At 45.3% G+C, this 142,166-nt stretch overlaps 6 protein-coding genes across 6 annotated transcripts; 4 read left to right on the plus strand and 2 right to left on the minus strand.

The window, feature by feature from the left end:
• Positions 1 to 14,259: 14,259 nt before the first annotated feature.
• LOC130474218 (cytochrome P450 2K4-like) lies at positions 14,260 to 33,651 on the minus strand. Its single transcript, XM_056845756.1, has 9 exons — positions 33,469 to 33,651; positions 31,645 to 31,807; positions 28,370 to 28,519; positions 25,081 to 25,241; positions 23,841 to 24,014; positions 16,463 to 16,604; positions 15,897 to 16,081; positions 15,176 to 15,317; positions 14,260 to 14,447 (listed from the first exon to the last, which is right to left on the minus strand). The coding sequence occupies exons 1-9, from the start codon at positions 33,649 to 33,651 to the stop codon at positions 14,260 to 14,262; spliced, it is 1,488 nt and encodes a 495-aa protein (XP_056701734.1).
• Positions 33,652 to 42,843: 9,192 nt separating this feature from the next.
• Positions 42,844 to 54,878, minus strand: LOC130472884 (zinc finger protein RFP-like). The gene is made up of 7 exons (XM_056844369.1): positions 54,732 to 54,878; positions 53,604 to 53,768; positions 52,035 to 52,130; positions 50,232 to 50,462; positions 48,241 to 48,263; positions 47,567 to 47,685; positions 42,844 to 43,355 (listed from the first exon to the last, which is right to left on the minus strand). The coding sequence occupies exons 1-7, from the start codon at positions 54,876 to 54,878 to the stop codon at positions 42,844 to 42,846; spliced, it is 1,293 nt and encodes a 430-aa protein (XP_056700347.1).
• A 16,865-nt stretch (positions 54,879 to 71,743) lies between these two features.
• LOC130472893 (E3 ubiquitin-protein ligase TRIM7-like) lies at positions 71,744 to 82,986 on the plus strand. The gene is given in 8 exon segments (XM_056844381.1): positions 71,744 to 72,184; positions 74,188 to 74,376; positions 74,761 to 74,856; positions 75,852 to 76,082; positions 76,673 to 76,695; positions 77,407 to 77,519; positions 81,562 to 81,594; positions 82,463 to 82,986. Coding segments are annotated over 8 exon segments (1,650 nt in total).
• Positions 82,987 to 86,758: 3,772 nt separating this feature from the next.
• LOC130474332 (E3 ubiquitin-protein ligase TRIM7-like) lies at positions 86,759 to 102,396 on the plus strand. Its single transcript, XM_056845896.1, has 7 exons — positions 86,759 to 87,181; positions 90,096 to 90,191; positions 93,075 to 93,305; positions 94,806 to 94,828; positions 94,991 to 95,115; positions 101,050 to 101,082; positions 101,900 to 102,396. The coding sequence occupies exons 1-7, from the start codon at positions 86,759 to 86,761 to the stop codon at positions 102,394 to 102,396; spliced, it is 1,428 nt and encodes a 475-aa protein (XP_056701874.1).
• A 4,228-nt stretch (positions 102,397 to 106,624) lies between these two features.
• On the plus strand, positions 106,625 to 121,409 carry LOC130472898 (E3 ubiquitin-protein ligase TRIM7-like). Its single transcript, XM_056844392.1, has 10 exons — positions 106,625 to 107,050; positions 109,511 to 109,675; positions 113,325 to 113,555; positions 114,813 to 114,835; positions 115,842 to 115,957; positions 118,232 to 118,401; positions 118,585 to 118,639; positions 119,062 to 119,190; positions 119,902 to 119,931; positions 120,892 to 121,409. Exons 1-10 carry the CDS (start codon positions 106,625 to 106,627, stop codon positions 121,407 to 121,409), a joined length of 1,863 nt encoding a protein of 620 aa, XP_056700370.1.
• A 6,487-nt stretch (positions 121,410 to 127,896) lies between these two features.
• On the plus strand, positions 127,897 to 139,820 carry LOC130472905 (E3 ubiquitin-protein ligase TRIM7-like). Its single transcript, XM_056844407.1, has 7 exons — positions 127,897 to 128,334; positions 129,948 to 130,043; positions 131,248 to 131,478; positions 132,145 to 132,167; positions 135,010 to 135,128; positions 137,723 to 137,755; positions 139,336 to 139,820. Exons 1-7 carry the CDS (start codon positions 127,897 to 127,899, stop codon positions 139,818 to 139,820), a joined length of 1,425 nt encoding a protein of 474 aa, XP_056700385.1.
• The last annotated feature ends 2,346 nt before the right edge of the window (positions 139,821 to 142,166 follow it).

The following is a 142,166-nucleotide window of genomic DNA, read 5'->3' on the forward strand; positions in this document are numbered from 1 at the left end:
GTGGCCCAATCCATCCTCCTGATCAGGTTGAAGGGGCTGAGGCAGCAGACCAGTAAGAGTTAAAAATTGAAAATTATTATTAAAAATGTAATTCCAGATGGGCCCCTGGAAAGATATATTTGGAATGAAGAAACAGACAGTAAAAGAAGCCAAAATGAGATTACAGTCTAAGCCAGACAGTGTTGTTTGTTGGGCTCAAGGTTGACTAGGGTTAGAATGAACAAGGGGGCGCCAGGGTGGCGGGTATGTTAAAAGGAGTGAAAGATTAATTGTAACTAGATAGAAATCCGAGGTGCACTAACAATAACTCTAAACAAGTATTATCTAGACCAATAAAAATATTGCTGTATTTCTGTAAACCTATGATTTTTCCTTATGTTGTAACCCAATAAGATTATTCTGATTTGTATTATAAACCAATGAAATCATCCCCTAGAACTCTGAGCCAATGACAAGTTATTATGTAATATGCGTAGTTAGAATATTATAACGAGCTAATTAAAAGGTTATAAAAGTCAAAACCCACTTTTGTCCGGGGCTCCAAACTCCATTTTGAAAAGCTTCTGAGGGCAGAATTTGGAGACTCAATCAGCTGTTTGGAATAAAACAATGTTCTTCTAGAAACTGGCTTTGGGGTCTTTGTGTTTGAAATTCCAGCTCCTAAAATCTTGCTATATCAGTGCAGATCCTTAGATCAAATGGTACAGAACTGACTAGCTCTTTGGGGAGTAATCTTAAGCAGGTATCCTTGGAAGTAAGTCCCATTTTATTCAGTAGGGCTTATCCTCTGTTTTCCTTGTATATGAGCTTTTAAAAATTTACCATGTAATATAAATTAATCAAAAGGGATCACACTTCCTAGCATTCATTTCAACGGGAATTACTACTGTTTCCCTTCCTTACTGCCAAACATTTTTTCCATGTGTGTAGCGATATCTGTGGACTGAAAATTCACTTCATGCTTTTGATGAAATAGACTCTAACCATGAAAGCTGTAACTATAATACATGTTATTTTTTTTATGGTGGCACAAGATTCCCTTTTGGTTTTTCCACAACAGACTAACATGGCTACCCCTCTAGAATTGGTCTTTTCTAGTTACTCCGTTTGTGCAAAGATCTCAGTAGGACTTAGCCTAAGAGTTTGTTTTCAGCAGGAGCTGAGTTCTGGAAGTAAACATCTGGGCATGCACAGAATGCCTCCCCTCAACATGAAAAACTGCAGTTTCCTTTCTTGAATAATTCAGCAGTATATTGAAAGATGCAGAGAAACAGCTGGGTCACCGCATAATATTTTTAAACCCTCTGTAAAAATGAGGACAGGATAAGTACACGCCCGTTGCCTTTCATAAGAATAAAGTGAGAGGCTTTTTGGATCACACCAGAAGTTTCTTTAGTCCTATGTCATCATCATCATTTGTTTATTACGGCCAAAGACCAGTTTTTACAAAAAAAGATATCATAATAATTAAAACAGAATGTCTGATATTTGCCCAACAAATCGTAAATTCAGTTACAACAGCTCTTGGTAAAATAGTCTGTTTTGACGTAAAAGTCATTTTAACAGCTTCTTCTGCCTTACTGCACATGCCCTAGCACAAAATCTCGCAACCTGATAGGTCATATCTTTAACAGAATCATCTAATAATAAAGTGGTATAGCAAACTCTGTCTCTATCTGGGAAGCTAGACAAAATTGGATCAATGAGCGTTTTGCGTATGTCTTGATAAAAATGGGCAGTGTAATAGCACATGTTCAACCGTTTCCACCATTCCAGATTGGCATGGACAGAGGCGGAATTCGTAAGGGAGGCTGGCATACCTCCCGTCAAGAAGAGCAGATGGAAGGGCATTAAAACGTGCTAAGGTGAAGGCTCTCAGGTGTTTCGGGTGTTCTAAGGTGTAGAGATAATTTGGAGGGGCCAAAATTTTTTTTACGGTTCTCCACTACTGGGACCGAGTAGTCCTATGTCCTGTTTCCTCCAGTAGCCAGTCCTATGTCCTGTTTCCCCCAGTAGCCAGCCAGATACTTCTGGGAATCCCATTAGCAGGGAACAGAGGCAATAGCTGCTGCAAGAAGTCCACCCCCGCCCAAACTTGCATTCAATGCATTAATAATACAGCATGTATTATTAGAAAATAACTGTATTAATAAAAAAAACTCTAGAGGGTAGCGCAAAGCGCTATACTGTTAAATATTAACTGAATAATTTACTGCTTGTTTTTTTGCTCTTTTCCCCCCTATTCCTTTTTTTCTTTTTGTACCCTTACTTATTGTTAAAAGTTAATAAAAATATTTATATAAAAAATAATAATACAGCATGTGCTACAAGCTGAAATGAAGGCATCAGAGCAGCAAGGGAATCCAGCCATGGAGCTTGAGGAAGGGGCGCCCAGGGCGAGGGGGAGAGATGGGGCGTGTGCACGCTGGCATGCTGGCCCTGGGGTTGGCCGGGCTGGCCCCGCCGGAGGACGAGCAGGGAGCAGCTCAGCTGCAGGCGCTGCAGCGGGGAGTCTGCGGCAGCCCAGCGGCAGCCGGCCCTGCACGCGCCACCCTCTCTCTCCCCGCGCCCTGTGCAAGCGCTCCCGCCAAATCCTGTCTAGTTCCGGCCTGGAGGGAGCCCTGTCCTCAATTTATGCTCGCCCTTGGAGGACAGGCTGCAATTGCATTTCAGTGCAATTGCATTTGCAGATCTCAAAGATACCTGCACTGGCATCAGGGACCACGTCCACACTGCAAGCAACGTGTAGTAACTACAGAGAGCTGGGGAATGGACACGTCCTGTTCTTCTCCATGCTCTCTCTCCTTTACCAGCTTCATGGCTATGAAGAGGCCTTCCACAGCTGCTGGCGAAACGTCAGGAAAGAAAATACCAAGACCACGGTCACACAGCCCGGATAACCTACAAGAACCAAAGCTATCTATCCTGTTTCTAAGGCTGCCACCTTCCAGGCGGAAAAGGGATTCATTTCGAAGAGTGGAAGTCACCGAGAAAAACCCTCCTTCTCGCCCAGCCTCCAAAGCTGGGATCAGAAAGGTGTGTGAAAACAGAAGCCTGAGCCTGTGAGCATAAAGATGTAAAAAACCTAGCTGGGGCAGAGTTCAGAGAAATATAAGAAGCTTTATTTAGGGTAGGCGAAGTTGCAAAATTATGTTTCGAGTGACTGGACAACTGCAGCCATGAGCCTAATTTCCTAGTCTGTGTATACAACAGCACAAACGAAGAAGGGAGGAAACCAGTTGGTTGGTTGAGTGAAAACGTACAAGAAGGATGCAAAGGCACACAGGAAGTTTCAGTTCTAAACAGGTTTGCATTCACTAGCTGAATCATTTTTCCCATTGTAAGAAAGGGAAAGCTTTCCCTACCTTCGTTTTTCTAATCTGGGTGATGCATCTATTGAAGAAGAGAGTTGGCCTAAGACAAACCACAAGAAGCATTCAAAACTTTGTGATGGAGTAGATCCTAATAGAAAAATAATTAAACAAGATTGTTTTATTTTCTGGTTAAGCCTACAATTTGGAAAGGAAAGGACTGTGAGAATGAAGTAAATCTATCTACTTACATGAATTGCAGAATGTAACACAACTTCCTTTATCACAACTACAAATCAGACTAACAAAGAACTGAACACAAGAAAAGAGAACAGTCCAGGGGGTGGAGTTTTCCTCCACCCCATAATCAGGTTCCAATTAACTCTTTACTATCCATTTTACTACAATTGATGTAAGACAGGCCTGGAAACATACTGTTTGTTTGAAATGTAAAGATTTGCTGTCGTTTGAAACACAAACGTACAAACAGAACTAAGAGAAGAAACTGATGCCTAGGGGAATGCAGGTTGTGTCACTATAGGTAATAAGATATACTGATCTCCAGCCTGGCCATAAAGTTCCGGACAATAAAGTATAGATAAACAACAACAAACACCCTTAATTACCATTCAGGCCAGATGGCCACAGTCCAGGGAAAGATTACTCCAAAGGTCCCATTGTAATACTAAAAATCACACCCACAGAGTGGCGTGTAGTATTATAATGTGCACCCCTGATAACTATTATGGGATAGCAACCCCTGCATGCTGCATGTATAAGACTACGTAGTGTGGTGTAAGTTTTGTCGAACCAAATGGGATAGTAGTTGCATAATGTGATCCTTATATGGAAAATTGTTGGCACATAAAAAAGGTAAAGGAAAAGGTAGTCCCCTGTGCAAGCACTGGGTCATTCCTGACCCATGGGGTGACGTCACTTAGTTAATGTATAAGAAGGTTTAGAGAACTCAGAACTTTGCTTCTGCCTTTTGCAAATGCTGTAGTGACCTATTTGTGCTCACAAATAAATTTGATTTCGTTTTACTCTTGGGACTCTGGGGCACCAAGCCTTGAATCTTGCTACCGCAAATTCTCATGGTAACATTTGCGTGAACCCACAAAATGTGCATGGAAGTTCCTTGTTGCTTGGCTTTACTGTAGTCAGAACAGCCCCCACCTTTCACCTGAAAAGATGGATGTTGCTTTGATGGACAGCTGATTGCCTCAGAAATGGGGGCTTTCAATTTGACAGGGATGGTATGGGATAGCTCCAGATGCCTTACACCCTTCCATTGTGTCTCAGCAATTCAGAAGCCCCTGGCAGCCACTTTGTTAGCAAAAAAAAAAAAAAAAGAAAGAAAGAAAAAAAGAGAGGCAGGGTAGCCAGCCTAAAGTTGTATACAAGATAATTATTTTTAGTATGACTAATATTGATACCAGTTGCAGTTTCATAGTGTTTGTTCATCTGAATCCTATTTGCTGTACAAAGGATCACATTAATATATGTATGGTGATGGAGAATGTATTGAAGGTTCCAAGGATAGGGTTGCCCATAGATGCACTCCAAACAAAACAGAGCTGTTAAAATAATCTTTTATTAAAAGCTCGAGCTGAGAAGTTCAGTTAGTCTAACCTCACTTAAAGACAAGGAAGTTCTAATGAGCTCATTATGCATACAACTTTTATAGTTTTAATGACATCACAACGTTACTGAGGAAGGACTGCAAAAGAAGAATTATCCCATCCAATTAGACATAAGCAAGTATTGGCGCATTCATGCAACTTAGAAATTGTATCTAGCTTTTTGTAGCTTCAGAGAGGGTAACTAAAAATTCTACTCTGTACCATCTTATCAGCGCCTAAGGATGGAGGCCTTGTTTTCTTTGACAATAGCCCTTTTAGAATAGCAAAGCCAGCATAAAAACTTGTCAGGGTACAAAGGCCCAGAGAAACCTAGCAGACATAAAGATGGCTCCGCTCATGCCAAGTTCAAATTCACTCACAATGGTAAAGATAGAAAGGGTGCTGGGAGATAGGAGTGTGCTCCCAAATACTCTCTAAGTCAGTGATGGTGAACCTTTTAGAGACCAAGTGCCCAAACTGCAACCCAAAACCCACTTATTTATCGCCGAGTGCCAACACGGCAATTTAACCTCGTCTAATTATGGCCAGCATGGAATTTGCCTTTTTTACAGCAGCCGCACACTGGGTTGGCATCTTCATTGAGCTATCCACTACCACCCCAAGATCCCTTTCTTGGTCTGTCGCTGCCAGCACAGATCCCATCAGTGTATATGTGAAGTTGGGATTTTTTGCCCCAATATGCATCACTTTACACTTGCTCACATTGAATCTCGTTTGCCATTTTAATGCCCATTCCTCCAGTATGTAGAGATCCTTTTGGAGCTCTTCACAGTCCGATTTTGTTTTAACCACCCTAAATAATTTGGTGTCATCTGCAAACTTGGCTACTACACTGTTTAACCCCAACTCCAGGTCATTGATGACTGATGATGAACAGGTTGAAAAGCACCGGTCCCAACACAGATCCCTGAGGGACCCCACTGCTCACATCCCGCCATTGTGAGAACTGACCATTGATTCCTACTCTCTGCTTCCTGTTTTTCAGCCAGCTCTCAATCCATAAGAGGACTTGTCCTCTTATCCCATGACTATGAAGCTTGTTTAGCAGTCTTTGGTGGGGGACTTTGTCAAAAGCTGTTTGGAAACCCAAATACACAATATCCACAGGCTCATTCCTGCTTATTGACGCTTTCAAAAAACTCTAATTTTCCACCACTCCTAATGATGAAAGATCATTTCATTAGGCAGAGGTGTTAACCCTCTTCACATGTTACAGTGAATGTATGTACAACCTTCATGTTCAGGCGTACACCTGTTTGTAAGGAGAAGCCACTGCATGTTCACTTTCCAAATGAACCAGTACCTGAATAAACGTGGCGTTTTACTCACACTCAGCCACTCACACTGAAGTAATTGAAGAGAAGCTCTCTAGATGTCTACACTCCGCGGTGGCGAAGGAAGGACTGAGGGTTGGAAGATGCCCCTCCCCCTTGCCTCGTTACCGTTTCAGCGGGAAAAGCTGTTGCCGGGCAAGAAACGGGCGAGGGGGGGGGGAGAAGTCGTCCTCTTTAGAAGCTTTCTACTAGAAATTTCTCCGTGGCTGGCCTGCGCTTGCGCAGATCCCATGTGGGACTGCACAGAGGCCACGAAGACGCACACACACATTCATTGCAACTTGTGAACAGAGCTATTGTCTCTAGCAGGGCCGGATCTTGGAGGGGTTTGGTGGGGGCACTTGCCCCGGGTGCAAGGAGAGGGAGGGCGCCAGCGCAGGCATGGGGAGCATGGGCATGGGGAGAAGGAGCACCACCCTCAGCGCCCTCACTGTGGCAATACGGCACAGCCCGAGAGACACCGCCGCCGGGAACCGCGCCGTGGCAAGGCGCTCGGCCACAGCCTCACCGGAGGCGGGTTGGGCAGAGCCGGAGAGGCGAGCGGCGCCGACAAACAGCTGAGCTGTGGCCGCAGCTCAGCTTAGAGAGGGGGAGGGGCTTGCCCCGGGTGCAAGGAGAGGGAGGGTGCCAACGCAGGCATGGGGAGCGTGGGCATGGGGAGAAGGAGCACTGCCCTCACCGCGGCAATACGGCACAACCCTAGGCAGAGGTGACGGCTCCCCGCGCATGCCCAATCCGGCATGCGTGCCATGGGTTCGCCAACACGGCTCTAAGTTGTGTGTGTGTGTGGGGGGGGCCTGTTGCTCACTGACAGAGCATCTGCTTGGCATGAAGAAGGTCCCAGGTTCAATCTCTGGCATCTTCAGTTAAAAGGATTAGGTAGTAGGAGATGTGAAAGACTTCTACTGGACACCCTGGGGAGCTGCTGCCCGTCTGACAGAGAGGGACATCCTATTCAAGTAGTGGGTAGAAGATGCTACTGTAGGGTTATTAAATTTCACAGTAGATAACACATATACACACTTAGAGTGATCTAGCACACACACCCCTGCACTGTTTGGGCATGCTGAATCGCTAGCTCCAACAAATATAAACCCTACTATCTTTATAAAAAGGCCCACTTGAACAATTCTATTGCTTCAAGCATGGGAGCCTTCCTCATTTCTAACCTTGAAGCCTCAAAGGCTTCCCTCAAAGGCTCAGTGCAGTGTTGTATAACCACTCCTATCAGCAGGTGATGCTATTGCACCTCTGAATCCTTGGGCTGTTTTTGTGTCTCTTCCAGCTGTTGTGCTCTGGAAGTTGAATGTTTCACTGTCGTAACTGTTTTAAGGTCAGTGCTTGAGATGGCTTGGAAGGAAATCTTTTATTCAAGCTGGTTCTTTAAGCAAGTGTGTTTTCAATATTCAGGTGATCTCATCTTGAAAATTTTGTGAAGTCCACCCCTGAAGTAACACAAAACGAGCACCTCCAGATCTGGTCAGGGATCTGCAGAAAACTGGAAATGGTCTTTTTTGGGTGCAGGGGGAGAGACTCGGGCTCTGAAGACCCGGATTGCCACTTCTGCCTTTATGTCCGAATTGATTTTGATGGTTATTTTAGACACTTAATGTGTTACTTTTTAGGTATAATAGGCCAAGGAGAAGGAAGGAAGCTCAGGGGAAAAGAAGGCAGAGAAACAGACACCATTTTGGTAGTTTTGGTGAGTGGGAGCCTGTAGAAACTTTATTGAACCAGAAAAGGGGCTCTTTGGCAAGAAATGTTAGATGTTCTTTATTAATCTTCCTGGTCTGACCAACACCAGCAGGGCCTGTGAGGGAGATTTCTGTAGAGGGGGAAATGGAGGTTAATCCTTTTCCTTATGTGGGGCAATATCCCGACACTCACTTCTTGTGGGATACACCACCCTTGTAAGTCAGCAGAGTAAAAACCGCTAAAAGGTAAGTGGAGGAATATAAACAGCTCACGTATGTATGATGAAAGAAAACTGTATTTAATGAAAAGATTATAAGGTTCAGTAAATAAACAACATTCTCTCCTTAAGAGGCTTGTACTATTCTTATACTCATCTGAAACGTTGTTACTTATTTCATTGTGTGTGAGGCAGAGAGCTAACACATAGTTATACAGAGAGATTTCTAACTTCTGACAGGATCTGAGTGAGTTCATACAGAGTGAATACTGAATGCATCTCTGACAGTTGGAAATGTCCGTTAGAACCAACTGCCACCTGAAGGGAGGGGCTCACTCATAAGGAGCTCAGAGCCCCCTGCCAATCAAACTAGGCCCAGTGCTAAATCCAACAATTTCACTGCCTTAAGAATAGACCCTCAAGTAGCCTTTACCATACATAGCAAAGAAGGGATGAAGGGTCTCTCCAGTGAAGGAGGCTCCTGAGAAAGTGTAGAGCAGGGCTGCTTTGTCAGCATCAAAAAAGGCCACTCGACCCCCCTCATAGTTCAGACAGACTCGGATCACGATGAGCTCCCCACTCAGGGCCAGGGGAGGTTCAGTGCCCTTTATGAAAGCCTTGAACTGGCCCTGCCACCTCCCCACAGCCCAGATCCCTTCCTCAGGAGTAAAGGTGACCCTTCCCTGCACAGACTTTCTGGCCAACCCCACAGCCCAGCCTTCCTCACTTCCCACAAGGACTTCCCAGTAATGGCAGCCTGCTGTGAATCCCTCACAACCCAGCACAAAGCCGTAGGGTTTCTCTGGGTCTTCAGATCGGTCTTTAGATGGCCATGATTTCCACATTATGCTTCTCTGATCTTTAGACACGTCGAGATGGGGACTAGCCGAGGCTGGATCCAGAGTCACGTTTGCTGCTGAGAAGAAATGAGGTGACAGAAGAGATGCAGAATCAGCTGGGAGATTGATTCACTTCAAGAAGCTCATCTAAACACATCAACATGGAGGCTCCAGCTGTCCTAGGGAAAACCCACCCTGGAACAGCCCTGTTTTTAAAGCAATAGTTTTTAAAGCAATAATTCAGTTTGTTTCTCTCTTTATTTTCACTCTATATGCGAGTTAAAAGCACTGGTTAAATTGTGGAACTCCCTGCTCCAGGATGTGGTGGTGACTGCCTCTGCATCGGGTTAGCCTGACTCTGGGCACCCCAGAAGCTTTGAGCGCGAAGGCACGGTGCGGCCTTTCCTGGGCTTGCGCCCCCACCCCCAATGGTGCTGCATTCATCAGCTCCTCCTGACCTGGTGCCTCACCTGGCCTCAACAGCTTCTCCTGGCCACAGCTATCCACCGGGGCCTGCCTGTCTACTCGCCCTCCTTCTGCTTACCTGCCGCACAGGTAAGCTAGGCACTGATAGAAGGAGGGTGGGATGGACTTGGTCCTGTGGGGTTGCCATCTCGGAGTGCATGCCAGGCTGTCTCCCCCAGAGGAGAATGGGGCTCACTCTTTGTTACTGGAGCCGTGTGTGTGTGTGTGTGTGGGTAACCTGGCCTCAGCCCCTTGGAGGTAGATTGCCTCTGTGCCTGGAGGATCTAATGGGCCAGCGGCATGTCGCTCTCACGCTATGCCAGCTCAGCTTGCAGAAGTTCCTGGTGCATTGCCGGCTTGGGTATGCAGGTCTCAAGAGGGAGTGCAGGAGAGAGGCCGGGTTCCAAGGTAAGGTACCTTGAATTAACCCCCTACTCACCAAGGGCAAAGACAAGCATGCCAGGCGGGGGAGAGGTGTAATAATATAGGGGGTGTCCTTTTGTCCTCTTGCCCTCTTCAAAAATGTAGATCTGCCCCTGATTGTTTGCCATGTATTCCCTGGGGGTTACCGCACTTTGTATTCCCAGCGATGTATTAAGAGTTTGAAAATGTTATAAAAAACATCGCTTTAAAAGGGTTTTTGGATACCATGGCTTATAAATGGTTGGAAGACGTCTTCACAGCTAAAGGGGGCAAGCAAAGTGCGAACAGTATTTTTTATGTTTTCAAACTCTTAATACATTGGTGGGAATACATAGAAAGTGCGAACAGTATTTTTTCTAACATTTTCAAACTCTTAATACATCGCTGGGAATACAAGTGCGGTAACCCCCCCCCCCCATCTCCAACAGCCAACTAAAATGGCAGGTGAAAACCCTTGGTGGTGGCCAGATTGGTGGAAGAAGGATTAGGGAGGCAAGGTAGAGCCAACGGCAGGATGGGAAATCCAGAGGCAGTAGAGATGAGCTGGTGGGGGCAGGATTCCCCCTCCCCACAAGTCCTTATGGGTCCCATCCTGAAGCAACTTCATAACCAAGTTGAACATGGAAGGAAAACATGGAGATGAAATCCAGGGAAAGTATATGCAGATTAAAGAATTCCAACACCTTCCCCTAGATGTTGCCACACCTAATTGCCACACAATTTGGAGGATTCTCATGTTTCCCAAGAAAGGACTGTGAGTTCTCTTTGTTGATGCCCAGAGCCAGCCCAGATCGGGACCAGGGGGAGGAGGATGGCTGCCTTGGCTAGCTTGCTGGCCGGAAAAATGGTCTCAAAGGGGCCAGAGGTGGAAAAAAAAAGAGTGGAATAAGACCCAACCTAAAAACAGAAGCTGGGTTCCCGAGGTTGGGTAAAAGGAAATATATATATATATGTATATACTGTAAATATAATTTATTGGAAGCGCTATGTAAAGGTTAAAAAGATACAAAGCCCTTCATGGCCTTGAACCCTCCTATCTATGCATCTGCCTCTCTCCCTATGCTCCACCATAACAGCTTGGCTCATCTGCAGGGTGTTCTGCAGGTACCAACCTGCAAATAGGCATAATCAACAATTGTCCCTACCTGTGTTTTCTCTGTTGTGGCCCCCAGCTTGTGGAATGGCCTGCCGGAGGAGGAGGAGAAGAGGAGGAGGAGGAAGAGTTGGTTTTAATATGCCGACTTTCTCTACCATTTAAGGGGGAATCAAACCAGTTTACAATCACCTTCCCTTCCCCTCCCCACAACAGACACCCTGTGAGGTAGGTGGGGCTGAGTGTGAGTAGCCCAAGATCATCCAGCTGGCTTCATGCGTAGGAGTGGGGAAACCAACCCAGTTCAGTTCACCAGATTAGAGTCCACCTCTCATGTGGAGGAGTGGGGAATCAACCCCGGTCCTCCAGATTAAAGAAGGCTCCCCCTCTCCTGGCTTTCCGCAAACAATGCAAAACTGAATTATTTAAGAGGACTTTTCTACGCAGGCAATAGAGTTGTACTGTACAAATGGCGTCACAAGTTACTGCTGTGTATAGTTTGCTGTGGGTTGGACCCTGTTGTGTAATTCTGAATCATTTAATTTGTCATGTTAACACTTATGGTTTGCGTCAATTCTGTTTTTAGACATCTGGATGGTTCTGCAATCCACACCTGACTGCATTGCTTATTGGATGTCCCGTCTTGTTTATTGTATGGCCTCTGTGTAATCTGCCTTGAGTCCAAGTGAGAAAGGTGGACAATAAATAATGTAAATAAAGTAAATAAATTGAGTTTTATATTTTTAACTTTATTTTAATTAGTTTGATTTTTTAAAAACGTTTGCTGCCTTGTGGACCTTGACTAAGTGGAAAGGTGGCATAAAAATGTTTAAAATAAATAAAATAAAATCTAAAATAAAATGGGAACTGCGTATATTTTTTAAATGCCTGGTTCTCCACATGTCCCCATGAATGTGGCACAGTGTGCAAGCAACACTGGCTCCTTTGTGTGAACCCACCAAATGTGCACAGAAGTTCCTTATTGCTGGATTTTATCACAGCTGGAGCAGCATCCACCTCCCACCTGAAACCACGGTTGTTGCTTTGATAGGAAGTTGGCATTTTCTGCAAAAACAGGGTTTTTTTATTTGACAGGGATGGCGTGGGGGAACTCCAGCTGCCCTCCCTCCCTTCACTGAGTCTCAACAATAAAGAAGCCCCCAAAATTGTAATCATCCTGGCTGCCATTTTGTTAGCAAAAAAATGAAAGGCGGAGCAGCAAAGCCAAACTTGTATAACAGATAATTATTTTTATTATGGCTAATATTTATACCAGTTTCAATAACACAGTGTTTACCCAAATCATGATTGCTTAATAGGCCTGAAGAAAAGATCACGTTACTATACATATGATAAAGCTAGAAACGATGCTGAAAGACTCATCCTCTGAGTTGGGGGGGGGGAGAGGAGATGTGGCTCAGTTGTAGAGCATCTGCTTGGCATGCAGAAGGTCAAAGGTTCAATCCCAAGTGATCTCCAGTTAAAAAAGACCAGGGAGTAGGTGACATGAAAGACCCTGCCTGAGATCCAGGAGAGCCATTTCCAGAATCCGTAGACAATACTGACCTCGATGGGTCCAGGGTCTGACTCAGTATAAGGTAGCTTCATCTGTGTTCATGGGTAGCTAAGCAGAAATGTGATGTTGTCAGATCCCCTCCCCTAAAGTACAGTGGCTGGAAAAAAGAAAAGAAAAAAACAGCAACACAGAAAACAAGGTGGTGATGGGGGGGGGGGACAGACAAAAGGTAAAGGTCCCCTGTGCAAGCATCGGGTCATTCCTGACCCATGGGGTGACGTCACATCCCGATGTTTACTAGGCAGACTTTGTTTATGGGGTGGTTTGCCAATGCCTTCCCCAGTCAGCTTCCCTTTACCCCCAGCAAGCTGGGTACTCATTTTACCGATCTCGGAAGGATGGAAGGCTGAGTCAACCTTGAGCCGGCTACCTGAAACCAACTTCCGTTGGGATCGAACTCAGGTTGTGAGCAGACAAAAGGGTATACTTAATTTCCAGGGCAAATATGGATCTGCTGACTTGTTCAATGAGCTGCAATCTTTTATTTATATACTTATCAGACTACTTAAAGCAATACTACTACTCAAAGGGGTTAACATCATTAGTTGAAGAGGTGAGAAAATCCAACCATTTTAGTAATTTGTGAAGCAATTTTTCCTCTTGAAAAACACTAGTGATCAAGCTATACTGGCTCTCACTTGTAAGTACATGTAGATTTAACTCAATTTGGTCATACTGTCGATTAAAAGACATCTTTTATGTGTGAATACAAGAAAACCAGCAGACATTATCATTGTTTTTTCTCTCTATATTGAAAGAAGAACCAAGGCCCAAATCTCAAGTCACGATCATGTCCAAATTTCAATTTCAGCAAAGTCTCACAAACTACTTTATGGGATTCGGCAGATTGGCACACAGGATGCTAAAGTGTGTGACTATGGGTTGGATCCAGTCACGTTTTTCAATGGTGAAAAAGGGGTCCACTTTGACCACCCAGAAGACTATGCTGGAGATCACAGAACCTGCATGGACAAAAACCACATGGGGCTGAGACTGTATTAAGAAAGGGAGTTGAGTGGAAGAGTAAATTAGCAGAATATGCGGTGATGGCAAAGGTGGCAAACTTCGTGAACAGAAGGCCAGTCAAAGAAGTTCAAGATAAATGGAAACACTACTACATATATTCCTCTCAAAACATGGTTTGAAGGGGGAAGATGGGACCTGAGAGATATGTCTTTTGAGATACAATTCTTGATTAAGTAAGATTGCAATATCTGAGCATTGTACAAAACAAACAAACAAGATAATTCAAATAAGAGGTAGTTCATGATTATATAATAGATATAAACTAATAATATATTTGTATTATGGTTATAGTTTATTAAGAAACTAAGGGGTAATAATTTGGGTTTATTAATGATGCTAAAGATGGTAGTTATCAAATATTTTGTTTTAAGCATGTGAGATCAACTTTACGAGTAACACTAATGCCAGTGTTATTTATCTTATTCGGCTTTTTTTGTATTATGTACTTTTTTGTATCTATGGTTTTTTGTTGTTGCTTTTTTGTATTAATTATTATCTTATAGAATAAAAAAATTAAAAAGGAAGGGAGTTGAGCAAGACTGAGTGAAAAAGCTGGCGAGGCCATTGCCTTGAAAGGTCTTCAGCAGGCAAAAAAGGTGCAGAAAAAGACTGAAGCTAAGCAAGAGAGAGCGGAAGGTTAAGAACGTGACAAGGCACAGCACTTGTAAGGCACTGGAGGCGTCGTCAACCCAACCAAGGATGTAAAGTCCAGGTCTCCTCTAGACATCCCAGGCGCAGGCTGGAAAGTGAATCTCTGGAGGAGACTTGTAAAGAACAAGAAGAGCTCCATTTTGGCAAGTGTTTCTCCTGCACACATTCTCCGACCTGTAACAACGAAGATTGAAGACAGAAGTCCCATTTATTATATTTCTTTATAACGTTTCTCTACTGCCCATGAAATTGCACTCCAAAGAGTTTGCCACAGAAAGAGGAAAACAGACAGTGCCATTCTACGGAGTTCTACTCAGAATCCTAAAGGTAAAGGTCCCCTGTGCAAGCACCGGGTCATTCCTGACCCATGGGGTGACGTCACATCCCGCCGTTTCCTAGGCAGACTTTGTTTATGGGGTGGTTTGCCAGTGCCTTCCCCAGTCATCTTCCCTTTACCCCCAGCAAGCTGGGTGCTCATTTGACTGACCTCGGAAGGATGAGTCAGCCTTGAGCCGGCTACCTGAAACCAACTTCCATTGGGATCAAACTCAGGTCGTGAGTAGAGCTTGGACTGCAGTACTGCAGCTTACCACTCTGCGCCATGGGGCTCCTACTCAGTGGCAATTACTCCCAAGAAAGAGTTCTTAGAAATGCATTGCTAGGAACAATATAATAATTATTGTTACTGAGAGAGAATGCTATTAATGAAAGAATGATGAATGCCCAGTGAAAGTTTGCATATAATGCCGAAAAGGTCACAGAGTGTTCCATGACAAGTGCAAACATTTTGGTTTTGCATAGCGAGAGTCGGCTACCTGTGATGGCGTTCTTCCAAGTAAATGTGCTTAGGACTTGGGGACTCCATCTATTAACTAAGCCCACGTATATCTAAAAGCCGTTACCTGCAGAGAAAGGCATGAATGCGTCTCTCTTTACAAACTTTCCATCAGAGTCCAGAAAGTGCTCCGGATAGAATTTATGTGGTTTTTCCCACTGAGTTTCATCTTGCAGCACAGAGCACAGCAATGGGAGGACAATAGTTCCCTGCAAAATCAAAGCAATGAGTTACTGAAGGCAGCCATGTTGGTCTGCAGTAGAAAAACTAGATTCAAGTCCAGTAGTGCAGGAGACCACCAAGATTTGGGGGGTATAAACCTTTGACAGTTGAAACTTCATTAGAAGGGTGCTTTGATTCTCAAGAGCTTGTACCCCAAAAACCTTGTTGGTCTCTAAGTTGCTACTGGATTCAAATTAAGAAACTGAATAAGCCAGCCAAGCTAATAGCTAAATGTGTGACCCTTCAAACAAAGAAAATGGCAGCCCTACATGTGAAAAGTGTAAGGAAAGCGAAGTACGGATTTGACTTGGATGGAGAACATTGAAAAGTTTACAATATTTCGGCATGAGCCAACCACAGCTAGCTGTGTTTAAATTCGCAGCATTTCAACCGAAAGGTCAAGGATGTATTTAGCTCTCTTACTCTGAAATTAATGGGATTTAGCATGGCTTGGCTTACTTCCACAAAATATTTGAAAACGGTCTTCTGATGAATAAATGAATAGATATGCCATATTCATCTGAGCTAAGGTCGTAAAGTTAATGCAAGGAAGTAAGACTGATTACCTTGGGAATGGAGTAGCCTTTAAAAGTGACATCCACAGTGGTTGCATGTGGCAAGTTGGCTGGGAGAATATTACCAAACCTCTGAACTTCATGGATTACTGCATCGGTGTATGGCATTTTTGCACGGTGTTCTGTCCGTGGCTGAGCAGACCCAATCACCCGTGCAATTTCTTCTTGGACTTTGTCTGAGAAAATAAAACATTTATTTCCACAAAAATAAACTTCACTGTTTCAGGCTGAGACCCTCAATGAAGGAAGAGTATGGGAAAGATGAAGCCAGAGGAGAGGGTAAAGGGAGGCTGATTGTTGAGTGGAAAGGAGGTTAGGAAATACCTGGAGATTTGGGGGGTAGAGCCTGGAGAGGACGGAGTTTGAGGAGGGGAGGGACCTCAGAAGAGTATAATGCCACAGACTCCACCCTCCAAAGCAGCCATTTTATCCAGAGGAACTAAGGTTGCCAACCTCCAGGTGGTTGCCAACCTCCAGGTGGGGGCTAAAGATCACCCAGAACTACAACTGCTCTCCAGATGACAGAGATCAGTTCCCTACTGATGGAAAACACTCACTCTGAATTTCAGGGTACTTCATCATTAACAATAGGCCCCAGCGTAGCGTCGTTGAAGTGGTCTCTGTGCCAGCACCGAATAAGTTACCCACCACTGCTTTAAGGTTTTCATTATGGAAAAACCCATTAGTCTTGTCCTTCTCCTATGGGGATGAAAATAAAGTAATGATAAATGATAACGGAAAAATATATCTGAGATACTTGAAAGGAGAAAATGGTTGCAGGTGACCACATTATTCCAAAGCAAAATCCAAGAAAAAAAGCCAAATACATTTTATTAGGACCAATCAAAATGAGTTGAGTTTTGGTGTTGGATTTTGCCATATATCAGTCCCTCTAATGAGTATCCACTATGATCCAAACTTTAAATGACCATCTGCTCCTATATAACCCTGTTTGCATCTTACAGCCTTGTTGGGGAGAAAACCAGGGTATGAATATCTAAATTAGGGGTCCCCAACATGGTGCCCATGGGTGTCATGCTGCCCACCAACATTTTTCCTGGAGCCCACCGGGTGTTTTCAGAAAGTGGGCCGGGCCAGGTGGGGTTTGTGGCAAGCAGGGCTTCTGATTGGCTGTGCCAGACTCAAAGGCATCCTACTATACAGAGCTTCTGCCTTAAATATTGAAGAGTTACTATGTGTCAGGCTGCTATCTCGGTTTCAGTATTGTTTCTGTGTCGGTACTGTACTGTCTAGCCTCAAGGCCGACCACACATACCAAGGCCTGGGAATACTGCTCCTGGGAAAGTTGCCTCTGTCTGTGTATGCTGATGTTGTATAATCTCCCGCCATTTACTGCCTTATATTATCGTTCGGCTAGTAAGACTCTCATAGCTGCCATAGTTCCCTGTATGCACTGTATTGCCTTTTTGACCAGTAAAAGCCATCTGCTTGGATTCTATACGACTCTGTGGTGATTTCTGGTTCGAAGGGTCAGGAGCTTACATTATGGCAGCTATCTTTCATCTTCTTTATTATACTACTAGTCAGGCTGGAGCCCAGGGGGGTTCGCCTGCCGCTTGGATGGGAGCTGAGAAGCTCTCCGAGTGACCAGCTATCCTGGATGTTGACGTCGGAGGATACTGATACTCGTTTAGATCTTCAGGTCTTGGATCAATTACTGGACGATGCCCGGTTGGCAACTGAAGATTTACAAGTACTAACTGGACTTTTGGATAATCTTATTTCTCGAGAGACTCTTTCCTCTAGTTCTATCATGGCAGGAGCCCCGCCGGAGGGTTTTTCCCTGATCCCGGATGCGGCCAGCTGTCAGGCTGAAGCCAAGCGAATCGCTATTCACACTGCTCTTCTCCTTGTGGAATGTACAAAGGACACCCCGGTCGCCACCTTGGCGCAGGCTTTGACCTCGACTTTTGGAGCCGATGCACCTGCACTGGCGGTTCGAATACAACCCTTGCTGGGCGGGGAGTCCGACCCCATACTCTCACTCCTGGAAACAGAACTTTTACCGCGCATTACGGCGGAGGCTGCCCTAAGACTTGAGAACGCCAAAGTTCTTGCGGATAAGGATGCCGCCGAAGCGGCTAAGGTCGCCAGAGAGAGAGAGGCTGCTGACGCAGCCAAGGCGGCAGCAGCAAGGGTGAAGGATCGGGCGAGAACGGATACGCGCCCCAAGGGCACTGTACAAGGGCTATCAGGTCTATCTTTTCCCCCGGCGTTTGTCCCGTCGCGCGCGACCCAACGCGCACGCCGTTTGGCTGACCGACGTCTAGACTCAGGAGAGTCTGAAGACGAGGATCTTTATGGAGATAGCTCTCAATGGGCCACGAGCTTCCGGACCAGTAAGCCTCATCTCACTGGTGGCCCAAGTGAGGAGGTTCACCTCTTACGAGCCCAGAATCGGGAGCTCTCCGACCGTGTTGATCAACTCCAAGAACTAATGGAACGTATGCTTCAGGATAACAGGCAATTACAACAAACCCTGATAGCCCAAGCACAGCCTGTTCCGATACCGGGTCAGGGGGTGCCCATCCAGCCACCCCAACCACCCGTTAATGTGCCTGCTCCACCCTTGCCTCCCGGAGCTCCCGTTGTTCCTCCGCCCGGACCACCCGTGCAACCGGCCCAACCTGCGCCCGGCCCTTGGAAGCAACTTAAATTGAGGACTACGTACGACGGATCTCTCGAGACTTTGCCTTGTTTCTTGCATCAAGTGGACAGTTATATGCGAGAACAAGGACAACTTTTCCCCACGGAAGATAGCCGGGTGCGTTATGTAGCTTCCCTTCTGACAGGTAAAGCAGCTGACTGGATGGTCCTCCAGTTTGACACCCGCTCTCGAGCTATTCGTTCCCTCAACAACTTCATGACTGCTCTAAGAAGGAGGTTTGAAGACCCCTTCCTGGGGGAAAGAGCCAAAACGGAACTCTTACAACTCAAACAAGGCTCTGCTACAGTTCGAGAATTTGCCGATGAATTTCAACGACTGGCAAGCAAAATTGTAGGCTGGCCCGAAACCACTCTAATTCATCATTTCAGGGAAGCCTTGCACCCTGACGTTCTGAACTGGTCATACATGCGGGGCGATCCCGATACCCTTGAAGACTGGATTCTATTGGCCGAGGAAGTGGAAAGCCGCCGACGCTTTATTTCCCTAGTCCGTCAAAAGCACAAGGATAAAGGCACCCAAAAGCCGCAATCCAAGGCACCACCGCCCGTCCCACGAAATCCTCCACGTCCGCCCCAGGAACGTGAAGTCCGATTTCAGAGGGGTGCCTGTCTTACTTGCGGAGAAATGGGCCACTTTGCAGCTGTTTGCCCGCACCGCCATGAATTATTTCGTCCCAGCACGACGACCCGCGCCAGAGGTCGTCCACCACGCAGAGGCACCGCGGCCACCCGCAGCGCAGCTCCGGGAAGACCCACACCCTCTGCACTCCATGCCGGAGACCCAGCCTCCCTGCCTACTACCAACGACCCCGCCGGGTCTCGGATTACAAGTGCCCCATTGGGGGACAACTTTCCCTCTTCGGATGAGGAAAATCCTTGGAATTCTCTAGCCTTAAACCTGGAATCTCCCCTCGACTTATCAAAAAACGGCTCCGGTCTGTGGTGAATGGAGCGTCTCCACAGACCTCTCAGGATCCTCCTGTTAAACCGAATGCTCCTACCAAAATCAAAGAAGTGGACTCCACCGTCTACGTAGATGCAGTTTTACAACACACTAACGGTGGCCCACAACTACCCGTCAAAGCACTAATCGACTCCGGTTGCTGTCGCACTCTCATAAGTGAAGCCACTTTTGCTGCACTCAGAGCCGAATCTGAGGCTCTACCCGCCCCCGTCCAATTTGCCCAAATGGACGGGAGCCATTTCCAGGGGGGTCCAGTTGATCACCGCACCGTAGGGGTAGCAATGGGAATTGGCTCCCACTGGGAGCAAATAGACTTCACTATAGCCCCTATCCGTTTTGAAGTGGTCTTGGGTATTAACCGGATTAAAGGACATAGTCCCAGTATTAACTGGGAAACAAACACTATCTCCTTCGCCAGCCCCATGTGCAATCAGCACCGGCAGAACTTTGCATTATTATATCCGCCCGTACCAGCACTGGCCTCCGATGTCCCAGCACTTCCAGTCCTACCTAATGTGTATCGAGACTTTGCGGATGTCTTCGACCTTAAAGAATGTGATACCTTACCCCCCCCCCCCACCGGGCCTCCGACTGTACAATTGAGGTGGTCAAGGACTGCACCTTAACCAAAAGTAAGATTTACCCTATGAGCGCTTCCGAGCGCACTGTTCTCCGGGACTTCCTTGACAAAAACCTCGCCAGAGGGTTCATTCGCCCATCGAATGCCCCAAACTCGGCCCCCGCGTTTTTTGTCCGGAAAAAAGAGGGCGACCTTCGTTTATGCATTGACTTCAGAAAACTCAATGCGGTTACCCAAACCAACGCCTATCCTATCCCATTAATATCTGATATTTTGGGACAATTACAGGAGGGCCGGGTGTTCTCCAAGTTGGACTTGGTGGAAGCCTACTACCGAGTCCGCATCCGCAAAGGAGATGAGCACCTCACTGCCTTCTCTAGCTGTTTCGGTATGTATGAATTCCTCGTGATGCCGTTCGGATTGAAAGGGGCCCCGGGGGTCTTTATGCAACTCATCAACGAAATCCTTCATGACTTGCTGTATCGCGGGGTGGTGGTTTACTTAGACAACATTCTTATTTATTCAAAAACCATGGAAGAGCATGTAACTCTAGTCCGAGAAGTTCTGCAGCGCCTGCGCGACCACCAACTCTTTGCAAAACTGGCTAAATGCGAGTTTCATCAAAGCCAGCTCACATTTTTAGGATACATAATCTCCCACCAAGGTCTTCGCATGGACCCTGTCAAAGTCCAAGCCGTTCTCGATTGGAATCCTCCCACCAACCGCAAGCAAGTGCAACAGTTTTTGGGGATTTGCAAACTTTTATCGAGGATTCATTCCTAACTTCGCACAAGTGGCCCTACCCATTACTGATCTACTAAAAACCAAAGGGAAAGCAAACACAGCTACCTTACCCTCCGCAAAAATCCTGTGGACTGATCAATGCCAAGCCGCGTTTGTGGCTCTCAAACGCCTCTTCACATCCGAACCCGTACTACAGCACCCGGACTCAAACCAAATGTTTATTGTGCAAGTCGATGCCTCCGATGTAGCTATGGGAGGGGCCCTCCTCCAAAAAGGTCCGGATGGCCTCCTTCACCCGTGCGCTTACTTTTCAAGAAAATTTGCGCACGCACAATTGAACTGGCCCATTTGGGAAAAAGAGGCAGCGGCCGTTCACCATGCCCTGACTCTATGGAGACAATTCTTAGAGGGGTCCACTTTCCCCTTCGAGGTTTGGACCGATCACAAGAATCTAGCTGCCCTCACGGGGTCCCACAAACTATCAGCAAAACAACAACGTTGGGCTGAATTCTTCGCTCAGTTTCGTTTCGTCCTAAAACATGTTCCTGGGAAACAAAACGTTCTCGCAGATGCCCTCTCCCGGTTGCCACAATACCCGGTAAAACTCGAGAGACCAACTGACTCTCTGTTCACCCCTACGCAAAGGGGAACCCTTCCTGTACTGGCCGTGCAAACCCGATCTCAGCAACAGCACCCCAGATCCAGTTCTCCAGCACCTCCAACCCGAGCGGCTACCCAACCGCCCTCGCAACAACAACGAACCGACGGTTCCACTCCTCCAACCCCACCGGCTGCCCTACCGCCTACAATCTGCGCACCACCGCACGTAAGCACTACCCCCATAGCGGGTCCTCAGACTACTATAGCCGGGGGGGGGGGGTTCCCGCCAAGGTTCCCATCTCCGAATCCTTTTTAAATACCCTTCGGAACCACTGCCTCTCTGAACGCTCCACTCACACCCTACCCCCTGGGGTAATAGAACAAGGAGGCTCATGGTACAAAGACTCTAAATTGTATGTACCCAAGGCACTTCGAAAAGAAGTCTTACACTTAGCTCATGGAGTAAAAACAGCTGGACACTTTGGATTCCTAAAAACTCTCCACTTATTGTGCAGACAATTTTGGTGGGGGGGAATGCGTTCCGACGTTGACTCTTTTATTCGCAGCTGCCCTGTTTGCGCCACAGTGAAGCGATCACAAGGCAAACCCCCGGGGCTACTGCAACCTCTAGAAACACCCACCAGACCATGGGAAGTGATTGCTATGGACTTTATGGCTGATCTCCCTCTCAGCGGGGGAAAAACTGTGTTATGGGTTGTTACTGATTTGTTTTCCAAGCAAATCCATTTAGTTCCATGCGCAGGGATCCCCTCTGCTCAAAAAATGGCCCGCCTCTTCGTTACACATATCTTCAAATTACATTCGTTTCCGCGCAAAATAATCTGTGACCGCGGCAGTGGCTTTGTTTCCAAGTTTTGGAAAGCATTCCTCAAGTTGGTGGGGGTTGAACAAGGATTGTCTACTGCATACCATCCTCAAACCGATGGTCAAACTGAACGTGTAAATGCTGTCCTTGAATGTTATTTACGCTGTTATGTAAACTACCACCAAGATAACTGGGTAGAACTGTTACCTTTTGCAGAATATGCCTACAATAATGCTGTACATCAATCTACAGGTTTTAGCCCATTCTATGCAGTGTATGGACAGGATTTCGGTCCTGTTACGCCCAAAAATAATGTGGAGGGGGAGGGAGATCCTGACGTTGCTTCCTGGGCACACACCCTCCGTACCACTTGGCCTTGGCTCGTTAGCAATCTCGACCGAGCCAAGCGCAAATACAAAGCACAAGCTGATAAGCATCGTTCCCCCGGGGGCGAACTGCGAGTGGGTAAATTGGTCTATCTTTCCACCAAAAACCTACGTTCCACCCGTCCGTGCCTTAAACTCAATGCTAAATTCATTGGCCCTTTCCCAATCACACGGGTCATAAATCCTGTCACGGTGGAATTAGCTCTCCCGAAAACTCTGAGGCGTGTGCATCCCGTTTTCCACATTAGCCTCCTGAAGCCCCATACGGCCTCTCCACAATGGCATCCCGATCCGCCCCCCGAACAGCCCATTATGGTGGGGGGGGAAGAGCACTTCGAAGTCTCCAAAATCCTTGACTCCCGTGTTCACCATGGCAACCTACAGTACTTGGTCCGTTGGAAGCACTTCCCCCCTGCCTACGACGAGTGGGTTCGTGCACGAGATGTCTCCGCCCCCAAACTAATTGATGCCTTTCACACTGCCTACCCGGACAGACCATCCCCCTTGCCGACTGGGAGGGGGCCTTAAGGGGAGCAGGATGTCAGGCTGCTATCTCGGTTTCAGTATTGTTTCTGTGTCGGTACTGTACTGTCTAGCCTCAAGGCCGACCACACATACCAAGGCCTGGGAATACTGCTCCTGGGAAAGTTGCCTCTGTCTGTGTATGCTGATGTTGTATAATCTCCCGCCATTTACTGCCTTATATTATCGTTCGGCTAGTAAGACTCTCATAGCTGCCATAGTTCCCTGTATGCACTGTATTGCCTTTTTGACCAGTAAAAGCCATCTGCTTGGATTCTATACGACTCTGTGGTGATTTCTGGTTCGAAGGGTCAGGAGCTTACACTATGACAGTTATTCATAACCTCGCTCCCTGAAATGTTGTGGCTGGCTCCGCCTCCTCTGGCAGCCATTTTGTTGTTGTACCCACCACCCTGTGTCTAAATTCCAAAGCCATCCACAGGCTCAAAAAGATTGAGGACCCCTGACCTAAATAAACGAAGCTGAGAGTTTCGTTCAGGGAACTCCCGAAGTCACATCAGGATTAGCTCAAATCTCTGCCCAAATGACAAGAGGACAAATCCTAAAACTTGCTAAGGCTCAAAGTTCACCTGCAGCTACTGATATATTTAAAAGACTGTGTTACCTCTTGCTGCCGAATAAGGAATGAATCAATAAAGCTTCTCTGGTCGTTTTCATCCAGTTCTTTGAGGTGTTCTATGAAGGTGGTCTGTATGAAGGCGAACAGTTCATTTCTGTTATTCAGGACAGTCTTGCGAGCGCCAAAAAGGAAGCCCAGAGCAGGAAACATGTTATACAGCTGAAATAATAACATTTGAATAAGAAAAAAAAAGATTAATAATGCTTCTCAGACAGAAATCTCAAAATGTTTTCTTTCCAATTATCTTTGCTCATTTTCTACAAAGGAGTAACCAATAACACAGAAAGATGTCGTATTAGGCTTGGAGCTGTAGTTGGAAAATGGTCTGGGACCCAACAGGCTTAGTTTGCACACTTGCGGGGCTTTCTCATTGCCTGCTCTTCAAATGAGAATCAGAATCAGATAACCCTTATTGGCATAATATTGATGGTCACAGGGTCAGAGATAAACAGATAATACATATCTAGACTAAGCTCTACAAATGAATGAGACACCTGAAGTAGAGCTAGATTTGAGTCCAGTAGCACTTTAGAGATCAACAAGATTTTTGAGGTACAAGCTTTTGAGATTCAACACCCCCCTTTGTCAGAGACGTAATGAAAAGCCCAAAGTCAAGGCAGAATTCAAATTGCTGGAGGATCAGAGATAGACAACAGATTATTAGGACCAGCAGAATAAAAGTCAGGGCCGAAACCAGGATCTGCAGGGAGAGTCCAAGGCCAGCCAGAAATATAGTCAAGAGCAGGCATCGAGTCAGAATCTGCCAGGCAGAAAAGGTAAAGTATGAGGTCAAACAGGCAGAGGTTAACACAGGGTTAACACAATCTTCACATCTCTCTCTCCCCCACTCCAACCTTCATAGCACCTAACAATTAATACTTAGAGAATCTGCAATGGGAAAACTCTTATCAATTTGAGGGTGGTGTGATGGCCAGGCGCTTTCTCAGCTCCCCACCCATCTCGTTGCACCTTTCAATAGCAGTGGCCAAGTTGATTTTTTTTTTTTAAATGGCATGAGTTGCAAGTGGTCAGTAAGGCAATTTTAACAATGTATTAGTTATATACAAGGGATAGCAGAACTCTGCTTTAAACCGGTTTCACACACCTACAGTTTTATTGAACTGACAGGCTGTTTCTGTGTGTGTGTGTGTGTGTGTGTGTAAGTGAGTGAGTGAGTGAGTAATAGAGAGAAAGAGAAAGAATGATTTTAAAATGGAAGAGTTACCTGGACTGAAGGGCTTCCCAAAAGCTGAACGTTTTCATTGATCAAGCTCAGCAGTCTTATAAATGTGGGATCTTCATATTCAAATCGTTTGCCAAGTAATATTGATACTATAATATTGGCAACGGCACCATTCATACTTGCAGTATTCTCAAACGGTTTTCCTACACAAATTAAAAATAAGGAATATTTAATTAGGAAAGAATGTTACTATTACCGTTGCCTTTCAATGGTTTAGGACCCCAGCAAGAACAGAATCAATGTCCTCCAAAATGTCCTATCGTTAACAGCCTTGCTCAAGTCTTGCAAAAGGAGGGCCATGGCTTCCTATATAGAGTCACTCCTTCTCATGTTGGATCTTCCTCTTTTCCTGCTGCCTTCCACTTTTCCTGGCATTATTGTATTTTCCAGTTACTCTTGTCTTCCCATAATGTGACCAAAGTACGATAGCCTCAGTTTAGTCATTTTAGCTTCTAGGGACAGTTCAGGCTTGATTCGATCTAGAACCCACTGATTTGTCTTGTCGGTGGTCCACGGTGTCCATAAAACTCTCCTCCAACACCATATTTCACAGGATTCCACTTTCTTCCTGCCAGCTTTCTTCACTGTCCAGCTTTCACATACATACATACATACATACATAATAGGGGAAACTATGGCATGATTAACTTGATCTCGATCGCCAGTGACAAGTCGTTACATTTAAAAATCTTTTCTAGCTCCTTCATAGCTGCCCTTCCCAGTCTCCTTCTGATTTCTTGGTTGCAGTCTCTCTTCTAGTTGATGATGAAGCCAAGGAATAGAAAATCTGGAACAATTCAGTTTCCTCATTGTCACCCTTAAAGTTGAGTAAATCCCCAATTGTCATTACTTTTGTCTTCTTGATGTGCAGCTGTAGTCCTGCTTTGGCACTTTCTGCTTTAACCTTCAGCAGCAGTTGGTTCAAGTCTTGCTATTTTCTGCCAGTAATGTGGCATCATCTATGTATTTCCTGTTGTTAATGTTCCACCAATTTTCACTCCACCTTCATCTAAATCTAATCCAGCTTTCCTTATGATCTGCATATAGGTTGAGGAGACAGGGAGATAACATGCATCCTTGTCTGACAAGTTTGCCAATTGGAAACCATTGTGTTTCTCTATATGCTGTCCTAACAGTAGCCTCTTGTTCAGAGTACAGGTTGCACATCAAAACTCTCAGACGTTGTGGCACACCCATTTCCTTTAAAACCAGCCATATCTTTTCATGATCCGAAGTCAAAAGCTTCGCTGTAATCTACGAAAAGCAAGCTGATTTTCTTCTGAAATTCTCATATGCTCCAGTAATTAATATAAATTTGCAATCTGGTCTCTAGTGCCTCTTTCTTTTCTGAATCCAGCTTGAACATCAGGCATTTCTTGTTCCATGTATGGTAACAGCCTTTGTTCTTAGATTTTGAGCATCACTTTACCTGCATGAGAAATGAATGCAATGGTCCGACAGAACAGACACTACTTACTTTGACTATAAGGGTAGAACACAAATAAAACTGAATCCAAGATCACCATTGGCATTTTTTTCTGCAGTTGAGCTAGTTCTGATTTTCCCTGTCCTACTTACAGAGCTCTGACTCCAGCTTTGATTCCTGTATTCCCTATGCTTTGTGCAGTTTTGAAATATTTTTAAGTAGCACATTTAGTCCATTAAATGACTGTTCTGAGCTCTTCTCCTAAGGTCAGGGAGAAGCTTTTCTCCCTCTCTCATAATACTAGAACGCGGGGTCATCTGCTGAAGCTGGAGGGTGAGAGATTCAAAACTGATAAAAGGAAGTATTGTGGAATTCCGTGCCCCAGGATGTGGTGATGGCTGCCAACTTGGAAGGCTTTAAGAGGGGAGTGGACATGTTCATGGAGGAGAGGGGTATTCATGGCTACTAGTCAAAATGGATACTAGTCATGGTGCACACCTATTCTCTCCAGATCAGAGGAGCATGCCTATTATCTTAGGTGCTGTGGAACACAGGCAGGATGGTGCTGCTGCAGTCATCTTGTTTGGGGGCTTCCTAGAGGCACCTGGTTGGCCACTGTGTGAACAGCCTGCTGGACTTGATGGGCCTTGGTCTGATCCAGCATGGCTTTTCTTATCTTCTTATGTCTTCATTCTTTTTAAGCCTTGAAGAATTGCTTGAGACAAGGGATGAGTGGCTTTGCACTTGCCTCATGACCCCCCCAATCAGATCTCTGCAGAACCTGATGATGCCGCGGCACTGCAGTTGTCACAGGGTCAGCCAATCAGCACTTTGCACAGACAGCAGGTTCTGGAAACAGGGAGGGCCTGTTGACCTAGGACTCAATTACATTTTCAGGTTTGCGCATCTATCCCAACAGGGTTAAGTGTAGAGTCACAGGAGACTCAGACTGCTCATGATATATATTTTTGTCTTTTAGAAACTGGAGATGTGGTGTTGTTACAGAAGAAGAAGAAGAAGAGTTGGTTTTTATAAGCTCACTTTCTCTACCACTTAAGGGAGAATCAAACCGGCTTACATTCACCTCCCCCTCCCCTCCCCACAACAGACACCCTGTGAGGTAGGTGGAGCTGAGAGAACTCTCTGTGACTAGTCCAAGGTCACCCAGCAGGCTTCGTGTGTAGGAGTGGGGAAACCAACCCGGTTCACCAGATTAGCATCTGCCGCTCATGTGGAGGAGTAGGGAATCAAACTTGGTTCTCCAGATTGAAGTCCACCACTCCGAACAACTGCTCTTAACCACTACACCACTACTTGAGATTGTTTGGGCTAAGAAATGTGAATATAAGGATTCAATAGCTATATCACAAGCAGTCTTATATCTATACACTACTAGTTTAAACAAGTTTAATGTTAATGTAATCAGAAAATTTTATGCTGGCCAAGGCAAAATACAAAATAAAAACATAAAATGTCAAAAGTTAATAATTAAAACCCAACATAAAAAAACCATCCGAAGCATAAAAAATAGATAATTGAGTGGCTTAACATAAATATGATTTTCCAGACTAAAAACACACCCTATAAAAATGGTGTTAAAAGGTCAGCTCTTTAATTAAAAGCCTTGGTAAACAGAATCATTTTGTCTTGGTACCTTGCTGCCGATCAAGCCTCAAGTAGATTCTGTCTCCTAAGGGAAGCTGTACGAATAAAGGTCAGAGATATGTGACAAACAATTTCAGAGCTCTCAAGCGACTGTTGCTAGAATTCTTTGGGGTAAGCCATGCTGATAAATCATTAAAAATTTGTTTTGCAATGGAGACAGAGCAGAGAACAACAACCCACCTTCGTAAGATGCAATTCTCTTTACCAAGAAACCACACTCCTCAATAATCTGGTCCTCGATGGTCTTCTTGCCCATTCCATAGTCCCGTAAGGTGGTTAACGCAAACCGCCGCATCACTCTCCAGTTCTCACCACTAGTGAAAACAATACCTGAATGGAAGTGAAGGCCGGATTTCAAGTTGGTGTGGCTATTCCAGTTGTGTAAGAGGCACCTGTGAATACTTAGGGGAGGGAAATTCTATTCCCTCCCCACTTATTTGGTCTTTTCTCTCTTCCTTCATCTGCCTGCTCAGTATTTCTTCCTTCCTTCTCGCCTGTTCACCCTTCAGTCCAGCCCAGTAGTGGGGGAGGTGGGGGAGAAGGTAAGCCACCACCTGTTCCAGCCCCACGCCTGCTTAACATAGCCATTGCCATCATATTTCTGTATGGCATTCTGGGTTACAATGCAATTCAAATTAGGTTTTTCTCCTGCAATGACTGTATATATGAAGATATCATAGATAACAGGGAGTAGTCCCTATATATATATATGTGTGTGTGTGTGTGTGTGTGTGTGTGTGTGTGTGTGTGTGTATTTGAACTAATGATTTTTCTACAAACCTGGAGTTTCCCCCGGGTTTGCAAAAGCTTATATCCCTAGCCCTGGGTGGCCCCATTGTGTGGATGTTTTGATCCTCATGGGGACCCCATTTGGCTATTTGATATAAACTAAAACATTCATTATGATGGATGCAATGTGTGTTGAGGAAGTGTTTGTACATTGAAGGAAACCAAGCGAGAACTCTCTATACAGATGTACGTTGCGCTCCTTTACACTCCCTCTTATTTATTTTATATATTTAATTCATTTATACCCCGCCTTTTCCCCCAATGTGAACCTAAAGTACCTTATATCATTCTCCTTTCTTCCAATTTATCCTCCCTGTGATGTAGATTAGACTGGGAGAGTGTGACTAGCCCAAGGTCCCCCAGCCTTTTCACCTCCCCCATGACAGCTCTTTAGTTCCTTGAGTAAAATGGTTGAAGATTATGACCCTTCCACTTTTATATAGTAAAAGAGTTATGAGGATTGAGGTTTGCCCCTCTCAACAGACTGCTCCCTGTTTACTAACTAAATAGCACAGAACTCAATGCAGTCATCTCCTAGGTTCATGTTCCCTCTCCCACGGGTAATCTTGGGCTAGCCACACTCTCTCATTCTAACCTACCTCATAGGGTTGTTGTGAGGACCACATGGAGAACAGCAGGACAATAGAAAGGGCTTTGGTTCTCCTAGCACTGGCTTTGAAAGGTTTAACTGCCTATGGAGATTCTCCTTAGCTATTGTGGCTAGTAGCCATTAATGGACTGACTGGGAGCGGCTGTGGCTCAGTGGTAGAGCATCTGCTTGGCATGCAGAAGGTCCCAGGTTCAATCCCTGGCATCTCCAGTTAAAGGGACTAGGCAAGTAGGTGATGTGAAAGACCCTGGAGAGCTGCCCCACCACCAATCTGTCTAATCACTTTTTGAGTCATCTATGCTCATAGCCATCATTATGTCCACTGGCAATGAATTCCATGGTTTAATCATCGAGTAAAGAAACATTTCCTTTTGTCTGTCCTGAATCTGATACCCATCAACCTCATTCGGTGTCCCTGAATTCTGGTACTGTGGGAGGAAACGTTATTGGTTTCAAGTTTTATAGGATATAAGCATATGTGCATAGACATTGTGTTTTGGGCTATCCAAAAAGTACCAGGCCAAAGTGATAACTTGTTCATGAGACGGGAAGCTGAATGGATACTTTGGCCCCTCAAGGGCTGAAAGAGAGCCTGCACCTTCATGGTCATGGTGACTAAGCATTTTTGAGATCATCAATCCTTCAAGGGTTAAAGGGTGAATGAACGAATTGCATAATCGAGTAAATAAACATTTCCTTTTGTCTGTCCTGAATTTGTTACCCATCAGCTTCATTGGATGTCCCTGAGTTCTAGTACTGTGGAAGAAAAAGTTCTCTCTCTTCCCTTTCTCCTCCCTAAGCATAATTTTAATGTGCGGCATGCAGATAAGCTAATGGCTACAGGTCTTTACACAGAGTTGAAAAATTAGCAGGCAACTATTAAGTTATAAAATATTGTCGAAGGCTTTCACGGTCAGAGTTCATTGGTTCTTGTAGGTTATCCGGGCTGTGTAACTGTGGTCTTGGTATTTTCTTTCCTGACGTTTAGCCTGCAGCTGTGGCAGGCATCTTCAGAGGAGTAACACTGAAGGACAATGTCTCTCAGTGTCAAGTGTGTAGGAAGAGTAATATATAGTCAGAAGGGGGTTGGGTTTGAGCTGAGTCATTGTCCTGCAAAGTATTAAAGGTAATGCGCAAATCATTGTCCTGTAAGTATCAAGATACTGTGTTAATGAGGGTGCGGTATGTTAATGTGGAACCATTGTATCCTGAAGTGATCTGTTAACATGTGGAATTCAAGGCTAATCCGCATGGCTATTGTGGACTGTAGTCTTTGCAGCTGTGGACAAGTTTACATCGGGACCACACAATGCAGCATACGAACAAGGATAAAAGAATATGAAAGATACTGCAGACTTGGCCAACCTGAGAAATCAGCAGTGGCTGAACATGGACTGACACAAACAGGACACAGGGTCTTATTCCAAGACACTGAAAGACTGGACAATTCTACCAACTATTTTGTCAGATTGCACAGAGAAGCCATTGAAATTCATAAACATCAGCACAACTTTAACAGAAAAGAAGAGAGTTTAAGAATGAATAAGGCTTGGCTTCCTATCCTGAAAACCTCCAGACTAACAAAGACTACAGTCCACAATAGCCATGAGAATTAGCCTTGGATTCCACATGTTAACAGATCACTTCAGGATACAATAGTTCCATATTAACATACCACACCCTCATTAGCACATTATCTTGATACTTACAGGACAATGATTTGCACATTACCTTTAATACTTTGCAGGACAATGACTCAGCTCAAACCCAACCCCCTTTTGACTATATATTACTCTTCCTACACACTTGACACTGACACTGTCCTTCAGTGTTACTCCTCTGAAGATGCCTGCCACAGCTGCGGGCGAAACGTCAGGAAAGAAAATACCAAGACCACGGTCACACAGCCCGGATAACCTACAAGAACTATTAAGTTATAGTTTAAGTACCCTAGATCTTTAGATAGGGAGTATCTCCTACAACAGCATTTGAGATGGACTCTCTATTGCTATCCTTCACATGTAGCCTGGCAACAACAGGAATAGAGGGATCTCACCATAGCCGTTCACAAATTCATCAAACATTGGCATGGAGGGCCTCCCAGCAAAAGCATCGGCCTGGTTCACCAAAGCCTCCTTTACAGTCTCATATCCTGTCAGCACTACCATTTTCTGGGTTCCCATTTGAAGGCTGAGCACAGGCCCATACTGTTTGGATAACTGAAAAGTAAGTGAAGAAAAAAGTGAGAAACATTGTTCTGATCTTCCCAGTCATGAGATGTAAACAGTCCCTCACAGAACCAAGATGGCAAGTCCAGACCTATTGTTTTACCACTACTGAACTCAGTTTGTGTGATTACTTCAATTATTTTTGTGCTGCCTCCCAGCCAAAATGGGGTGTGGACAGGATTGCCAACAAGCCCAGAGGGGAAAAAAAGCCGTATCCCTTTAATAGAGTCCAGGTTATGTTATGTATTGGCCAGACCTGGATGGCCCAGGCAAGCCTGATCTCATCAGATCTCAGAAGCTAAGCAGGATCAGCCCTGGTTAGTATTTGGATGGGAGACCACCAAGGAATACCAGGGTTGCTGTGCAGAGGAAGCCACTGGAAAACCACCTCTGTTCGTCTCTTGCCATGAAAACCCCAAAAAGGGATTGCCATAAGTCGGCTGTGACTTGATGGCACTTTACACACACGCACATACACACATACGTTATGTATCTCCATGCCATGAAAAGTTTCAGCTGCCCATTTTCACACATTATCAACAGGACAGGACATTTTTCTCCAGGCCTGTTCGTAACCCTACATATGGTCAATGCACGTACAAATATACAATAATTGTTTAAAAAACTGCAAAAACTGGCAAAATCAATAAACGAAACAGCAATCAATAAAGGCAATCCAACAGCTTGTGAAAGATTACAAATACAAATGTTACCCTTTAAGAAATGTACCATGTATTGTTATTTAACTATTTAGATTGCTTTCCCCCACAGAATGGATCCAGGTTTATGAACACTCATGTTGGGGGTGGGGGAGGTCAGAAAAAAAAGAGGGCCTGTCTGGTTCACTCTTGGAGGGAAGTGGGAGAGAAAATCTAAAAGAAACCCGTGAGGAAATCAGCTGAGGTTAAAAAAAAAAAAAGCACTATGATTTCTACTGGAGAAGTACATCTGTTGCAGAGGAGGAAGCCCCCTGTGGAGTGGCCAGGAAGCAACTCTTGGGCAAAAGAGTTGGACCACGATTCATCTGAGCCAGCTTTGAGTCTGACAACCAGACTTTAAGAGCAGCAGAACGTATTTTCCAGGTGGGCTGGACCCCAGAAAGTGATCCTGCTGGGACATTTCTTTTCTGGGGTTTGTGATCAGACCCCAGATATTAACCTCTATGCTCACTGACTTTAAATGGTCTCAGAAGAGCATAACTGTGCTTCAGATGGCACTGTCTTTGGAGTGACTCAATTTATCTTGGGTTATTTTCCTGAACAGTTTTCAAAGGAAAGCCCTGGATAGAGTCCAACATGCATTTCCAGTAGTCATGTCTGGATGCAATCAGAGTTGGGGATCAACTTGACCAGATCTTGTTTTTCCAGGAAGGAATGCAACTTCCAGTCCTGCCAAACTTGGTAACAGGCCCTACAAATGTCCCTCTGCAGCAATGGATCCCATAGTACCCACTACAAACTCCATACTGCAGGGGGGAATAGCAAAGAATTACAGAAGCAAGAACAAAACAAATATATGTTGCATTTTTGTTATTTCACACACTGCAGCCAGCACCTGGGGCAGTGCCAATACCGTTCTCTCTGCCCAACAAGATAATCACTAGAACACAGGGATGTACTACTGCCAGAGGAACCACAACAACAAAAGTTTACCTTGCACATGGTTATGTGAGGCCTCTTCAGATCTAGGAGGTGGAGACTTCCAATAAGTGGTAATGGTCTCGGTCCTGGGGGGAAATCTTGGCAGTTGCCATTCCAGAAACTGCCCATTTTCAAAAGAAGTGTTATTGTAAGGACAAGCAGGAAAAATATGGAAAGAGGATCCATCCAATCCATTTCGTGCCAACGAGAAGTTTTCTGAATTGATTACAAAGAGAGTTATAAATCCAGTCTGATCAAGGAGAGTGTCCGTCAGCAAAAGGTGGTACAATCAGTTACAGAACTACTTAGTAGTTACACAAACTCTATAAACAGTTACATCAGACATTGACTGGTTTTTTGCTCTAATGATTCACTTACAGCTATCCTCTGTTAACAGAATGCCTCCTGGCTCCCTTCCAGTGTCTTTTCCCTTCCAGCCATTCAGATCCTTCCTTAACTATATACCCTTCCTTGGGTGGGTGGCACCTTTCCCCTCAAATGACAACACTGCAGAACAGGTTTGGACTCTTTTGACTCCTTTTGGAGGGGCCAGGATTGAGGATTAGCTGAAAAGATTAGTCCAGTTAATTAAAGAAGGGCTTTTGCCAAATCCTCTTGAGTACCTGTCGAGTTGAAACTAGGGATTTTATCAAGTGTATCGGAACTTCAGGAAAGGGCCTGAGTTTTCCTGTAGCTTGTCAACCTCTCTCTCTGCATGTCTGTGGACTCAAAATTTATGTAGGTTGTAGGGTTGCCAGGTCCCTCTTTGCCACCAACGGGAGGTTTTTGAGGTGGAGCCTGAGGAGGGCGGGGTTTGGGGAGGGGCTCCAATGCCATAGAGTCCAATTGCCGAAGCAGCTGTTTTCTCCAGGTGTACTGATCCCTATCGGCTGGAGATCAGTTGTAATAGCAGGAGATCTCCAGGTAGTACCTGGATGTTATACAAAACAATAAATCACCCACAGTGGGTAGCCGTGATAGTCTGTCTGCAGTAGTAGAAAAGAGCAAGAGTCCAGTAGCACCTTAAAGACTAACAAAAGTATTTCCTGTAGTCAAAAAGGGCAAGAGTCCAGCAGCACCTTAAAGACTAACAAAAATATTTTCTGGTAGGGTAAGAGCTTTTGTGAGCCACAGCTCACTTCTTCAGATACAGCTAGAATGTGAATCCATCGGTCTTTAAGTAGAGGAACAGTATGTAAATGTGAATAGCAGGCTTGATGGGATTAGGTGTGATATGCGGAAGAGTCTGTGATGTCCAGGGGAGAGATGGGTGTGGAGAAATCAGCATTGGTAATGGGCCATGAATGCAAGGTCTTTATTCAGCCCAGGTAAATGCATTGCAAAGTATTTCCTGGCAGGGTATGAGCTTTCGTGAGCCACTGCTCATACCCTGCCAGAAAATATTTTTGTTAGTCTTTAAGGTGCTACTGGACTCTTGCTCTTTTCTATTTCAGATCTGAAGAAGTGAGCTGTGGCTCACGAAAGCTCATACCCTGCCAGAAAATATTTGTGTTAGTCTTTAAGGTGCTACTGGACTCTTGCCCTTTTCTAACAAATCACCCAGCGCTGTAATGAGAATTTCAATACAAAAAACAGCACCGACAAAGTATTTAACAAATGCAAGGTTGATTTCTCTGAGCTGGTGGGGAATGTCTGCGGAAAGTTATCCACGGGCAAGGCAAGCTCAACAACAACAACAACAAAAAACAGATTGCACAAGCAAGCGTTTGGAAAACACACACAAACGTTCAACACCCCCAAGTTGTCAAGGCTCCCCCGAGGTGGAGGCAGGTGCAGCTAAATTCCCACGCTCCCCAGTCCACTACCAGCTTGCTCTCAGGCTCTGGGAGCCCACAGCAGTCCCTCCACCTCCGTTTGCTTTCATGCAGAAGGGAGGGAAGGCAGCACCGCCCTTCCCACTTCTTCAGAAGCAAGGCAGCTTGCGTCCTCGTTCCAAGCTTAGTTCCTTAGAAAGAAAACTACAACTCCCAGGTGCCCTAGCGGCGAGGACTTTGGAACGAGGAAAGGGCAGCTGGACATTGCAATACCAAATCCAAAACTGGGTGGGGTGGGGGGAAAGCAGGCTGTTGGGGAAGAGGTTAAAGGTGTGAGTGGAAGGATAGGAAAAAAAAGACAAAAGAGGTTTTTTTTTTTAAGTGGGGCAGAAGTTTAGTTCTCTGCGGAAAGAGGAATCAGATGGGCACACAGCCCAAATAATGCACTTTCAACCCATTTCGAAGGCGGATTTTACTGTGCGCACTGGCAAAATCCCCTTGCAAACGATGGTTAAGGTGCAGTGAAACTGGATTGGAAGTGCATTATTTGGGCTGCGTGACAGTGCCCAGAGTGACAATGGTTAGGGGCATGCTGTGCCTTGCGAGGGTTCAGGTCCCCCAGAACTCAATTTCCTATTGGGGGTAAGGTTGCCAACTTCCAGGTTATGGCTGGAGATCGCCCGCTATTACATCTGATCTCCAGGCGACAGGGATCAGTTCACCTGGAGAAAATGGCTGCTTTGGAGGGTGGACTCTATGGCATTCTACCCTGCTGAAGTCCCTCCCCTCCCCAAACCCCGCCCTCCTTAAGCTCCACCCCCAAAATCTCCATGTATTTCTCAACCAGGAGTTGGCAACCTTAATTAGGGGTGGGAGACATCAAAAATACTTCTACAAGGTCCAGGTGGGACTCAAATGTGGCACTTTCTCTTTTTTGGCTTTTATGTCATGTTCTAAAATGGGTTGGGGAACATCAGGCCCGGGGGCGTTTAAAGCCCGCAACATCATTTGGTCTGGCCCAGTGGGGGCAAACTCATTAGTCAAGAGAGCCAAATATCAACAGTACAACCATTGAGATTTCTTTTGAGAGCCAAATTTCTTAAACTTAAACTATATAGGTAGGTACACTGTTTATTAACTTAATAAACTTTAATTAAAGTTTTAAGTCTTAATTAAACTATAGGTACACTGAATAAAACTTGATATCATACTTAATAATGATCTTATTTATTGATAAAAATTAAATTGTAAGTAAGGTATCCATAAAATTAAATCATGACAATGACTGACAAATGTGAACAATGGCATTGCATCTCCTTGGAAAGTTTGGGTAAATCAGGTTTGTATGTTGTTTTTAATTTTAGGCATGATTCCAGGTGTCAAGAAGTTGAGGTCCCTCAATTTCTTGGATTGTATTATTTCTTTTGGGTTCAGGCCTAGAAGCCTGTGGTGTTGGGATTTTAGACCAGAAAAATAAGTTTCCTTTTGAAAACTGCTTCTGTGGAGGGAGTAAGGTAAGCCCAGCTGCTCCTCATTAAACCTTTCCCCTTTCTGGAATGCAAGGGCATGCATTGCCATAGTAACCAATCAGTCAGCCATCATGACGATGTTCAGGTGCAGGTAGTTCTGCAGGCTTCCTCACCTGAAAACACCTCTTAGTGAGTCAGCATTTCTGACCAAGTGATTAACAGCTAATTGCTTTTGTTTTCTCAATTGGCTTCTATGAGCTCATCCTTTTGAGAAAACGAATATAAGGACAGACCAACCCTAAACAAACTATGCATGCTTTGGGGTGCACAGCAGGAAGGCTGTGCTGGCTGCATCACAACCCATTTGATTTTGGCCCTACAGGGAAACTCTGGTCAACTTGACCTGCTTGGAGAAACCGACAACCTTTTGAAACTCTTGAATGCTGGAAGCATCTTTGGAACTTGGTAACTATAAACCTGATACAAGAAACCTTTGCCAATCCTTTTGAACCAAAAAGGCTTTTGAATGTATTAGCTAGCTATGCTAAATAGTTTATTGTTTTCTTGCTTAATGCTTCATGACTTTTTCTTTCCTGTAAACCAGCTTGAATCTTATAAATTGTTAGCCTTTAAAGGGCTTGTGTCTGTGATTTTGGGATTCCAAGCCTAATTCTAAGTGCCTTTGTGTGAGTGTAAAAACCACCTACCAAAAACCTAAGACATTTTGGGAGTATAATCTTTCCCACGCAGGCCTCTACCTTGCAGGGTAAGCGTTGCACTTAATTTTGGAGTGAGTTGGGAGAGGATTGCCCTTATCTTCTCCCTGGAGCTCAATCTTTTGAAAGGGCTGGTGGCAGCTACTCCTTGGACTTGGGGCGAAAGCCTGGAGTTCAAGGTTTTGTCTTTTGGAAAACTTTTGACCAAACCAAAGCAGCCTCCAACTGGTGGAGACAGGTTGGGGAGCTTTTGACACCAGGTTCTCATCAATAAGAATACTTCTCAATTTACTCTTGATAAGGTTCATGCTTGAAAAATGTTTACACAAATATGTAGAACCGAAAAGGGAAAGAACAGCAAACGCTAGTAGAGGAAGGGAGGGGGAGGAATGGAGAGAGGAAGGAACTGGGAAAGGAAAGAAGGAAGAAAGAAAGGGGGGAGGGATGGAGAAAGAAAGAGGAAGGAAGAAAGGAACTGGGAAAGGAAAGAGAAGGAAGGAACTGGGGAAGGAAGGGAGGAAGAATGGAAGGAAGAGTGGGGGAGGGACAGAAAGGAAGGAAGGGGGAAAGGAAAGAGAGCTGCACTCAGGGGCCCAAAGAGCCACTTGCGGCTCAGGAGCCGTGCTTTTACGACCCCTGGTCTGGCCCTTCATGGGTCCTGGCAGACCTCTAGCTCAGAAGGATCTAAGACTAACGATCCGCCCACTCCCGCTGACAGGAATAGCCCCTATTCAAGGCGGAAGTCAGTTTGTTTTGCTGAGAAAAAGAACCTTTTCCCCCCTTGCAGAAGAGTCGTTAGCTATGGAGCTGCTAGGACCACCCAAGAAACTTTGTTAACCCTTTCCCACTCGGGCTGTGGAAAAATGTATTCCCTCTGTACTACAAGAGGGCTGAGGGTGGAAGTGGCGACAACAGTGGGGTTAAAGGAGGCAGGGCCAGAATGCAGGAGGGTGGGGAGAGTTCTTAGCCAGTGTGTCCTCATTTCATCCCTGCAGGTGGAGGTAGCAGGAGCCGGTTGTAGAATCCAGCCCCAGCCTTACAGAGCAGGAGCAACTCCGGTGTGTGGCAGGACGGCTACGCCCGGCTGGTGCACCAGACCATCCTGTGCCACCAGGTGGGCGAGTGCACCACTGGTTGAATGCCTGCCTGCTTTCTCGCGCCGGGGGGGGGTCATCTGGGGCAGCTGCCTGCTTGGGGCTTGGTCGGCTAATTTTTAAGTTGATAATTTTGTATGGCCCGCGAATGATGTTATAAATCTCCACATGGCCCTTGGCGGAAAAAAGGTTCCCCACCCCTGCTCTAAAACATCCTTTTAATAGCTTGATTATTAAATAGCTTGATCTGGCAGGGCTCTACTTACGCAAGCCGAAGCCAAGTTTTCTAAATCCATTGAAGCCAATGAGGTTAGGATGGTGAAGGGACTGTGTTTGCTCAGTGGGGAAGGTACTCTGCATATCCTCAGAGGCACTCTTTACCTCTGTTGGGGGAGTCTTGTCTGCCCCATAGCAGTTGAGCTGTGGGGTGCCACAGTGTTACATCTTATCTGGCATGCTGTTTAATATTTATATGAAGCCTTTGGGAGGGGTCATTAAGAGGTTTGGGTTGCGGTGTCACCCATATTTGGGTGACACCTAGTTCTACCTTTCGGTTCCACCTAATTCTGAGGATGCCGCTGATGTTTGAAATTATGTTTGGAGTCAATCACGGGCTGGATGAGGTTGAATCCTGACAAGACAGAGGTTCCCTGTCAGAGCAGGGACTTCATATCTTCCCTGTCTTGGATGGGGTTATTTGCCCTGATCCGGACAGCCTGATCTCGTCAGATCTTGGGAACTAAGTAAGGTGAGCCTTGGTTAGTATTTGGATGGGAAACCAGCAAGGAAGCCCAGATATGTACACAGAGGCAGGCAATGTCAAACCATTTCTGAAAGTCTTTTGCCTTGAAAATCATGTGGGGTCACCGTAACTCAACTGCAACTTGATGGCAAAACAAACAAACTTTCCCTTGAACAGCCAGGTTTGCAGCTTGGGAGTGCTGACTGACATAGCAGTGGCCTTAGAAAACCAGAGTGTTTGCCCAGCTCTCTGGTGCATCAGCTGGACCCATTCCTGGTTCAGTTTGATCTAGCCACAATGATTCATGCCTTACTTACATCTAGACTGGACTATTGCAGTTCAGAGTTTGATGATGAAAAATGAGTTCAGACCAGATCAGTACAAAAGTACTTGTCTCTCTGAAAAAAGTTAATAATTGATACGTCTTGAAAGTTTTAAGTGTTAATCCAACATTGAATTGGAATTTGTTCTCCTTTAATCATTGGTGATTTCCTCACAATGACCTGTAATACACTTTTCTGTTTTTAGGTGTTTGTTGCATTCTTCCTTTGTTGTCACAAATATTTAATTCTCCATCCTCAGATTACCCAGCTGCACTATATTGAGATTTGGAGGAAAGGAGAAGGAAATTTCATCCTGTCAAGACTGGTTCAAGGATTTTGGAATGGCTTCTGTAACATCCTCTACAACCCCGTTACCTGCATCTTAGGTATTTGAACATGAACTCCACCCAAACAGGGATACTCCCTTTTCAGAAGGATGTTCTTACAGACCATCTCACATTCTCTGAAATAAACGCAGCTGTGTGCTTTTGTATGTATGTAGGTGTTACTTTCTATTCGTGGGATGGCTGCTCAGGTGTTGTGCTGTGAGGAGTGATTTTAAAAAAGCACACACATACTCTGTATGCTCTTTGTCAGTTATGGGTGAGGGGATCCACCTTAGGAGTGTTGTTTTTTAAACACACATTTCCATGACATAGATGGGTAGGCAAACGCAACACACCCTTTCACCTCCAGAAAGGGTTGTACCTCCAACAGAAACAACTGTTCCAGTCAGGGGGCAGAATTCTCCCCCACCTATATTTAGGATGTACTTCTTCCACTGTTTTTTTTCTTCTTGTTTCTGGGAAATGTCGGGCATTTTGCATGGTCCAGGGAGCCATTGCAGCACTTCTAAGTTCTGTTGAATTTCTTAATAAATATGAAGTCCCGTAACTATTTATGTAGCTTATGTATAGCTTGCTTTTCTCACTGACACTCAACGTGGATTACAGAGGACAGAGAAAGGGTGGGGGAGGAGAAATGCAATCATTATAGGTATAGTATAGGACATCAAATGGATAGTGCTGTAGTAGGTGAAAAAAAAATTGTACAAATGTTAAGACGGGTCCCCACCATGGTACCCATGGGGACTTTTGTACCCACCATCATCTTTGTTGGTCTGCAGTAGAACACTTGGATTCCAGTCCAATAGCACTTTAGAGACAAACAAGATTTTTGGGAGTGTGAGCCTTCGAGAGTCAAAGCCCGTTATGCTCTGCTTTGGCAACTTTGCTTATCTAAGCCAAACCTTGCATAGGTGCCACCCTGCAAACAGGTAAGATCAATAGCTGCCCATACACATGCACTCTCTCTTGTGGTCCTCACCAAGTAGAACACACATAAGAAGCTGGCGTACACTGAATCAAACCATCGGTCCATCAAGGTCAGTATTGTCTACTCAGACTGGCAGCAGTGCTTGAAAATCTCGGGCAAAGGTCTTTCCCATCACTTACTGCAATTTTCTTTCAACTGGAGATGCCAGGGATTGAACCTGGGCCCTTCTGCATGCCAAGCAGATGACATGGTCCTTCTCCAAGGCTTACCTGAGGCGGCCAGGAGGGCTCCCACACTTCTATCATTCGAAAGAATGTGTAGAATTGTTCAGGAATGTATTTTTGTAAGAGGAATAGGGTGACAAGTAATGTGTATGAAATTTTGAGTAGTTTCCATTGCTCTGTTCATATTATACTATCACAGTTTAATTTTGTAATCTATTTATAGTGCTGTTCTACATGTTCTATTACTCTTCCTGTTTTTAACTGTAATCTACCTTGAGTCTCAGAAAGGCAGGAGGAGTTGGTTTTTCTATGCCGACTTTCTGTACCATTTAACGAAGAATCAAACTGGCTTACAATCACCTTCCCTTCCCCTCCCCACAACAGACACCCTTTGAAGTAGGTGGGGCTGAGAGAGTGTGACTAGCTCAAGGTCACCCAGATAGCTTCATGTGTAGGAGTAGGGAAACAAATCCAGTTCACCAGATTAGCGTCCACCACTCATGTGGAGGAGCAGGGAATCAAACCTGGTTCTCCAGATCAGAGGCTACCTCTCCAAACCACCACGCTTAACCACTACACCATGCAGGCTATAAATGAATTTTAAAAATTCTTCACGGCTGGCAGAAGTCAAGGGGGCAAATGAATGATGATCACAGAGGCAGGAAGGCTGGTGGTCTGGTTAGAATATTGCCTTTTTATCAGGGTAGTTGTTATTTAAGAGCCCCGTGGCGCAGTGTTAAGCTGCAGTACTGCAGTCAAAAGCTCTGCTCACGACCTGAGTTCGATCCCGACGGAAATCGGTTTCAGGTAGCCGGCTCAAGGTCGACTCAGCTTTCCATCCTTCCGAGGTTGGTGAAATGAGTACTCAGCTTGCTGGGGGTAAAGGGAAGATGACTGGGGAAGGCACTGGCAAACCACCCCGCAAACAAAGTCTGCCTTGGAAATGTCGGGATGTGACGTCACCCCATGGGTCAGGAATGACCCGGTGCTTGCACAGGAGATTTTTACCTTTTTAATTATTTAGGAATTAGGGGCTCTGCCCCCACTCGCTCCATTCACCAACCCCATAGCCCTCTACACTTGCCATATTAAGGGTAGCTAAGAATACTGAGCCCTGAACTGGATGGCCCAGGCTAGCCCAATCTCGCCAGATCTCAGATGCTAAGCAGGGTCAGCCCTGGTTAGTATTTGGACAGGGGACCACCAAGGAATACCAGGCTTGCTATGCAGAGGAAGGCACTGGCAAACCACCTCTGTTAGTCTCTTACAGCTGACTTATGTGACCCCTTATGGGGTCGCCATAAGTCAACTGTAACTTGACGGCACTTTACACACAAACACACAAGAATACTGAAGGAGCAGTTTTGCCTCCTGCCAAAAGAGTGGCAGCAATACTGGATGAAGCTACAGCAACAGAGATTATCCTTCTTTTGCAAACTGCAGCTGAAATTAAATTACTAACATATATCATACCTTGCCTTTTCCCCAGTGGCCAATGGCCTAGCTTTATTTTTGGAGGAGTTATGCCTGCTACAGAAAGATGAACAGAGAGACAGAACCTTTATTAATACAGAAGATGAGTTATTTTCTCTTTAAGAAATGAGCTGGAGATAAAAAAGGTACTTTGAGAGATGAAGGGGACAAAAACTGAATCCATTTTAGTTATATCAGTTGAGATGACTGATAACTTGGCCAGGCATTTGCAGAGCCATAAAAGGAGATCTCAGGCACTTGTTTAAAATTAATGATCCCGGTTTAAAGTGACTTCCTTAAGGGAGTCGGAGGTAGCCCTTTTCACGAACTCGAAAGAAGGGCAAGAGGGTCTCTCCAGAGAAGGAGGCTCCTGAGAATGCGTCCAGAAGGGCTGCTGTGTCATTGTCGAAAAAGGCCACTTGCCCCCCAGCACAGTTCAGAGCCACTCGGATACTTTTGAGCTTCTCCTTCACACCAAGACACCTCTGAGGGTGACTGTGAGCCACATAACCACCACCCAATTTCCCCACAGCCCAGATCCCTCCTTCAGGATTAAAGATGCCCCCTTCCATTCTCCTCACAGACTTTCTGGCAACCCCCACAGCCCATTCATCTTCCTGGCCCACAGTGATTTCCCAGAAATATCTGCCTGTAGTAAATTCCTCACATCCCAGCACAGAAACCAAGATGGCGAATCTCTCAGGATTACTGGGCACATTTTGACATTCCTTTGCCTCTCTGATGCTTTTCCGATCCTCGGACAGGATGAGAAAGGGATGGGCTGTATCTGGATCAAGAGTCACCATTGCTGTTGGGGAGAAATGAGGCGACAAAGAGAAGCTGAATCAGCGGAGAGACTGACAGTCACATCAGACTCACCTGACGCCATGACTAGTGTCCCACCTACTTTCTTAATCTGTTAAGTATTGGTCTGTTCCCCTTTCCTCTTTTTAGTTTTCACCCTTTCCTGGATTCATAAGCTCTCCCAGGAGTGACATTTTCTCTCAAATCAAAAGGACTTTCATGGGCTACATTCAGGACAGGGATGCCCCATCCCTTTTTCCAGACTCTCTCTTTATTTGAAGAAGGAGCAGATCTGAAAATATCATGGGAAAAATCTCAATATGATACTGAAAGACAAAAGCAAACATCTTCTTCCAAAACCCTGAGCTAATCTTTAATTAGCTGTTTAAAGGATGTAAACTGGCCCTCGCATGTCACTCAAGGAATCTCCTAGGAAAGGAAGCTAAAATATACACCGAGTTTAGCTGCTTGGGAAAAGTGGGAAAGGGAGAATGGAAGAGAATATATGGTTCCTTGAAACCCCATGTGTGACCTGGCCATCTGTGACTTCCATTGAGGGTGTCTCAGGACCAAAGCAGAATTGACAGGATGGTATTTGTTGATGTTTTGTTCCTGGGTGGAAGCATCCTGGAATCACATCATTCATAACCCTGCTAAAAATGGCTTTTTTGCTGAAAAGATTCTGGTTTTGGCCTTCAACTCACACACGACTAAGGCTAATACCTGTTTTGGTATCCATCATTTTTGGTAATTAATAAGGGAAAGCTGCTGCTTTACAAATAGGAACATCTTTACAAATAGGAACATTTTCTAGGCCAGGGTTTCCAATATTTACATAACAGGAAGCCCTGAAGCAGTCAGGGAGGTGACCGTGGGGAAATGTCCCCTGCATAATAGGCCTTTGTCCTTTAAAAGGGCTGATAAGAAGAAAAAAGACATGGTTCATGCCCTCAGAGTTCACCTTCTCTACTACCCAGACCAAAACGTTAGAGGCTTTCTCAGGACAAAACATTTGGTGGGACATGGAGCTCTAGTTTTTGAGAGAAACAACATATCCAAATAATCTCATGACTGGAAAATGCTTCCATAGAAAGGAAGGGCAGTGGCTCAGTGGTAGAGCATCTGCTTGGCATGCAGAAGGTCCCAGGTTCAATCCCTGGCATCTCCAGTTAAAGGGACTAGGCAAGTAGATGATGTGAAAGAACTCTACCTGAGACCCTGGAGAGCTGCTGAGTAGACAATACTGACTTTGATGGACCAAGGGTCTGATTCAGTTTCAGACAGCTTCAGTGTTCACAGGGCCCTGACCTGAATGGCCTAAACTTGCCTGATCTCATCAGAGTTTGGAAGCTAAGCAGGGTCAGTCATGGGAGACCACTAAAGAATTCCAGGGTTGCTTCACAGAGGCAGGCAATGGCAAACCTCCTCTGTTCATCTCTTGCCTTGAAAACCCTACATGGTCACCATGATCTGGCTACGACTTGACAGCACTATCCACCAGAAGCACAGCAATTGTGGTTGAAGCAGTTCAGTTTAGGAAGAAAGAAGGGCTAGTGCATAAAAGAGATGTACCTTTCTGCAGTTGAAGCCCGGAGACAAGAGCATCTGAGGAAGCAGAAAAACAGAGGATAATCACCACACCCTTAGGGTTAAAACAAATCACTTCCTAACAAAGCATATTTTTTTCAACCAAAGTAGTAAGTAAAAAGCTTTCTGGTGGGGGAAAAAGCTTCCACAACTCTTATTTGCTTACAATATAAAATCAGAAGTACTGTCTCCTTGAACAGGGCTCTCTCACTAGCACCACACTTGTTAATGGAGCAGTTTAACATTTTAAAGGGTTTTTGTGACCAATGTTCTGCAAACTTAGTTTTATGAAGCTTGCATTTATGGTGGATCGCTACAGCTTAGCAGCTCTTAGTTGCTGCTTATTTTACTGTTGACTGAGTTTAATTTTAACTGAATGTACTTATGTTGTGAGCTCCCAGAGCACATCTCTGGGATAGGGAGCACATTAATTTTTTTAAATGAATAAATGGCAGATATACTTCCTGATACTCTGGTTAGGTGAAGGGAGTTGGGTTTCTTAACAGTAGGCTTAGAAAGTGCTGAAAGGGTGTGTGTGTTTGTTTTGTCCTTTCCCCTCTTCCCACTGCAGCTTCCCAACCCATGTGGCTATTCTATTTATTTATTTATAGTGCGCCTTTCTCACTGGGACTCAAGGCGGATTATACAAAGTCAGTACAATGAGATAGGGGCTGGATTGTAAAAATCTGGAACTAACTAGACATCTGAAACAGAGCTGAAGCAAAGCATAAGTATTAACATGATGCATTAAACAATGCTAATATTTACATAACAGGATCCTACTTAACAGTGATAGATGGTGTGAAGATATATAGTAGCATAATCCGCAGTCCCTAACTCTTTACCCAAGCATCTTTGAGAACCATTTTGTTAAGGTACAGCCCTATTGCCTGTATAGAAAAACCCTCTTGAATAATTCAGCTTTGCATAATTCGTGGAAAGCCAGGAGGGTGAGAGCCTTCCATCCTGACCTCCTCAGGCAGGCCATTCCATAAAGTTGGGGCCACAACAGAGGAGGCATGTACAGGCAGTTGTTGATTTTGCCCATTTGCAGGTTGGCACCTGCAGAAGGCCCTGCTCTGATGAGCAAAGCCATCGTGGTGGGGCATAGGGGGATAGGTGGTCTCGCAGATATGAGGTTCCAAGGCCATGAATAGCTTTGTAAGTGATAGCCAATGTGCCAGTGTGGTGTAGTAGTTAAGAGTGGTGGACTCTAATCTGGAGAACTGGGCTTGATTCCCCATTCCTCCACATAAAGCCATTAGGGTGACCTTGGGCTAGTCAAAGTTCCCTCAGAACTCTCTCAGCCCCACCTACCGCACAAGGTGTCTGTTGTGGGGAGAGGAAGGGAAGGAGATTGTAAGCCACTTTGATTCTCCTTAAAAGGTAGAGAAAGTCAGCATATAAAAACCAACTTCTTAATTGAACAAGGAGTTTACATAAATCTTTCAACCCCAGAAATCTATTTCCCAGGATTGGAAAGGCCTGCTGTGGAATGGGAATGTGAGAAACTGGCTATTGCAGATGTCTCCTGGTGATAGATGGGTGGATCCAATCCATAAAATGGATAGCGATAAAAATCATACTTGTTTCTTGTTATGTAAGTGGACTGAACCATTCAATTAAATGGAAAAGGTTGCAACATAGTTAAAAAAAGAAAACAAGAAGGTATTCCGTCCCCATTCAACAAATTAATTTGAAACAAACAGATGCTAATATTTTTGTCATGGAGTTGGGTGCAGCAATCAATATTGGGGTCCACATGGTCTCACACTGGGCATTTTGAAGTCATCAATAGGGAAGGGAAGGCCAGAGGGACAGAGATGGGTAAAAGTGGTAGAACCAAAAGACAGGGCACAGGATACATTGGGGTTTAAAAGGGCAGGCAGATAGAAAGGGGGTAAAAAAGGCAGAAAGCAGAGAGAAAACGGAGACACAGGAGTGAAGAAGAGAGATAGAAAGGAGGCGTTAATAGTTCAGGAGAGAGATGGTGTAGTTCAGGCAGAGGTGGACTGGGCACATCCTGAAGGGGAGTCTGGTACCCAGATCCTTGACTCCTGCTCTAGGAAGGCATCACTCCCCACTCCCATGAACCCATGGGGCAGAACAGGATGCTATAACATAAAATCCCACAAATCTATTTCTGCACAATAATACCCTGTATGAAGCAACAGACTAGGGTTGCCAGGTATCCCCTGGCAACTGGGGGTTGTGGAAAGGCTTACTAGCCATAAATTAAGGCATCAGCCTGGTTGCTGTTGGTGTGATGACATCACTTCCAAAACTGATGTCATCACGTCACTGACCGTGTGGGAGACGCTTTGGTATTTGGGCAAAAACTCTATGGTAGACATTGTTTTAACCATAGAGTTTTGCCCAAATACCAGAGTATCTCCCATGTCATTGATGATGTGATGATGCCACTTCCAGAAGTGACACCATCGAGCTGACAGTGACCAGGCTGAGGCCTCAATTTAGGGCTGGTAAAACCCCCACCGGCTGGCTGAATGGCACCAGGGGGAGGGGGACCAAAGCAGGGGATCCCTCACCCTTGGCAACCCTACAACCCTAGTGGGGGCCTGGCAACCCTACAAAAGATTCAGTGCAATTGCAACAATTCTTCATTACCTTTGAATTGCTTCATGACACCCTTCAGGAAGGAACTGATATCCCATAAGTCCCAGATCTTCCACTTCAGCACAGGTGGAAAAGCCACTGGAGTCTCAAATTTCTCCTTCCCCTCAAACCTACAGAAAACTAAGGTTAGTCCATTATCTATCCAATCCTAAATTCCCAAGTGGAGCAAAGTAAAGGAATGAGGAGGAAGGAAATGATAGATATAAAGCTAGTGTAGAAAAGTACACAGGATTTCATGAAGTCTCCTCCAGAAGTAGTAACCCTACATCCCCTTCTACCTTGCAACATCAAGTGTAAGCAGAAGATACTGTGGTGTAGTGGTCACAGTGTTGGGGTTGCACTGTGCAGAAGCTCATTAAATCTCCATCTAACCATTCAACTAATTGGGTGACCTTTTGATTCTTCAGTTTCTCCTCATATGCAGGGGGATTTATTTCCATTTTCTCTCCTAAATGTAGCTATTCCAACAGCTTAACCTTTCAAGCCCAACTAGATCTGTCAAAGGGAACTTTGAATCTCAAAAGCTCATACCCCGAAAATCTTGCTGGTCTCTAAAGCTCATACCCCAAAAACCTTGCTGGTGTCTAAAACCAAATCAAAATCAATCTTCCAGTTCTTCACATCCTATCCAGAACCATGAAAGGACATGAGTGGAGTCTACTTACCTCTGCAAAGTGCTTCTGACATCCTGGAGGGAAAAGATAGAAGAGGAAACTCGGTCTCCGTGATAGGACATTCTAGGAAGATACTAGGCAAATTCATAGCCACTGAGTGAATGAGAGCTTTCACTCCTTTATCTCTAGGGCAAGGGTGGGGAACCTTTTTCCTGCCAAGGGCCATTTGCACATTTATGACATCATTCAGGGGCCAAACCAGGTGTAGATCTCCCGGTGGGGGGGGGAAGAGGCTAGGGTTGCCAGGTCTCCAGCCACCACCTGGAGGTTGAGAAAACCAGTACAGGAGCAATGCTGCTAACAATGCCAATATATTATAGCTTTGTACATCCACTGTTGTACTGAATGTATGTGTTGTTGGTGGTTTCATTACCACATACTGTAAAGTGTATATGTAGCTATAATATATTGGCATTGTTAGCAGCATTGCTCCTGTACTGGTTTTCTCATCCTCCTGATAATAGTACAGAGGTGTCTTTTTTCTCCTTCACCACCTGGAAGTTGGCAACCCCAGGGGAGGCCACACAGAGAAGGCCTGCAGGGTGCCCCCCCTTCCCCGTCCCAGCAGCCAGCAGTGCGCCCAAGCAAACAAGGTGAAGGGGGGCGCAGCCCACAGTCGATCGGCAAGGGAGGAAGGAAAACAGAGAAAGAGGAAAAGGGAGGAAGGGAGAGAAAGGGAGAAAGAAATGGAGAGAGAGGGAGAAAGAAAGAAAAGGACAAAGGGAGACAAAGAAAAGGACGGAGGGAGACAAAGAGACAGAAAAAGAGGGAGAGAAAGGAGAAAGAGTGACAGAAAAAGAGGGAGAAAAGCCTTCCCCCCCACACACACACGCACGCTGGCCCCGCGTGACCGGGCCCCAGCCTCCTCTGCCCACACACCCCCCCAGTGGCGCACAGAGCCCCGCACGACCGGGCCCCAGACTCCATGCCCTTTCCTCCCCAGAGTCCACAAAAGGGCCCCCCCCAAAGCCCGATTGGCTCCTGCATGCATGCTCTGCCGCCAGGAGCCGCCAGCCTCTTTCCCCCTCCCTCTCGCTGCTCAACAGCCGACAGTCGGCGAGAGGAGGTCCAAAGGGCGCCGCAGCCCCACTGTAAGCAGTGGCGCCAGAAACACCCTCTGGAGGGCCGCCCTGCGCCCCACCTCTGCAGCAGGGCACCGGAACTCCCGAAGGCCACAAAAAATGTCCTCGGGGGCCGCATACGGCCCCCGGGCCTGAGGTTCCCCACCCCTGCTCTAGGGCATGAGCAAGGATATGAGGATGGGATTGCATAACTGAGTTGCAAGATGGGAAGACTCTAGCAGAAGCATCAGGGCCCTCTAGCGCTGTTTGAGATACTGCTCTTCTGCAATCTGCTGTGGCCCAACATAGGACATAATGCACCCCTCCCCATTATTGTCCTGCAATACTCATCCCTGTGGCACAGGCACGAGTGTGGATAGTGTGTTACTACACTAGCCAAAGGTACACTAGCCTAAAAGGCAAGCAATACAGATGAATGGGGCATCACCAACTGCCCCAGACACCACTCTTGCTGGTGGCATCATCACTTCTTGGCTGGTCCACAATCACCCAAACTAGGTCTTAAAAAAATAGAGGGACAACACAGAAAAAACTGGAATGCAATCGTTTGGGAACAACATTGTCTTGATTCTCTACATGAGCAAGTTACATTGACTCAGGGCTACCTGTGAAAGTATAGCAGTTTTTCACCCCCCCCCCCCAAAAAAACGGGTCCCTCATCCAGACAAACCGAGAAGTTTATAGGCTTCTCCTAATATGTTTCTTACTTAAGTTCTTCACACATGAACGAACGTGAAGCAACCTTATATTGAATCAGACCCTCAGGCAGAGCTTTCACATCTCCTACTACATGATCTTTTTAAACTAGAGATACCAGGGGCTGAACCTGGGACCGTCTGCATGCAAAGCAGAGACTCTTCCACTGAGCCATGGACAATTCTCTTCTGACCACATTCTTACCTGCAGGAGTTCACTAGGAGACTTCTTAATCATGTCCTTCATTTCCTGGATGAGGCTTTCAAGAGAGGAGAGTTCCCTGGAGAGTCTGGCCAGGCCCTCATCACTTTCCCTCACAATCTCTTTTTCCAGCTCCTCCGTCTGTGACAGCAGATGTCGCTCTTGCATTTCCAAATACTGGTGTAGTTGTCTGAACTCAGCCACTGTCTTTTGCTTGTCTGACTTTGTTTGCTTCTGCAACAAGCCAATGGAAAGCAAGCCCATATCACAAATGCAAAGAACAATCCTAAGAGGTCTACTCAGATGTTACCCCCTTTTTATTTAATGGAGCTTAAGAGCCCCATGGCACAGAGTGGTAAGCTGCAGTACTGCAGTCCAAGCTCTGCTCATGCCCTGAGTTTGATCCTGATGGAAGTCAGTTTCAGGTAGCCGGTTCAAGGTTGACTCAGCCTTCCATCCTTCCGAGGTCGGTCAAATGAGCACCCAGGTTGCTGGGGGTAAAGGGAAGATGACTGGGGAAGGCACTGCAAACCACCCCTTAAACAAAGTCTGCCTAGTAAACGTCGGGATGTGATGTCACCCCATGGGTCAGGAATGACCCGGTGCTTGCACAGGGGACGTTTACCTTTTTAATCCCAGGGAATTGTTTTTAAGATTGCCCTGACAGTCTATCATTGCATAATGCAGGAGTAAGTTATGAGAATCTTATAGCAAGGATGCTTCTGACTTCTCAGAGATCACGCCATGAATCAGCATGAAAAGAGTTTCTGAAAGATTCAAATGGGTCTTCCCTTATGGCCAAAGTATTTCTGAATCTCAGTCAGGCTCCTTTCTCATTGAGTGTTTTCTGTTTTATCCTGTCCCCCTTTTTTGCAAAATGAAGCCATGGAGGATGAAAACGGGAGATCGAAATTCTGCTCCCACACACTAAGATTCTCTCTGCACATTGCCCCCTCTTTCCCAACAGGGGAAAATATATGGGCTTGGATCACATAAAAGTTTCTCATCCTAGAGCACCACCCATGACGGACAGTCTCTGAGAGATTTAACTGATGGTGACCACAAAGAAACACATATGGGAAGGAGTCCAGTGGCACCTTAGAGACCAACAAGATTTTGGGGGTGTAAGGTTTCGAGGGTCAAAGCTGCTTTTGTAAGATACCAAAGAAAGCTTTGACCCTGAAAATCTTGTTGATCCCTAAGGTGCTACTGGACTTGAATAGAGCTGTTCCGCTGCAGACCAACATGGCTACCCTCTGAAACTACTTGGGATTAAGAGTTCTAGATATGGAAGACTAGGATCGCACAAAACCTTGGCAAGAAACCATCAAGTAGTTGACCAAAAAAAGATGCTCATCAGATTTTAATTGAGCGTCAAGAGAGCTGTTACTTTATTATTAAGAGCAATGGTGAACATTAAAAAAAACTGTCGCCAGATCAGCTGGCTTTGGATGGCTTATCTGTTGGATGCTGACTGGACATGTACAGAATCCAATTTAACATTCTCAGCTGGGAGAGATCATCTTGCACAAATGGCCTTTGATTTGATACAGTTGAACATTATGAACAGGATGTCCATGTACAAAACAAGGTAATTACACATTTCGGCAACATTATTAATTCCATGAATATTACTTGCAGGAAATCCAATGCACAATCCTAATCTTCTATGTCTACTGAAATCAATGGGCTGAGAAGGATTTTAGGACTGCACAGCAAGTCATTCTAAACGACACATGTTTGGAGAAACGTGGCTTTTCTGCTTTCCCAAATATTGGTTTGCTTCCCAGCAACACTGATACTTACCAGCAGGTTTTGGCTTTCCTTTACTACATCTGATTTAAATGCGAGAATTTTTGCTCTCTTCTTCTTCAAATTCTCCAGGAAGCTGCAGATGTTACCCTGAAGAGAAAACAGAGCTCAGGGTTTTGTGTGTGCACATGGGGGGCGGGGTTTGACCTGGACAGCCCCAAGCTTGCCTGATGTCGTCAGATCTCAGAAGCTAAGTAGGGTCGTCTCTGGTTAAGTATTTAGATGGGAGACCTCCAAGGAATACCAGGGGCGTGACGCGGAGGCAGGCAATGGCAAACAACCTCTGCTTAACTCTTGCCTTGAAAACACCATCAGTGGTCACCATATGTCAGATGTGACTTGATGGCACAAAAAAATAATAGAAGGGGGGCAAGGTGTCTTCCTTGTGGCTAAATAGAATATATAAATATAGGGCCACCCCCATGCCTTCCTTTCCATCCCCACAACTGCATGCCCCCACCTCCCTTTGTGTCCTGTTGCCACTTGCATGCTCAGTTGCCTGTACCACCTGCACACTCTTTCCCCAACAGCACTGGCCAGTGCATGCAGCTGGGAGTGCTGTGGCATTGCCTCCTGGAGTGCCACTGTACACAACCCACGTGCGCTTCTTTAGTGATGCTAGTCAGGAGTGTACAGGTATAGACAGGTGCCACAGAAGGTGTGTTGGTAGAGGTCAGCGAAAGTGGGCCCTACCAGAAGTCCTGGACCCGGACATCTGCCCCACCTCAAGATCTGCTGACACCAGGCCGGTATAAATATCAAAATGTTGTGGGCCAAACTGGATATAAATACAGGATTCTGTGGTTATAAAATGTTACACACAATGCCGGAGAAGGGAACACAGATTAGGCCATGTTGCTGGGGAGGAGGTTTACATGTCCCTCCCAGTTCTCCCAACTCCCCCTCCCATTTGCATAGGGGGGTATTTGCATATCATAAAAGTGTTTTCCCTGCCTCCTCATGGGAAACACAGCTGTGCCAAAGACATTATTTAAACTAGGAAAACAATGTGAGGGAAGAGAGTAAAATCTCCGATCAGTGACTCAGCTGCAACACCTGACAGCTCAGTGGCCCAATCCGTAGGGTTGCCCACCTCCAGGTACTAGCTGGAGATCTCCTGCTATTACAACTGATCTCCAGCCGATAGAGATCAGTTGGCCTGGAGAAAATGGCCGCTTTGGCAGTGGGACTCTCTGGCATTGAAGTCCCTCCCCAAACCCCGCCCTCCTCAGGCTCCGCCCCAAAAACCTCCCACCAGTGGCGAAGAGGGATCTGGCAACCCTACCAATCCGCCCAGTGGAAAGTCAACACAGCAAGACTAGAAGTGTGTGAGTGTTCCAACATCAGCCTAAATCCAAGCTGCACTAAGGAGGAAGGAGAGGAACAGCAGAGACTGGAGGAACCAAGAGATAGCCTCTAAATTTTTACTCCCCATTTGGGCCCAGAGTCTGGAGGTAGAACCTGTGACGAGTTTCCCCAGAGTGTTAAACGGGAGACCCAACAGAGAAGAAGAAGAAGAAACAAACAGCTCTTCCCCCATCATTAATCACAGAGACTTCCTACCTTATACTTCTGGGCAGCCTCCTCTAGAGGAATCACCTTGTGGAATCTGTGTTCCTTGGATCCATCACAGACCACACAGATGGGGGCATCATCATCTTCACAGAAGAGCTTCAAGGGCTTCTGGTGTTTCTCACAAACTCTCACCTTTCCAGCTTCTGTGATTACCTAATGCCCAAAATAAACAATTTTTTTTGCTTCATTTTACTTCCTGGTTTCTGTCCCTCTGTGCAGGTTAGTCAGGTTACTGCACTTTGTATTCCCAGTGACATATTAAGAGTTTGAAAATTAGGTGGGGTTACCGCACTTGTATTCCCAGCGATGTATTAAGAGTTTGAAAATGTTATAAAAAATACTGTTCGCACTTTCTATGTATTCCCACCAATTTATTAAGAGTTTGAAAACGTTATAAAAAATACCGTTCGCACTTTGTTTGGCCCCTTTAGCTATGAAGACGTCTTCCAACCATTTATAAGCCGTGGAATCCAAAAACCCTTTTAAAGCGATGGGGGTTACCACACTTTGAATTCCCAGCAATGTATTAAGAGTTTGAAAATGTTATAAAAAACATCGCTTTAAAAGGGTTTTTGGATACCACGGCTTATAAATGGTTGGAAGACGTCTTCACAACTAAAGCGGCCAAACAAACAAAGTGAGAACAGTATTTTTTATAACATTTTCAAACTCTTAATGCATCGCTGGGAATACAAGTGCGGTAACCCCCAGGGTTTTTGGATACCACGACTTATAAATGGTTGGAAGACCTCTTCACAGCTAGCACAAAGCTGACTAAACAACACAATCCGAAGGCAGAGTTACAGCCATGGTGCAACCAAACTGCTGCATCCTAAAATGAATGCAATTTTGCATTTATTAATGCCGGTACATGAACAATCTCTTACTGGAAAGAATCTACAGAGAATTTCCCCAAGAGTCAAAGGGCGAAAACGCCTGGTCGCTTTACCCTCCTTTAATCCCTGTTTCAGCCAGGATGGAACGCATGCGTTTCGCCTAATGTGGGTTCGATCCTGGCTAAAACACAGATTAAAGGAGGATAAAGCGACCATGCGTTTTGGCCCTAAGCCCTTCCTGGACTGCGCCTCTGCATTGGGGGCAGCAGGAAGCCTCTGCCCCGGACTCCCCCCAGCTCTGGGTCAGGCAGTCCCGGCAGAAACTGTGGCCGCACTGGGCGATGGTCACCGGATCGCTGAAATAGTCCAGGCAGATGGAGCAAGTGGCTTCCTCGCACAGCTCTTTCACTGGACCCCCAGCAGCCATGGCCGTGCCAGCATCTGGGAGACAGAGCAGCAGAGTGAGTTTCGTTTTCTCTGTGGTCCAGGGAGTTTCTGTTCCTGGAAATGGCTCACCATCTCTGCTGCCGTGGAATCAAACAGCCAGAGAATGAACTGGTGCAAGTTGTGGCTCACGAAAATCCACTTGTCAAAAGAATATTCTGAATCCCGACCTTGTGGTATGTGAAAGCTCGATATCAGCTGGTTTTCTCTGCTGTCCCTCAAAGCACACTTACCTAACTTCCCTCACTGGTAGGGTTGCCAGCCTCCAGGTAGTCAGCACGGAGATATTAGTACAAAAGTGGACATAGTAAAATTGTGTTTAAAGATGTAATAAACCAAGGTGCAGTGATACATACAAGGAACACATACAACTATATACAAATGTACAGATATTATTCTAATGCAGTCTTTATGCAAAGAAGTTTTTTATTGTAGTTGTAGGAAAATTCTTTAAAAAGTCCATAAGATACTCCTATAAATTCTCAAATCTTCATGGGAAGACAATGGCTGGGGGACGGCCGTTTCAAGAATATTTCTTCAGCCCCACTTTAATTCCCGTAGGATACTCCCGAGTAGCTACTACACTCAGGAGTATCCTACGGGAACCAGCTAACTGAGTATGTGATGTATAATACTGTAAGACTGAATTAAAGTGGGGCTGAAGAAATATTCTTGAAACGGCCGTCCCCCAGCCATTGTCTTCCCATGAAGATTTGAGAATTTATAGGAGTACCTTATGGACTTTTTAAAGAATTTTACTACAACTACAATAGAAAACTTCTTTGCATAAAGATTGCATTAGAATAATATCTGTACATTTGTATATAGTTGTATGTGTTCCTTGTATGTATTACTGCACCTTGGTTCATTACATGTTTAAACACAATTTTACTGTGTCCACATTTGTACTAATATCTCCGTGCTGACTTCCAAACCATATGGTAATAGCACGGAAGTGCTCTTTTTATGTTGTTGGCTAACCTCCAGGTAGTAGCAGGAGATCCCCTGCTATTACAACTGATCTCCAGCCGATAGACATCAGTTTCCCTGGAGAAAATGGCTGCTTTGGCAATCGGACTCTATGGCACTGAAGCCCCTCCCCCCTCAGGCTCCCCCCAAAACCTCCCGCCGATGATGAAGAAGGACCTGGCATCCCTACTCACAGGATCCTTGTGAGGATAAAACCAGGTGGTGGTCGGAAGCTTCCAGAATCACAACTTAACTTCAGGCTACAGAGATTAGTTCCCCGGGGAGCAAACGGCAGCTTTGGAAAGTGGGCTGTATGGTTTTACAGACTGCTGAGATCCCTCCTCTCCCCAACTCCCACATCCCCCAGGCTCCATTCCCCCAAATGTCCAGGAATTTCCCAACCCAAGAGCTGCCAATCATAAATCTATCCAGCTCTCTGCCTTTCCACACACTCCTCAGCATGAGACACACCAAGTTGGGTGAAATTGTCAAGGTGCCTGTAGAACCAGTAGACTGTGAAGAAAGGAGATATCTTCCCACCTCAAACACACTCACTATGGCCAGCTTGCTCTTTTCCTCGGTGGTCGCTGTGGCGTTGGTTCTTGTTTGTTTTTAAGATTTTGGGGGGGGGGGTGTTTAGAAATGTTTCATTCTCACTGATAGGGTTTCCAGCTCCAGGTTGGCAAATTTCTGGAGACTTGGGGTTTGGGAAAGAGAGGGACCTGTAGTTGTGGCTCAGTGGTAGAGCATCTGCTTGGCATGCAGAAGGTCCCAGGTTCAATCCCCGGCATCCCCAGTTAAAAGGAACCAGGGAAGTAGGTGATGTGAAAGACCTCTGCCTGAGACCCTGGAGAGCCACTGCCGGTCTGAGTAGACAATACTGACTTTGATGGTCCAAGGATCTGATTCAGTATATGGCAGCTTCATGTGCTCATGACCTCAGTAAATGCTGTAGAGTCTACCCTCCAAAGCAGCCACTTTCTCCAGGAGAAGAAATTGGTTTCTGTTGTCTGGAGATCAACTGAATTTCAAGCCCCACCTGGATGCTGGCAACCCTGGTTTCAGGCCATGATTTTTGAGGCCTTTTCTCACCAGGATCTGGAAGGCCCAGGCTCTTCATTTACACAGTCCCTTAATAAATAACCCATTCTGCCATGGAAGCTCACTGGGAGACCTTGGGCCAGTCATTCTCAGCCTAACCTACCTCACAGGGTTGTTGTTTTGAAGATAAAATGGAGGAGAACAATGTAAGCTGCTTTGGGTTCCCACTGGGGAAAAGGGAGAGGTAATGAATTAAGTAAATTAAAATTAAATTGATCCTGGTGGGAAGCAAAACTCTTCAGAAGGGAGTCTGAGGTGGCTGTCCATACACATCCAAAATAGGGCCGGGGGGGGGGAGTGTTCTCCAGAGAAGAAACCTGTGGAGAACATGCAAAGCGAGTCAGCTCTTGCATCCAAAAAGGCTGCTTGCACTCTGTAGTCACCTGAGCATTTCTCTTCAGCTCTCCACTTACTTTCAGAAGGGCATCAGAAGGATGGTGGCCAACCAGGTCTCCACGTCCCAAATCCCTTCCTCAAAACTAAAGCCAGCATGGTATAGTGCTTAAAAGCAGCAGACTCTAATATGGTGAACCAGGTTGGTTTCCCCACTCCAAAACATGAAGCCAGCTGGGTGACCTTGGGCTAGTCACAGCTCTCTTAGAGTTCTCTCAGCCTCACTAGGTGTCTGTGCGGGGAGAGGACATTGTAAGCAGGTTTTATTCTCCTTTAAAAGGTAGAAAAAGTCGGCATATAAAAACCAACTCTTCTTCTTCTTAAGAGAGATGAGTCTTTTCTCCTCGCAAGACTTTCTGGCCACCTCACCTGTTCTTCTTCACCTCCCACAATGACTTCTCAGTAATCCTGGTCAGCTGAGAATCCCTCACAGCTCAGACAAGACACAAAAAGTCCTGGAATCCCTCAGGATTGTCAGGCAGGTCTTGAACTTTTTCTCCCAATTCGCAAGTTTTTTTTGGTCCTCAAACAGGAGGAGCTGTGTCTGGATCCTGAGTCACATTCGCTGTTGGGGAGGAAGAAGAAAGAGAAGCAGCCTCAGATGGGACACCGACAGAGAAGCTTTCCAGGTCCACGTGGCACACTGGTGAGCGCAACTCATTTACCTCTTCCTTGTGGATCTCTGTAAAGCGGCTATTTGTTTAGACACCACCCCATAAGCTCTGTTCACATGCCACAGCGAGAACACATACAGCCTGCACGTACGCCCACTTTACAAATAAAACTGGGGACCAGTATCTGGATAAATGTGAGGGTTTCGGGGACCAGTATCTGGATAAATGTGAGGGTTTCAGGGACCAGTATCTGGATAAATGTGAGGGTTTCAATTGCACGTTCAGCAGTACATCTGTTGAGAGCGTAATGTGAGAATTACTCACTGAATGTAAAAAGAACAATGTACACTGTACGGGGACTGTGCGTGCATTCACAGTAACTTGTGAACAGGTCTACACTCTTCTCTTCCTGAGATTTGGATAAATTTGTTTTTCCTTTCCTGTCTGCCATACTCTGTTCCCGCTTTCTCTTTTTAAAATTGTTTTAACCCTTTTCTGGACTCACAAGCTGTCTTTCTCCCGTTTAAGCAAAGATTGCACCGAGAACCACTTGCATTTTCCGTGCCTTCATTTCTCCCAAACTTAACTTCAGCGCTCTCAGATTGAGCCGTAGCCCAAGAAGTGGGAGTTTCGCAACAAAGCCGGAAAAATCTCAGCTCCGTTCTGTTTCTCGTGTCTGTGGCTCCACTGGCGCAATCCACACAATGAACTCTCCAGAGGGACAAGGGAAGAAAGCAGTGTTCCATCTTATTGGCTGCCCTGTGGAGTTGGGACCGCCCCCTCTGCAGGTGTCTAAGGTAGATGGGGCGCGGCAACCTGATTAAGCTCCTGCTTGAGTCAATTTGGTTTGTTAGTGTTCTACCTGGTGGGTGTTTGTGCCCGAGAAGCCTGTTTTGAAGTCAACTTGCACTGATCAGAATAACTGTAAGGTGTTCCTTGGGCAGGACTTGCAGGTAAAGTAGAGAAAAAGAAGGCAGTTTGCAGCCTTCTCCTATGGGTTTGTTTTATACAGCTTGGTTCCACTGAGTTCAGTGCTCTTGAAACCTGGTATAGGCAATGCAGCAGAAAGAATTTGTAGTATGCTGAGGTAGTAGGGAGGGAACTGCATTACTGCAGACTGCAGTGGAGATAGTACATTTTCTTAAATTCTCTTTCATTGCTAGTCTTCTGAAAATGGCAAGTTAGCACAGCTGGTAGAGAGATAAACTGGGACATTTCCCCCCTTGGTGAGCTAACTCTTTAGCTGCAGGGAGTCTTTATATGTGGGAGCATTTAGAAATGGGCCTCTCAGTGCCTGCACTTTGGAATTATACATCCTAATTCCATTACTCATGTTGCTGCATCCCTAGATTAGGCCTTCATTCCAAGTATAGTCATGAGTGTAATTTGCCATCAAGTTGCAGCTGGCTCCTGGCAACCCTGCAGGGTTTTTTTCAGGGCAAGATACAAACAGGTTTGCCATTACCTGCCTCTGCACAGGTGACTTTGGACTTCCTGGGTGGTCTCCCATACAAGTACTAATCTCTGCTTAGCTTCTGAGATTTGATGAGATTAGGCTAGCCTGGGTCATCCAGGGCAGGGTCAAAGTATGGTTATAGGTCCCCTTTGTTTATTTTGGTGTATTGTATGTGTTAATTTGGATAGATACTAACGTCTCTAGCCCTTCTTCGTGGGGCTTTCTGTTCCTCAAAGAATTGGTATTGGGGACCATGCAGTTTCCTACCTTTATGCTACAACAGAATTAATGTCCCAAAGTAATTAATAAGCTTAAAGGCTCCCCAGAAATCTTCTCTGAATCCTGAGGGGGGTAACTAGGTTGGTTTGTGGAGGCAAGAACAGTTCTGTAATGCCCTAAAAACCTACTGTGGTAAAAGCTCTCCTAGACTAGTACTATCTTCATTAGACTTTGATGTCAATTTGAAGTAATCACCCAAATGTGATGTTAAGAGAGTAGCATTTAGAAACTGGGGTATGAACACGTCTACCAGGACAATCCCTCTTTCTCTTCAAAGTTCCTTTGTTAATAGACCCCAGTGTAGAAATGCTGAGCTAAAGTTAAGGTTTGTTGTATTGACTAGGGCTTAATAGAGGCATGTCCTTCCTCTTGTACTACACATGTTACGTTCGCTTGTTAAGGGAGGCTGTGTTATTGCCAACTGCAGATGTTATGAGTGTCCACCTGTAATCTTGGATACTTTTGAGTTTTGCATAGTGGTGTCATAGACTGCCTTATAGCGGACAGAGCTTTCCTGTGGATGGATCCATTTCCACTTGCGGAGCACTGCAGCACAAAATGCAGCATTTCAAGGGGCATTTGAAGTTGTGTGGGTGAGAAAGTTATGCTTTGCGGGAGGAATGGATCCAAATGCTGTGCTGGATCTAGGCCTGTAGCTTTTTGTGTCCTTTTCTGTGTTATGTGTTGATAGATAAAATCTCCTGTTTTAGGATTCACTTGATGCATCTAATGCTGTGGGATTTAATCCATGAATGATGCTGTTGCAATAACTCTGTTGGTCTTTAAGGTACTGCAAATCTATTTTTGTGGAACTTAAAAGCTTGTTCAGTATCTGTTGATGATTGTTTAGTTCAAATAAAGGATTTTTTTCTACTGTTGCATTTGGGTTTTTCTCTTCTGAGAAATCAGTATTTGTTTTTTGCAGTTTCTCCTCCCTCCAAGTGGTGGCATGCATGGATCTCCTTTGCATGTTATCCTGTGAGATATGTTAGGCAAGCATAGAGTGACTGACAAAAAATATATATCAACCAATAAGAGTCATAGCAAGTTTGGATTAGAACCCATAGGATCTATCTGGTCACACTAGACTCTGTGCTAATCAACATACTAGGAGCTGTGTTTCCCTTGCTCTGATCTGCCTACCTGCTTAGTTATTTTCCTGTTCCCTGAACCTTTTCACAGATTGCTATATACTGCGCAAGTGACTTAAAAAAAATCTGTTTCATCTTTTTTATTATTTGCAGGGTAATTTGTGGGTAATTTCTGCGTGTCTTGGAAAACTAGGTACAAAAAGAAGCTTTCTATAACCGAAATAAAGTATTTAGATAACTAGAAAAAGGGGGCAGGAAGTGGGAAAATGCTAAAATGTGTCTCATTGTGGGGGAAGGTAGTCAGTCTTAAATATGCCAGTGTTTTCACTTCTGGGTGCCTCTGCTTCGCTCTCCCAGCTTCTTCACACACATGCAAAATTGCTCTTTGTAGCTGCTGGGGTGGGAAGAAACCCCCACTTTACAGATGGGGGGCAGGAAAGCAACATCATTAAAGGTGCCCCTCTGTTCCTGGGGGAACTGATAACTCTCTTATTTTTCTTCTCAGATTGGAAACGTGTTCCTTCTGAGCTTCCAGGGAGAAGACAGCCTGGTCTTACTTCAGGTGTGGCAAGTTGTGAGCACTGAATAAAGGACACTAGGCCCTTACTGTTGCTCTGCAGGGGTGAAGTGATGAATGCTCAGAGTCCCAAGAAGAGGCTTCGGTACGAAGCGACTTGCCCCGTCTGCCTTGGCTATTTTGTAGAGCCAGTGACTCTGGACTGTGGGCATAATTTCTGCCAAACCTGCATCATCAGAAGCTGGGAGGAGCCTGGCAAGGATGCCATTTGCCCTCAGTGCCGAAAGGGTGTGGCGAGGGACTTCAAGCCAAACAGGTGTCTAGTGAGTGTGGTGGAAATATCCAAGCAGCTGGGCTTGCCGGCAGCGAGGGGGGCAGGACCGAGCGAACCGGAGTGCCCGAAGCACCAGGAGCCCCTGAAACTCTTTTGCAAAGAAGATGAAATCTCCATCTGTGTGGTATGTGGGCTCTCCAAGGAGCACAGAAACCATGGTGTGGTCCCTGTAGAAGAGGCTGCCCTAGAATACAAGGTAAGAATGGTTAATATTTAAACCAGGGTACCCGACAACCCCTTTCGTGGTGCCCACCAAGTGTTTTTATAGAAAGTGGGCAGGACCAGGTGGAGCTTGTGCCCAGCAGTGCTTCTGATTGGCTGTGCAGATTAGAAGTCACCCTGTTAAATCCTGCCTTAAATGCTGGCGAGTTACTATGGGAGTTGTGCATAACCTTGACGGTTTGTGGTTGGCTTCACTTCTTGCCCTGTGGCGCAGAGTGTTAAGCTGCAGTACTGCAGTCCAAGATGTGCTCACTGCCTGAGTTCGATCCCAACGGAAGTTGGTATCAGGTAACTGGCTCAAGGTTGACTCAGCCTTCCATCCTTCTGAGGTTGGTAAAAAGAGGACCCAGCTTGCAGGGGGTAAAGTGTAGACGACTGGGGAAGGCACTGACTAACCACCCCGTAAACAAAGTCTGCCTAGGAAATGTCGGGATGTGACGTCACCCCATGGGTCAGGAATGACCCGGTGCTTGCACAGGGGACACCTTTACCTTTTACCACTTCTTGCCGATGACATTTTGTGCTCACCACCTGCGTCAGAATTCCAGGTGCGTCTACACACTCAAAAAGCTTGAGGGGCCCCTGGTTTTAGACTTCAGGAATTAACCAGCGTCTATTCTGGCAAAGGTCTGATAGCTGAGTCAGGGTTGCCCAGAATCTACTCTCTTTCTGTTATCTCTGGTCCTGGGTGAAGCACATAATTTGGCAATATGGCCAACCCAGCATGGAATTGTCTGCTCTGATGAAAACTCTACAAAGGTTTACCCAAAAAAGCGATTGGTCACTAGTTGGGGGTGGAGGATTCCCCACACTGTTGAGGAGTGATTCAACTGGACATAGTTTCATTTTTGGATCTTTCTGTAGACCAAGATGGAGAAGGATTCAGAGCACGCACACAAAATATAGAGGCTGGACATGAGCAATTAAACTAAACCTTTCTCTTTCTCCCAGGAAGAGCTGCAGTCCTCTCTGGATAACCTGAGAAGGAAGAGAGAGGATATTCTGGAGTCTAAAGTGCACATGGAAAATGAAGGCAAAGACATGCTTGTAAGAATCATAGAGTTGGAAGGTACCACCAGGGTCATCTAGTCCAACCCCCTGCACAATGCAGGAAATTCACAACTACCTCCCCCACCTCACACTCCCAGTGACCCCCCACTACATGCCCAGAAGATGACCAAGATGCCCTCCCTCTCATCATCTGCCTAAGGTCAAAGAATCAAAATTGTTGACAGATGGCCATCTAACCTCTTCTTAAAAACTTCCATGGAAGGAGAGCTTGACATGGAAGCAGGCGAATTAGCAGTTATCTAGGACACACCACCAGAACTCCTTGCTTTATAGAAAACAGTGTTGTTTAATTTACAGTGCACAGATAAAAGACAAACAGTCACGTACGCTTCTCTCCACCGAACTTCCCAACACAGAGTTACAGTTACATAGGCTTACATACAATTCAGCACCTGAACCAATAAGGCCACCTGTAGACCTGGCTTCAGTATTACATCATCCTTACTGCTTCAAACCGATTAGTTGCAGTTCACCCTAGAATCTGCAAGGCTATTGCTGCCTCTTGCATCAGCTTAGATGCCTCTGATCTGACAGCTACCTGTCAGCTGTCTCTGTCAGATTATTATGGGCAACTTGTTACTCTGACAGAGCTTACCACCTCCCGAGGAAGCCTGTTCCACTGAGAAACCGCTCTGTTAGAAAATTCTTCGTAATGTCTAGACGGAAACTCCTTTGATTTAATTTCAACCCGTTGGTTCTGGTCCGATCTTCTTGGGCAACAGAAAACAATTCGGCACCATCTTCTATGTGACAGCCCCTCAAGCACTTGAAGATGGTTATCATTTATTAAGTGGCTTAATAAAGGGAAATGGTTAAAATTAAATATAAAATGGCAAAGGTTTCAAAAACTGGGCAGCCTTCCTCCTTAGCATGCCTATTAGCTGGAATAGCTTGCTCCTAAGATTGCCAACCTCCAGGTGGTGGCTGGAAATCTCCTGGGATTACAACCGATCTCCTAGGGACAGAGATCAGTTCCCCTGGAGAAAATGGCTGCTTCGAAAGGTAGACTTGAAGGCGTTATATCCCACTGAAGTCCCCCCCTCCCCCCTCATGTTTCACCCCCAAAATCTCCAGGTATTTCCCAACCCAAAGCTGGGCAACCCTACTTGCTCCCCCAATGTGAAAATCTTTATGAAGGTCAATGCTAAGTTTAGCCCCTTCTAAGATTTCACAAAACTGTTTTCTTTGTGAAATGTTGATGCAATCCCTTGGAAAAATTGGAAGTGCCCTTCCTTTAGGCAGGGGTCCCCAACCTTGCTGACTCTGTGAGCACATTGGGAATTGGCATGGAGGGCGCAGCAACAAAATGGCTGCCAGAAAGTGGAGGGGCCATGGCTCAGTGGCAGAGCATCTGCTTGGCATGCAGAAGGTCCCAGGTTCAACCCCTGGCATCTCTAGTTAAATGGACTAGGCAAGTAGGTGGTGTGAAAGACCTCTGCCTGAGACCCTGGAGAGCCGCTGCTGGTCTGAGTAGACAATACTGACTTAGATGGACCAAGGGTCTCTGATTCAGTATAAGGAAGCTTCATGTGTTCAAGTGGCTGCCACATAAGGTGGAGCCTGCCACAAAATTATTGCCAAAGCTTAACTTCAGTAACACAGTGCAGGTTCTTGTGCTGTGGTGGCAGCTGCTGCCAAAACAACATTCACAAAAGATCTGCACAGCCAATCAGAAGCCTTGCTGGGCCAAAGCCTTACCTGGCCCAGCCTACTTCCTACAAACACTTGACAGGCACCAGCCAAGCTGTTGGCAGGCGCCACGGCACCCACGGGTGCCATGTCAGTGATCCCTGCTTTACGAGTCTCACAATGTACTGCTTGATGCAACAGAGACTTTACTGTACCTCCTGTGTTTTACCTGCGTCTCCTCTTCATTTGCTTTCTGCAGAAACACATGGAAGAAGAGAAGGAGAAGGCTGTGGCTGAATTCAGAGGGTTGTGCCAGGTCCTGGAGCAACAAGAGAAGCTTCTCCTGGACCAGATGAAAGAGCTGCAGAAGGAGGTCAAAAGAGAAAGAGACGAGCAAGTGGCCGACCTCCTCATGGGACTCGCTCCTCTTGACAGCCTCATCCAGGAGATGGAGGAGAAGATTCAGCAGCCAGCCAGCGAGCTCCTGCAGGTGAGATGAAGGTGGGAACAGTCTAGAATTCCCCTCGGTGAGAAGGCAGGCTCCTTCACTCATACATAAAACAAAGGGGGCTCCATCTATCCAAGACAGTTCTAGTATCTCCAGAGATCCCTGTACAAGGGAAATGTCAATGTAGTCCACACAGTGTAGACTGTTTAGCACAGGGGTGTCGAACTCATTTGTTACAAGGGCCGGATATGACAAGAATGTCAGTTGGGCCAGGCCATGCCTTGCCAGCCCAGATCGAGAGTGGGGGGGATGGCTACCTCGGCTGGCTAGCCCACAGCGGGCTGGCCAACCCAAATCAAAACTGAGAGGGTTGCCTTGGCTGGCTCGAGGCCCAGATAAGAGCCCTCAAAGGGCCGGATTTGGCCCCCAGGCCTTACGTTTGACACTCCTGGTTTAGCACTTGAGGCTGCTGTTCAACGTTGACTGGCTCTCATTATTTGTTTAATAACGGAGACGTCTCTTGATTTCATACCCAGTTTGTGGTCTTCCCAGAGGCACTTGGTTGGCCCCTTTTCGAGGACATGTTGTTTACAGCCAAACACGCAATCTGTGTAGTACCTTTATTAGGATCAACCCACACTGGTATGTTTCATTGGGTTGGTCCAAATAAAGGTACTGCATGAATTCTGGCTTTTTGCTGTTCGGCTTAGGCCAAACGTGGGTTTGCCAGCAGGCTTGCTCTTGTAGGTATTTCACTAAGAGGAGAAAAATGCCTCTTTTTCGCTGAGTATTAGATGGCTTTGAGGTTGACCAAGTCAAGGAGTTTGTTTACCTTGGCATTCTTTTTCCCCGTAACCTAAATCGGAATGCCCATCAAAAAGCAGTGTCCAACAAAATTAAACCTGGGGTTGGTGCTATTGTCAATTTTTTTCACACCAAAGGTGGCAAATATATTCCAGGGGCTATTCAGGTTTTTAACCTGAAAATTACCCCAATTATCCTCTTTGGTGTTGTCATCTGGATTACAGTCATCAATGAATCTATAGATCGTCCACTGCTTCAGTTCTTACGAAAACTCCTAAATGCCCCTCGATGTGTTGCTGGCGTTACTCTTCGTTCCGAGTTTGGCCAAATGTCACTTGAAGCTAGGGCGTGGTTGGCTGCCTTTAAACTACACCTTAAACTGTGCTTTAGCACTGAGGGGTTCCTAGCTTCTCTGAAGCATGACCCTTTTAAATCCTCATGGCAAAAAATCTTAGATGAGAAACTGGCGTTGTTGGGCTTCTCGCAGGATATGTTATCAGATCTTGGGAAAACTGAAGCTTTTGCCAAAATTAAAAAGCGCATTAAAGAGCTCGATTATAACAGCACTACTTTTCGTGCTCGTCGTGTCTGTTCATCCCAGTTCTTCGGAATACCCCCTCCACGTAGTTTGCCTGCCTATACATATTATCTAACAACCCCTCGTCTCTGTAGAGCTTTTTGCTTGGCTAACCCTTCTATGGTAATGCAGGGCAGAATTCTGAATATACCATACTCAGACAGGATCTGCCCTTGCTCTTCTGGCTCTATTGACACATTAGCCCATGCCCTTTTGGAATGCCGCTTTTACGAGGAACTTCGATCGCACTATATTTCCCCCCTTTTAATATACAAATCCAATGCCTCTGTGACTAACATAATGCCTTTTTTACTAAGTGATAGGGACCCCAAGGCTACATTGTCAGTGGCAAGATTTGTTTCAGTCCTTATATCCCTCCAACATTAGATATATGCTGCTCAAGATCAATTGATCAAGGAGCTTCTAAGGGATAAAAGGAAAGGAAAGGTATTTCATGTCTGGGAATCCTTGCTGTTTTTTGCCATTATTTTTTACCATTCTTACCAGAAAGTTTATTTGCCATAAAAGAACATCGATTTTTATGACTAGCTACATTCATATGGTCCAAGAACAAGAGCATTTTCTCTCCTCCCCCATCCTTCTTCGCTTGCAGCACCAAGATTAGGAACCAGGAAATAATAACAGGACGATTAGCAATTTTTAGTAGAAGTAGAATAGTTGGTTTTTATATGCTGACTTCCTCTACCACTTAAAGCAGAATCAAATTGGCTTACAATCACCTTCCCTTCCTCACAACAGACACCCTGGGAGGTAGGTGAGGCTGAGAGAGCGTGACTGGCCCAAGGTCACCCAGCTGGCTTCGTGTGTAGGAGTGGGGAAACAAATCCAGTCCAACAGGTTAGCCTCCGCCACTCATATGAAGGAATGGGGAATCAAACCCGGTTCTCCGGATCAGAGAGAGGAAAGAATGTAGGAGAGGCTAATGTTGGAAGCGTCTTTTCTCCCCATTGGGGAGAAAAGCTGAGGACAAATTTCAGTATGTATGTATTATATTCTGCCCCCTGTCCTTGGGGCAGACCACCCCCAGCTGGTCACATGGTTCAGTCAGAATGCATCCCCCCCCATAGGAGTCTTCAGAATGTGGCCCCTGTCAGGCACTGAGGTCTTTCTCTTTTCCCTAGGATATTAGAAGCTTCTTGGAGAGGTAAGCAGATCCCACCCTTCCTTTCCCGTTATTGGGAAGGATTGGTAAAGGTATAAAGGAAGCAAGACCACCCTTTTCCTGGGGGATGTGTGGTGTGGGTGGGAAAGGGTGGATTAAACCCTTTCCCTGTTTTGTTTCTCACCTGGCAATTCCTTCCCCAAGGTTCTTTCACACCTCCGAGGGGACATTTATTGGCACATCTGGTTCGTGGGTCTAGGAAGCAATGAGAAAGGAGAACTTCCCCACCAAAGTAATCCCGTCACTGTCTGGTCTTCAGCACTTACCGTAACCCCTGTGCCTCTGGGCTTCTTCCTGTGTTGTTTCTTAGGTTGTTAGGAATTCTGGGTTAATTTTGGTTTAATCTTCTCTCCAGGTGTGCGTGGGGATTTGAGATTACATCATGTTTTCCTGCAGATCTGAGAAAGAGGGTTATAAAATTCTGTACTGTTTCTGTACCCTTTTTGATGAATGCCATGCAGCGCCTCAAAGGTAATGACTTACTGCAAGGGTTTCAATTTAGATCAGGGGTCCCCAACCCTTTTGAGCTGGCAGGCACCTTTGGAGTTCTGACTGTGGCAGGCACAACCACAAAACGGCTGCCACAGGAGGTTGAGCTAACCACAAAATATTAGGGAGTGAGGTCGTGCATAACTCTTAATAGTAACTCTTCAGCATTTCTGGAAAAAGCTGTGTTGAACAGAATGCCTTTTAAAATGAACGTATTGTTTTCTTGCACACACGGACTTTGTCTTCAGTCATGCAATGAAGATCCTTGTGCTGTGGTGGCAGCTGCTGCTGAAGCAGCTCTTTGAATATTTTCACAGCCCCGCATGGCCCTGCTCACTTTCTAAAAAACATTTGGCAGGTACCAGGAAAGGTTTTGGTGGGCATCATGGCACACATGGGCACCATGTTGAGGACCCCTGATTTAGATAATTCTGGTCCAGCATAAAGTCTTACTCGTAACACTGAAGTGTAGGGGTAAGCAGAGACAATAACTTGGACTGAGTGCCAGTTGAGAAAGCATTTTAGTTCATGACAGGAATACATTTTGGTCCAAAGAACTCCTGCAGCCTTCACTCCATATTGCATTCTCTTTCTCCTTTTTAAGGACTTCACTGCTTTTCACCTCCAATCATTTGTGTATATCTTTTCACTTGGCCTTTTGTATTTGAAAGGTAGCGAAGGGAAGAACAAACATCCAAACCGAAAAGGGAAAGAACCTGCATGTTCAAGAAATATTCTTAATAGATTTTAAGATATATCTTTCTCCTTTCTACTGCTCTTGGCTGTCATAATTAGCTAGTGTGAACAATTCTCCTTCCTTGACTGATGTCCTAGTTGAGCTTAGTAGGGAATGATGTCCTAGTTGAGCTTAGTAGGGAATGGCTTGCAGAGGCAAAAGAGGAGAACAAAGCCAGCTGCTTTGGGTCCCCACTGGGGAGAAACAACTCAATTGCTGTGGAGAGGGTCAGCATGAAGGAACTCTGATCCCCCTGGTGAAGCTTGTACAGCAAAAAGCATGGGGGCTTTACAAGACAATACAGCTGTCACCTGGCATCTTTCTCCCCTTTTTGGGGAGAGAGGTGGGACATAACTTTTATTATAAATCTAATTTTGGCTATAGTTCGCTAAAAAAGTTGTTCATTCTGGCTGTTGCTTCATCTGATATTGCTGCTGCTCTTTTGGCTTGACTGCTCCTGCTGTTTTCTAACTACCCGTAAATATGGCAGGCGCAGTAAGCTTCGACATTGGTAGGTGGAGCCCATAAAAAGGTAAAGGTCCCCTGTGCGAGCACCGGGTCATTCCTCACCCATGGGGTGACGTCACATCCTGACGCTTACTAGGCAGGCTTTGTCTATGGGGTGGTTTGCCAGTGCCTTCCCCAGTCATCTTCCCTCTACCCCCAGCAAGCTGGGTCCTCATTTTACCGACCTCGGAAAGATGGAAGGCTGAGTCAACCTTGAGCTGTCTACCTGAAACCAACTTCCGTTGGGATCGAACTCAGGTCGTGAGCAGAGCTTGGACTGCAGTACTGCAGTTTACCACTCTGCACCACGGGGCTCCTAGGTGGAGCCCTTAGTTTAGAGTAAATATTCCAGATTATCGCTTTCCCAATCAGATACACTTTCTCTTTTCTAGAACCAAAGGCAACTGGGGGTGGGGATAGAAATCATTTTAACGAGAAATCTGAATAAACTAGAATCGGAGATTATCCACATGCCCCCTGAATTTATTCTAGTTTCTACTTAACACAATATTCAAAAACCAGTGGGAGAACATTTCAACCTTCCAGGACATTCTGTTGCAGATTTAAGAGTAGCAGTTCTCTTACAAAGGAATTTCAAAGGGAGATTGGAAAGAGAAACTGCTGAAGTACAGTTGATATTCAAACTAAAGTCAATGCATTTACCTGGGCTGAATAAAGACCTTGCATTCATGGCCCATTACCAATGCTGATTTCTCCACACCCATCTCTCCCCTGGACATCACAGACTCTTCTGCATATCACACCTAATCCCATCAAGCCTGCTATTCACATTTACATACTGTTCCTCTACTTAAAGACTGATGGATTCACATTCTAGCTGTATCTGAAGAAGTGAGTTGTGGCTCACAAAAGCTCATACCCTACCAGAAAATATTTTTGTTAGTCTTTAAGGTGCTACTGGACTCTTGCCCTTTTTGACTACTGCAAACAGACTAACACGGCTACCCACTGTGAACACATTGTTTGCAAATAAAGAGGCAAGGGCCTACTGAGGTGTTCTACTGTTGTAACAAAAAACTTGTTTTAGGCCACTGTGGTGTGGTGCTTAATCTCGTCTCCTTTTGCTTTCACAGACACTTTATCTGAAAATGAACCGCAGTAAGCTGATGGAGAGCCAAGTCCATAGGAGGGCTGGAGGATTCATCTCCTTGGGTTTCATGGAAGTTTTAAAAGGTTCTGTCCTGTAGGCCAGAACTGTAGATGTGTTGACTTAATAAAGGCAAACAACTAAACAATTCCCTATGAGTCTCTGCCATTTCATTCTGTGCTGTTTCTTTTTGACAGTCATTAATTGAAGCCTATGAGGATGCATAGTAAACATGCATAGAAATACCTGGAGATTGGGGGGGTGGAGCCTGAGGAGGGCAGGATTGGGAGAGGGGAGGGACTCCAGTGCCATAGAGTCCAATTGCCAAAGTGGCCCTTTTCTCCAGGTGAACTGATCTCTGTTGCCAGGCGATCTCCACCCACCACCTGGAGGTTGGCAACCTTAGGTAAAATGTTATAGAAGCAGCCTCTTTCTCCAGGGGAACTGATCTTTATGGTCTGGAGATAGTTGTAATTCCAGGAAATCTCCAGGTCTCACCTGGAGGTTGGCAACCACAATTCATTCCTGTTCTTTCCACAGTAGTTAAAGCCGTGGGTGGTTTAATTTAACAAAAATCAACCCTTACTATAGACTAATATTTCATATGAAAATGCTTTTCTAAATGATAATTCACAGTGGGTGAATTGCATTCATCGCTCATTACCAATGCTGATTTCTCCACACCCATCTCTCCCCTGGACATCACAGACTCTTCTGCAGACCACACCTCATCCCACCACGCCTGCTATTCATATTTACATACTGTGAACATTGACATACGAATGCTTGTCTGAATTCACTCTCCTCTGCTTAAAGACAGATGGATTCACATTCCAGCTGGATCTGAAGAAGTGAGCTGTGGCTCACGAAAGCTCATCCCCTGCCAGAAAATATTCTTGTTAGTCTTTAAGGTGCTACTGGACTCTTGCCCTTTTCTAAACGAGACAGTGGCCATTTATTCATGGAAGGTTTTGCATTGGATTTGCCACTCTATAGATGCACATTTCCCCCCCATCCGAATTCTCAAAACTCTGCATGGGGGCTTCTTGTTGAGTTTTGAGAATAGGGCTGGGGGGGGGGGAAGTGCATCTAAAGAGCGGCCAATGCAAGGCAAAGCTTCCCATGTATAAATGGCAAGTACTGATTCTGCCCAGTCTTTCCCCAAGGCCAGACTTGCTCCTAGCTTATTTGCACGCTGTTGGTTTCAGGCCAGCTGAGACGGCTGGGCGATTTCCCGGAAAGCCCAACGCCGCTTGGAGACGGAGAAACGAAACTCACCTTTTGTTACCGACGCTCACGCTGTCTTGGTGTGGCGCAGTCATGGCTGCTGGAGGTCCAGTGAAAGAGCTGTGCGAGGAAGCCACTTGCTCCATCTGCCTGGACTTTTTCAGCGACCCGGTGAGCATCGCCCAGTGCGGCCACAGTTTCTGCCGCACCTGCCTGGCCCGCAGCTGGGGGGAGTCCGGGGCGGAGGCTTCCTGCTGCCCCCAGTGCAGAGGAGCAGCTCAGGCAGGGGCGCTCCGTCCTAACCAGCAGCTGGCCAGCTTCGTCGAAATAGCCAAGAAATTCAGCCCTCGGTGGGGGAAAAAGGCAGCAGCGGAAAGGGGAGAAGAAAGGGAGGGGGTCTGCGCAAAGCACCTGGAGCCCCTGGCATTTTTCTGCAAGGATGACGGAGACCCCATTTGTGTGGTCTGCAGCAGATCCAGAGAGCACAAAGATCACGAGGTGATGCCTCTGGAGGAGGCTTCCCAAGAAAATAAAGTAAGAAATCTGTGGATTATGATGAGTAATTGTTGTGATTCCTTCTCTGTAGCTTAAAGTAGAGAAAGTGTGTGTGTGTAAAGTGCCGTAACAAGTTGCAACCGACTTATGGCGACCCCTTTTTGGGGTTTTCATGGCAAGAGACTAACAGAGGTGGTTTGCCAGTGCCTTCTTCTGCACAGCAACCCTGGACTTCCTTGGTGGTCTCCCATCCAAATACTAACCAGGGCTGACCCTGCTTAGCTTCTGGGATCTGAGGAGATCAGGCTAGCTTGGGCCATCCAGGTCAAGGCAAAGTAGAGAATGGGCAGTAATAAATATGAAACCGAATTTGTTTTTGTACCCAAAAGCTTGATAATGAACTGGAATTTGGATAGCTGTGAGCTAACTTTGATAGCCTTGCTATCCTCCAAAAAGGCCTATCCTTAACAGCCTTGCTCAAGTCTAGCAAAATCAGGGCTGTGGCTGCCTTCAACTTTTCCTAGCATTATTGTATTTTCCAATGAGCCCCCTGCTTAATACGGGGAAAAAGCACATCAAAAAGAGAGAACCCAAATGCAAAATGACCAAGAGGTAGGAAGTGCATTCCTAATGTAATTGGGAATCAGCACAGTTAAGAGAAGACACCAAAAGGAAGGGTTTAAAATTAGTGGTGTGGGGAAAACAGGTAGGGTCCATTTTTCTTCCTTTCTCAAAATATTCATCATAGGGTTGCCAGCACCCAGTTGGGAAATCCCTGGAGATTTTTGGGGTGAAGCCTGAGGAGGGCAGGGTTTGGGGAGGGGTGGGACTTCAATGCCATGGAGCCCAATTGCCAATGTGTCCATTTAATCCAGGTGAACTGATCTCTGTTGTCTGGAGATCAGTTGTAATAGTGGGGGATCTCCAGCTGCTACCTGGAGGTTGGCAACCCTAATTCGTTCTCAGGGTGGCCTCATGAAATTGAATGGCTGCAGATTTAGGACCAAAGAGTATCTGGGGGAAGAGGGTAGTGGGACACTCAGCCTATATATCCCCCCCCCCACACACACACACCTTTGGCAGTTTCCTCTCAGATGAGGAAAAGAGAGGGCAACCAGAGCACTCTGACATGGGGCAGGGGGAGAGGGATTGAACTTTTTTGCCAGCTCCCCAAATAACTATGTGAGGGGGAGACTTCAGTGTTGTGAGTAGTTGCCTGGGCAACCCCAAATGCCTATTGCACTCTCACAAAGTCATCTGGAGCGCCAGATGTGATTTCACTCCTCCCCCCTTATTTTCTTTTGGTAATTGTCTGTACTACATCATTTTGGATCCACTGGACAATTCCCATGTAGGTAACAGTGGAGCAATTTTTGGCAATTCATCCCTCCCACAGCAGACGTCCAAGAACGTGCTGTTTCGGGGGGGGGGCACCCCTAATTCCCCAGGAGCAGAATTTCAGGGAAAGTCAGAGAAATCATGCCCTCAGGACAGAAATCCCTTCTGTTTGTGAAATGTTTCTGCAGGAGCCAAACCATCATCTTTAAAAATCTGGGGGAGGGTGGATGTTCTTCCAGGTTTTGCAGAATCCCAAAATGGTTTTTGCCCTTGGCTATCAGACACAAAAATGATGTGATGTCTTCCATCATAGCAACTGCTATGGAAATCGCCTAGTAGGAGTTATAATCACTCATTAGGGAGAGTCTAGAAGATCCCTTTGGGGAGTTTTTTGGCAAAAGTAATCAGAATCAACAGGATTCTGAGGTTGCACGATATAAGGTTTGATGTCCTTGTGGAGTGAAGATTTGGGGGGGGGAGTGTCACATGTCATTTTACATTAAGCCCATAAAAAATTGATGCATCCCAAATCAAAATCTAATGAACTTGTTTTCCCCCTCCCCAAAAGCAGGTCTGTGGTACCAAGAGAAGAAAAAAAATCATACCATATTCGAAATAACCATCCATTTGTAAAGTTAATGGGATTGTCAGGAGAAACAGATGTTCAAAGGACACTCGAAATCCTAACCCTACTCCAAATGAAGCTAATGTTGTTTCTCTTGCTTTAGAATCAGACAACCATGGAAGGTGGAAAGGGAAGCATTTGCGAGAAACACCAGGAGCCCCTGAAACTCTTCTGCAAGAATGATGAAGCCCTCATCTGTGTGAAGTGTGTCACAGAGCATAAATACCATCAAGTAATTCCTACTGAGGAGGCTTCCCAGGAGTATAAGGTAGGAAATATCTATGGATCTTGGTGGAAAAGAGCTGTGGGTTCTTCTCTGCTGAGTGTCTCATGGCACTCTTTATAGGGAAATTTGCTCTGATGCTGTTGGTGTGCCTAATTTCTATCCCAGGCTCTGCTTGAAGAGGGACTGAGATCTTGATACCTGCTTGTCTCCTGCTGTCTCTTAGCTTGGCTGCTGCCTCACTGTTTGTCCTATCTTCTCAGGCCAGCTTGGTCTTGCGAAGGGTCTCTCTGAGGTGACACTGGGACATCTCCAGTCTGGCTGTGTTGATTTCTGGCTCAATTGTGCTGGTGAACTGTCAGTGCTCTGGCACACCCAATCATGTATATCTCTGAAAAGGAACAAACATGAACTGTGATTTTTCTTCAGGAGGAGATCAGTAGCTACTTGGAGATTCTGGAGGAGGAGAAGAAAAAAATGATGGCGTATAAAGCAGACATAATGAAGGACAGCCTGGACCTTCTTGTAAGTGCTATTACTACTGCAATGCAAGCAAGGACTAAAGAACTAGTATTTGACAATAAAGCTGAAACTGAAATGTAGAAAAAATCAGAAGGCATGAGGCAGTCTTGCTTCATCACATCTGTCATTTGGCATGGCCTGATTTCTCCACAGAAACTGTTAATGAAGGACTGTGCTAAGTAGTGATGCTGCTGAAATGTTTAATAATTTGCCTTGTTTGGTAGATGAATTTGCCTAGCGCTTTTCTAGTTTGTACCAATCAATTCTCCTGATCCCTGCAAAGACTTTGTGTAGTTTTTGATTTCCGTCAGGATCTAGAACTCTCTCTTGTTCCCAGAATCAGCTGTTTCCAAGCAACATGGGTTACATGAGGTAGGCACAAGGTACATGAGGTAGGCACAAGGCAGGTGGAACCAAAATACTGTATCCTGAAGGCAGGGAAATAGTGCTGTGGTCTGCATCTCCATCACCATACAAGCCTCAACACAGCAAGCTGAGAGAACTCTCATAAAACAGATAACCCCCCCCCCCCCAGCAAAAAGGCTTGCTGAAATATCTTACATATCAAGCTAATTCCAAACTGAGCCACGTGGAGGAAAAGTACAAGGGGGGTGCCTGGTCATGTGTACGGTATTTTCTCTAACAAAATGCAGCAAGAGAAGCTGCATACTAAATTGGGAAGCCAGGCAATGGGGGCGGGGGGTCAGTCCTTTCGCCTTTGGAAGTTTTTCTTCCAAAAATTAGCTTTCTCCCAGATGATTTTTTGCTCCACATGGGAAAAGAGAGAGATATTCTCTTTGTCTGAATTTTACAAAGAGGAAACACTGCAAGGATAAAGTAATTGCAGTTGGGATTCAGGTGTGGCTGGGTGCTTGTGTGACTCTGTTGACTTGATCTCTCTGAAAAATCAAAATGGTCCATCCTGTGAGACTGTCTTTACTTGCAAAGACTGGCTGTATTCTTCAGAATGGCCTGCTCGTCTTCCCTTTCCATCTCAGAAGCAAACCAAAGCAGAGAGGCAAAAAGCAGTGATCCAGTTCAGGCAACTACACAAGTTTCTGGAAGAACAAGAGAAACTCCTGCTGGCCCAAATGCAAGAGGTGGAGAAGGAGGTGGCAAGAAAAAGCGATGAGCTCATGGCCAAACTGAATGAGGGAATGACCTCGTTCGAGATTATCATCCAGGAGATGGAGAGGAAGTGTCAGCTGCCAGACAGTGAGCTCCTGCAGGTATGAATTGGGCAGAAATGGCTCAGCATTCTCTGTAACAGAAGGCTGACAACAGGGGGTCACTGAGTGTGTGTGTGTGGGAGGGGAGGTAGTTGTGAATTTCCTGCATTGTGTAGGGGATTGGACTAGATGACTCTGGGGAACCCTTCCAACTCTATGATATTATGAACTCTTACATGAACTATGATCTCTAGTGAACGTGAAATAATTTACCATTGGATCTAACCCACTGGTTTCATCTTATAGGGTTGCCTCCTAACAATGCTCAAAATTAACTTAAAATAAAATAAAAGAGATTAGACTGGAACTTTCTTTAGAGGTGTTCCAGGTGCACAAAATTGAATTACTTGAGGGGAGAAACATTTGGAAAAGTAACAACAATAGGTTTACTAAAGAAATGGGGTTGTAAGTCAGTATCTGCTTCTCATGCAGTAGGTTCCAAGTTCATTTCCAGCTAAAGGATGTGGGAGGAGGTGAGGTGAAAAACCTTTGCCTAAGACCCCGGAGAGCTGCTGCCATTAAAATGGCTTCACTTTCCCTGCTGACTTCATTATCTCATAAAGATTTTCTCTCTCCTTTTTCCTCTCCAGGATATCAAAAGCACCTTGCAGAAGTAAGTGGATCCCTCTCATTTATTCTCATGATGCTGGAAAGGGTGGGGATAGCATGTGAAAAATATTATGTTCTTGGAGGAGAGAACGCAGGACACCCCCTCCCCCCAGCATTTCATAGGTGAAAATAAATCCTTTTGCACTTAGAAGGCTCTGTTCTTACTCCAACTAGCGATGCTTCTTCCTGTAGTTGAACAACACTCTTTTCTGCCTGCTGCATGTTGTATTCATTTACTCTGCAGTTGCTCCTCCAACAGGTCCTCCCCCCAAAAGAGGAAAATGCCCAACCTGAAGTCTTCCAGGCTTTTCAGCTAAAAATGTACAAAGGTATTTTATGACAGTGTAAAATCCAATCACTCATACTATTCATTATGAAAATCTTGAGCATTTAAAGGTTTAAAGATGCCACACATTTTTGTGACCTAATAATTCCCTCTGTGTACGCATACATCTTTTATACCTTAGGATGGCTTTCCTGTACTTTTATACAGTTGGAGTTATTCTGTCCTCCACTAGCTTTTGGAGCAAACTGTGTGATTAGTTTCCTTTCTAAGCATGTTTGATAGAATGTCTAATCTCAAGGGCAGTGGCTGTGCTTAAAGAATAGCTGCAAGTGAAGCACATTCAGCAGCCTTTGCTTCTTGGATAGACAAGGATGGAAGGAATGGAAAAAATCCAGGGCACTATGATGGATTAAAAAAAATTCCTTTCAGATACGAGGAGAGAGAGAAACTTGAGGTGGTTTTGCCTCCTGCACTGAAGTGGAGCGTCTGGGACTTCTGTGATATAAATCCCTTTCTTGAGGGTGTCATTAAACAGTTCAAAGGTAATGAAAAATGGCTGCAAGGATTTTACAATGGGCATGATACTTGGCTAGATGTTGATGTGGGAAGTTTCCTGATACTTGATGTCATTAAGCGTGGCTATGAAAATAAGCGCTTTGCATATTAACCTTGAAGGGGGAATATATTCAATGGGTCTGATTAAAAACTTACTTGAATGTTCCACTTGTACCACCCCATTGGAAGTTCCTCAGCTTCTTATTCTGGCAGAGGCTGGCAGTTCCAGCTCAGACCCCTGCCATTTGGCATTGCCTCTGCCCTGAGGGTGTTCTAACAAAGTGATGATTGCAGTGGTAACCTTTCTCAGAACACTGGGCATCCTTGTGCATCTGTAGTGTGATGATCTACTTCTGCAATCTCTATTCATTAACAAGATGATCAAAGATGTCAGAATTGCACTATGGTATCTGAGGGACCATGGATTCATGGTCAGCCAGGACAAGAGTATGTTAATGCTATCTTAGTGCATTTAGTGTCTTGGAGTCATAACAGACTCTTTGAAGGAAAGGCTGTTCCTAGTGCAAGATCAGAAAGAGAAACTGAGAAAGGCCACAAGTTAAATTCTTCAGATCAGCTGAACAGATGTTCCTTGCCCACTTGGCATGGAACAAAGATCTTTTGAATAGATGCAGTATGGTCAGTTGGTCAGTTGCAAGGGCACTACAGTGGTTCTTTATACCCTTTGAATACAACTTTTCAGCAGATGCCATCTGCAGATACAGATCTTCCCCACTCTCATGAATGGGGGTTCAAGGGCACTAAAGTAGGCAAAGTCCAACTCTTTCAGATCAAGGACAAAAATAAAGCCGCAATAGATGTGAGTCTTCCCGGCTGGGATGTGCATTGCCAGGGACTTCATATCCAAAGGTTCTAGAACCAAAAGGGGTGCAAACACAGTATCAATTTGTAGTGAACTCCCTCAAACATTGTTAAAATGTGTACTATTTTATTGATTTCATGAGAAATTTCATAGGCTCATTGTTATATCTTAATTTCTAATGTGTTGTAGATTTTATGAGACATAGGTATTTTATTGATTTGGTATCTTGTTTTCTTTTTGTTCTGTCTTGTTATATTGGTTTGTCTGTTTGATCGGTTGGGACGTATTGGTTTTATGCTGAAGACCTTTGGTCATGCGAGCTTAATATTAAAAGGAAAGAGTATCAATTTGTTAGGTCTGCGGCCAGTGTGTTGGGAACTGTATACTATCAGACTAATCTCTCCTTTTTTGAGAAAGTTACTACCTTGCTGGATCAGGAGAATCCGGTAGACATAGTTTATCTAGATTTCAGTAAGGCTTTTGATAAGGTTCCACATAATATTCTAGTTGACAAATTGGGAAAATGTGGGTTAGAACCTATTATTGTTAGGTGGATATGCAACTGGTTGACAGATGGTACCCAAAGAGTGCTAGTTAATGGTTCCTCATCCACTTGGAGAGAAGTGACTAGTGGAGTTCCTCAGGGATCTGTGCTGGGCCCTGTGTTGTTCAACATCTTTATGAATGATTTGGATGAAGGAATAGAGGGAATGCTTATTAAATTTGCCGATGATACTAAATTGGGATGGGTAGCAAATACGGTAGAAGTCAGAGCCAAAATGCAGGATGATCTTGACAGGCTGGAGACGTGGGCTAGAACTAATAAAATGCACTTCAACAAAGACAAATGTAAAGTTCTGCATTTAGGTAGGAAAAATCAAATGCATAATTATAGGATGGGGGAGACTTGTCTGAGCAGTAGTGTGTGTGAAAAAGATCTTGGTGTCTTAGTAGACCAAACACTGAACATGAGTCAGCAGTGTGATGCGGTAGCTAAAAAGGCAAATGCATTCTTGGGCTGCATCAACAGAAGTATAGTGTCCAGATCATGCGAAGTGATGGTATCGCTTTCCTCCGCTCTGGTTAGACCTCAACTAGAGTACTGTATTCAGTTTTAGGCACCAAAATCTTTAAAAAAGATGTAGACAAGCTGGAACGTGTCCAGAGGAGGGCAACAAAGATGTTGAGGGGTCTGGAGACCAAGTCCTATGAGGAAAGGTTGAAGGAGCTGGGTATGTTTAGCCTGAAGAGGAGAAGACTGAGAGGGGACATGATAACCATGTTCAAGTACTTGAGGGGCTGTCATATTGAGGATGAAGCCGAGTTGTTTTCTGTTGCCCAAGAAGGTTGGACCAAAACCAACGGTTCTGAAATTAAATCAAAAGAGTTTCCGTCTAGACATTAGGAAGAATTTTCTAACAGTTAGAGTGATTCCTCAGTGGAACAGGCTTCCTCGGGAGGTGGTAAGCTCTCCTTCCCTGTAGGTTTTTAAGAAGAGGTTAGATGGCCATCTGTCAGCAATGCTGATTCTGTGACCTTAGGCAGATTATGAGAGGGAGGGCATCTTGGCCATCTTCTGGTCACTTGGTGTGGGGGGGAGGTAGTTGTGAATTTGCTTCATTATGCAGGGGGTTAAACTTGATAACCCTGGTGGTCCCTTCCAACTCTATGATTCTATGATCCATAAAAACAAAGTCCTTTTAAGGACCCATATGATCTTCATACTTAAAGTCAATTCCACATTTCATAGGGCCACGGAGATCAACCTGTTGCCTTTCTGCCCCCGGGCTTCTCTATCAAAAGGAAGAGGCCTAGCATACGTAGGGCTTGCATAGGACAATGCTGAAGAATCTGGGACTTTTCAGTTTTGAAAAAAAATGACTAAGGGAGGACATGATATAGGTTTATAAAATTATGCATGTGGGGAGAAAGTAGATCGAGCTTTATCTCTAATGCTAGAACTTGGGAGCATCCAATGACATTGATGGACAATAGTTTCAGGTCAAACAAAAGGAAATATTTATTCATTCATGGATAGAGTTGCCAAGTGCCCGGTGGTGGTGGGTAAAAGAGGGCTGGCAGGCACCATGTGCACACGCGACACGCCTATGTTGCTTCAGGGTTTACCTGGAATCGACGTGGACACTCTAGCAACTTCGATAGAGGGATAGAGATTGATAGAGGGTCCGCATCGCTTCCGAGTAAACCCGGAAGTGACGCAGGGGCGTTGCATGGTGTGTGTGTGTGTGTGTATGCTTTGTGCCAGGTGTGCATACACACTGTGCACTCCAGAAAATCTCCCGCCCATGGACCGACAGGACCTGGTAAGCCTACTCATGGAGTTATTAGTGGAATTTATGGCCAATGGCAGTAGTGATAGCCATGAGTATAGATGGCTTTAAGAGGGAATTAGACATATTCATGGAGGGCAGGTCCATCAGTGGTTCTAGCCATGGTGACTGAAGGGAACTTTCACATCTAGTGGCCATGAACCCCTGAAATACCGGTATTAAGAGGCAACATCAGGAAAGGTTTTGCATGGCTTTGGTTGGCCACTGTGAATGCAAAAAAGAAAGGGAGAGGTCCTTGTACCAAGGAAAAAAGAAACACAAGATTAGGACCTCCAACAAGCAATATAAAACTGAGGAAAAATGAATACACGATTAATCACCTAATTGTGTCTAAAATAGGGCAATATTTGTGGTATATTTATATATATTAGTACAAAAGAAAACCTTTCCACTATATTTCAGAAAATAAAAATGTGTAGTACATATGGCAGAAATAATCCATTACAAACTATGCAAAATGTACAAATGCTACTATCAGAGGAGAAGGAAAAAATAATCCTAAACATATTATTCCTATGAGCAAGTTGATAAGGGAAATGGTTTCTGGTTAACCCTGCTTAGGATAATTCTTGATCCCTTTTAATAGTGTTGAGCATCATTTTGCCAAATTTTATAACTTCTCTCTGTTTCCTAAATCCAGCAACAACTATAATTAGAATGGTGAAAACTTTCACATTAAGCAAAAGTGTTAATATTTGCAAGCAAATAAATTGGGGGGGGGGTTTCATAGCATATTTTTTTACTTTAATCTTCCCATTGGAAAATACAAAGTGCTGTAACAAAGTGATATTTTTGTTGCTGTGTTTGTCATAAGAAAACTGATCTGCGGATTAATTTTTCTCTTTGCTTCTGTAGACACTGTGCTCATTGGGCTTCAGCAGCAGAAAGGTAAATTCCTGTTCATCCAACAGTCATAATTTCCCCTTTCTAAATGCTCCCACCACAATTCTGGTATTTCTTGTTAAGTATTTTCCCATTCTTAAGACTATCTAGGCTACTGGTTTCAAACTCAATTGTTATGAGGGCTGGATATGACATAAATGTCACTTGGTTAGGCCGGGCCATGCCTCGCCATCCCAGATCAGGAGTTGGGGGAGTGGCTGGCTCATGGGTCAGATAAGAGCTTTCAAGAGGCTGGATGTGGCCCGCAGGCCTTACATTTGACACCCCTGATCTAGATGCTCTTGTTGTGTGTTTATAGTGTGTGTGTTGTGTGGTCAAGTCACTTCCGACTTATGGCTACCCTATAAATTAATGGCCTCCAAAACACCCTATCATTAACAGCCTTGCTCAGGTCTTGCAAACCGTGGGCTGTGGCTTCCTTGATTGAATCAGTCCATCTTCCTCTTTTCCTGCTGCCTTCAACTTTTCCTAGCATTATTGTCTTTTCCATTGACTCTTGTCTTCTCATAATGTGACCAAAGTACAATAGCCTCAGTTTGGTCATTTTAGCTCCTAGAAAGAATTCAGGTTTGATTTGATCTATAATCCACTGATTTGTCTTTTTGGCGGTTCACGATATCTGTAAAACTCTCCTCCAACCCTTCTCTTTAAAGTAATCCATAATCCAAAGCTACCTTTGTCCAGGAGTCAAATGACTTTGCATTTGGAGAGCAAGGGAAAACCATTTAAACAACCAAAGAAATCCACTGGGGCTTGATACATATCTAAACTAACCATGGAGCAAGGTGAATTTGTAAAGTGGCTATTAGTCTCCTAGCTGATACTGCTTCTCTTTCTTTGTCTCCGCCAGCAGCCAATGTGATTCTGAATCCAGACACAGCTCATAGCCGGCTCACTGTCTCTGAGGATCGTAAAAGCGTGAAATGGGGACCCAAGCATACACTGCCCCCAAATCCTGAGAGGTTCAAAGATAAGGAGTTTGTGCTGGGATGGGAGGGGTTCACGGCAGGCCGACATTTCTGGGAGGTCAATGTGAAAAGCGATGGTGAAGAATGGGGGGTGGGAGTTGCCAGAAAGTCAGTGAGCAGAAAATGGTTAACAGTTTCTCCTGAGGAAGGGATATGGACTATGAAGAAGGCCCACGATGGGTACAAAGCTGTTGAGCAGTCTTCACCTTCGTGTCTGTCTCCAAGTGGGGAGCTCAAGAGGATCCGAGTCTCTCTCAACTACTCTGGGGGGCGGGTGGCCTTTTTTGATGCTGACAGAGCAGCCCCTCTCTATGCTTTCTCAGGTGCCTCCTTCTCTGGAGAGGCTGTCCATCCCTTCTTTTGGGTTTGCCAAAGCACTCATCTCATACTCTCTCCTTATTGTGGTTGAATCTAATCTAATCCTCCTCTCAGGACTTGCTGGTGATGCTCTGAAGTTTAGGATGATTACGAAAAGAAACCAAACCTTGAATTGTTCAAGAGCCCTTCATCTATGTAAAGGCCTCTGCAGACTTCCCATCAGTCACCAAAACATTAACAAACTAACAAAAAATGGCATCTACCTTTAGCAAAGAGCTGAAACAGACAGTAACCTAGAACAGCCTGGGTAAATGGGGTAGGGGGTAGGGGAGGAGAAATTCCTTGATAGTGGGGTCATATGTTTGGTTCTTCATGTTTTTATGTATGTTTTAATATTTGGCATCAAATTGTTGTTAACCTGCGTTGGGTCCTATGTTGCTTTGAAAAAAGGCATATTGATGTTTTAAATAAAATAAATATTAATATTAACTAAAATAGTATCTTTTCTTTTGAAAATACATTTATAAATAGAGGCCCCGCTGACAAACAGTAGACATTGCCTGCCTCTGTGTTGCAACCCTGGACTTCCTTGGTGGTCTCCCATCCAAGTACTAACCAGGGCTGAGCTGATCCTGTTTAACTTCTGACGTCAGATGAGATCGGGCTAGCCTGGGCCATCTAGGTGAGGGCAGTCCTAAGCAATCAATTTTAAGCAGATCAACATTAAAACATCAACAGCAATATACCAAATAAAATTCAGGATTCCCCCCACCCAGTGCACATCCCTACATGCTGATGCTAAATGGCGGATCTTCCCAATTTGATATTAATGTGTTTAGAGCCACTAAAGTCCAGAATAGATGTACCCCATCTCGAAAGGAGTAATGTCACAGTGAAAATTCAACAAGTGGCAAATTTATTTAGGGCAGGAGTCCCCAACCTTTGGAATTCTGACATAACATTGTGGGCACAGCCACAAACTGGCTGCTGTCACATCTACCTTCCGTCACACAGTGAAAAATCTTGTGCTGTGGCGGCAGCTGCTGCCAAAACAATGTTTTTAAAAATCTGCACAGCCAATTGAATTTCCCATGGCTATACAGAGGACTTGCTGGGCAAAAGCCCTATCTGTCCCTACCTTCTTTCTAAAAACACTTGGAGGGCACCAGGAAGTGCTGGGCATTATAGCGCCCTCGGGCACCACTTTGGGGGGCCCTGATATAGGGAAATGGCCCCTAAAACCCACCTCCAAGCCCTACAAGCGTTCTAGTTGATGACCCTGTCAAACCTATGGAAATAATGGCCCCCACTCACAGTATAAATACAAAAATGAACTCCTCCCCTTGAAATGGAGGAAACAATCGGTTTTAATAATGGGAATACGAATGAGAAAAGCTGAATGGCAATTATGAGATCTTGAGAACAACGTCTTGAGAACAGGAACCAAGAACTCCTGGTGAAGTTAAAAGTACACAGTCAAGACAGGAAGAACTTAATAGCTGGCAATCAGACGTCCACTTTTTTTAAAGAACGCAGTATGGGTTCCCAGCACCCAAGTTGCATTCGCAGAAGCTGGACAGCAGCTTCAGGGAAAGCCTATTAAAAAATAAAGCAAGGTCCGTCTGGGCTCAGAATGCTGTCATGGGGGGGGGGTGTATCCTGCCTCCGCCCCCCAGCTGTTTTCTGAGCCGAAACAGTGTGTGCTTAGGGGATAGTTCCCCATTTTTACTGCTCCACACCGACTATTCTTTGCATTTGGAGAAGCAAAAATGGGGAAATAACTCCTACCCACTGTTGTTTTGGCATGAGAAAATGACTGGGGGGGGAGTAAAGCCCTTTTCTCCCTCCCCCTCAGTGTTCCAAGCCCAAACAAGCTTTGTTTTATTTTTTAAACCATTTCCTGCAGCTGCTGTGTGTCTAGTTTGGCTCTAAGAAGCAACATGACTCAGAGGGCACAGGTATATGCCTCCATTCCAACACAGTGCCCTTTACTTGTGGTTTTACTTTCCATAGGACTAAGAACGACTCGCATTGATTGGACCACAAATCATCTATACAACCTACTACAAAAAGGGTTGCCAGGTCCCTCTTTGCCACTGGTGGGAGGTTTTTGGGGTTGAGCCTAAGGAGGGTGGGGTTTGAGGAAGGGAGGGACTTCAATGCCATGGAGTCCAATGGCCAAAGCGGCCATTTTCTCCAGGGGAACTGATCTCTATCATCTGGAGATCAGTTTTAATAGCAGGAGATCTCCAGCTACTACCTGGGGGTTGGCAACTCTAACTACAACACTGTTCCCACCTTCCACTAAATAAAAGCCATGTCTGTAGTCCTTTTCATTGTGGAGTTATAGGGAGAAATGGGTAGCTAGTGCCCTGCCTCTAATGGTGATTCTAAGTGTTATGAATTTTATAAAAAAGTAGCCCCCCCAAAAAAGCGTTTTTTGGGGAAGGGAATGGCAGCCAAGGTTAATGAGGTACAGAAAATAACACCAGCACAGGTAATGGTGGAACCTGTGAACATGCACATCTTTTCATCCATACAGTGTTCATCAGCTCTTTGATTGTGAACTTTCAAAAAAAGAGCATATCAAACCATTTTTGAGACAGTAAAGTGGAGGAAACAAAGAAGCAGGATCAATAGTGAATGATGCCATATGGAGGCTCATATAAACAGTGCTTCAGTTAAGAAAGCTGATAGGGGACATGAAGTTGATTTTAATAAATCACATTTTAGTATAAATCACATAGATAACCCACAGAACTTCTACCTAGTTAAATGGAACGCTGTAAGAAAAATGCAAGCATGGAAATAGCCGCGGGAACTGACACATGGATCAGCATAAAATGCATGAATAGATAAGAGACTTGAGGCTCCCACAGAAGATATCTCAGTCTACAGTGTTTTGGGAACATCACGCGGATAATACAGTGTGTATCCAAAGGGCCTGCAAGATACATAACCCCAAGCAGCGATGTCAATCTTTAAAGCTTGCGCATACCAACAGCCATACATTTCAAAAAATGTCCATGCATTTCAAAAGGGGATTCTCAATAGTTATCGCATTCTGATGACACATTCCTGCATATCTCATACCATATTATTACATTTTATTGTCATATTAGCCAACTGTTGCATGTCACAATGGTTGTCACTAAATACCACTCAAAAGGTATATAAGGTAGAGCCGTTCTGGCACACGTTGCTCTCTGCTCTAACATCCCTTGTCTCGCGGGCAGTGGCCTTTATTGTGCACAATAAAAGAAAGCTCGACCTTGCCTTTCGTGTCGCTGGCGCATATAATTTTATTGGACAGAAGCGCCAAGGTCCGAACCTTAACGCAGACCTGAGGGTGGCGCTAACAAAGCCAAGGCAGAGCAAGATATCCCTGTGGAAACTGGGGGGGGGGGGGGGGGCTTTAGCAGCCTTTTCCCTTGTTGACCAGCTCATCTCCTGAATTTGGGGCTCTTTTCACCATGGGGATGGGTGGGGGTGGGAATTACTCCATGCCTTGTGGTTGCCAGCCAAAGGTCTGGGCACAAAACTCTTCGGAGCTCATTCACAAATCGGCGTCCCAGCCTTTCCCTTGGCTTTTATAGGATGGTGTGATGAAAATACGTTCACTTGTTCCATTTTATACCCTAAAATATTTTTTATTAGTGAATCAATTGTGTGTGTGTGTGTGTTTTAAAAAAATCTGTTTGCCTTATCTGGAAGCTGTTCGGTTCTTTGCTGTTTCCTCATTTGGCTGATTACGAGTCAGCAGAAAATCTTAAACGATTGAAGGATAGGAAATTCCCAGTGCCTGTTTTGCAAATAGAGAAAAGTGAAACTAGTAACTCTCTCTTCCGTGTGTCCAGGCAGCCATGGCTGCTGGGGATCCCGTGAATGAGCTCTGCGAGGAAGCCACCTGCTCCATCTGCCTGGAGTATTTCAGCGATCCGATGACCGTCGCTGAGTGCGGCCACAATTTCTGCCGATCCTGCCTGACTCAGTGCTGGGGAAAGGCAGCAGCAGAGGCTTCCTGCCCTCAATGTAGAGGAAAAGCTCAGACAGGGAACCTCCGGCCAAACCGGCAACTGGCAAATGTTGTGGAAATAGTGAAGAGAATCAGTCTTCAGGGGGGAAATGGGGAAAAAGTGAAGGAGAGGGTTTGCAAGAAACACCAGGAGCGTCTGAAGCTTTTCTGCCAAAATGATGAGATCCTCATCTGTGTAGTCTGTGATAGATCCAAGGAGCACAAAGATCACGAGGTGATTCCTGCTGAGGAGGCTTCTGGAGAGTATAAGGTAGGAAACCTGTTTGGGTTCTGATACGGATGGGCAAGAGCTCTGGATTCCTGTTCAGAGGTTCTCTGTAGTCTAGAAAAGCATTTTCTAGAAAATACTTAAATCCACATATGGCAACAGTGGGAATGTCATGGCAATGGCACCAAATCCCTTTTGCGCTCTCCCCAGCTCACAAAATTCAAGCACACAGCCAAGAGCCTCGTCTAGAACACCTCATGGCACTGCTCAAGGGTTCTTCAGGGCATTAATTGATGCTGGCGTCTCCACGTACAAGGATTCCCTAAGATCCCTTCCCCCGGGGACAAAAATGCCCATTGCGAACAATGTATTCTAAACTCTCATAATACTAGAACGCGGGGTCATCTGCTGAAGCTAGAGGGTGAGAGATTCAAAACTGATAAAAGGAAGTATTTCTTCACACAATGCGTAGTTAAATTGTGGAACTCCCTGCCCCAGGATGTGGTGATGGCTGCCAACTTGGAAGGCTTTAAGAGGGGAGTGGACATGTTCATGGAGGAGAGGAGTATTCATGGCTACTAGTTAAAATGGATACGAGTCATGATGCATACCTATTCTCTCCAGGATCAGAGGAGCATGCCGAATATATTAGGTGCTGTGGAACACAGGCAGGATGGTGCTGCTGCCGAGGGACACTCTGTTCTTCTGGACATTCATAGTCAACCACCAGCTTTTCTGGAGAAGCTTGTCTGTATGTCTTCCTTCTTATATCCCACCCTTCTCCTGGCCAGAGCCGGGCTCATGGTGGCTAACATCTGGTAAAACAGCATAAAACATAGTTAAAACATACACATTTACCCCAATTAAAAATGAACAATCTCTAAATTAAAAGCAGTTTACCGGCAAACTGGGGCCAAGGCTGGCCCGGAAAGCAGTCAGGGTCCCCTATTCAAGATCGAATAAAAGAATCAACAAGGGGAACAGGAAGGGAGGCCAGCTATGTTAGAAAACCATTGCTGGCCTCAACCTAGGCTTGCCAACTGCCAGGATCTCCAGCCGATAGAGATCAGTTCACCTGGAAAAAATGGCCACTTTGGCTATTGGACTCTATGGCATTTAAGTCTCTCCCCCTCCAAACCCCACCCTCCTCAGGCTCCGCTCCCAAAATCTCCCACCGGTGGTGGAGAGGGACCTGGCAACTCTACATCTCGGTCTGCTTCAAGTCCCACAGGGCCTTGATCTCATTGGAGAGGGAGTTTCACAAGCCCGGGGCCAGAGCCGAAAAAGCCCTGGCCCTAGTTGAAGACAGCTGGACACTCTTTGGACCGGGGACCACCAGCAAGTTGGTGTATGCACAGTGTAACACACTCTGGGGGTGTACTGTGGGAGAGATGGCCCCTCAGATATGATGGTCCCAGACTGTTAAGGGCTTTGAAGGTTAAAAGAAGCTCCTTGAACCTGATCCAGTACTCCACCTGGAGCCAGTGCAGTTGTGGGAGCACAGACTGAATATGCACCCTCAGCGGGGTCCCAGTCAGGACCCTCGTGGCTGCATTTTGTACCAGATGGAGTTTCCGAGTCAGTCTCAAGAGCAGCCCAACGTAGAGCAAGTGGCTATTTGCATTGGTAAATAGCTGCTATGGATGGGAAGCTGATTCAGACTGGGCATGCTACGTGAGGTTAAGGGGTACCTGCTCCATTTTCCTGACCTCCAAAGAGGCTGTTGGTCCAGTTGGGGAAACATAAGGTTCTCCCTAGCAGGTAAGGTATGGGAAATTTCTGGAGATTTGGGGGTGTAGCTGAGGGAGGGTGGAATTTAGGAAGAAAAGGAAGGTCAGCTGGAATGTCCTGTCATAAAATCTGTCCTCTGAAGCTACCATTTCCTCCAGGGAACTGATCTCTCTAGTCTGGATAGCCGCTGTAATTCCAGGGGCGCTCCAGGCCCCACCAATAGGTTGGTAACCCTACCAGTAGGGCAGAGTCCTGTGGGCTCCAGGGAACACCCCTAGCCTTGAACCTCATGGTAAAAGAAGGCTTTATTTTCTTTGACATAGGACTCATCCAGAAGCAGTTCAGCTAAAAAGGCAAATGCAGTCTTGGGCTGCATCAACAGAAGTATAGTGTCCAGATCACAGGAAGTGATGGTATTGCTTTACTCTGCTCTGGTTAGACCAAACCTAGAGTATTGTGTTCAGTTTTGGGCACCACAATTTAAGAAAGATGTAGACAAACTGGAACGTGTCCAGAGGAGGGCAACAAAGATGGTGAGGGGTCTGGAGACCAAGTCCTAAGAGGAAAGGTTGAAGGAGCTGGGTATGTTTAGCCTGAAGAGGAGAAGACTGAGAGGGGATATGATAACCATGTTCAAGTACTTGAAGGGCTGTCATATAGAGGAGGGTGCCGAGCTGTTTTCTGTTGCGCAAGAAGGTCGGACCAGAACCAATGGGTTAAAATTAAATCAAAAGAGTTTCCATCTAGACATTAGGAAGAATTTTCTAACAGTTAGAGCGGTTCCTCAGTGGAACAGGCTTCCTCGGGAGGTGGTAAGCTCTCCTTCCCTGGAGGTTTTTAAGCAGAGGCTAGATGGCCATCTGTCAGCAATGCTGATTATATGACCTTAGGCAGTTCATGAGAGGGAGGGCATCTAGGCTATCTTTTGGGCATGGAGTAGGGGTCGCTGGGGTGTGTGTGGGGGAGGTAGTTGTGAATTTCCTGCATTGTGCAGGGGATTGGACTAGATGACCCTGGTGGTCCCTTCCAACTCTCTGATTCTATGAAGCAGGGATTAGGGGGCAGTGTGTGATTTCCCCAAAACCTTCTCTCAGTGAGAACTGAATCCAGACTCCAGTCCTTTCCACCTACTTGAGCCAATGCATTATTCAGCATGGCAGTCTTGGAATTTATAATAATAAACCTCTGAAGAGGAACTAAAGCTGAATTTTTGCTTTCTTTTCAGGATAAATTTTGTAGCTGCCTCAAAACTCTGAAGAAGAAGAGGAAGAAAATCCTGGCGAGTAAAGCAGACATAGAAAAGGGGAGCCAAGAGCTGCTTGTAAGTGTCTGTTACTGGAAACGAACAGCGGGGCTGCGAAGAGGAAGTGCTCCATCTTGGGTTGCCAGCCTCTAGGTGGAGCCTAGAATTACAACTGATTTCCAGACGACAGAGACCCAAATGGGACCCAAATGCCAGCATTTCACATTGCCCCACCGCTATGCCTGGTTAACCATGTAGGGGTGGTGTGGAGCAGCTCCCAGACAGCTGCCACGTTCAGTGTACCTCTGTTCACCAGGCACAAGGGACAGTCCACTCTGCACCGTGGTGAACCTGCTACGGAGCCAGCCCTGCCCCACGCCTTTTTTACTCATATGCCTTAAGGCAGCCCTTTATTTATTCATTTATTTTATTTAAAACATTTCTATGCCTGATTTGGTGTTCTAGTTAGCACCCCTCTGTTCCCGTTGTGAGTTTTGGGAGTTTCAGGTTGTGACAACCAAACACAGTTCTGAGGTTTACTTCTGCAGCCCAGACAGAACTGTAAGGGTCCTGGGCCAGGGGTTGCCAATTTCAAGTTGGGAAGTTCCTGGAGATCTGGGGGTGGAGCCTGTGGAATTTTGTGAAGGGGAGGGATATCAGCAGGCTATGATGCCTTAGAGCACTGGTTCCCAACCAGGGGTCCGTGGACCCCCAGGGGTCCGCGAGAACTAAATTAAGGTCTGCGAAACAAAGTTATAAACCCATAATAAATTAATATTTTCAATTAAAAGTTCTCTATTATAAAAATATATATTCAAATATTATTCTAAGTTTAATGTTTAACTAACAGTTATGATTAAAGTTTATTTTCAAATTCTCTGAATTTTTATTTTGAACCTTGGGGTCCCTGCACCAAACAAAAAAGTCCTAGTGGTCCCTGGTCAAAAAAAGGTTGGGAACCACTGCCTTAGAGTGATGTGGTCGTGGTCCCCCATTAGCATAGAGTCCAATGGATCAATGAGGGCAGGAGGCTGGATTTTTGCTAACGGCTTTCTTTATTGATCAAGGAATCATAACCGGGTGAGCCAAGACACAGACTAATGAGCTCTGCAGTCTTGTTACACAGGGGGAGGGGCAATGCAAGAGGTTTTATAGACATTTGACGTTCCAGTAACATTTGATGTAGCTTGTCACTGCACCGTCATTAGCCTCTACCCCGCCTGTGTGAGCATTGCTACATCTACTGAATAGACCTCTATTGTTCCCTTACAACAGGGGTGGGGAACCTCAGGCCCGGGGGCCGCATACGGCCCCCGAGGACATTTTTTTGTGGCCCTCGGGAGCTTCGGGGCCCTGCTGCAGAGGCCGGGTGCAGGGTGGCCCTCCCAGAGGGTGTTCCTGGTGCCACGGCTTACAGCAGCGCTGCAGCGCCCTTTGGACCTCCTCTCGCCGACTGTCGGCTGTTGAGCAGCGAGAGGGAGGGGGAAAGAGGCTGGTGGCTCCCGGCAGCAGAGCATGCATGCAGGAGCCGATCGGGCTTCAGGGGGGGGGCTTTTGTGGACTGGGGAGGAGAGGGCATGGAGACTGGGGCCCGGTCGCATTGGGCTCTGTGCGCCGCTGTCTGTGTGGGGGGGGGGGGCAGGGGAGGCTGGGGTCCGGTTGTGCGGGGCCAGCGTGCACGGGTGTGTGTGTGGAAGGCTTTTCTCTCTTCCTCTTTTTCTGTCACTCTTTCTCCTTTCTCTCCCTCTCTTTCTCCCTCTTTTTCTGTCTCTTTCTTTGTCTCCCTCCATCCTTTTCTTTGTCTCCCTCCGTCCTTTTCTTTCTCTCCCTCCCTCCCTTTTCCTCTTTCTCTCTTTTCCTTCCTCCCTTGCCGATCGACTGTGGGCTGTGCCCCCCTGGCACCTCGTTTGCTCGGGCCCACTGCTGGCTGCCCTTCAGCCTGGGAGGGGGGAGGGGGGCACCCCGCAGGCCTTCTCTGTGTGGCCTCCCCTGGGGTTGCCAACCTCCAGGTGGTGGCTGGAGACCTGGCAACCCTAGCTTCTTCCCCCCCCCCCCACCGGGAGATCTACACCTGGTATGGCCCCTTAATGATGTCATAAATGTGCAAATGGCCCTTGGCAGGAAAAAGGTTCCCCACCCCTGCCTTACAAGGAGAACTGAAACTTAAAGGAGGGGAGGGAAGGGGGGCAGTAAGGCTGTTCCCTTATGTGAGAGGAAACATTCCAGCCTTTGGAATGTTTGTGTGTAGGCCGGCTTGCTTGATGCTAAAGAGAGAGGGGGGTTTGGGACCACTGACAAGCGGCTCTTTTGGGTATGCATGTAGCTTGTGTGTCTGAATGAGGTTACTCAATCACAACAAGAGTCCATCCTGTAAAGCAGCCATTTTTTCAGGGGCATTGATCTCTCTACTCCAGAGATCTGTTGTAATTCTGGGATATTCCTAGGCCCCATCTAAAGGCTTTCAACCTTAGGCAGGACACTACAGATAGGGCCAAAAAAACTAGGGTTGCCCGCTCGGGGTTGGGAAATACCTGGAGATTTGGGGGCGGGTAGAGCCTGGGGAGGGTGAGGTTTGGGGATGGAAGTGACCTCAGTAGGGTATAATGCCATAGAGTCCACCCTCCAAAGCCATCATTTTATCCAGGGGAACTTCTCTTGGTCATCTGGAGACCAACTGTAACAGCAGGAGATCTCCAGGCGCCACCTGGAGGGTGGCAACTCTACAAAAAACAAACAACTCACTGAAAGGCAAAAAAATCCCCTCAGCCCCAAGCTTTCCAGCCTATCTGTAGAGACCATTTTATGGTCCTTTATAAGACCTTAGGGAGGAGCTCGGTCCTTCTGGAGAACAATCCTTCTGGGGAACAACTCAGATGTATCCTTCCAATGGAATTGTCATAAGTTTCTGTATTCCTGGATCTCATTTTACCCCCCCCCCCCCATTCCACCTGTGTGCTGCAGGAGCAAACACAAACAGAGAAGGGAGAGATCGTGACTGAGTGCAGGCAATTATGCCAGTTTTTGGAGGAACAAGAGAGACTTCTGCTGGCCAAGGTGGAGGAAGTGGAGAAGGAGATTGCAAGAGAAAGGGATGAGCACTTGGCCAGACTCTCTGTGGAACTCTCCTCTCTTGAAAGTCTCATCCAGGAGATGGAGGAGAAGATTCACCAGCCAGTGACTGAACTCCTCCAGGTAAGAGTGTGCAGAAACAGCCCGGGCTCCTCTCTGCGAGAGTCCAGACCGTCATACGTTGCTGTCCATTTATAGAGCTCCTAGTTATTTTGGAAACTTAGTTCTCAGGTTTCTGAGGTTCTGATTCAGAATGTGACCACGGTACACAGGGGGAAGGCACTTAAGACTTCCCCTATTTTCACATCCTGAAACAGACCCAGGGTGCTGATATTTGCCCTGTTGAGGAAACTTGCATGTTGTTACAGGGTTAGACATACATTTCCACCTGTACACATACGTTTCCCCTATAGAGCAATATTTCTCTGTCATTCATTATGTACTGACTATGAAATCCATTAGGTCCCCTTGACTTCTAGTAGTTTACAAGAGGGAGAAAAGTTCTTTCTGTCTTGGGGAGGGACTGTGGCTCAGTGGAAGAGCCTCTGCTTGGCATGCAGAAGGTCCCAGATTTAATTCCCCACATCAGTCAATAGTTGATGTGAAACACCTCTACCTGAGATGCTGGAAAGCTGCTGCCAGTCTAAGTAGACAATACTGATCTTAATGGACCAAATGTCTCATTCAGTATAAGGTAGTTTCATGTCCACTTTCTTCACATCCTCTGTAATATTATAAACCTCTATCATCCCTCCTTTTATCTTTTTACTAAGCCCTAGGTTCCTTAGGTTTTCCTTTGTCGGAAAGGTGCTTCAACCCCTTAATCATGCTGGTTACCCGTTCAGCTCTATGATCCCCTTTTAGAAGAGTTAGAAGATCAGAATTATACACAGTACTCCAAATGCAACTGCACAGTACATCTACACAAGGGCATTAGTGCAGTTTTATTTTTGATCCCTAGCTCAAATTTGCCCTTTTCATCTCTGCCTCATATCAGCTCCACAGTTTTATCAGGCTATCTAACCTCCCCACTCATGCAGATCTCTTTCCTGGTCAGTCAACCCCAGGAGCTTTAACAGTGGGACAAGGGGCAGAAATGACATTTTATGATGTCATTTCTGCCTCCGGACCTTTCTCCTGCCAGTCAGGGGCCCTCATGACAAAAATGGCAAAATGGTAAGCCTTATCACTGACCAAGTGAAGAATCTTTTTGCCTCAGCGTACCTTCCTGAAACTGAAATCCATTCTGGCATCTTCTTAGTTTTGAAATTAATTTTCCAAATCTGTGGTAATCTGAGCTTCTGTTACAGCAGATTTCAGTAATTGCCAAGATTCTCCAGACTTCCAGGAAAAGGCAGCATGAAATATCAATTATTGCTCATTTTAAAAGGGAAGCATTGGGGTCGGGGTGTCCCCAATAAATAAATGTAATATCACTTAGGTTTTTGAAGTAGGCCTCTGCACTGCATTTCAGTGGCACTGCTTTTTCCTGAACAATTATTACCTCATGGATATTTTCCCCACACTTTACAAATATATAACACCAAATGGATAGAGTGCATCTGAAGCATGTGGTCTGTGGCGGGCACTAATTTCACCCTTCTTTCTGTCTTTTCCCTCCAGGATGTCGGAAGCACCTTGCAGAGGTAAGTGGATCATACTCACTTCCCTCCAGGATCCTGTCTTGTTTGCCTACCTGCACACTCCTTCTGTTCCCAGTTCACCTCTTTCTTTCTCGATTCTTTTCTTTTTTGCAACTTGGGAGCCCTGGATCAGATGGATTGTGGATTGACCGTGTTTCTCTCCAGGTGTGAGGAGAAGGAGAAAGAGAAGTTTGAGGATCCAGTGGCATTTCCTCCTGCACTGAAGTGGAAAATCTGGGACATCTGGGACCTCAATGTCTTACTTAAAGGTGCCACAAAACAATTCAAAGGTAATGAAGACGTAGGGATTTTACAGGGGACATTATATCAGGACAACAGGTTCAAGGTTACATATATGATTTGCAGGACCATGATAATGGGGGATTTTGTTGGGAATACAATGCGAGTTCCATTTCTGTCAAGACAGTTAAAGAGTTAATTTGTTTGTGTCAACAGTTTAGTTAGTCTCAGGAAGATGATGTTCTGTTGGTTGGCAAATTGCCATTGTAAACGAGCCTTAAGTCACGCCACAACAATTGTGTTTTATTGCCCTGCTCCTTTGTTAAGACAGGAAAGGTTTTGGAGCTCACTCACGTTTTGAATCTCAAACCAAGAAGATGCTTGTCTCAGCTCTCCTGAGCTGGGACACAGACAATGGGATTTAAGCCATAGTTACCTGCTAGAATCTCTAGCAGGTTTTATAGGGAACTAGTTAGTAAGAATTGTTATTTGTTTTCTCCCCATGTACCCCACCCTGTTTAGAGAAGTAAAAGAATTTTGGTTCTTGTAGGTTATCCGGGCTGTGTAACCGTGGTCTTGGAATTTTCTTTCCTGACGTTTCGCCAGCAACTGTGGCAGGCATCTTCAGAGTAGTAACACTGAAGGACAGTGTCTCTCAGTGTCAAGGGTGTAGGAAGAGTAATATATAGTCAGAAAGGGGTTGGGTTTGAGCTGAGTATTGTCCTGCAAAAGTATTGTCCTGTAAGTATCAAGATAATGTGCTAATGAGGGTATGGTGTGTTAATATGGAACCATTGTATCCTGAAGTGATCTGTTAATGTGTGTAATCCAAAACTAATCTGTATGGCTATTGTTGAATGTTGTCTTTGTCTGGAGGTTTTTCAGGGCAGGAAGCCAAGCCTTATTCATTCTTAAACTCTCCTCTTTTCTGTTAAAGTTGTGCTGATGTTTATGAATTTCAATGGCTTCTCTGTGCAATCTGACAAAATAGTTGGTAGAATTGTCCAGTCTTTCAGTGTCTTGGAATAAGACCCTGTGTCCTGTTTGTGTCAGTCCATGTTCAGCCACTGCTGATTTCTCAGGTTGGCCAAGTCTGCAGTATCTTTCATGTTCTTTTATCCTTGTTTGTATGCTGCATTTTGTGGTCCCGATGTAAACTTCTCCACAGCTGCAAGGTATACGATATACTCCTGCAGAGGTGAGGGGGTCTCTTTTGTCTTTTGCTGATCGTAGCATTTGTTGTATTTTCTTGGTGGGTTTAAACACTGTTTGTAGGTTATGTTTTTTCAAAAGTTTCTCCATCCTATCAGTGACTCCTTTAATAAATGGCAAGAATACCTTTCCTATGGGAGACTGTTTTTCTTGAGTTTTCTGATTTTTGTTTGGTTCAATGGCCCTTCTGATTTCATTCTTGGAGTAGCCGTTTGCTAGCAGTGCGTGATTTAGATGGTTAGTTTCTTCCTTGAGAAACTGTGGTTCACAGATCCGTCTTGCACGGTCCATTAATGTTTTGATTATTCCTCTTTTCTGTCGGGGGTGGTGGTTGGAGTTTTTGTGTAAGTAGCGATCTGTGTGAGTTGGTTTCCGGTAGACCTTGTGACCTAACTGAAGGTTTGATTTACGGATGACAAGGGTATCAAGAAATGGGAGTTTACCCTCAATTTCCTTTTCCATGGTAAACTGAATGTTTGGATGGATATTATTAAGATGGTTTAGAAAGTCCATTAATTTTTCTTCACCATGGCTCCAAATGGTAAATGTATCATCTACGAACCTGAACCAGACTGTAGGTTTGTAAGGTGCTGATTCTAATGCTGTCTTTTCAAAATATTCCATGTAAAAGTTTGCTATTACTGGACTGAGTGGACTTCCCATAGCTACTCCATCAATCTGTTCATAAAATTCTTGATCCCATAGGAAATAACTTGTTGTCAAACAATGGTGAAATAAGGCTGTTATATCTTCTGGAAAAATCTGGTTAATCAATGAGATTGTGTCTTTAACTGGAACCTTGGTAAAGAGGGATACAACATCAAAACTGATTAATATATCCTTTGGATTGAGTCTTAACGGACTGATTTTGTTGATGAAGTGAGTTGAATCTTTGATGTAAGAAGTGGTTTTTCCAATGTGGTCCTGTAGGAGGGTGGTCAAATATTTAGCTAATTCATATGTTGGGGAACCAATGGCACTCACGATGGGTCGGAGTGGAACGGAATCCTTATGAATTTTAGGTAGTCCATATAATCGTGGTGGTTGTGCTTCAGTCTTGCATAGTTTTCTGTGTGTGTCGGGATGAAGAGTGGAATTCTTGATCAGAATGCTAGTTTTCCTGGTAATTTTGCAAGTTGGATCTCGTTTTAGTTTTTTGTATGTGGCAGGGTCCAGAAGTTCCTCAATCTTCTTTTTGTATTCTTCTGTTTTCATGATCACTGTGGCATTGCCTTTGTCAGCTGGTAGAATAATGATTTCTGGATCTGCATTGAGGGTCTTGATGGCGTTTCTCTCCTTGCGTGTTATATTGCTAGCAGGGGGCTTTGCTTTTCGTAGAATTCTTGCTGTCTCTCCTCTTATTTCCTCAGCATCTTCTTCAGGTAGATTACGAATGGCAGATTCTACATTTGCAATGATGTCTTCCACTGGAATTTGGGTGGGAGTGACTGCAAAGTTTCCTCCCTTAGCTAAGATGGAAGTTTCTTCAGGTGAGAGTTGTCGGTCTGTCAGATTGAAGATAATCCGTTTGTTGTCAAGTTTTGGACTGTTCTGTCTTCTTTCCTGTAATTTGTTAAACTTTTGCTTTTGTCTGGAAGTATGGCTGGTTAACCCCTGTTCCATTTTTCTGTAGGTGAGATTATCAATCTTGTCCCAATCATGGCTTCTCATTTTGTGGCTAGTATTGATATGTAAGGAAAACAACTCCTTGTCTGTGGCAGCAAGTTCTCTGCGGGTAGTGTGAATTCTCTCTCGTAAGAGAGCCCGTTCTAGATGGTCATAAATGCGGTTAGCTCGTGAAGTTTTAAAGATTCTTTTACTTGTGAGAAAAGATGGAATGGTTCCAGTGTCTCTGCATCGCAGTAGTCATCCGTAAATCAAACCTTCAGTTAGGTCACAAGGTCTACCGGAAACCAACTCACACAGATCGCTACTTACACAAAAACTCCAACCACCACCCCCGACAGAAAAGAGGAATAATCAAAACATTAATGGACCGTGCAAGACGGATCTGTGAACCACAGTTTCTCAAGGAAGAAACTAACCATCTAAATCACGCACTGCTAGCAAACGGCTACTCCAAGAATGAAATCAGAAGGGCCATTGAACCAAACAAAAATCAGAAAACTCAAGAAAAACAGTCTCCCATAGGAAAGGTATTCTTGCCATTTATTAAAGGAGTCACTGATAGGATGGAGAAACTTTTGAAAAAACATAACCTACAAACAGTGTTTAAACCCACCAAGAAAATACAACAAATGCTACGATCAGCAAAAGACAAAAGAGACCCCCTCACCTCTGCAGGAGTATATCGTATACCTTGCAGCTGTGGAGAAGTTTACATCGGGACCACAAAACGCAGCATACAAACAAGGATAAAAGAACATGAAAGATACTGCAGACTTGGCCAACCTGAGAAATCAGCAGTGGCTGAACATGGACTGACACAAACAGGACACAGGGTCTTATTCCAAGACACTGAAAGACTGGACAATTCTACCAACTATTTTGTCAGATTGCACAGAGAAGCCATTGAAATTCATAAACATCAGCACAACTTTAACAGAAAAGAGGAGAGTTTAAGAATGAATAAGGCTTGGCTTCCTGCCCTGAAAAACCTCCAGACAAAGACAACATTCAACAATAGCCATACAGATTAGTTTTGGATTACACACATTAACAGATCACTTCAGGATACAATGGTTCCATATTAACATACCATACCCTCATTAGCACATTATCTTGATACTTACAGGACAATACTTTTGCAGGACAATACTCAGCTCAAACCCAACCCCTTTCTGACTATATATTACTCTTCCTACACCCTTGACACTGAGAGACACTGTCCTTCAGTGTTACTACTCTGAAGATGCCTGCCACAGTTGCTGGCGAAACGTCAGGAAAGAAAATTCCAAGACCACGGTTACACAGCCCGGATAACCTACAAGAACCAATGAACTCTGACCTTGAAAGCCTTCGACAATAAAAGAATTTTGTTTGATTACGAGAAAATCCTTGTCTCTGTTTTTATTGTGCTCTGACCTGATTCATATTTAACCACAATCACGATTCATCGACTCTGATTTTACAACAGATTTAAGTGCCAATTCAGAAGATTCACTATCAGTGCATTCCTGATCCTGAAGGGCTCCCTTAGGAGGCCAGGAAGGCACTGCACCAGCGTTCAGGCCCCCCGCGCTTGTGTCTGGGCCACTTATGCCGGTGTTAGTGGCCCCAACCCCGGCAGGAAGACCCGAACGCTGGTCGCCAGTCGCTGCCATGGCAGCGCCGCCCTGGGACACAGATGGGGCCTTCCGCTGGCGCCCCACTGGCTTAAAAGCCCGTGTCAGCATCCTGGGAGGCATTCAGGTGTCCTGGAAGGTGTTTCGGGGCGGGCTGGGGGGGGGGAGGAGCTGCCGTTAGGCAGCTTCCTGTCCCCTTCTGTCCAGTGAATGCCGGAGCAGAAAAGAACGCGGCTGCACTTGCTTTTTAGCAGGCACAGCCTCGCTTTTCTCTATGGGGCGAAAAGGCCCCATTTCACACACACACACAAAAGCCCTTAAAAGGCTTTCTTTTGTTTTTCGATGTGCGGGAAACAGCTTTAGTAGGCAGCGCAGCTGCGTCTCCTCCCCGCCATCCATGCACGCCGAATCTCAGGAATGCGCTGTATGTAAACATTTCACTTAAAATTGTTCCTGCAACCTTACCTCGGAGTTAGATTTGCAGCAATTTTTCAACATTATTTGTCTTTTTTTGTTTTTACCTCCAGTACCTTGCATAGAGGCAAGGATGACAACAGGCATCCAGTAAGAAAGGGAAGGGTGAACCTGACTCTTCCAGGAGAGTGAGAGAAAATACCATAATGATTTCTTTCAGGAAAATACCATAATGATTTCTTTCAGGCATACACACACCTTCTCTTTGGTATATCAGTGTGACCAAAATGGCCCCTTTGAGGTCAGCTACTGTGAATTAATTGACTACGGCTTGAATATGTTCTAGTTGGGCCCAGACAATAGTTAAAGGGTGAGGTATTTCCCTTGCTCAAGATAAACATGCCTGATTATCGTGAGCACCTGGATCACTCAGACCCCCAGCTTTGCTGCCCTTATCTCATTAGAAGAAGGAGACAAATACAGCAACACGTTCGCTTTTGGCAGTAACTGATCCTGAGTGTTTCCTCTTAAGCAAGATGCACATAACTCAAGGGGATTTGTTTTGGATAATCATATTCAGGATCACTCTTGATTAGAGTTGCCAACCAACAGGTACTAGCTGGAGTTCTCCTGCTATTACCACTATCTCCAGCCAATAGAGGTAAGTTCACCTGGAGAAAATAGCTGCTTTGGCAATTGGCCTCTATGGAATTGACGTCCCTCCCCTCCCCAAACCACACCCTCCTCAGGCTCCGCCCCAAAAATCTCCAGGTATTTCACAGCCTGGAGCTGGCAACCCTACTGTTGATCGCTTTTAATAGTATTAAGTGTCAGTTTGCCAAATATGAGAACGTCTACTCTTTGTTTTCTATACCAAACTGCGGCTATCATTGGGTATTGTGAACAAATTCACAGTGAGAAAGGACAAATATAAGTTTTTAGAAGGAGATTGGAGGAGGGAGAGATTTCCCTCAGCAGATATTTCCGATTTTTCTCAGTCCTTCAGCTAAAATAAAGGAAAAAAGGAATATTTATATACTGCTTTTTTGTTGCAATGTTTATTTTAAGCACGCGTATGTGCTGCTTATTCGCTGTTCTCTTTTGTTTCCCCAGATGCTCTGGTCTTGGGTCTCCAGCCACACAAAGGTACATTTCTCTCCATGCAGTAGCCATTAATGCTAAATTGCATTAACCACAGTTGCAAAATATGGGACTAGATCAGGAGAGCAGAGTATATGTGGATGGCCCAGGCTAACCTGATCTCAGAAGCTAAGCAGGGTTGGCCCTGATTACTATTTGGATGGAAGACCACCAAGGAAGTCAAGGACTGCTATGCAGAGGCAGGCAATAGCCTTGAAACCCTACAGGGTTGCCATAAGTCGGCTGCAACTTGACGGCATTTTCCACCACCACAAATTCATAGAGTGACTTGACAATACATAACACACACCTGAGCCCCATCACATGTGGGAAGCACAAAACCCTTCAAGGCCTCAGCCTTCCAGACCACCATCACCTCTGGCTTCTCAGTTTCAACTTGTTCACTCTCAGCCATTTCACCATAGCTGTGGCTCAAGACCTATCACATCACCAGGCAATTTGGATAAAGAAGTATAGAGCGGAGTATCATCAGCATATTTATTTACATGCTTATACTGTACCTTTTTCCTCAATGGGGTGGCATGAAAACTACAGAGATTTTTATGAAATGTTAGGAGGGAGATTCCTTTTTATGTCTACTAGGGGTTTCAGTTCTTTTCCATACTCACATATAGTACAAAAAAACAAACAAACCCACAAACTGATCAATTGCTTTAAATCAGAACTATTCAAGGTTGGGGTTTTCTTAAGATGGGTGGAACTTACATGATGATGTAGTAAGTTGAAGCTTGTTAAGTAATTAATCATAATTAAGTTATAATATAGCTGATTCTTCTTTTGTCTCTTTGTATCTCTCCAACAGCAAACGTGACTCTGGATCCAGACACGGCCCATCCCAAACTCATGTTGTCTGAGGACCGGAAAAGCATGACACTAGAAGAAAAAGCTCAAGCTCTGCCCAACAATCCCGAGCGATTTGATAACCATCATGCTGTACTGGGTCGTGAAGGATTCACAGGGGGACGGCATTTCTGGGAAGTCATTGTGGAAAATGAAGATGACTGGGATGTGGGGGTGGCCAAAAGGTCTGTGAAGAGGAAGGGAAGAATCCCCTTTACTTGGAGTATAGGCAAAGCAGGCAAGTTTTATTACATATTGGGTGATAACTGGCCTGTGCACCTGTGTTCAGAGCCCAGAAGAATCCGAGTGTCTCTCAACTATGCTGGGGGGCAGGTATCCTTTTTTGATGCTGACAAAGCAACCCTTCTCTTCATGCTCTCAGATGTCTCCTTCTCTGGAGACACCCCCCATCCCTACTTTGCTGTGCATGATAAAGGCTACCTCAGACTTTCTCCTTAAGGGACTTTTATCTCCCTCATTGTGGGCATTGCTGGTGGGACCAGCATTATCAATAAAAAATACCTGATGTTTATTTCCCAAAAGCTGTATTATTTTTTATTGCATTTTTACCCCGCCCTCCTCAGCCCAAAGGCTGGGCTCAGAGAAGGACCTCTACAGTTTTCTGGACAGTTTGGGGCCAAAATAGACAAGATGGCTTCTTGCCCCTGGACCACTAGGAAATGGTTTTGTGTTCATGGCATCCTTGGGGGAGCTGTGAGATGAAACTACACCTCCCCTCCCCCTCCAGAGGCCCCTAAGGGACTTGTTTGAGTTCTGGGAACTCACACAGATCACCTCCACTTTACAGGGAGTATCTCATGGTTGTTCAAACACACCAAATGAGCATGAGTTTTGTTGGGAGAGACCACAAGGAAGTCCAAGGTTGCTATGCAGAGGCAGACAATGGCAAACCAGCTGTGTTAGTCTCTTGCCATGAAAACCCCATAAGGGGTCGCCATAAGTTGGCTGCGACTTGACGGCACTTTACACACACACACAATGCCGTATCCGCTTCTCAGAAAATGTCTTTAGCTGTGTTATCTAGGGAGTGATATATTTATTTCGTGCAATATTATTTAAAGTATCTTAGGTAGCAGTTTGCTGAAGACCTTTCACCTTTTGAGACTCCAGAGAACTGTGGCTAGTCAGAGTAGATTGGCCATTATTCTGACTCAATATAAGGCAACATCATACTTGGTGTGTATTTCCATGGGTTCACACCAACTCAGTGTATTTCCATGGGTTCACTCTGTTAGCCTCTTAACTTGAAAACCCTACTGGGTTGCCTTAAGTCAGCTGCGACTTGACGGCACTTTACACACACACACAGACATGCTATTTAACTGGGGGGGGGGGCTAAGGCATGTTGCAAAAATCTGCGGTGTAAAATAAAAAAATTGTAAAGATTATTGGAAGACTCGGGTCTTTTTTTGTCTTGCCAATTTTAAAAGAAAATTTTAAAAATAAAGCTGACTTTTAAAATTCTCGGTGGTGGGGTGACTTTTACTTTAAACAGGGATAGCAAAGAAACAACTGCAGAGGCGTCTCCCACGTTTCGGCTCCAAAGAGGAGCACCGAGCTGCTGTCCATAGATAAGAAGACTATACTTAACAAGGAGAGAAGGACAGAATACATTTTTGCCCCACATCCAAGCAGCCACTATAAAGATGCAAGAACAATCCCACAGTGTAGTATTTCATGTAGTCTTTTTACACTTTTCCAAAAAGTTTCTTTTGATTAGCACCCCCTCCCCTTTAGTGCTGCGGGTCTTACAGCATCTAACTCTTCAAGGCCTCAAAGATGGAAACAATTTCATGCTATATTTATGTGAATTTTCCTTGCCAGTTTTCCCTAAGCATGTTTACCTGTGAAGAAGTTGAGGTGCTAGAAAATAAAGGGAGGGGGAGAAAGAAAGCTGGGCTTGGAGAGAAAAACTGGTGAAGAGCCTGCGTTATAGTATTAAGTCCCAATGACCATAACACAGGAAGAGGTTGATATTTCAAGGCAGTTTGTTTATTAAGCTTAATAATACATACCGGGTGAGGGCTGCCCTAAGGCGCAGGACAGCTCGCACCCCTAAACAAAGGATTGCCACCCCAATTATAACTTCTGGTTAGGGATGTTCCAATTACGTAGACTAACTACACATTGGTTGCTTACTTTACTTTCATTAAGATAGTATATAGAGATTGGTCGAAGCTGTCTTGTGATCTTGGAAGTACAAAACACATTCCTTAAGCAGAAGGTAACTTTGAGCTGTGTATTAGTGGAAGGCTGTACCAAGCACAGACAGTCTGATTTACTGGCCCATGGCTCCCGGGTGCCACCTTCCCAAAGCCTCCATGTATGTGCATATGAATACATAGTGTTCTAAACCAGCCCTTATATTCTGGGCTTAGCATTTCTATAAGTGCAAATATGCAGACTGAAAATAAAAGCATGCATTCAAATAATAATAATGATTACAGGCATTACACTTGGGAGCAGGCCAAATTCCAGTGGCCCTCCCAGCCCCTATGGGGCTCGCTTCAGACATGGCTGGGGGCTGGCACAGGTCTGGTAGGGGCTGACTGCTATAAGCCACACCCTTCTCTTCCCTGCTACCAGTATCCTGACAAGGTAGGGTTGCCAGGTCCCTCTTTGCCACCGGTGGGAGGTTTTTGGGGTGGAGCCTGAGGAGGGTGGGGTTTGGGGAGGGACTTAAATGCCATAGTCCAATTGCCAAAGTGGCCATTTTCTCCAGGTGAACTGAGCCTCTATCGGCTGGAGATCAGGTGTAATAGCAGGAGATCTCCAGCTAGTGCCTGGAGGTTGGCAACCCTATGACAAGAGCGAGGGTTAGGGCTGGGTTTTAAAACAGACAAAGGTATTAACTCCTGCAGACAGTCTGCTGTCTGTTGGATGCGCTGGCAGGCTTTGTTTGAGAAAATGAAATACTTCCTACAGTTGGACAAGGGGTAAAAAAGCGCAGCCTTTACCTTAATCCATAATTCCCTGAGGGAGGTGACTCAGCTGATTGCTATTGTCACATCTTGGGAGTGGAGGCCCAGTTCACATCAGAATTCATTCGATACACAACTGGTTTTCTGGGGGTTTGCATCTAGGGCTGCCAACCTCCACATGGGGCCTGGAAAGCTCCTGGAATTACAACTGACCTCCAGATGACAGAGATCCATTCCCATGGAGAAAATGACCGCTTTGCAGGGTGGGCTGTGTGGCATTATACCCTGCGGAGCTCTTTCACCTCCCTGAACCCCAGTCCTCCCTAAGCCCTGTCCCCCAAATCTCCAGGAATTAGCTAAATTGGAGTTGGCAACCCTGTTTGCATCCCAGATTTGCAACCAGTGCTTTCCAACAGGGTCTTCTAATAGGGGAGCTGATCTTGGTATCGCTGCAAGAGGCAAAGATGAGTAAGCATGTATCTGCTTGCTTAAGGATAAGTGGTTCCTGAATGGTTTGACACATGTCTGTCTGGAAATCTCCCTCTAACTTTGGGTGTGGGCTCCAGAAGAATATGGCCCTGCCAGGAGGGGCTTCTGCTGAGTGTGGTGAGTCATGGAGTAGGGGTCACTGGGGGTGTGGGGCGGGGAGAACATAAGAACGGCCCTGCTGGATCAGACCAAGGCCCATCGTCTGTTCACACAGTGGCCAACCAGGTAGAGGTAGTAGTGAATTTCCTGCACTGTGCAGGGGGTTGGACTAGATGACCCTGGTGGTCCCTTCCAACTCTATGATTCTATGATACTCCATTTGGCAATGAATGCCACTCCTGGCATTCAGAGGTTTACTGCCCTCTGACTGTAGAGTTCAATCGCCAAAGTGGCCATTTTCTCCAGGTGAACAGATCTCTATCAGCTGGAGATCAGTTGTAATAGCAGGAGCTCTCCAGGTAGTTCCTGGAGGTTGGGGGAGGAAAAAAGACACCTCTGTACAAATATCTGGAGGATAAGGAACTCAGTACAGGAGCTAATTCACAGTGGGTAGCCGTGTTAGTCTGTTTGCAGTAGTCAAAAAGGGCAAGAGTCCAGTAGCACCTTAAAGACTAACAAAAATATTATTGTTAGTCTTTAAGGTGCTACTGGACTCTTGCCCTCAGTACAGGAGCGAATATGTTGGAAAATAGCAAAATGTATTGCAACTATATACAATAGTGCTTTTGACACTAGTCGTCTGTGTATGTTGATGGTCACTGAGACAATTGTATATAGTTGCAATACATTTTGCTATTTTCTAACATATTCGCTCCTGTACTGAGTTCCTGGAGGTTGGCAGAAAGGGAACAGGGGCCCTCCCAGTGGGCATCTTGGCCATCTTCTGGGCATGGAGTAGAAGTCACTGACTGGGGGTTTGTGGGGGAGGTTAGTTGTGCATTTTCTGCATTGGGCAGGGGGTTGGACTGGATGATCCTCTCGGTCCCTTCCAACACGATGATTCTATTGGCAATCTATGTATTGTCTATGTGCGATCGCGGTTAGTATGAGTAGGTCCCGGGGGTTGGACAAAATACCCTGGTGGTCCCTTCCAACTGTATCATTCTCCGCTTCCCCCCACCCCACCCCCGGCACTGAAGTCACTGCCAGGAATGGAAACGCCCGGCGGCTGCTTGAAAACCGAGGAAACGAAACTTACTCTAGACTAGGGAATCCTTCACTCACGCCCGACTCCTCTGAGCCTCTGAGTTTGGGCCATGGCAGCCGGCGAGGCCACCAAACATTTTTGTGAGATGGTTACTTGTCCAATCTGCCAGGAGTTTTTCAGCGATCCGGTGAGCATCGCCGAGTGCGGCCACAGTTTCTGCCGCGCCTGCCTGACCGGGAGCTGGGGGGCATCGGGGGCAGAGGTTTCCTGCTGCCCCCAATGCAGAGGGAGCGCTCAGGAAGGGACCCTCCGGCCGAACCAGCAGCTGGCAAGTTTTGCCGAAGTAGCCAAGAAATGCAGTCCTCGGGGCGGGAAGGGGGGAGAAGGAAAGGAGGCCATCTGCGAGAAGCACCAGGAGCCCCTGGAATTTTTCTGCAAGGTGGACCGCATCCCTATCTGCCTGGTCTGTGACAGAGCCAAGGAGCACCGAAATCACCAAACCTTTCCTCTGGAGGAGGTTTTCCAAGAAGACAAGGTAGGAAATCTCTGTGGGTTTTGATGGGGAATAGAAGCGGGCTTTGGAGGACTTTCGTTCGTAGTGAGACAGCAGGGTAGACGTCCCCTGACTATGGAAGATCCACTGATTTAGCAATCTGCAATAATCTCTTTTCCTTTCTGTAAAATGTATTGAAATGTATTAGGGCAGCCAGGGAATAGCTTGTTGCTGGGCAGAATATCTCGGTATGTCTGTGTGCTAAGGAATTGGGGCAAGAGTCATGGAGGGTTACATAAACCATAACAAGAACGGGGTGAAACTGTTACTCTACTGCCGCCTCGATGTCTGGAGGGCAGCTCTACCCTGAATGTTGATGGGTTGTCATATCTTGAATTTGGATAAATATCCCTTCCTCAGTACAATCGGGACTCAGAGATTTCTGCCCATTAGGGCCTCTGAGTCAGCAGCTGCAAAGAAACTGTTTTTCTTGATAACGATCTCAGGTCTCTCTCTCTCCCCCCACGAACCCCCTTTTACCGCATCAATAGGGTCGCCATGACTCGGAAGCGACTTGACGGCACTTAACACACAGAGAAGCATGGGGCCGGATCCAGTCTGGGGGAAAGATGGCCTGCGTGCCCCGCTTCCCATTCTGGGGACCCTAATAAGGGGTTTTGGGGAGAGGCCACGAATGGTTAAGCCTGTCTCGGGGGCTGCGGTTCAGCCTCCTCCCAAGTGGCAGTGGACCACACGGTGGGCTGCCGCCCACGGGGGTCCAAGCATACTGCCATCTCAGGCTGCGCCCAGCAGGCAGGTTGGGCACAGGGTGTGATCAGCTGACAGATGGGTCAGCAGATCCCTGGATCCTGCCCCTTCATGCTTGTCAGTGCCTAACGCTGTAATCAATAAAGTTGTGGCCTATTTACTCCATCCACCGCGTACTTGTCATTCTTGGGTAAGATCACGCTTCCTCACCAGGGTATGGGTAGCCCCTGGGGTGGCGTGGCCCCCCTTTTCTCCCCCGTGCCGTTCCCACACACCCCTAGGGCTAGGGCCGCAAGCGACTTGATGGCACTTAACACACACACACACACACACAGAAGCGGGCAGGGTCTTCTTGGTAATTCTCTGCAAATTCATTCCAGTAAGAGATTCTTAGCAGACTGAAAGGAACAAGTAGAAAGCCAAATTAATTTGAGGACACAATAGTCTAATGGTGAACTGGGATCTAGTCAGCCTTACATCCCAATCCATCCCACGTAATAGATGGAAAATGTTAGGGAACAGGCAAACAAAATCCCTTTCTGAAGCCAACTGTAGTTTCTTGTAGTTTGATTTCCACACCACCTGGAGATTGGCAACCCTACCCATTAGCACCCCAAAATAAGTTTTAGACCATTCCAAATCAACTCCAGTCTTTTAGTGGCTAAATTCAGGTGTTCCCAAAGTAGATACAAATTCCAGGTAGTCACCTTGGTCCCAAAAAAAAATCATTCTCAACACAAAAGCTTTGTAGTACTTTTTATTAAGAGAAAGCACTGTGCAAACCTTCGAGGTCTCTAAAACTCTTCATCAGATTGGATGTTTGAAAAAGGAGGATGGGAGAGATAAAAAGATGTTTTCGGCCTGATGAAGCATTCTAGAGTTCAAAAGCTTATACAGTTTTGTGTCATTTTGGTTAGTCCTAATAAAGGGTATTGTATAGATTTTGTTTTGGAATTTTTCTTTGAACCAATGCAGCTCCCTTCTCATGTACACTGAATATTACTTAGAACCAGGAGCACCATTTTGTTTTTGTTTAAAACATTTATTAGCTGCCTTTCTTCCTTATGGAGCTGAAGGTAGCTTACAAACATAGATAAAACACATGGAATAAAATACATTAATAAACCAACATTTAAAATTACTACTCAGGACTGATTGCTAAACGTAACCAAATGCAGTCATAAATAAACCGTCAACTCCTCCTAAAGGTTGAAAGTGAGGGGCCCAGGTGCACCTTCCTGGAAAAGTTGTTCCATAATCGTGGTGCTGCTACTGAAAAGGCCCTCTCTTGTGTACCCACGAAAAACAAGCTTCGGAACATATGGGAGAAGATGGTACTTCACATAACCTGGTCCCAAGCCATATGGGGCTTTAAAGTTCAAAATCAAAACCTTGAATTGGATCAATAGCCAGTGTAATTGCTGTAGTATCAGGATCACATGCTCCCAATAGCTGTCCCTGACCAGCGTTCTGTACTATCTGCAGCATCCGAACACTCTTCAGGGGGTAGCCCCAAGTAGAGCACATTGCAATAGTCCAGTCTGAATATAACCTTCTGTCACTGGATGTCTACGGTAAGTAGCTTGAGGCTAGAGCAGTTGAATAAAACCTTCCACCCAGCTTTCGTATAAAAACATATTTTCTAAATGAGGCATTAATCATGGCCATTCATTTACATAGAGTGACACGTCTCAAAAAAGGAAACTAATGCAATTTCTATGGCCTTAATGTCAGACTGTGATCAAAGCTGAAGAGAGGAGAGTCTGTGAGAAGCACCAGGAGCCCCTGAAGCTTTTCTGTAAAGATGACGATGTCCTCATCTGTACCGTCTGTGATAGAACCAAGGAGCACAACTATCATGAGGTGATTCCTATTGAGGAAGCTGCCCGGGAGTTTAAGGTAGGAAATCTCAGTGGATCTTGAGAGGGGAAGAGTTGTGGATTCTTCAGTGCTGGGTATCCCATGGCACTCTTTGCAGGGAAACTCCCTCTGGGTTCTATCGTAGGCCTTGTGCTCAAATGGAGAGTGAAAACTTGTTTTCTATATATCTCAAAGTTTGATGTCTCTTGGCTCAGCTTATGCTTCATAAAATACCCCCCTCACACACATACACACACAGGCCAGTTTGACTTTACAAAGGGACAGGGATGACACTGGGATATTGGTGTGCAGCTACAAGTACTGTTGCATCACTTCCTGTCTTGCTTGGGTGACTTCTGCAATGCTGACCTGCCTTGATCCAGCTGGGGACAGAGAGGGTGAAACTGGGCCGGAAACTGGACAGACAGGGGTCATGGGCAGATGAGTCCTCCAAGAAAACCTGGAGCTGTTCAGCCACTGCTCTTAACTACTTTGCCCAGGAAAGGAAGATTAGACACTGAGTGGAAGTTGGCCAAATCGCTTGGGTCAAGATATATATATATATTCAGAGATCCTGGAAAAAATCCTGAGCTAAGAGAAGAGTTAATAATCATTTCCAGGAAATTACGTAACACTCCCCCCCCCCCCAAAAAAAAACATTGGCCTTGACCAGCCAGGAGGGGCACAGATCCAAGAGGCAAGTTGTTGGCTCCACAGCTGCCAGGATCTTGTCAACATCCACCGATGAGAATCAGCTGAGTTGGGTCAGCATTGGACTTGAAGACAGCCAGGAGGCCTCCTGTTCCACCACTGTATCCAAATTGGCAGGGAGGGTTATGGTGGAGCGACAAGACTTTGGCCACAAATAATATCAGAAAGAGTAATGAAAAATGAGTCAAAAGAGTTCCTTTGAGTGGAATTTTGAGGAAGATATGCAAAGGGTAAAATGGACCAAGGAGCAAAGGGATTCACAGAGAGGAGAGGCAGGAAGAAGAGCTTGATTTCTAGCACGCTTCCCTTCTCAGGCATTAAAGCTCTGTCTGTGTTACTCTGAAGAGTTCATGTGAAGCCAGACAATGAAAAATGCTTGTGGGAGGGGAGAGCTTGAGAGGAGAGAGGCACAAGATAGACAGAGGAGCAAAGGGAACCATGTCCTCAATTTGAGGAAAGAGTGTTCTTGGGAGGAGAGTAGAATTAATGAGAGTTGGAGGGGAAAATCCCCATCCATGTCTTTGTGTTTAAAAGGTTATCCTGCATCCCAACCCCCAAGAAGGGTTTTCCCCTCCTATTGTCCCAGTTCAGATCACTTCTGTGGAGCGAATAGGGGCCTGTGGTCCCTATATTCCCCTAACTCGGAAGTATTCATTTGATTTAAATTGGAGGAAGAGTACAGGAGGGGAAAGTAATCCTCCACACACACCACAGACCTAATATATACCGGTATCTCTCTGCTCTTTACAGCTGTGTTTAAAAGTTGGAGGGGACCTAATCATGGGTATCTTGTAGTCATAGCTAACTTAGCTCAGTAGCAATGAAGATCTTTTTTGTGTACAATCTTAGACCCCTGTAAACTGTATTAATCTGAGTTTAGTTCTCTCCTCAGGCCCAGATCCGTAGTTGCCTTGAGATTCTGGAGAAGGAAGAAGAAAGTATTGTGGCACATAAAGCTCATGCAATGAAAGAAAGCCTAGACATGCTTGTAAGTGAACAAATACTAGAGCTGATATTATGAAAATTAAAATTGTGGAAGAGTTAAAAAGCCACGAGACAACCTTGTTCCTCAGAACATTTGGAACCGCCTGATTTCCTGTAGAAAAGGACCATTTTAAATAGTGATGCTGCTGAAGTGTATACCTGTAGTTTTCTTCTTTGTTATATGAATTTGTCCAGCTTCTAATGCAGGAGTTTTCAACATTTTTGAGCATGTGGGCACCTTCAGAATTCTGACACAGCATGGTGGGCTCACAGCCACTAAATGGCTGCTGCAGGAAGTGGAGTCTGCCCATACAATGGCCGCTGCAGCTTACCTTCAGTCACACAGTGAAGATCCTTGTGGTGTGGTGGCAGCTGCTGCTGGAGCAACATTTTTAAAAATCTGCACAGCCAATCAGAAGCCTTGCTGGAGAAGCCCACCTGCCCCCGCCCACTTTCTAAAAACACTTGGTGGGTGCCAGGAAAGGTGTCGGTGGGGATCCCTGACGTAATGCTGGCTGCATTATGAATTTAATGCCATTCCCCTGAGATGATCTTCTCTGACTCAGAATGTGAAATGACATTCTTTGCATCAGCAGACTTATTACCCCAAAGCTGGCTAATTTGTAGACAGAAGTTCTTAATGTTAAGGAGTTTATTCTCCGTATGACTACAGTTCTTTTGATTATTTCTTGCAATAGTGTTTTGCAATTCTTGTTTTCCATTCAGATATAGAACCCTCTAGGAGCTCTGACCTGGACAGCCCCAGGCTAGCCTGGTATCATCAGATCTCAGAAGCTACGCAGGGTCAGCCCTGGATAGTATTTGGATGGGAGACCTCCAAGGAATACCAGGGTTGTGACGTGGAGGCAGGCAATGGCAAGCCACCTTTGAACGTCTCTTGCCTTGAAAACCCTACAGGGTCGCCATAAGTCACCTGTGACTTGACAGCAAAGAAAAAAATTGCTCCAGGGAGTGTGTCTGTTTGGAGGCAGAATCAACTGTATTTCAAATGTACACATGAAACTGCCTTGGTCCATCAAAGCCAATATTGTCTACTCAGACTGGCCATGGCTCTCCAGGGTCTCAGGCAGCGGTCTTTCACATCACTTACCGCCAGATGTTTTAACTGGAAAGGCCAGGGTTTGAACCAGGGACCTTCTACATACCAAGCAGATGCTCTCCCACTCAGCCACAGCTCCTTTCAAGCAGCTCTTTGACATGGGTGATGCTCTGGGATGGGTACAGGGAGGTGAAACCACACTGCAATTCCTGACGAGAGGGCCAGACAATACTGTGCGTGTCTTCAGCCCCAATGCTGCCCAATGCTGTGCAGGGACTAAAACTCCATGCCAGGAGAACTCTCAGAAAACCAGGTTGTTGTTCTTTTTTTAAAACGTTTGCTGAAAAATCTCATAAATCCCAAGCCAAGTCTGAATTGAGACGAGTGACATTCATAGATAATTCTAAGGAAGAAAATATTTAAAATGCTCAATTGATTTTTTTGGGGGGTGGTGGTTTTTGTTGTTGTTTTTGTTTTGGCTGTGGTTTATTCTTTTACAAAATGCATCCAGGGCAGCTGCAGTGTAGACTGGGAGACCAGACAGGCAGTCACCCCCCCCCCCCCACACACACACCTGATTGGAAAAGAGACATGCATCCATATTTTTGCCCCACATGGACCACACTGCACATGAGTTTGGGTTTAACAAGGCCACAGGAGGGAACATATTTGTGAGGCTCTTTCCCCTATTTTGGGTCTTCTGCTTCAGACTTGCAAAGAAAAAGATAAGTCCAGGAGAAAAGAATGCAGCTGAGACTAATATATACTTTGGCCCCTTTGCACAACTTTTAAAAAAATTCTTATTGAATGTCAGTATGATCTTTGAGGAAAGTCAGAAGAGCCTGTCCTATGAGAGCTGTCACAGCATCCTTCTTCATGCTGCTATGACCGACTGCCATTTCCCCCTCTCCTCTTTCCATCTGCTTATTGCAGAAAACAACAAAAGCAGAGAAGGAAAAGGCAGTGGCTGAGTTCAGGCAATTACACCAGTTTCTGGAACAACAAGAGAAACTCCTGCTGACTCAGATGGAAGAAACGGAGAAAGAGATTGCAAGAAGAAGGGAAGAACATTTGGCTAAGCTCTCTGAAGAACTCTCCTCTCTTCAATGTCTCATCAGGGAGATGGAGAGGAAATGCCATCAGGCAGATGGTGAACTCTTGCAGGTAATTCACAGAATTAGCTGAAGAAGTGAGCTGTGGCTCACGAAAGCTTATACCCTGCCAGAAAATATTTTTGTTAGTCTTTAAGGTGCTACTGGACTCTTGCTCTTTTCTACTCTTGCAGGTAAGATTGTCACAGAAACAGGCAGGCGGAACTGCATTACAAGGAAAATAATGGAAATGCATTCAGCAATTTTGTGTGTCCCCCCAGAACCCCCCTCTCAGCAGACCTGAATGGAAGTAAGACAGAAAACTATTATAGTCGTCTACCAAGTTTAAGTTGCGCAACTGTAGTTCTTGACTTGTGAGCCTGAGGGGTCCTCAGTGCACTAAACATCATCATGTCATTCTTTTTGCCATTATGTAGTTTCTCAATCAATACATACTAACAGTACAATGGCTATCATGTGGGAGTCTGTAATTTATTTATTTTTTGCATTTAAAAGGGGTCTTCATACTCAAAAAGCCAGTGAACCACTGGTGTACAATGCTAACTGATCAACACCTTCTCAGCGAGGACATTCATAACAGATGATTGTTAATATAGGGTGCCATCTGTTAATTGGGGTTTTAAGTTTTTCTAGTGTGTTTTAAAGGTATATAGTTGTGATTTTATGTATATTGATCTATTGTTGGAATCCTTCCTGAGCCTGGCGGTGCCAGGGAGGGTGGGGGTATAAATTTAATAATAAATAAAACAAGTTGTGCAGCCTTATGAGGATTTATTCTAATCAAAATCCACTGACTTCAGTGGATTTAGACAGGAGTAACTCTGCACAGATGTGCGCTGTTAATCACACTGAGAAGGACTGGGGAAGCACAGTGAAGCTAACCGTCTCCCCAGAGTAGTGTGCAAGAGAAATAGGACAATGAATTATGTAGCCACAGTTATGACTACGCAATTTAAGTCATGCTAATTAAACAGCATTCCACTGTTCTGATTTTGTTTTATGTCTGAGGTGGCCCCAGCCACAAAGCCCTCTCCATCCCATACAAAATATTGTAATGTGGCAAAATTTGAAGAACATTTGCTGTAAACCGACAGAGTTAAAGCCGTGTTCAGACAGTGCTTCCTTAAAGGTTGCTCACTTATTATCCCATAAAGATTCCCTCCAACAGACACACTTTATGAATGTACAACCACTAGTAGGGTACAGCAGAGGGCTGGAGTGCATCACCCTCCAGGATCTGAGGGGTTCTCCTGGTATAGTCTGTGACAGTCACTGAGTTTTCTCTTTGTTCTCTCTTTTCCCTCTCCAGGAGATCAAAAGCGATTTGCAGAGGTAAGTGGATTATTTCATGATGCTGGAAAGGATATAGGACAGATCATGAAAAACATAATCCTGAGGAGATAATGTAGGACTCTGGACTGTCCAGCATTTTGCAGATGGAAAATGGGGAGTCTAATACTTATACAACCCCCACATTCTCACACCAAGGAGCCCTGACTAAACCTGGTCCTGTCCTTCCACTATACATTGCTGAAGGCCCCTTTTTGCCTGTTGCATGTGATCTTCTGTTACCTGATGGTAGAATCATAGAGTTGAAAGGGACCACCAGGGTCATCTAGTCCAACCCCCTGCACAATGCAGGAAATTCACAACTACCTTCCCCTACATTTCCAGTGACCCCAACCCTCCCCCCGCCATGCAGGATCCCACAATCAAAGCACTCCCGACAGATGGCCATCTAACCTCTGCTTAAAGACCTCCAAAGATGGGTAGAAAGTGCCCTCAAATTTCAGCCAACCTATGACAGCCCCATAGGGTTGTTAAGGCAAGAGACAAACACAGGGGGTTTGCCATTGCTTAGCTTCTGAGATCTGACAAGATCAGGCTATCCTGGGCAATCCAGGCCAGGGCCTTTAATACCTACTCACCACCCCACCCCGCCCAAAGAAGAGGATGTACTTGTCAGTGTCTTTAACACAGTTTGTCTCAAAATGCAGTTTGTGGCCCTTCATGCTCTTCCTCAGAAGACTAAAAAATACAGAAAATGACAATTTAAAATCTAATCACATATATACTCTAACAAGTTATGCCTGCCACAGATGGACAGATGGACATGTGGATCCTTTTATTATAGATAACTTGTCATTTGATGCTTGGTATTGGGATATTAGGAGCTACAGTGAGGCCGAGTCTCTTCCCCAGATCACTTCTATCCCTCTCTGCAGCTCTGCCCTTATCTGTGCATTCTCTGGCTCGCCTTTCTGCTGATTTTCCTGTTCTCTTCTTCAGCTCCTCTCAGGAATTCTGGTTTGGATGAATGAACTATGTTTCTTGCTAGGTGTAAGAAGAAGTTTGAGAATCCAGAGACTTTCCCTTCTGAGCTGAGATGGAAAATCTGGGACTTACGTCATCTACGTCATCCCTTTCTGGAGAGTGTCATGAAGAAATTCAAAGGTAATAAAGAATTGCTTGCAGGGGTTACATGCAGAACATTATATTAATCCAGAACTTGGCATGGCAGACTTCTCATCAGTACAGATTGTCATAATGTGTGTGTGTGTGTGTGTGTGTAAAGTGCCCTCAAGTTGCAGCTGACTTACGGAAATCCCAACAAAGGGCTTTCAAGGCACGCAAGAAGCTTTCAAGATCTAAATGTAGAGGGAGAAGAATTTAACATGAGAAGTTATGCTGACAATGTGGTGTTGACTGTTTCCAACCCGCAGAGGTCTATCGGGTGTTTGATGGAACCAATTAAAGAATTTGGGCTATATTCTGGTTATAAAATCAATAAGAAAAAGACAATGATCGTTTTAAAATTTTTATCAAGACAAGAAGAAGATGCTATTAAAGAAACCAAAGGATGTACAATGATGGAGGACTCAGTAAGATATCTGGAAATAAAAATAACAGGACAGAATAAGACTTTATTTAAAGACAAATATAAAGCAATGTGGGGGGAAACTGACAAGTATGGTTTAGGATGTTGCCACATCCTCTTCTTTGTGGGGTGGGGAGTAGGTATTAAAGGCCCTGGCATGGATTACCCAGTTTAACCTGATCTTGTCAGATCTCAGAAGCTAAGCAATGGCAAACCCCCTGTGTTTGTCTCATGCCTTAACAACCCTATGGGGCCGTCATAGGTTGGCTGAAATTTGAGGGTACTTTCTACCATCAGGTAAACGAAGATCACATGCAGCAGGCGAAAAGGAGCCTTCAACAATGTATAGTGGAAGGACAGGACCAGGTTTAGTCAGGGCTCCTTGAATGTGCTACCTAAACTTAATTTTTTCCCCCAGATGCTTCCAATTTATCTCAAGGACAAAACTTTGAAAAGTTGGCAGCAACAGCTAAATAAATGTGTATGGAATGGAATTAGATTTAAAGTATTACAAGATGAGAAGAGAAGAGGAGGTCTAGCAATGTGTGTGTGTGTGTGTGTGTTAAGTGCTGTCAAGTCGTTTCCGACTCATGGCGACCCTATGAATCAATGTCCTCCAAAACGTCCTATCTTTAACAGCCTTGTTCAGGTCTTGTAAATTGAGGGCTGTGGCTTCCTTTATAGAGTCAATCCATCTCTTGTTGGGTCTTCCTCTTTTCCTGCTGCCTTCAACTTTTCCTAGCATGATTGTCTTTTCCAGTGATTCTTGTCTTCTCATAACATGAAGAATAGGTGAAAGAATGACAGATTCCTTCCAAGAAGAATCTTTTGAAGAAGAGCCTACAGTTTTATAAAGTGAAATGAAAGCTGCTCTGAGAGACATAGGGAGAAACAAATCAATAGGAGTAGATGTGATATCAATAGCGCTATTTGTCAGGCTTCAGTACCTCGTTGCATTCCAGCAACATAAAACTTCACTCCAGACGTTGCAGAGAGTTTAAAGTTTTATTTAAGAGAAGTAAACGTGGTCAGTGTCCTTAAAAAACACAACGATAGAATGCCAGGGCAAAGGATAAGGCTCAGTATATAGAGAACATACAAAGAATTGATTACAAGTAGGCTTTGAAATGCAAAAACATCAAGTTTCTTTGAAGCTTCCGAAAGGTGCCAGGATTGACACCAAGAGAACCGATAGCTGATTTACAATGGGAAGGCTTTGAAGTTGAGGTGTTACAGTCCCTAGCCTCTGTCCCTTTTCCCATGGGATCGGAAGGAGGGGGGGATGAACACGGAGCTTATTCATCGCGGGTCCGACTGGATGCCCTCACTGACACTCCGCCTCCCCAAAGACCCCTCCCCGGAGTTCCTCAGTTTGGCGGGGTATTGCTGATGAAACTCCGCCACCAGGGTGGGGGCTTGTACGTGCATAGTGGAAACCCATTCATCGTGACTGGAGTTCAGGTGTTTCCAATGCACGAGATACTCTAGCTGGCCCCTTCGCACTCGAGAGTCTAACACCTTGGAGATCTCAAAGTGCTGTTCCCCGTGTACCATGATTGGGGCGGCAGCTGCGGGTTCAGGGTGCCATTCAGGTGCCAGTACGAAGGGTTTCAACAGACTTACATGAAATACCGGATGCACTCCCTGTAAGGTCTTTGGCAGTTCCAACTCCACTGTAACCTCATTGATAACTCGGGAGATTGGGAACGGCCCCATGAACTTTTGACTCAGCTTTTTGCACGGACGTAGCGATCTGAGATTTTTGGTGGAGAGGTACACCTTCCCCCCAACCTTTAATTCTCATTGGGGCACTCGGTGTTTGTCTGCCTGCGCCTTGTACCTCTCCTTAGCCTGCTCCAAGTTCTTCACCAGCCAGGGCCAGGTGTTCCTCACCGTGTTGGCCCAGACAGATACCTCGGGGGGATCGCCACCTGGAGGGAGGGATATGGCCCCCAAGGGCCCGAAGTCCATCCCATATACTGCTTTGAACGGGCTTATACCAGTAGCAGAGTGTACTGAGGTATTGTAAGCATATTCCTCCAATGGCAGCAGGTCTACCCAATTGTCTTGGTGGTAGTTTACAAAACAACGCAGGTAACATTCTACCACCGCATTAACCCTTTCCGTCTGCCCGTCCGTCTGTGGGTGATAAGCCGAAGACAAACCTTGCTGCACACCCACGACCCCTAAAAATGCTTTCCAGAACTTAGATACGAACACGGACTCCCTGTCGCTCACGACCTTCCACGGAAAGCTGTGTAATTTGAAGACCTGGTGCACAAATAGTCGGGCCAGTTTGCATGCTGAGGGCATCCCCTCGCACGGAACGAGATGAACCTGTTTAGAGAAGAGATCCGTGATTACCCACAGGACCGTCTTGCCTAGACTAGACGGAAGGTCGGTTATGAAATCCATCCCGATCACCCGCCAGGGTGCTTCGGGAGTCTCTAGGGGTTTCAACAGCCCAGGAGATTTACCCATCAAGCACTTGTTCGTGGCGCATACCGGACAAGATCTAACGAACACATCGATGTCCTGGCACATCCCTGGCCACCAGAACTGTCTCCTTGTTAGGTGCAAGGTTTTCACAAACCCAAAATTCCCTCCCGTTTTTGCACTGTGGCTCCACTCCAACACCTCCCGCCGTAGTTCCAGGGGTACGTAGTGTTTATCCTTGTAGGTACCATTTCCGTCAGCAGCCTGGAGCAGGAGAGACCTATCTCTCCGCTCTTGTTGAAGGGCTCCCTCCCACCTTTCTTTGACGGTCTCGGGAAGGTTCTCCGGGACCGCCCAGATCTGGGGAATATGGGTAACCGACTCTCGAGAGGAGGCTGTGACCGGTTCCTCCGCCCTGCCCCCCGATCGCGTAGGGAGGACTCCTTCCCCACGTCTGTGGTTGCGCCCGGAAGGTCCTCTGAGACCGCCGGGGGTTAGGGGGCCGAAGTCCCCCCTGTCTCATTACATAGTCCACCTGGTTTCTGTCAACTCGTGTCTCTTTTATGGCCTAGTAAGATAGGTGAAGACAACAGAGGAATCTTGCCATTCTCCCATAAAGAGGCTGATAAGATCACAGAGACTATTCTCCAAGTTGTTTCTTCCAATTTTGCTTCCCAGGCTGGATCCAAGAGAGTAATACATCAAAACAGTAATACTTCTGCTTTACATTTTTGGAATCAAATGTAGGGACATCGAGAAATACAGACATCACATACAAATATTTAATTTTTTTAAAAAAATGCTATTCTTTTTATGGAAGGTGATATTTTAAATCCCAAAAATAAGACCTTTGGCAGGCAAACAGGGTCAGGGCAATAGCAACAATGCAATTACAAAGGATAAGGCAGACACCAGGTTGAATAATTTGTAATGAGACTTTTAAATAAATCAGAATTGTGGGAGGATTCTCACACTCCCCAGGTTTGTTTCAGCAACTATAATTTTGTGAATTGCTATTTTTGTTACAAGGTTTGCTGTATGGATTATGGTTTGATGATTCATCTCTGTATCTTTGCTTTCCCAGCCTCTCTGGTCTCTGGACCAAAGCTGAAAGGTAAATCTTAATATGCATTGTAGGATAAAATTCACAGGAGGGACCTGTCTGTTTGTATTTCATTGGGGTTTAAGTTTTACCCTAGAAATTTTGGAACCAGAGATAGTTTAGGGAGAAGGTGGAACGAGGGAATTCGAACTGAGTCTAAATGTCACCCTTCCATGTAAGACCTCAGAACTTGATCAGACCAAGGTGCTAATCCAGCATCCTGTTTCCAATAGTGTCTAGAGATGCCCCAGGGAAGCCCATGAACGGTGCATGAAACCAGTAGCCCTCCCCTATTTTTTTTTTGTCTCAAGTATTTGGTACTTAGACAGGAAAAGGTCTCCTTCAGATGACCAGTCAGGGGAACATTACAAATACTGTTTCTTTTCCCTTTTAGTCAGCAGATCAGCCATTAAGCTAATGTGGTGACCTTGAGCACTCTGAGCTTCATGGGTGAAGGGTGAGATAAAATTGCAATGGGTAGGGACAGCCAGTAACTATCTGCAAGGATAGCACAGGTGAACTCCCTGCAGAAAAACTGGCACTGGGATTCTACTCTGAGAGCCTTTCTACACAGTTCTTTCTGGAGTCAAGGAAATATGTTTGGAAACCATTATTGTTGTTTTTGGACCCTAGTACACTGTGTCCTAGAATATGAGGAATTAAGTAACGGAGAGTGTGCAGAGTTCCTTTCCCTTGCCACTGCGGTCTCACATCTCCTCACATTCTGTGGTATCCAAAACAGTGTGTGGAGGGAAGTTCATAGTTATGGCTGCCCTGGGCTTCAGGTCGTCCCCCATATAGTGGAAAAGTGAAGAAAACAAACAAAGCGATTGCTTTTTTTAAAAGGGCTATTCCAGGATGGGTATCCCCCCAGGACTACTAGAGGGTATCCTGTGAAGTATTTAGCTGAGGCTGAGGAATTAATCTCCCTGGCTGACTGTCTTAATCTTCTCTCTCTTCATCTCTCCCCAGCAGCAAACGTGACTCTGGATCCAGACACGGCCAATTCCAAACTTATCCTGTCTGGGGATCGGAAAAGCGTGAGATTGGGAAATGAGGCTCAAGCTCTGCCCGACAATCCTAAGAGATTTAACTCATTAAGCATCGTGCTGGGCCGTGAGGGATTCACATCAGGCCAACATTTCTGGGAAGTCACTGTGGGCAGCAGGGGAGAGTGGTCTCTCGGGGTCGCCAGAGAATCTGTGAACAGGAAGCAATATATCAGGGTTGCTCCTTGGAACGGGATCTGGGCTGTGGAGAAAACGGGAAGTGAGTGCTATGCTCAAATTAAGGCTGAAAGCTTTTCAGCTCTGACGGTTCAGCTCAGGAGGATCCGTGTGTGTCTAAACTATGACAAACAGCAAGTAGCCTTTTTCGATGCTGACACAGCAGCTCCTCTCTGTACATTCTCAGAAGCCTCCTTTTCTGGAGAGACCCTTTTCCCCTTCTTTTTGTTGCATTTCAATGCCCAGCTGGATCTCTCTTTTTGAGGCAGTCAGATCTCCCTCACAGACTCTAGTGGTATTGTTTGTGAGACTAGGATTATTAATTGAGTGGCCATACTCAGCCTGGAAATCAGTGGGAGGCCTGGAGGCAGGGACATGGGGAGGTGGGTGCGACTTCACCGATGATGCTCCAGCACTTCCAGGTGAAACATGGAAGTGACAAAGAGGGTGGCTCTAGGAATTGCAGAAGTTTCCAGCAATTCCTCGAGCTACCCTTTTTCACTTCTGGATTTTACCTGGAAATGATGTTGCGATATCATCAACGGAACTCGCCAGTGGGAGGTCTTCTACCATGGTGGAAGACCTGGCAAGCCTAATGATTAACTGGGGGTGCATTTATTGCCTAAGAAGCCCCTTCTCTGTCTGCAGAAGCCTCTTCAGGCTCCCAGGCACAAAAACTAAATAGAGAAATTAGGGGTACATGATACAAGCAAGCGCCACCAGAGGCACCATTAGAAGCATGAGTATGTAGTATGCAGTGAAGTGAAGCCAATTACAGAAATGGTTTAAGAACTAACATTGCTAGGGCATGTGTGAGAGAGCGTTAAGCCAGCTACATGAACACATGAATCTGCCTTATACTGCATCAGACCCTTGGTCCATCAAAGTCAAATATTGTCTACTCAGCCTGGCAGCAGCTCTCCAGGGTCTCAGGGGGAAGTCTTTCACATCATGTACTGCCTGCTCCTTTTAACTGGAGAGGCCAGGGATCGAACCTGGGACCCCTTGCATGCCAAGCAGATGCTCTACCACTGAGCCCCAGCCCCTCTTGGGAGAAAGAGAGAGAAGAAAAATGTAAGAAGAAGCAGGGAGCAAGCCTAAGAATTGCATTCTGGGGTCAGAACTAGGAAATTACATTTAGCCGAAGGAAGAAAGTAACAAACACATCCCTATCTGACTGGCTTTACCATATGCTTCCCCCTGTAGTAGCTTCTTGTCTTGTGCACTCGATGTTGCATATTCCAGTGCTTAGGCAGGGCATCCTGTAAGTCCATCTGCCAAATAACAAAACACCCCCAACCCCCACCATTCCTTACAATGTGCTCTGGATCCAGTCTGCTCATCTGGCTTCATGGGAGAGCCACCTTGGGCAAGTATGTCAAAAAAAGGGGGAAGGCTTCAAGGAACCGGTGGGCCATATTTTAGAAATAAGAACCCTACAAGATTAAACTCTCGCCACTCCTTTTCCCAGCCAGAATCCATGTGTACTAACAAAATCTGCTCCCAAAGCCAGATAGTGCGGGATCTAAACCAGTCAGATTTGAAGTGCACATAAGAACAGATAAGAATCATGGAGTGAGCCATAAACCTTCCAAAGAATCTCTTTTTCTGAGCAGCTGATGTTTTAACCTAAGAAATCCAATAAGCCACATCAGAGTAGATGCTAATGTTAGAGTGGCCATGAAGCCACCTAGGATTCTGTGGTCCTGTTTTGATTTCGGGAAGCAAATAGTTTAATGGACAACAGGACAGAACACAAATCTGAGCCGTCCTGGTAACAAAAATGGACAGCTCACATAAGATGGAGTAGGAATAACAACGAAACCGGAAACAATTTAAAAACCTCATGAAGTTACTTCATCACTGAAACCAAATGCGACGCCCGGCAACAAATAAAATATTTATTAGTTAATTAAAACCAACCACCTGCCTTGTTCTCTGAATGATTCTGGATGGTGGTGGGATTAACTAAATTAACTAATGTTTTTAAATTGGGGAGCAAACGGCTCTAGCAATGTTCCCTGGGGAGATAATTTGAGAGGGGCCAATGCTGAGAAAGTTCCAGCGTATTGATGACAAAGTGGTTTTGGAGCAGGGCTTCTTTCGGAAATGTCTGTGTCTGGGAAGGCTGATGAGAGAAGAGGCCTTCCATTAAGTAGCATCTATCCTTCTGGGCTGTTTCCTAATGTCTCGAAGCTGAATTGTACCAAAAAGGCGTAGAGGCAGCTGTGCATTTAGCACCTCTCACTACTAGTAGTACTTTACTGTACTATGTAACATACTGATGATCTTAACCATGGATACATGTTAATCTATGTATTCTTATGTAGCTTCATAACCTCTGTAAGATTCAGCAGCCAGTCAGGAGAAGTACAGGACTGCCTCTTGACAATTAATTAATGATGCTGAAGAAATCATCAATGTATTGCTCTTTAATTGTGAACAATAGCCAATTTTAGCCTCCTGGCCTTGATTTGAGAAATTAATGAGTTATCCAGATGTAGCTTGGTCAACCTGTAGCTTTTCTTCACAATCCCTTTGGGGACCAGTTGCTTTATTCAGATGATGACAGTTAAAACTTTCAACCATTTCCTTTATATTAAGAGTGAATTCTCTTTAGGTTAGTGAATTAATGAGAAAATATAGCCTTAGCCTCTCCTGTAATTTGTACCAAGTAGTATTAGAACTATTGTTTTTATTACTATTGCTCTAATGCCTGGCCAAGCCACCCTAGAAAGATTTAATGTTTCCTTATCTCCTTAGATGAGACTCGATGTCTACATTCATTTATATTTGTTGGTGGCTCATTTCCTGGGATCTGGTAGCTTGTCCTTGCGGAGGTGCCAAAAGTGATTATCATCCTGATCACCCCTCTAGTCCCTGGAGTTCAACCCATACAATGGGTTGAGATTGTCAACCTCCGGGAGGAGTAGGTCATCCCAACAGCAGGAATCCTTGGACATTTTAGTTGGACTACATGGCTCAAGGTTGACTCAGCCTTCCATCCTTCTGAGGTTGACAAAATGAGTACCCAGCTTGATGGGGGTAAAAGGAAGATGATTGGGGAAGGCACTGGCAAACCACCCCATAAACAAAGTCTGCCTAGGAAATGTCGGGATGTGATGTCACCCCATGGGTCAGGAATGACCCGGTTCTTGCACAGGGGACCGTTACCTTACCTTTACACCAGTTACCTGTTTAGTAATGGCTAGTTTGTTGGATATAGGTTAATGTATCTCTCAAATCAACATGATGTCACATTGCCTATAACTGCTTTGTTCTTGTTTTGGATTTCTGCCAGTACTGTGGACCTCCTTGGGGATCTTTCAAGTACTTGCCATTGATTGATCAATAAACTGTATTCTTTTTCTAGAGTAAAGATGTGAATCTGACTTATTTGTATAAGGCTCCCTTCATTGGGAAAAATTAGTTTTTCTCCATTGATGACAATCATGTGTTAAGGGTAGAAAGATTTATCTCTGTTACCTTCTCTACAGTAAAAGGGGTGATCAGACTTTCTGCTGGTGGCTTCCAGTCAGAGAAAACCTTATATCTAGGTGAGCACAATTGTCTGCCAGAGGGCTTCCAAATTTTACAGAGCATTCTGGTGTTCATCTAAAATCTGAATTGCCTTAAGCTTATGCATTTAGCTGAGTTTGAGATATGTTAGAAGAACAGGTTTTTATTGCTTCAGAGGGTACCTCTGTTGAGCTGCAATAGAACAGCAAGATTCAAGTCCAGTAGCACCTTAGAAACCAACAAGATTTTGAGAGGTGTAAGCTTTTGAGAGTCAAAGTTCACTCTCAAAAGTGTATACCCTGGAAATCTTGTTGGTCGTTAAAGTGCTAAAATGACTAAACTAAGGCTATTGCGCTTTGGTCACATTATGAGAAGACAAGAGAAGAAAAGGCAATCATGCTAGGAAAAGTCGAAGGCAGCAGGAAAAGAGAAAGACCCAACAAGAGATGGATTGACTCAAGAAAGGAAGCCACAGCCCTCAATTTGCAAGCTCTTAGCAAGGCTGTTAAGGATAGGATGTTTTGGAAGACATTGATTCATAGGGTCGTCATGAGTCGGAAGCGACTTGATGGCACCTAACACATGCACACACACACACACACACACACATATACTCTAAATTGCTACTGGACTTAAATCTAGCTGATTTTTATTGTGTGTGCTTTTCCTGTATTCATAGGATTAATTAGCACCTGTTTATATTTACAACATTCTTGCCTGATAAAAAGAGTTAACGCTTTATTTTAAATAAATAAAAATAACAACATAGGTAGTCAAAATTAGAATGCCATGTATATTTGATGTTTGGCCACAAATATTTATATTTGTGGCCAAACATCAAATATACATGGCATTCTAATCCATCAGAGTTATATATAGAATGCAAACACTGATAAAGTCTCAAGAACATCAAATATACATGGCATTCTAAGTCCATCAGAGTTATATATAGAATGCAAACACTGATAAAGTCTCAAGAATGGTCACAAAGCAATTTTCCAAGGCGAACAACACAGTAAAGCCAAAAAGACGGTATTCTAGAAGTAATCTGTTTCGTTCTCAGACTTCTGCAGTTCCATATGGATTCTGCCATGCACAGTAGCATACCGCTTACATGCAACGTTCCAAGTAGCGTATAGCTTACAAGCAGCAGTTTGAATGAGCACCCCACTTTCTAAGTGATCTGAGGCCTCCCTGCTTCTGAGGGACCTCTTGAAATATGGAGAGAAAGGAGCAAGCCTTGAAAAACTTGTAATGTCTTGTATGTGCTGAAAAGTTATCTGTCTCCACAGAAGGAGAGACCAAAACACTTGTACATTTTAGGTAGCAAGAAAGTGAACTCTTCCTTTGATTTTTGTATTCTGTAGTTTTACCTCTTAAATACATTTACTAGCTTATTTGTATATGTATAGAATAGCCTTTAAAATTATCCATTGGCTCTGAGACACAATTTGAGCTATTATTTTGACATTCTGGACACACTTATCCTACCACACTGAAGGTGAAAACCGCAACACTGTCAAATGAGGGTTTCTGTACATGTCTACAAGTGACAACAACTGAAGTAAAACCATGGTGAGGACAGTCCACCATGGTTAGCACAGTTATGCTCCATTAGGCTTCTTTTTTCATCTCTGGGGTAATGTGAAGAGGAGAAACTCGAGGATGCCTTGAGGGCCTTCTTGGGCTTGGCACTAAAATTACGGAATCTCCTTCTCAGGGATATTCTTCTGTCTTATTGTCTTCCACCTTCCAGTGAAGAACTTTGTTGTATTGTTTGAAGGCTTATCAAATGAATGGTTCTTTTTGGTTCCCATAGTTTTGGGGATGAGAGTGCTAGAGTGTCCTGTGTGATGCCACATGTCAAAAGAGTTTCCATCTAGAGACATTAAGAAGAACTTTCCAACAGTTAGAGCGGTTCCTCAGTGGAACAGGCTTCCTCGGGAGGTGGTGAGCTCTCCTTCCCTGGAGGTTTTTAAGCAGAGGCTAGATGGCCATCTGTCAGCAATGCTGATTCTATGACGCTAAGCAGATCATGAGAGGGAAGGCATCTTGGTCATGTTCTGGGCATGGAGTAGGGGTCACTGGGGGTGTGGGGGAGGAGGTAGTTGTGAAATTCCTGCATTGTGCAGGGGGTTGGACTAGATGACCCTGGAGGTCCCTTCCAACTCTACTATTCTGAGATTCTGGGGTGAACCTGAAAGTGACGTAATTGTGCTGCCACACATGCATAATCGCCAACCCCAGCCCTGCCCCCGAAAGCTCCCAGTGGGGAGGAGGGACCTTGCAACCTTAATTGTTTGCCATTCCTTCACTGAACCCTCTTTCCTGTTTCTGTGTTAGTATCTTTTCTTTAATTGTTTTGCATTTTAAAGCTTGATTTGATGTTTTTGATTGATTGCTGCCTTGGGGACCCTTAGTTGGGGGGAACGGCAACATAAAGGTATTTTAAATATAAACAAAGAAATATTTTTAAAAAGCATTCTTCACAACATCTAATTTGATGCTTGTAGTGAGGCAGACGTCCCTTCCCAAAGCACTTCTGTCTCTCTCTGCATTTCTGCTCCTGCCTGTGGCTCCTCTACATTTTCAGCTGTGCATCATATTAGGTCTGCATATATTTTCATTTTGTTCTTGTGCCGCACTGAGGAATTCTGCTTTGGATGAGTGTCCCATCAACACTGTTTCTCTCTAGGTACCAGAAGAAGGGGGTGTTTGAGAATCCAGAGGCTTTCCCTTCTGAGCTGAAGCGGAGGCTCCAGGAGGAAGCAGCCTCAATGGAAGACTAGCTGATAAACTATGGCAGGACAGGATCTCTCCCTGTGGGGATCTGAAGTGGGGTAGCAGATCTGTTGCCCTGGAGTGCATCTGTCCCTCACCTATAGATAGGGCTTTCTTTTAAAGCCAACACTTTAAAGACCCCATAAGCCTCCGGGCTCTCCCAGGTCTTGAAAATAGTACGGGAATGCAGAAGGGTTTGCATTGGATTTGCTACTCTTTAGATGCGCTTTCCCCCCATCCCTATTCTCAAAACTCAACAGTAAGCCGCCATGCAGAGTTCTGAGAATTCAAATGGGGGAAAAGTGCATCTAGAGAGTGACAAATCCAATGCAAAACCTCCCATGAATAAGAGATCCGGAGTCATTTCCGGGGAGGGAAACGCCCAAACTCTGCTTGAAAGTAGCAGAAACGAAAGTAACATTGTGACTTTCCCTTTGGGGGTGAGACGGCCATGGCCACCGGGCATCCCGTCCAAGAGCTCTGCGAGGAAGTCACTTGTCCCATCTGCCTGGAGCATTTCCAGGATCCCACGATTATTGCCGAGTGCGGCCACAATTTCTGCCGAGCCTGCCTGACCCAGAGCTGGGGGGAGGCGGTGGCAGAGGCTCCCTGCCCTGTGTGCAAGCAGACCGTCCAGACCAAGAGCCTCCGGCCGAATCGGCAGCTGGCCAACGTGGTCGAAATAGCCAAGAAACTCAGTCTGCAGGAGAGAAACGGGGGAGCAGCAAAGAAGGAAGAAGCCAAGGAGAGGATTTGTGCCAAACACCGCGAACCCCTGAAACTTTTCTGCCAAACGGATGGCATCCTCATCTGCACGGTCTGTGACAGATCCAAGCAGCACAAACACCACGACGTCGTTCCTGCCGAGGAAGCTTCCCAGGAGTACAAGGTAAGAAATCAGCGTGGATCCTGATGTTGATGGGGAAGAGCTCTGCGTTGCTCCGGAGAGTGATTCTGTAGATTTACTCCTATAAGAAGTGAGCTGTGGCTCACGAAAGCTCATCCTCTACCAGAAAATATTTGTGTTAGTCTTTAAGGTGCTACTGGACTCTTGCCTTTTCTACTACTGCAGACAGATTAACACAGCTACCCATTGTGACTTATCCTATAAATCCTGTGCTCCTTCAGTTACGATGGCGACCCCTGGGTTGGAGTAACTGTGTGTGTAAAGTGCCGTCAAGTCATGGCGACCCCTTTTTGGGGGGGTTTTCATAGCAAGAGACTTAACAGAGGTGGTTTGCCAGTGCTTTCCTCTGCACAGCAACCCTGGTCTTCCTTGGTGGTCTCCCATCCCAGTACTAACCAGGGCTGACCCTGCTTAGCTTCTGAGATCTAACCAGATCAGGCTAGCCTGGGCCATCCAGGTCAGGGCCCATATTGCATACACACCCACAAATCAAATCACAGTCACTAATGATGACCCCATAGGGTTTTCAAGGCAAGAGACTAACAGAGGTGGTTTGCCAGTGCCTTCCTCTGCACAGCAACCTTGGACTTCCTTGGTGGTCTCCCATCCAAATACTAACCAGGGCCCACCCTGCTTAGCTTCTGAGATCTGACGAGATCAGGCTAGCCTGGGCCATCCAGGTCAGGGCGTTGGAGGAACTGGCTCTTGTGAAATGCTCTCTCTGCAGAATCACAGAAGGGGGGGGGAATGCAAAGAGACTGAAAATCATCACATTAGTGCCTAGAGGTTGGTGAGGAAAGGACCAAAAATAACTGCATTCATGAGCGCTGCTGCGTACAGGCTTTAGAAGCACTCAACACTTGGTAGATCTGTCTGCTTATCTCCCATAGCCTTCTGGAGTTTGGAGCCAAGTCTGTCTGTGGGACTAATAGTGTCTGTGTGAGAGTTACACGCGCGGGGCTTTCATTTTCTTGCATTCTAATCTACCCCACAGGGTTGTTGTGAGGATAAAATGAAAGAGGGAAGAGCCATGTTCTATCCGCTCTGGCATCCATTGTTTCCCCTAAAAAACACAGCTATTAACTACAGTTGAGGGGAAAAACAGTCAACATACAGAGACTCTCAGGTACTGGAGCGAACCTTCCCCCTCCCATACTTAACAACACACAAGACTTCGTAAGGCAGAGAAAGGAGCCAAGTGTGCCATTTCAATTAACTGCTTCTCTTTTTCTCTGATTTTATTGTTTTTTGATGCCAGAGTCAGATTTATTCATGTTGTGGTCACAGACCTTAACAAACCAACTACATCCAAAATAAAATAGAATAAAATAAAATTCAACCCACAGCTGTATTAGTTCAATATCACAATAACATCTACTACTCACATTGAGATAAACCCCCCCATTAAAATCGTTTACCAGGATATTGTGGATCACATCAAGCCATTGTATTACCTGTATCAGACCTATTAAAACTTTTCTTTAGTATAATTGCTGTTTCTCTTTTTCTCTGATTTTACAGTTTTTTGATGCATGTGTATAGTAAAACTGAAAAAAGTAACTAATCCAGAAGTCCTACCCCCCCCCCACTTTCAGGATAAGATCTTCAACTGTCTGGAGACTTTGAGGACTGAAAAAGAGAAAATTCAGGTGTATTTAGCAGATGCTGAAGATGAAAGCCAAGAAATGCTTGTAAGTGCCACAATTGCTGGGAAGTAAACAATTACTGGGATTAATACCTAGGAAAATGATATACCAAAGGCAGGAAGACTCCAAAGCTATAAGGTAGCCCCAATCCTCAGAACAGATATCTGTCATTCAGAATGGGCTGGTCTCTCACAGAAAATATCAATAAAAATTAATTCTAAGGTCCAAACTATGTATAATAATTCCCTTTTCCTGGAGATTTTTTTTCTTTTACAATAGACCGCTCCAGAAGCTGCAATCTGGATCAGACGATGGAGTAGGAGGGTCTTTTAAGCATTTCTATACTTAGCCTCACATTATTATTATTTTGCAAAAAACTATGCTCTCCAGTGGATTTTCATGATATAAGGAAAGATGAAGAAGGAAAAGCAGTGCAAAGGGGCAGTTTTAGGGGGGTGGAATCTGACAGAAGGTAGGATAAAATTCCCTCTTCTCCCATATTTGTTGCATTTTGCATGGGTGAAATGAACCTGTGGAAAAACTACAGATAACTGAACCACATCTTCTCTTGAACAGGCTTTGGGGATGCTTCAGTGTTTGTATTAATTTTGAAATGTATACCCTGGAATTCTTTGAGAACCCAAAAAAGCTTGCAACATTGGTTTCCCCCTCTCTGTTTTGTCCTCAAAATAACAACCTTATGCAGAAGGTTGGCTAAGAAAGGGTACCCAACCCACAGTCAACTACCAAGCTTCCATGGGCAGAGTTTAGATTCGAACTTGGGTCTCCCAGACTATATTCCAGCACTTTAACCTCTGTGTAGGGTTTCCAGATTCTCCCTGGCAACCATAGGAGAAGGTGACATCAGAGCATTGCTGGGGATGCGCTGGCATTTGGACTCATAGGGTTTTGCTCAAATGCCAGAGAGTCCCTGGTGTCCCCTAGCTACATCTTAGGAAGCACTTCTGGATGCATAGGGAGTGACATCAGCATGTTGGAATACTACTGATGTCCCTTTAGATTCCCATTATTTTTCCCACACACATAAACACACACACCAGCCAGTGAGCGGTGGTGGGAAGTGCCCTCTACCAGAAGAGGCTTGATCTCTACCATGCTGGGTCTATGCAGAATATTAATGTGATCTCTGGGAAAAGTCGCCAGTGTCCTTCCTACATGATTTGACCCTCCAAGATCCAATTTCATTTCTGACCTTCCTTCCTGACCTTCCTTCCTTCCTTCCTTTCAGAAAATAATGGAATCAGAGAGGCAAAAGACAGTGGCTGAGTTCAGAACACTACACCAGTTGCTGAGAGAACAAGAAAACCGTCTGCTGGCCCAGATAGGCGAGGTGGAGAAGGAGATAGCCAGGAAAAGGGACGAGCACCTGGCCAAACTCTCTGAAAAGCTGTCCTCTTTCGAAAGCCTCATCCGGGAGATGGAGGAGAAGCATCAGAAGCCAATGAGTGAACTCCTGCAGGTAAGACTCTGGTAGAAAATCTTCAAGGTCATCCTCAGTGGGAGACTGTTGACATACCTTCAAAGAGGTCCACCATAGAGATTTGTGCTCGCTTTCCTCCATCTGCTGCCATTTCCACTGTGTCCCTCCCAACTGTGCCACTGGAAGGCTTTTAAAAAATCGGTAACCTCTGTCACACTAATAGCACAATGCCATAAGAATCCGTTGCCACAATCTGCTAGTTCCTCTGAAGATCCAGCTTTCATTACTTAAAAGACGTCTCTAGCAGGTTGCTTTGCGTATCTCTGCAATGAAAAGAGCTAGAGACCATTGTTAAAAAATGAAAGTTATAGCAGGATAGTTTTTCATGGCAGAGTAGGGAAAACGGCAGCACTGATGGGCTGAAATAAGGGAAATGGTACTAATGTGAGTGGAACCTTGACAATGTGCCCTTTCCCATCCAGATGTTGCATTAGCATGATTGGACTGCATTGTTTTTGGAATGGTCACACCACACCAAGTGTGAGAATGAATGTAATGAGATCATGGAAAGTCTGAAAAGGGGTCAGCTGGAGGATGAGGAAATGTGAATGTTCCAAATAAACCTGCTGCAGAGAAAAACTTCTATGTACTAATGTGGTCCATGGCAGGCAGTGAGTTTCTGTTTCTTTCTCCTTCTTCCCCCAGGATGTCAGAAGCATCCTGCAGAGGTAAGTGGGTCCCATTAATTTCCTTTCATCATTTTGGAAAGGCTGTTGGTAACAGCATTGCCAGCCCTGCACTGGCATGGGGAACACCATGAGCTTTTTGGGAGCAGGGTGGAGCCTGGAGGGTGGGGACGTTAACCTGGAAGTGACCTCTCACACCACTCTAGGAATTTCCCCAATCTCTATGGTAAAGGTCAGAGAGCTCAGAGAAAACTCCTTGACTGGTGCAGCTGGTCACCCAGAAATGATGTCACAATGTCCATAATGTCACTTCCCCCATTGTTTGTCTCACTGCTTGGTTGATTTGAGCATGGGGAATGCAGAGTGGGATTGGGAGCATCTCTCCCGTGGATGGCCAACTGGAACCTCTAGGGCAGCAGAAAAAGAGTGTGGCCCTTAGGCTCCAAGTGAGAGCATGTAGGTCTCAAGATTCTTCATTGTTTCAGACTGCATTTCTCCCCAAAGGGACCTGAAGTGGCTTTCACAAAAGAGAAAAAAAATCTACATAACAAAATCAACTAGACAAACCAAAAAAAGGCACAACAAATCCGGGTTGGTCCAGATTCTCCATGTTGACCATTGCACAGCTCAGGCTTTGACCCAAGAGTCTCTTGCCCTTCAGCTTACACCCAAGGGCTCATTCCTTTGGCCCTACATGAACTTTAAATACCTGCAGGAAGAGGAGAGGGAAAGTCATCCTAGATGGACCTCAGCTTCTGCTAGCTTGGTGCCAGCATTCCAGCAGCATAACATAAGAACCTAAGAAGAGCCTTGCTTAATCCAACCATCAGTCCATCTAGATCAGGGATTCTTAACCTGGGGTCCATGGACCCCTTGATTTCAGGGGGTCTATAAACTTAAGTAAGGTAAGGTAAAGGTCCCCTGTGCAAGCACTGGGTCATCCTGACCCATGGGGTGACATCACATCCCGACGTTTACTAGGCAGACTTTGTTTACAGCATGGTTTGTCAGTGCCTTCCCCAGTCATCTTCCCTTTACCCCCAGCAAGCTGGGTACTCATTTGACCGACCTCGGAAGGATGGAAGGCTGAGTCAACCTTGAGCTGGCTACCAGAAACCAACTTCTGTCAGGATCGAACTCAGGTTGTGAGCAGAGCTTGGTCTGCAGAACTGCAAGCTTACCACTCTGCGCCACGGGGCTCCTAATAAACTTAATGGGGGGAAATTACATCTCCATTTTCATTAACCAAATTTAGCGTTTCCCTTAATTATAAAGGCTGGCAACAAACCACAGTAGTAGAATCACAGAATCAGAATCATAGAGTTGGAAGGGACCACCAGGGTCATCTAGTCCAACCCCCTGCACAATGCAGGAAATTCTCAACTACCTCATCCCCCAAACCCCCAGTGACCCCTACTATATGTCCAGAAGATGGCCAAGATGCCTTCCCTCTCATCATCTGCCTAAGGTTATAGAGTCAGCATTAGCAGTACCTGTGACTTTGTCACCAATAGAAATCACAGATGTTTTCATATCACATTACAGTTGTTGCAGATATTATGCTCATCACTGTTGCAAAATTATGATAGTTATTAGACCCGCTGCTAGATTGCATGTGATCGCAGTCTTTCTGTGTATAGGCGCTTGTGCAAAGTAGCTGGCCAAAGATTGGGGAACTCCTCTCAATATAATAGGTTTCCTTTGTAATCCTGTGTATTTTATTATATGCATTTAAAAACATTACTCTGAGAAGATGTCCATCGGCTTCACCAGACTGCCAGATGGGTCCATGGCACAAAAAAGGTTAAGAATTCCTGGTCTAGAGATTTCTCCTATCCCCCTCCCCATCTAATTGGCAGGAAGTCGGGGCACTCAATCATATTAATACTCTTCCCTCTATTCCCTCCCCAATACTGTGTCCTGAACAGATGTCACATGCGGCTGGCTGCCTGATCCTGAGGGAGTGGTTTATTGGTCTGATCCTCCTTTGGTGGGAAGTTTGAATGAGCACCCCACTTTCTGAGTGATCCGAGACCCCCCTGCTTATGAGGGACTCCTTGAAATAGGGACAGAAAGGAGCAAACCTAGACAGTCTTGTAAAATCTTTCATGTGCTGAAGGAAAGGTGATCTGTCTTCAAGGAAGGAGACACCAAACGTCTTGTACAATTTAGACAGCAAGAAACTGTCCTCTTATTTTGCTTTTTGTATTTTGTAGTTTCACCTCGTAAATATATGTATTTTCAAACTACTAAAAGGTCATTAACATTTTTAACATTGTCTAATGTTTAAGGGGGCCCACTTCACCAGGGGCCCGCAGGGCTCACTTGCCATCGGGCAAGCTGACACCCTGGCCAGTCTGTCACTGATTGTGGCTGACCTAGAATAGCTCATTACAGCATAGCCCACATACCTAGAAAGGTGCCACTCTGCTTTAGGACTGCACTACTAATTTACTAAAATCTCTAGGTGGTGGCAGGGACAATTAGAGGGGCATGTCTGGGGACCAAGCGGTCGAGAAGACCATACAAATGTATCACACACGTATGCTCAGTGGATTCAGAGAAATATGTGAAACCACAACATCGGATCAGGATCTCTGTACCTCTCCACAAGATGCAGCCACTTAAATGAAGCAGAGGTGTGGGCACTGTTGGCACGGTGGTGCCCCATTATGTTTCTTTTTTATCACTGGAGGCATGTGAGAAGATGATGTCATTCTTGTACTGAGGCGGACTCTCCTTCCCAAAGCATTTCTATCCATCTCTGGAATTCTATATCTGTCTGCGGCTTCTCTCAGCTTAATGTGCTATATAGTCTGAATTCTGCTCTCTTACTTCTCTCGCTTCATCAGTTTCATGAACACTAACAGTGTTTTCTTGCTAGGTGTGAGAAGAAGGAGAACTTTGGGAATCCAGAGGCTTTCCCTTCTGAACTGAAATGGAGGCTCCAGGGCTGCTGTGAAATCGGTCCCTTCCTGGCGGGTGTCATAAAGCAATTCAAAGGTAATAATGAATGGCTGCAGGGATTTCACATAGGACAGTACATCAAACCAGAAATTGGCAAGGCGGACTCCTCATCACACAAGAATGCTGGCTGAAAAGATTATTCTATTTCAGTGTGGAAAGAGCTTTTGTCAAAGTTAAAACAAGCCAATGCATTAAAAAAACACATCTTGCATGTATTGGGACATGTTTGGGACATTGGTGGAGAAAGTTCATAATTGGTGGATGAAATACAATTTGAGCCAGGTGGCAGTGGAGATCATGCACAGAACTTGACTGCTTATGGGACCCTCCCTTCTTTGTGCTTCCTTTGCTGTATGTTTGTCCCCAAAAGGGATCTATCAGAATAGTCCCCCTGGGCAGTGTGTGTAACTCCTGTTGCTTGAGTGTTGTTTGTCCTCAGGATTGTCACTCTGTAGTGTACACACACCATCCAGTCAGTTCCAGGCTTCATAAGAACAGGCCTTGCAGGATCAGACCAGTAGTCCATCTAGTCCAGCATACAGTTTTTCACACTGCGGCCAGCCACTTGCCCTGGAGGGCCAAACAAACTAGACATAGAGGCCAGGGCCCTCCCCTGCTGCTGTCTCCCAGCTCTGGTATTCAGAGGTTTGCTGCCTCTATAGAGGGATGTTCACTTTAGTCACACATGGCTGGTAGCCATTGATGAACCTCTACTCCGTGAACCTGTCAAACTCTCCTTTAAAGCCATTATGCCTGCAGCCTTTCCTTTGGCTTTAATAGGACTAACTTGTACTTTAAATCCCCAGACTTGAGCTATGAGATCCTGGTTCAAAGCTGTGCTAAAGCCAAGTGTTCACTTTCCAAATTAGAAACAGTTTGTCTTTGTTTTCTAAATCCTATAGAAGCCATCATTCGAAGTTTTGAAATAAAACCACATTGGGATGGATCCAGATTAAATTTTCCACAAACATAAGGGAAAGTGTAATTTCAGCCAGGTTCTTCTGCACACTATCAGTCCCCCCTATGCTATTTCTGGGGGTCCCATGTGTCATGGATGAGAGCAGGAGAAAATGTTCTTTCTTAGGATGGATGATATTTATGGAGATGGAGCAGTGCTTGTGGAGATGGGTGGCCTGGGGAAACCTAAATCTTCTTGGACCAATATACTTTCACATCCTCTGGGGAAGATAAGTCATCCCTCTGATGTTCAAGCACCTGACTATTGGCTACTGTGTTCTGGTGGGAATGGCTAGGACCTTCTGCACATGGGGTGTCTGTCTGTATGTCTGTCTATGAGGGAGGGCATCCATGTGAGTGACCACCAGGGCAAATCTTAGACATAGACCCATTTGCATCTTCCGACATATACCAGGTATTGCAGCTTCCAAGTCAGATTAGAGATCGTTCTCTGTTTTCATTTTCTTAATTATTATCTTAAACCTATTTTCTGAGCTGGATGGCTCAGGCTAGCTCAGTCTTGTCAGATCTTGGAAGCTAAGCAGTGTTAACTCTGGTTAATATTTAGATGGGAAGCCACCAAGTTCCACCACTAAGATTTAGATGGGAGACCACCAAGGAAGTCCAGGGTTGCTATGCAGAGACAGGCAATGGCAAACCACCTCTTAACACTCTTACCTTGAAAACCATCCATGGAGTCACCATAAGTCAGTTGCAACTTGACTGCAGTTTCCACCACCATTTTCTGTAGGCTGTACCCTCTAGTGCTGATAGCAGAATAACCTTGTATTTTATAAAGGAACTGAACTTATTCCTACCCATGAGACTTGGCCAGGTGTCAACACTACTGAACAGCCCTATTTAATGCTCCTCCTAGCATCAAACTGGAGGGACAGTCAAATTTAAGTGTGAATTCTGCCCATAGTTGTAAGGCTTTTTCGAGCATTTTGGGGAGATCAGTAAGCTGCCATGGGATTGGGTGAGAAAGTTTGAAGCCTTGGAAAACTAACTTAGCTCTCTTGAGCATAAGCATTGGGAAACTCGCTGAAGTATACTGGGCGACTAGAGGAAACTATTTGAGGCTGATGAAGCCTTAGGTGAAACGCAATGAATACCATGGATCTGCATTCCTCCTTTTGATCCGGTTCTGAACATCTTGATTCAGTTGTGGTCCCCACCGGACATTTGGCATTACCCTTTTAAAAGAATTTCAAGAAACAGAAGAAGCCGGGTGCTCAACTTTGAGTCTACGGACAATACAAGTACCTATAAGCTGGATAGCTTGTTGGACTTATCTGGTGGTGACTATTCTTTGTAAATATTGTATATAGTACACTATTATTGTTCAGCACCATTGTTTGTTTGCATAGTCCTTGTTTGTGGCTTGTTTTGAATACATTTGATATTGTTTGATATTAATTGATCCTACTGTTGTACATTATATTGAACTATTTCAGCACAACTAGGAGTAATATTTTATGGGATTGGGTGAGGCAAGAAAGCTACTGGCGAAAAAATTAGTTTGGGTTCAACCATCGGGAAAAAAGGAATATGTGAAAAACTTTGGGATTCCCCCGTCTCCCCAGATTTGTTTCAGGATCTATGGTTTTGTGAATTGTTGAAGATTTCCTATAAATACAACAGTTTAATCTCTGCTCCTTCTGCCTCCCCAGACATTATGGTTTGTGAACTTCAGATGCAAAAAGGTAAAAATTTTGAAGACTAACAGAGAACAAAATTCACTGGAAGGAGGGTGGACTTGTCAAGACGTTTTCTGTTTCATTGACATTCAAGAATTCTAGCCTGTGAACATGAGAATCATGAATGGGTCAGCTATGAATAGTGGGAAAGGGAGAAGATGGGAGCAGTAACTGATTTTAAGTGGGAGTCTTTTAATCTAATAACATGAGCCCTGCTGGATCCAAGGTCCTTCATGTCCAGAATTCTGCTTCCATCAGTGGACACCCAGATGCTTGTGTGAAGCCCACAGTGGGCATGAAAGCAACAACCCCCACCTGGTTTTTGGCCCCTACATCTGGTTCTCACACCTTAGACAGACAAGAATCTCTTCCAGATGACAATATAGGGAAGTATTACAAATGTTGTCTCTTCTTTTGACTAAAAAACCCCCTTAGGTTAGTCAAGGTCATGTTGGCTAGTAAAATAAGTTTGTAGGGTAGATGGTTTTGTGGTTTTATTGTCTTGTGATGCTGCTCAGAGTTATACTGCCTCTGAACATGGAGGTTCCATTAGTGATCACAACTAACAATTGTTCAATTTTGCCACTTTCCTATTCCCTTTGCAAAAATGCCCTTCTGATTAAGTTCTGTTTTATACATACTCCTGAACTAATGGGTAACCTGTGGAGTGACTGCAGAAGAGGTGGTAATATGCATACTTTGCCTAGCTCCCAATAGTAAAAGAGCAATGGCATTTTGTACCAGCTGTGGGTTCTGAGTATTATTTGCAGGAAGCCCCACATAGAACATGTTACAATAGTTTCACTTGTGGTTATCAATATTCTCCATCCCATAGCCTGTCCTGAAACCCGACTGAAAGGGGCTTGGAGTAAAGGTATCATCCAGGAAGACTAGGAATTGTTTGGAGTTGCTTCACCATTCACTCAATCGCCATGCCCAAATTAGTTTCTGAATGCTTTGTTCTAAGGAAAGCAAGTACAATGTAGTTGTTCAGAGTGTCAGACTAGGCCTGGCACCATCCTGAGTTCAAATTCCCACTCAGCCAGAAAGATTAGTGGGAAACCTTGAGCCACTCTTCCTCAGCCTAACCCACCTCTCAGGGCTGTTGTGAGGATAAACTGAGGGAAGGGAAACTCCCTGGAGGAAGAGTGAGATAAAATAATGAGCTGAATTCTGAGGGGGTGCTCAGTGTCTTCATAATTTCTTTTAAATGACATTGAAACTGGCTCTCGGCATCAACACTGAGAGCTCTTCCACATGGCAGTTTCTTGACAAAGGAAATGTGAGAACCCTGCAGATGTGAGGCACAGACCAGACCCTTGGGAAGGGTATTGTGACTCTTCAAACTGCATCCGCTTTCCCCAGATGCACTCCCATATTGGCCTTCCAGGTTTAACTTGGTTATTAAGGTGCTCCAAGAAGGGACCTGTGGGGAGGGGAGACTCAGTTCACCCCTGCGGTGTCTGGTTTTCCCATCCTGCCTCTGGCTCCAGCTCCCCACCCCTGCAAACTGACCACCACCAAGACTTTTTGCATGCCATTGTGGAAGTGAGTTAATCTCTCTGGCTAATTTTCTTTCCCAACAGCAAATGTGACTCTGGAGCCAAGCGGAACTAATACCAAACTCATCCTGTCTGAGGATCGAAGAAGCATAAAGTGCCGAAGTGAAGCTCAAGACCTTTATTCCCACATGCCGGGCAGTGAAAGATTCACAGCAGGCTGCCATTTCTGGGAAGTCATTGTGGGAAGCGAGGAAGGCTGGATTGTGGGGGTGGCCAGAGAGTCTGTGAAAGGGAGGTTCACCATTACTCCTGAGGAAGGGATCTGGGCCGTGGGGAGGAGTGGGGACCAGTTCAGGGCTTTCACAAAGGGCATTTACCTTCCCCTGGCACTCAGTGGGGAGCTCAAGAGGATCCGAGTCTCTCTCAACTACAATGGGGGTGAAGTGGCCTTTTTCGATGCCGACAGAGCAGCCCTTCTCTACAGGTTCTCTGGAGTCTCCTTCTCTGGAGACACCCTCTGTCCCTTCTTTGCTGTGTGCCATAAAGGCTACATCAGAGTCTGTCCTTAAGGCAGTCAAATCTCCTTCACAGGCTCTGCTGGTGTTACTCATGAGATCAGGATGACTAATTTACAAAATCCGACTTTTGTTGCCCAACAGTCCCTTTTCTGGCTCTGCGAAAACTTCTAGAGGCTGCCAGTCAACCAAACGAACACAAATGATTCAGCTCAAACCCAACCCCTTTCTGAGTATATATTACTCTTCCTACACACTTGACACTGAGAGACACTGTCCTTCAGTGTTACTCCTCTGAAGATGCCTGCCACAGCTGCTGGCGAAACGTCAGGAAAGAAAATACCAAGACCACGGTTACACAGCCTGGATAACCTACAAGAACCAATAAACACAAATGGTGTCTGTTTTCCCTCTTTGTCCCCCCCCCCACTGCTCTTTTCCTTGGCTTATTATCTCTTAAAAGGACAGTAATCCATTTAATGTGATAAATAGACATTAAATCTTTGGTTCTTGTAGGTTATCCGGGTTGTGTGGCCGTGGTCTTGGTATTTTCTTTCCTGACGTTAAATCTGGTATTTTCTTTCCTGACGTTAAACAGACATTAAATCTGTTCCAAGATAAATTAGAAATGTGGATCACTGGGGATCCAGCCTCTTCCTCTCCCCTCAGTCCTTTCCAGTTTTCCCCCATACCCCTCATCAATATCTGGGAATGCTCATTCTGTGTTAACTTTGGTGGCAAACTACACAAGATGCTCACGATCAGATCTCCATTATATTTAATATAAGCAGGGACCCACAAGAAACTTGTAAGGGGGAAGTAGGCAAGCCACCATTACTGCCTCCCTACTGCTGCCCCGCTTACCCACCATTGTCCATGGTAGGGGCTTGTAAGGGGGGTAGGGAAGCTGTCATCACCACCTCTTCACGGCTGCCCCACTCACCCACCAGGGGCTGGGGCAGCATATGGGGAAGGAAGGACAGAGAAAGGTGTTGCTGCCCTTGGTCATCGTCTCTTTCTGGACTTGTAGGATTAATTAGCACCTGATCATATTGATCACATTCTTGCCTGATAAAAAGAGTTAATGCTTTTATGTTAAATAAAACCATTAATTCAAAGAAGTTCTGCTCGTTTTACTGGCAAAAAAAGCCATCAAGACCTGTGACATTCTATTTTGCGGTAAGAAATTAAGTCTCTCTCAGAGATTTGGTCTTAGAAATATCCAGCTGAGATTCTGTAGAGATGTAAGCTAATAAGAAAACTCACCTGATTGAACATAATCGATTCCTGTATTGGGTGCAAATCAGACAAACTATCGGAAGGTTGCCAGTTTTTACAGTAGCAACTCCATCCTGCTATAATGCAAAATGACTGGTGGGTGTCATCATTTTTCAGCAAAAGGTGGGTGCTTCCACGCTATGGTTCTTTTGTACTACTAGTCAGTGCTTTTCCCTTATCATCTGAAGAGGTGTGATTATAATTAAGGCTCCACATGTCGACTGTTTCCCTCAACTCACATCCCTCTTACCTGTTAGTACAAAATATCCATAGCACAGCAACGAGGATAGTCTGCACATTGCAGATGGGAAGTAACTGGGATTACCCACACATACCTGTAAAGACAAAGCACCAGTGTGCAATGAAGCTTTGTGAAATTTGTCAGAGCTGCTGTCTGCAAACTTGGCTCAATTGTGAATTATGCCAAGCAGTTCCCAACTGTAGTAGAATCACCTCTAAACTCACAAATCCACCCTCGGTTTTTAGCCTGGCCGCTCCCGAGCTAATGGCAGGAGCCTATAACTGCTGCTAAGTATTAGCACTTAATAAATCTTTGTTTTGCAAATGGGGGTGGGGCAGGGCAATCAGTATCTCTTGCATGATGCAGCCTTGAAGTGATATCATGTGGGTGACCCACTAGTGTGGTTAAACCATACAGTTTTGGGCAAATGCTAGAGCAGTAGCCCCAATGCAATGACATCACTTCCTTGTTGCGCCAGAAGGGATGTCATTGCACTGGGGATGCCAATCCCCCTTAAATGGAAGTCAGCACCTTCCCCGTCTCCCAGTGGTTGCCAAGCAACTCTACTGAAGCAAGCAGGGGCAAGACAGGAAATAAAAGATGGCCAACAGCTTCAGGTTAATGACGGGAGTGCCAAAAATGAAGGGAATCAGAACATCCTGACCCAGATTAGATCCAGAACACAACCCCTGGGGTATTGGTGATGGAAGTGATGATTTACTCCTCAGAAGCCAGAATGGTTGAGGCAGCATAGACAGGAAGGTTGAAGCCCCTCCTTTACAAAACACATCTTCAGACAATTTGGAAATTAGGCCTTCTTGAGGATGATGCTCACTGGAATAACACTAGAACAAGCAGCGGAGGAAGGTGTAGGCAGCAAC

This window comes from Euleptes europaea, chromosome 1 (genome assembly GCF_029931775.1).
Source record: "Euleptes europaea isolate rEulEur1 chromosome 1, rEulEur1.hap1, whole genome shotgun sequence".
In the NCBI taxonomy this organism is placed as follows: Eukaryota; Metazoa; Chordata; class Lepidosauria; order Squamata; family Sphaerodactylidae; genus Euleptes; species Euleptes europaea.

What these genes read in the sequence shown, in the direction of transcription:
- LOC130474218 (XM_056845756.1), bottom strand. Translation starts at nt 33,651, where the DNA reads ATGGATTGGATGGATCCTCTTTCCATATTTTTCCTGCTTGTCCTTACA. An exon ending in GAGAATTGCATCTTACGAAG is followed by an intron (nt 25,242 to 28,369) that starts GTGGGTTGTTGT and finishes TAATTTGTGTAG; the next exon opens with GAAAACCGTTTGAGAATACT. An exon ending in TGGGAAGCCCTTCAGTCCAG is followed by an intron (nt 24,015 to 25,080) that starts GTAACTCTTCCA and finishes TTATTATTTCAG; the next exon opens with CTGTATAACATGTTTCCTGC.
- LOC130472884 (XM_056844369.1), bottom strand. Translation starts at nt 54,878, where the DNA reads ATGGCTGCTGGGGGTCCAGTGAAAGAGCTGTGCGAGGAAGCCACTTGC. An exon ending in AGAGCTGGGGGGAGTCCGGG is followed by an intron (nt 53,769 to 54,731) that starts GCAGAGGCTTCC and finishes TTTGGGCATTAG; the next exon opens with GTAATCACAGAAGCTGGAAA. An exon ending in AGGCTGCCCAGAAGTATAAG is followed by an intron (nt 52,131 to 53,603) that starts GTAGGAAGTCTC and finishes TTTTCTCTTCAG; the next exon opens with GGTAACATCTGCAGCTTCCT.
- LOC130474332 (XM_056845896.1), top strand. Translation starts at nt 86,759, where the DNA reads ATGGCTGCTGGGGATCCCGTGAATGAGCTCTGCGAGGAAGCCACCTGC. An exon ending in AGGCTTCTGGAGAGTATAAG is followed by an intron (nt 87,182 to 90,095) that starts GTAGGAAACCTG and finishes CTTTCTTTTCAG; the next exon opens with GATAAATTTTGTAGCTGCCT. An exon ending in CAGTGACTGAACTCCTCCAG is followed by an intron (nt 93,306 to 94,805) that starts GTAAGAGTGTGC and finishes TTTTCCCTCCAG; the next exon opens with GATGTCGGAAGCACCTTGCA.
- LOC130472898 (XM_056844392.1), top strand. Translation starts at nt 106,625, where the DNA reads ATGGCAGCCGGCGAGGCCACCAAACATTTTTGTGAGATGGTTACTTGT. An exon ending in AAGCTGCCCGGGAGTTTAAG is followed by an intron (nt 109,676 to 113,324) that starts GTAGGAAATCTC and finishes TGCTTATTGCAG; the next exon opens with AAAACAACAAAAGCAGAGAA. An exon ending in CTCTGGACCAAAGCTGAAAG is followed by an intron (nt 119,932 to 120,891) that starts GTAAATCTTAAT and finishes ATCTCTCCCCAG; the next exon opens with CAGCAAACGTGACTCTGGAT.
- LOC130472905 (XM_056844407.1), top strand. Translation starts at nt 127,897, where the DNA reads ATGGCCACCGGGCATCCCGTCCAAGAGCTCTGCGAGGAAGTCACTTGT. An exon ending in AAGCTTCCCAGGAGTACAAG is followed by an intron (nt 128,335 to 129,947) that starts GTAAGAAATCAG and finishes CCCCACTTTCAG; the next exon opens with GATAAGATCTTCAACTGTCT. An exon ending in TGAACTTCAGATGCAAAAAG is followed by an intron (nt 137,756 to 139,335) that starts GTAAAAATTTTG and finishes CTTTCCCAACAG; the next exon opens with CAAATGTGACTCTGGAGCCA.